This window comes from Gnatocerus cornutus, unplaced genomic scaffold (genome assembly GCF_029298725.1).
Source record: "Gnatocerus cornutus isolate USDA-ARS CGAHR unplaced genomic scaffold, icGnaCorn1.1 ctg00000071.1, whole genome shotgun sequence".
Classification (NCBI taxonomy): Eukaryota; Metazoa; Arthropoda; class Insecta; order Coleoptera; family Tenebrionidae; genus Gnatocerus; species Gnatocerus cornutus.
In genome coordinates this window covers 146,237-290,019 of record NW_028275415.1, presented here as the reverse complement: position 1 = coordinate 290,019, position 143,783 = coordinate 146,237, and the positions used below count along the sequence as shown (strand labels likewise).

At 35.3% G+C, this 143,783-nt stretch overlaps 6 protein-coding genes and 2 long non-coding RNA genes across 12 annotated transcripts; 4 read left to right on the top strand and 4 right to left on the bottom strand.

Moving 5' to 3' along the window:
- Positions 1 to 78,541: 78,541 nt before the first annotated feature.
- LOC148165962 (uncharacterized) lies at positions 78,542 to 96,264 on the bottom strand. Its single transcript, XM_088049564.1, has 6 exons — positions 96,227 to 96,264; positions 96,031 to 96,137; positions 95,920 to 95,973; positions 95,833 to 95,879; positions 80,710 to 80,784; positions 78,542 to 80,622 (listed from the first exon to the last, which is right to left on the bottom strand). Exons 1-6 carry the CDS (start codon positions 96,262 to 96,264, stop codon positions 78,685 to 78,687), a joined length of 2,259 nt encoding a protein of 752 aa, XP_087905690.1. The 3' UTR covers positions 78,542 to 78,684.
- Positions 90,269 to 93,108, bottom strand: LOC148165963 (uncharacterized). Its single transcript, XM_088049561.1, has one exon. It carries the CDS (start codon positions 93,043 to 93,045, stop codon positions 90,694 to 90,696), a length of 2,352 nt encoding a protein of 783 aa, XP_087905687.1. The 5' UTR covers positions 93,046 to 93,108; the 3' UTR covers positions 90,269 to 90,693.
- Positions 96,265 to 112,547: 16,283 nt separating the features above from the next.
- LOC148165961 (uncharacterized) lies at positions 112,548 to 114,911 on the top strand. Its single transcript, XM_088049559.1, has 2 exons — positions 112,548 to 112,628; positions 112,687 to 114,911. The coding sequence occupies exons 1-2, from the start codon at positions 112,563 to 112,565 to the stop codon at positions 114,784 to 114,786; spliced, it is 2,166 nt and encodes a 721-aa protein (XP_087905685.1). The 5' UTR covers positions 112,548 to 112,562; the 3' UTR covers positions 114,787 to 114,911.
- Positions 114,912 to 121,848: 6,937 nt separating this feature from the next.
- Positions 121,849 to 124,197, top strand: LOC148165960 (uncharacterized). Of its 5 annotated transcripts, none has more exons than XR_015771076.1 (6): positions 121,849 to 121,938; positions 122,023 to 122,230; positions 122,294 to 122,609; positions 122,720 to 123,347; positions 123,408 to 123,903; positions 124,023 to 124,197. It is a non-coding gene; the product is annotated as an uncharacterized LOC148165960 (long non-coding RNA). The 5 variants fall into 5 exon arrangements; XR_015771077.1 differs by having other exon boundaries at positions 122,023 to 122,609; positions 122,720 to 122,819; positions 122,982 to 123,347; XR_015771078.1 differs by having other exon boundaries at positions 122,023 to 122,609; positions 122,720 to 122,826; positions 122,982 to 123,347.
- Positions 124,198 to 124,864: 667 nt separating this feature from the next.
- Positions 124,865 to 125,230, top strand: LOC148165959 (uncharacterized). The gene is made up of 2 exons (XR_015771080.1): positions 124,865 to 124,944; positions 124,997 to 125,230. It is a non-coding gene; the product is annotated as an uncharacterized LOC148165959 (long non-coding RNA).
- On the bottom strand, positions 125,208 to 126,742 carry LOC148165958 (THAP domain-containing protein 2-like). Its single transcript, XM_088049560.1, has 2 exons — positions 125,462 to 126,742; positions 125,208 to 125,407 (listed from the first exon to the last, which is right to left on the bottom strand). Exons 1-2 carry the CDS (start codon positions 125,568 to 125,570, stop codon positions 125,238 to 125,240), a joined length of 279 nt encoding a protein of 92 aa, XP_087905686.1. The 5' UTR covers positions 125,571 to 126,742; the 3' UTR covers positions 125,208 to 125,237.
- A 4,114-nt stretch (positions 126,743 to 130,856) lies between these two features.
- LOC148165957 (uncharacterized) lies at positions 130,857 to 133,208 on the top strand. The gene is made up of 2 exons (XM_088049558.1): positions 130,857 to 130,937; positions 130,996 to 133,208. Exons 1-2 carry the CDS (start codon positions 130,872 to 130,874, stop codon positions 133,063 to 133,065), a joined length of 2,136 nt encoding a protein of 711 aa, XP_087905684.1. The 5' UTR covers positions 130,857 to 130,871; the 3' UTR covers positions 133,066 to 133,208.
- A 2,642-nt stretch (positions 133,209 to 135,850) lies between these two features.
- LOC148165956 (uncharacterized) lies at positions 135,851 to 140,286 on the bottom strand. Its single transcript, XM_088049563.1, has 2 exons — positions 138,378 to 140,286; positions 135,851 to 138,324 (listed from the first exon to the last, which is right to left on the bottom strand). Exons 1-2 carry the CDS (start codon positions 140,284 to 140,286, stop codon positions 135,851 to 135,853), a joined length of 4,383 nt encoding a protein of 1,460 aa, XP_087905689.1.
- Between the last annotated feature and the right edge of the window lie 3,497 nt (positions 140,287 to 143,783).

Here is a 143,783-nt window from a genome sequence, read left to right as displayed (position 1 = left end):
CGTTGAATCTTGGTAAAAAGTCATGATTTTGTGGATTTCGTGCTCTTCTTTGCGAATTCATGCCAGAAAACAACGAAAATCGGCGAGAAATCATCGTTTTGCATCGAAATATGCGATTTTCTGTAAGAATTTTGATGATTTCGTGCAGAATTCTGCTGTTTTCTTGCAGTTCAGCTGTTGAATCTAGGTAAAAAATCATGATTTTGTAGATTTCGTGCTCTTCTTGGCGAATTCAAGATAGAAAACAACGAAAATCGGCGAGAAATCATCGTTTTGCATCGAAATATGCGGTTTTCTTTAAGAATTTTGATGATTTCCTGCAGAATTCTGCTGTTTTCTTGCAATTCAGCCGTTGAATCTTGGTAAAAAGTCATGATTTTGTAGATTCCGTGCTCTTCTTTGCGAATTCAAGCCAGAAAACAACGAAAATCGGCGAGAAATCGTCGTTTTGCATCGAAAAATGCAGTTTTCTGTAAGAATTTTGATGATTTCGTGCAGAATTCTGCTGTTTTCTTGCAATTCAGCCGTTGAATCTTGGTAAAAAGTCATGATTTTGTAGATTTCGTGCTCTTCTTTGCGAATTCAAGCCAGAAAACAACGAAAATCGGCGAGAAATCGTCGTTTTGCATCGAAATATGCGGTTTTCTGTAAGAATTTTGATGATTTCGTGCAGAATTCTGCTGTTTTCTTGCAATTCAGCCGTTGAATCTTGGTAAAAAGTCATGATTTTGTAGATTTCGTGCTCTTTTTTGCGAATTCAAGCCAGAAAACAACGAAAATCGGCGAGAAATCGTCGTTTTGCATCGAAATATGCGGTTTTCTGTAAGAATTTTGATGATTTCGTGCAGAATTCTGCTGTTTTCTTGCAATTCAGCCGTTGAATCTTGGTAAAAAGTCATGATTTTGTAGATTTCGTGCTCTTCTTTGCGAATTCAAGCCAGAAAACAACGAAAATCGGCGAGAAATCGTCGTTTTGCATCGAAATATGCGGTTTTCTGTAAGAATTTTGATGATTTCGTGCAGAATTCTGCTGTTTTCTTGCAATTCAGCCGTTGAATCTTGGTAAAAAGTCATGATTTTGTAGATTCCGTGCTCTTCTTTGCGAATTCAAGATAGAAAACAACGAAAATCAGCGAGAAATCGTCGTTTTGCATCGAAATATGCGGTTTTCTCTAAGAATTTTGATGATTTCGTGCAGAATTCTGCTGTTTTCTTGCAATTCAGCCGTTGAATCTTGGTAAAAAGTCATGATTTTGTAGATTTCGTGCTCTTCTTTGCAAATTCAAGCCAGAAAACAACGAAAATCGGCGAGAAATAATCGTTTTGCATCGAAATATGCGGTTTTCTGTAAGAATTTTGATGATTTCGTGTAAAATTCTGCTGTTTTCTTGCAATTCAGCCGTTGAATCTTGGTAAAAAGTCATGATTTTGTAGATTTCGTGCTCCTCTTTGCGAATTCAAGCCAGAAAACCACGAAAATCGGCGAGAATTCGTCGTTTTGCATCGAAATATGCGGTTTTCTCTAAGAATTTTGATGAGGATTCGTGCAGAATTCTGCTGTTTTCTTGCAATTCAGCCGTTGAATCTTGGTAAAAAGTCATGATTTTGTAGATTTCGTGCTCTTCTTTGCGAATTCAAGCCAGAAAACAACGAAAATCGGCGAGAAATCGTCGTTTTGCATCGAAATATGCGGTTTTCTGTAAGAATTTTGATGATTTCGTGCAGAATTCTGCTGTTTTCTTGCAATTCAGCCGTTGAATCTTGGTAAAAAGTCATGATTTTGTAGATTCCGTGCTCTTCTTTGCGAATTCAAGATAGAAAACAACGAAAATCAGCGAGAAATCGTCGTTTTGCATCGAAATATGCGGTTTTCTCTAAGAATTTTGATGATTTCGTGCAGAATTCTGCTGTTTTCTTGCAATTCAGCCGTTGAATCTTGGTAAAAAGTGATGATTTTATAGATTTCGAGCTCTTCTTTGCGAATTCAAGCCAGAAAACAACGAAAATCGGCGAGAAATCGTCGTTTTGCATCGAAATATGCGGTTTTCTCTAAGAATTTTGACGATTTCGTGCAGAATTCTGCTGTTTTCTTGCAATTCAGCCGTTGAATCTTGGTAAAAAGTCATGATTTTGTAGATTTCGTGCTCTTCTTTGCGAATTCAAGATAGAAAACAACGAAAATCGGCGAGAAATCATCGTTTTGCATCGAAATATGCGGTTTTCTGTAAGAATTTTGATGATTTCGTGCAGAATTCTGCTGTTTTCTTGCAATTCAGCCGTTGAATCTTGGTAAAAAGTCATGATTTTGTAGATTTCGTGCTCTTCTTTGCGAATTCAAGCCAGAAAACAACGAAAATCGGCGAGAAATCGTCGTTTTGCATCGAAATATGCAGTTTTCTGTAAGAATTTTGATGATTTCGTGCAGAATTCTGCTGTTTTCTTGCAATTCAGCCGTTGAATCTTGGTAAAAAGTCATGATTTTGTAGATTTCGTGCTCTTCTTTGCGAATTCAAGCCAGAAAACAACGAAAATCGGCGAGAAATCGTCGTTTTGCATCGAAATATGCGGTTTTCTGTAAGAATTTTGATGATTTCGTGCAGAATTCTGCTGTTTTCTTGCAATTCAGCCGTTGAATCTTGGTAAAAAGTCATGATTTTGTAGATTTCGTGCTCTTTTTTGCGAATTCAAGCCAGAAAACAACGAAAATCGGCGAGAAATCGTCGTTTTGCATCGAAATATGCGGTTTTCTGTAAGAATTTTGATGATTTCGGGCAGAATTCTGCTGTTTTCTTGCAATTCAGCCGTTGAATCTTGGTAAAAAGTCATGTTTTTGTAGATTTCGTGCTCTTCTTTGCGAATTCAAGCCAGAAAACAACGAAAATCGGCGAGAAATCATCGTTTTGCATCGAAATATGCGGTTTTCTTTAAGAATTTTGATGATTTCCTGCAGAATTCTGCTGTTTTCTTGCAATTCAGCCGTTGAATCTTGGTAAAAAGTCATGATTTTGTAGATTCCGTGCTCTCCTTTGCGAATTCAAGCCAGAAAACAACGAAAATCGGCGAGAAATCGTCGTTTTGCATCGAAATATGCGGTTTTCTGTAAGAATTTTGATGATTTCGTGCAGAATTCTGCTGTTTTCTTGCAATTCAGCCGTTGAATCTAGGTAAAAAGTCATGATTTTATAGATTTCGAGCTCTTCTTTGCGAATTCATGCCAGAAAACAACGAAAATCGGCGAGAAATCATCGTTTTGCATCGAAATATGCGGTTTTCTCTAAGAATTTTGATGATTTCGTGCAGAATTCTGCTGTTTTCTTGCAATTCAGCCGTTGAATCTAGGTAAAAAATCATGATTTTGTAGATTTCGTGCTCTTCTTGGCGAATTCAAGATAGAAAACAACGAAAATCGGCGAGAAATCATCGTTTTGCATCGAAATATGCGGTTTTCTTTAAGAATTTTGATGATTTCGTGCAGAATTCTGCTGTTTTCTTGCAATTCAGCCGTTGAATCTTGGTAAAAAGTCATGATTTTGTAGATTTCGTGCTCTTCTTTGCGAATTCAAGCCAGAAAACAACGAAAATCGGCGAGAAATCGTCGTTTTGCATCGAAAAATGCAGTTTTCTGTAAGAATTTTGATGATTTCGTGCAGAATTCTGCTGTTTTCTTGCAATTCAGCCGTTGAATCTTGGTAAAAAGTCATGATTTTGTAGATTTCGTGCTCTTCTTTGCGAATTCAAGCCAGAAAACAACGAAAATCGGCGAGAAATCGTCGTTTTGCATCGAAATATGCGGTTTTCTGTAAGAATTTTGATGATTTCGTGCAGAATTCTGCTGTTTTCTTGCAATTCAGCCGTTGAATCTTGGTAAAAAGTCATGATTTTGTAGATTTCGTGCTCTTTTTTGCGAATTCAAGCCAGAAAACAACGAAAATCGGCGAGAAATCGTCGTTTTGCATCGAAATATGCGGTTTTCTGTAAGAATTTTGATGATTTCGTGCAGAATTCTGCTGTTTTCTTGCAATTCAGCCGTTGAATCTTGGTAAAAAGTCATGATTTTGTAGATTTCGTGCTCTTCTTTGCGAATTCAAGCCAGAAAACAACGAAAATCGGCGAGAAATCATCGTTTTGCATCGAAATATGCGGTTTTCTTCAAGAATTTTGATGATTTCCTGCAGAATTCTGCTGTTTTCTTGCAATTCAGCCGTTGAATCTTGGTAAAAAGTCATGATTTTGTAGATTCCGTGCTCTCCTTTGCGAATTCAAGCCAGAAAACAACGAAAATCGGCGAGAAATCGTCGTTTTGCATCGAAAAATGCAGTTTTCTGTAAGAATTTTGATGATTTCGTGCAGAATTCAGCTGTTTTCTTGCAATTCAGCCGTTGAATCTTGGTAAAAAGTCATGATTTTGTAGATTTCGTGCTCTTCTTTGCGAATTCAAGCCAGAAAACAACGAAAATCGGCGAGAAATCGTCGTTTTGCATCGAAATATGCGGTTTTCTGTAAGAATTTTGATGATTTCGTGCAGAATTCTGCTGTTTTCTTGCAATTCAGCCGTTGAATCTTGGTAAAAAGTCATGATTTTGTAGATTTCGTGCTCTTTTTTGCGAATTCAAGCCAGAAAACAACGAAAATCGGCGAGAAATCGTCGTTTTGCATCGAAATATGCGGTTTTCTGTAAGAATTTTGATGATTTCGTGCAGAATTCTGCTGTTTCCTTGCAATTCAGCCGTTGAATCTTGGTAAAAAGTCATGATTTTGTAGATTTCGTGCTCTTCTTTGCGAATTCAAGCCAGAAAACAACGAAAATCGGCGAGAAATCGTCGTTTTGCATCGAAATATGCGGTTTTCTGTAAGAATTTTGATGATTTCGTGCAGAATTCTGCTGTTTTCTTGCAATTCAGCCGTTGAATCTTGGTAAAAAGTCATGATTTTGTAGATTCCGTGCTCTTCTTTGCGAATTCAAGATAGAAAACAACGAAAATCAGCGAGAAATCGTCGTTTTGCATCGAAATATGCGGTTTTCTCTAAGAATTTTGATGATTTCGTGCAGAATTCTGCTGTTTTCTTGCAATTCAGCCGTTGAATCTTGGTAAAAAGTCATGATTTTGTAGATTTCGTGCTCTTCTTTGCAAATTCAAGCCAGAAAACAACGAAAATCGGCGAGAAATAATCGTTTTGCATCGAAATATGCGGTTTTCTGTAAGAATTTTGATGATTTCGTGTAAAATTCTGCTGTTTTCTTGCAATTCAGCCGTTGAATCTTGGTAAAAAGTCATGATTTTGTGGATTTCGTGCTCCTCTTTGCGAATTCAAGCCAGAAAACCACGAAAATCGGCGAGAATTCGTCGTTTTGCATCGAAATATGCGGTTTTCTCTAAGAATTTTGATGAGGATTCGTGCAGAATTCTGCTGTTTTCTTGCAATTCAGCCGTTGAATCTTGGTAAAAAGTGATAATTTTGTAGATTTCGTGCTCTTCTTTGCGAATTCAAGCCAGAAAACAACGAAAATCGGCGAGAAATCGTCGGTTTGCATCGAAATATGCGGTTTTCTCTAAGAATTTTGACGATTTCGTGCAGAATTCTGCTGTTTTCTTGCAATTCAGCTGTTGAAACTAGGTAAAAAGTCATGATTTTGTAGATTTCGTGCTCTTCTTGGCGAATTCAAGATAGAAAACAACGAAAATCGGCGAGAAATCGTTGTTTTGCATCGAAATATGCAGTTTTCTCTAAGAATTTTGATGATTTCGTGCAGAGTTCTGCTGGTTTCTTGCAATTCAGCCGTTGAATCTTGGTAAAAAGTCATGATTTTGTAGATTTCGTGCTCTTCTTTGCGAATTCAAGCTAGAAAACAACGAAAATCGGCGAGAAATCGTCGTTTTGCATCGAAATATGCGGTTTTCTGTAAGAATTTTGATGATTTCGTGCAGAATTCTGCTGTTTTCTTGCAATTCAGCCGTTGAATCTTGGTAAAAAGTCATGATTTTCTAGATTTCGTGCTCTTCTTTGCGAATTCAAGCCAGAAAACAACGAAAATCGGCGAGAAATCGTCGTTTAGCATCGAAATATGCGGTTTTCTGTAAGAATTTTGATGATTTCGTGCAGAATTCTGCTGTTTTCTTGCAATTCAGCCGTTGAATCTAGGTAAAAAGTCATGATTTTGTAGATTTCGTGCTCTTCTTGGCGAATTCAAGATAGAAAACAACGAAAATCGGCGAGAAATCGTTGTTTTGCATCGAAATATGCGGTTTTCTGTAAGAATTTTGATGATTTCGTGCAGAATTCTGCTGTTTTCTTGCAATTCAGCCGTTGAATCTAGGTAAAAAGTCATGATTTTGTAGATTTCGTGCTCTTCTTGGCGAATTCAAGATAGAAAACAACGAAAATCGGCGAGAAATCGTTGTTTTGCATCGAAATATGCAGTTTTCTCTAAGAATTTTGATGATTTCGTGCAGAATTCCGCTGTTTTCTTGCAATTCAGCCGTTGAATCTTGGTAAATAGTCATGATTTTGTAGATTTCGTGCTCTTCTTTGCGAATTCAAGCCAGAAAACAACAAAAATCGGCGAGAAATCGTCGTTTTGCATCGAAATATGCGGTTTTCTGTAAGAATTTTGATGATTTCCTGCAGAATTCTGCTGTTTTCTTGCAATTCAGCCGTTGAATCTTGGTAAAAAGTCATGATTTTGTAGATTTCGTGCTCTTTTTTGCGAATTCAAGCCAGAAAACAACGAAAATCGGCGAGAAATCGTCGTTTTGCATCGAAAAATGCAGTTTTCTGTAAACATTATGATGATTTCGTGCAGAACTCTGCTGTTTTCTTGCAATTCAGCCGTTGAATCTTGGTAAAAAGTCATGATTTTGTAGATTTCGTGCTCTTCTTTGCGAATTCAAGCCAGAAAACAACGAAAATCGGCGAGAAATCGTCGTTTTGCATCGAAATATGCGGTTTTCTGTAAGAATTTTGATGATTTCGTGCAGAATTCTGCTGTTTTCTTGCAATTCAGCCGTTGAATCTTGGTCAAAAGTCATGATTTTGTAGATTTCGTGCTCTTCTTTGCGAATTCAAGCCAGAAAACAACGAAAATCGGCGAGAAATCGTCGTTTTGCATCGAAATATGCGGTTTTCTGTAAGAATTTTGATGATTTCGTGCAGAATTCTGCTGTTTTCTTGCAATTCAGCCGTTGAATCTTGGTAAAAAGTCATGATTTTGTAGATTTCGTGCTCTTCTTTGCGAATTCAAGCCAGAAAACAACGAAAATCGGCGAGAAATAATCGTTTTGCATCGAAATATGCGGTTTTCTGTAAGAATTTTGATGATTTCGTGCAGAATTCTGCTGTTTTCTTGCAATTCAGCCGTTGAATCTTGGTATAAAGTGATGATTTTGTAGATTTCGTGCTCTTCTTTGCAAATTCAAGCCAGAAAACAACGAAAATCGGCGAGAAATCGTCGTTTTGCATCGAAATATGCGGTTTTCTCTAAGAATTATGACGATTTCGTGCAGAATTCTGCTGTTTTCTTGCAATTCAGCCGTTGAATTTTGGTAAAAAGTCATGATTTTGTAGATTTCGTGCTCTCCTTTGCGAATTCAAGATAGAAAACAACGAAAATCAGCGAGAAATCGTCGTTTTGCATCGAAATATGCGGTTTTCTGTAAGAATTTTGATGATTTCGTGCAGAATTCTGCTGTTTCCTTGCAATTCAGCCGTTGAATCTTGGTAAAAAGTCATGATTTTGTAGATTTCGTGCTCTTCTTTGCGAATTCAAGCCAGAAAACAACGAAAATCGGCGAGAAATCGTCGTTTTGCATCGAAATATGCGGTTTTCTGTTAGAATTTTGATGATTTCGTGCAGAATTCTGCTGTTTTCTTGCAATTCAGCCGTTGAATCTTGGTAAAAAGTCATGATTTTGTAGATTTCGTGCTCTTCTTTGCGAATTCAAGCCAGAAAACAACGAAAATCGGCGAGAAATAATCGTTTTGCATCGAAATATGCGGTTTTCTGTGAGAATTTTGATGATTTCGTGCAGAATTCTGCTGTTTTCTTGCAATTCAGCCGTTGAATCTTGGTAAAAAGTCATGATTTTGTAGATTTCGTGCTCCTCTTTGCGAATTCAAGCCAGAAAACCACGAAAATCGGCGAGAAATCGTCGCTTTGCATCGAAATATGCGGTCTTCTCTAAGAATTTTGACGATTTCGTGCAGAATTCTGCTGTTTTCTTGCAATTCAGCCGTTGAATCTAGGTAAAAAGTCATGACTTTGTAGATTTCGTGCTCTTCTTGGCGAATTCAAGATAGAAAACAACGAAAATCGGCGAGAAATCGTTGTTTTGCATCGAAATATGCAGTTTTCTCTAAGAATTTTGATGATTTCGTGCAGAGTTCTGCTGTTTTCTTGCAATTCAGCCGTTGAATCTTGGTAAAAAGTCATGATTTTGTAGATTTCGTGCTCTTCTTTGCGAATTCAAGCTAGAAAACAACGAAAATCGGCGAGAAATCGTCGTTTTGCATCGAAATATGCGGTTTTCTGTAAGAATTTTGATGATTTCGTGCAGAATTCTGGTGTTTTCTTGCAATTCAGCCGTTGAATCTTGGTAAAAAGTCATGATTTTGTAGATTTCGTGCTCCTCTTTGCGAATTCAAGCCAGAAAACCACGAAAATCGGCGAGAAATCGTCGTTTTGCATCGAAATATGCGGTTTTCTCTAAGAATTTTGATGAGGATTCGTGCAGAATTCTGCTGTTTTCTTGCAATTCAGCCGTTGAATCTTGGTAAAAAGTGATAATTTTGTAGATTTCGTGCTCTTCTTTGCGAATTCAAGCCAGAAAACAACGAAAATCGGCGAGAAATCGTCGGTTTGCATCGAAATATGCGGTTTTCTCTAAGAATTTTGACGATTTCGTGCAGAATTCCGCTGTTTTCTTGCAATTCAGCCGTTGAATCTTGGTAAATAGTCATGATTTTGTAGATTTCGTGCTCTTCTTTGCGAATTCAAGCCAGAAAACAACAAAAATCGGCGAGAAATCGTCGTTTTGCATCGAAATATGCGGTTTTCTGTAAGAATTTTGATGATTTCGTGCAGAATTCTGCTGTTTTCTTGCAATTCAGCCGTTGAATCTAGGTAAAAAGTCATGATTTTGTAGATTTCGTGCTCTTCTTTGCGAATTCAAGCCAGAAAACAACGAAAATCGGCGAGAAATCGTCGTTTAGCATCGAAATATGCGGTTTTCTGTAAGAATTTTGATGATTTCGTGCAGAATTCTGCTGTTTTCTTGCAATTCAGCCGTTGAATCTAGGTAAAAAGTCATGATTTTGTAGATTTCGTGCTCTTCTTGGCGAATTCAAGATAGAAAACAACGAAAATCGGCGAGAAATCGTTGTTTTGCATCGAAATATGCGGTTTTCTGTAAGAATTTTGATGATTTCGTGCAGAATTCTGCTGTTTTCTTGCAATTCAGCCGTTGAATCTAGGTAAAAAGTCATGATTTTGTAGATTTCGTGCTCTTCTTGGCGAATTCAAGATAGAAAACAACGAAAATCGGCGAGAAATCGTTGTTTTGCATCGAAATATGCAGTTTTCTCTAAGAATTTTGATGATTTCGTGCAGAATTCCGCTGTTTTCTTGCAATTCAGCCGTTGAATCTTGGTAAATAGTCATGATTTTGTAGATTTCGTGCTCTTCTTTGCGAATTCAAGCCAGAAAACAACAAAAATCGGCGAGAAATCGTCGTTTTGCATCGAAATATGCGGTTTTCTGTAAGAATTTTGATGATTTCCTGCAGAATTCTGCTGTTTTCTTGCAATTCAGCCGTTGAATCTTGGTAAAAAGTCATGATTTTGTAGATTTCGTGCTCTTTTTTGCGAATTCAAGCCAGAAAACAACGAAAATCGGCGAGAAATCGTCGTTTTGCATCGAAAAATGCAGTTTTCTGTAAACATTTTGATGATTTCGTGCAGAACTCTGCTGTTTTCTTGCAATTCAGCCGTTGAATCTTGGTAAAAATTCATGATTTTGTAGATTTCGTGCTCTTCTTTGCGAATTCAAGCCAGAAAACAACGAAAATCGGCGAGAAATCGTCGTTTTGCATCGAAATATGCGGTTTTCTGTAAGAATTTTGATGATTTCGTGCAGAATTCTGCTGTTTTCTTGCAATTCAGCCGTTGAATCTTGGTCAAAAGTCATGATTTTGTAGATTTCGTGCTCTTCTTTGCGAATTCAAGCCAGAAAACAACGAAAATCGGCGAGAAATCGTCGTTTTGCATCGAAATATGCGGTTTTCTGTAAGAATTTTGATGATTTCGTGCAGAATTCTGCTGTTTTCTTGCAATTCAGCCGTTGAATCTTGGTAAAAAGTCATGATTTTGTAGATTTGGTGCTCTTCTTTGCGAATTCAAGCCAGAAAACAACGAAAATCGGCGAGAAATCGTTGTTTTGCATCGAAATATGCAGTTTTCTCTAAGAATTTTGATGATTTCGTGCAGAGTTCTGCTGTTTTCTTGCAATTCAGCCGTTGAATCTTGGTAAAAAGTCATGATTTTGTAGATTTCGTGCTCTTCTTTGCGAATTCAAGCTAGAAAACAACGAAAATCGGCGAGAAATAATCGTTTTGCATCGAAATATGCGGTTTTCTGTAAGAATTTTGATGATTTCGTGAAGAATTCTGCTGTTTTCTTGCAATTCAGCCGTTGAATCTTGGTAAAAAGTGATAATTTTGTAGATTTCGTGCTCTTCTTTGCGAATTCAAGCCAGAAAACAACGAAAATCGGCGAGAAATCGTCGGTTTGCATCGAAATATGCGGTTTTCTCTAAGAATTTTGACGATTTCGTGCAGAATTCTGCTGTTTTCTTGCAATTCAGCTGTTGAATCTAGGTAAAAAGTCATGATTTTGTAGATTTCGTGCTCTTCTTGGCGAATTCAAGATAGAAAACAACGAAAATCGGCGAGAAATCGTTGTTTTGCATCGAAATATGCAGTTTTCTCTAAGAATTATGATGATTTCGTGCAGAGTTCTGCTGTTTTCTTGCAATTCAGCCGTTGAATCTTGGTAAAAAGTCATGATTTTGTAGATTTCGTGCTCTTCTTTGCGAATTCAAGCCAGAAAACAACGAAAATCGGCGAGAAATCGTCGTTTTGCATCGAAATATGCGGTTTTCTGTAAGAATTTTGATGATTTCGTGCAGAATTCTGCTGTTTTCTTGCAATTCAGCCGTTGAATCTTGGTAAAAAGTCATGATTTTGTAGATTTCGTGCTCTTCTTTGTGAATTCAAGCCAGAAAACAACGAAAATCGGCGAGAAATCGCCGTTTTGCATCGAAATATGCGGTTTTCTGTAAGAATTTTGATGATTTCGTGCAGAATTCTGCTGTTTTCTTGCAATTCAGCCGTTGAATCTTGGTAAAAAGTCATGATTTTGTAGATTCCGTGCTCTTCTTTGCGAATTCAAGATAGAAAACAACGAAAATCAGCGAGAAATCGTCGTTTTGCATCGAAATATGCGGTTTTCTCTAAGAATTTTGATGATTTCGTGCAGAATTCTGCTGTTTTCTTGCAATTCAGCCGTTGAATCTTGGTAAAAAGTGATGATTTTGTAGATTTCGTGCTCTTCATTGCGAATTCAAGCCAGAAAACAACGAAAATCGGCGAGAAATCGTCGTTTTGCATCGAAATATGCGGTTTTCTTTAAGAATTTTGATGATTTCGTGCAGAATTCTGCTGTTTTCTTGCAATTCAGCCGTTGAATCTTGGTAAAAAGTGATGATTTTGTAGATTTCGTGCTCTTCTTTGCGAATTCAAGCCAGAAAACAACGAAAATCGGCGAGAAATCGTCGTTTTGCATCGAAATATGCGGTTTTCTCTAAGAATTTTGACGATTTCGTGCAGAATTCTGCCGTTTTCTTGCAATTCAGCCGTTGAATCTTGGTAAAAAGTCATGATTTTGTAGATTTCGTGCTCTCCTTTGCGAATTCAAGATAGAAAACAACGAAAATCAGCGAGAAATCGTCGTTTTGCATCGAAATATGCGGTTTTCTGTAAGAATTTTGATGATTTCGTGCAGAATTCTGCTGTTTTCTTGCAATTCAGCCGTTGAATCTTGGTAAAAAGTCATGATTTTGCAGATTTCGTGCTCTTCTTTGCAAATTCATGCCAGAAAACAACGAAAATCGGCGAGAAATCGTGGTTTTGCAACGAAATATGCGGTTTTCTGTAAGAATTTTGATGATTTCGTGCAGAATTCTGCTGTTTTCTTGCAATTCAGCCGTTGAATCTTGGTAAAAAGTCATGATTTTCTAGATTTCGTGCTCTTCTTTGCGAATTCAAGCCAGAAAACAACGAAAATCGGCGAGAAATCGTCGTTTAGCATCGAAATATGCGGTTTTCTGTAAGAATTTTGATGATTTCGTGCAGAATTCTGCTGTTTTCTTGCAATGCAGCCGTTGAATCTAGGTAAAAAGTCATGATTTTGTAGATTTCGTGCTCTTCTTGGCGAATTCAAGATAGAAAACAACGAAAATCGGCGAGAAATCGTTGTTTTGCATCGAAATATGCGGTTTTCTGTCAGAATTTTGATGATTTCGTGCAGAATTCTGCTGTTTTCTTGCAATTCAGCCGTTGAATCTAGGTAAAAAGTCATGATTTTGTAGATTTCGTGCTCTTCTTGGCGAATTCAAGATAGAAAACAACGAAAATCGGCGAGAAATCGTTGTTTTGCATCGAAATATGCAGTTTTCTCTAAGAATTTTGATGATTTCGTGCAGATTTCCGCTGTTTTCTTGCAATTCAGCCGTTGAATCTTGGTAAATAGTCATGATTTTGTAGATTTCGTGCTCTTCTTTGCGAATTCAAGCCAGAAAACAACAAAAATCGGCGAGAAATCGTCGTTTTGCATCGAAATATGCGGTTTTCTGTAAGAATTTTGATGATTTCCTGCAGAATTCTGCTGTTTTCTTGCAATTCAGCCGTTGAATCTTGGTAAAAAGTCATGATTTTGTAGATTTCGTGCTCTTCTTTGCGAATTCAAGCCAGAAAACAACGAAAATCGGCGAGAAATCGTCGTTTTGCATCGAAATATGCGGTTTTCTGTAAGAATTTTGATGATTTCGTGCAGAATTCTGCTGTTTTCTTGCAATTCAGCCGTTGAATCTTGGTAAAAAGTCATGATTTTGTAGATTTCGTGTTCTTCTTTGCAAATTCAAGCCAGAAAACAACGAAAATCGGCGAGAAATCGTCGTTTTGCATCGAAATATGCGGTTTTCTGTAAGAATTTTGATGATTTCGTGCAGAATTCTGCTGTTTTCTTGCAATTCAGCCGTTGAATCTTGGTCAAAAGTCATGATTTTGTAGATTTCGTGCTCTTCTTTGCGAAATCAAGCCAGAAAACAACGAAAATCGGCGAGAAATCGTCGTTTTGCATCGAAATATGCGGTTTTCTGTAAGAATTTTGATGATTTCGTGCAGAATTCTGCTGTTTTCTTGCAATTCAGCCGTTGAATCTTGGTAAAAAGTCATGATTTTGTAGATTCCGTGCTCTTCTTTGCGAATTCAAGATAGAAAACAACGAAAATCAGCGAGAAATCGTCGTTTTGCATCGAAATATGCGGTTTTCTCTAAGAATTTTGATGATTTCGTGCAGAATTCTGCTGTTTTCTTGCAATTCAGCCGTTGAATCTTGGTAAAAAGTCATGATTTTGTAGATTTCGTGCTCTTCTTTGCGAATTGAAGCCAGAAAACAACGAAAATCGGCGAGAAATAATCGTTTTGCATCGAAATATGCGGTTTTCTGTAAGAATTTTGATGATTTCGTGCAGAATTCTGCTGTTTTCTTGCAATTCAGCCGTTGAATCTTGGTATAAAGTGATGATTTTGTAGATTTCGTGCTCTTCTTTGCGAATTCAAGCCAGAAAACAACGAAAATCGGCGAGAAATCGTCGTTTTGCATCGAAATATGCGGTTTTCTCTAAGAATTTTGACGATTTCGTGCAGAATTCTGCTGTTTTCTTGCAATTCAGCCGTTGAATCTTGGTAAAAAGTCATGATTTTGTAGATTTCGTGCTCTCCTTTGCGAATTCAAGATAGAAAACAACGAAAATCAGCGAGAAATCGTCGTTTTGCATCGAAATATGCGGTTTTCTCTAAGAATTTTGATGATTTCGTGCAGAATTCTGCTGTTTTCTTGCAATTCAGCCGTTGAATCTTGGTAAAAAGTGATGATTTTGTAGATTTCGTGCTCTTCTTTGCGAATTCAAGCCAGAAAACAACGAAAATCGGCGAGAAATCGTCGTTTTGCATCGAAATATGCGGTTTTCTCTAAGAATTTTGACGATTTCGTGCAGAATTCTGCTGTTTTCTTGCAATTCAGCCGTTGAATCTTGGTAAAAAGTCATGATTTTGTAGATTTCGTGCTCTCCTTTGCGAATTCAAGATAGAAAACAACGAAAATCAGCGAGAAATCGTCGTTTTGCATCGAAATATGCGGTTTTCTGTAAGAATTTTGATGATTTCGTGCAGAATTCTGCTGTTTTCTTGCAATTCAGCCGTTGAATCTTGGTAAAAAGTCATGATTTTGCAGATTTCGTGCTCTTCTTTGCAAATTCATGCCAGAAAACAACGAAAATCGGCGAGAAATCGTGGTTTTGCAACGAAATATGCGGTTTTCTGTAAGAATTTTGATGATTTCGTGCAGAATTCTGCTGTTTTCTTGCAATTCAGCCGTTGAATCTTGGTAAAAAGTCATGATTTTCTAGATTTCGTGCTCTTCTTTGCGAATTCAAGCCAGAAAACAACGAAAATCGGCGAGAAATCGTCGTTTAGCATCGAAATATGCGGTTTTCTGTAAGAATTTTGATGATTTCGTGCAGAATTCTGCTGTTTTCTTGCAATTCAGCCGTTGAATCTAGGTAAAAAGTCATGATTTTGTAGATTTCGTGCTCTTCTTGGCGAATTCAAGATAGAAAACAACGAAAATCGGCGAGAAATCGTTGTTTTGCATCGAAATATGCGGTTTTCTGTCAGAATTTTGATGATTTCGTGCAGAATTCTGCTGTTTTCTTGCAATTCAGCCGTTGAATCTAGGTAAAAAGTCATGATTTTGTAGATTTCGTGCTCTTCTTGGCGAATTCAAGATAGAAAACAACGAAAATCGGCGAGAAATCGTTGTTTTGCATCGAAATATGCAGTTTTCTCTAAGAATTTTGATGATTTCGTGCAGAATTCCGCTGTTTTCTTGCAATTCAGCCGTTGAATCTTGGTAAATAGTCATGATTTTGTAGATTTCGTGCTCTTCTTTGCGAATTCAAGCCAGAAAACAACAAAAATCGGCGAGAAATCGTCGTTTTGCATCGAAATATGCGGTTTTCTGTAAGAATTTTGATGATTTCCTGCAGAATTCTGCTGTTTTCTTGCAATTCAGCCGTTGAATCTTGGTAAAAAGTCATGATTTTGTAGATTTCGTGCTCTTCTTTGCGAATTCAAGCCAGAAAACAACGAAAATCGGCGAGAAATCGTCGTTTTGCATCGAAATATGCGGTTTTCTGTAAGAATTTTGATGATTTCGTGCAGAATTCTGCTGTTTTCTTGCAATTCAGCCGTTGAATCTTGGTAAAAAGTCATGATTTTGTAGATTTCGTGTTCTTCTTTGCAAATTCAAGCCAGAAAACAACGAAAATCGGCGAGAAATCGTCGTTTTGCATCGAAATATGCGGTTTTCTGTAAGAATTTTGATGATTTCGTGCAGAATTCTGCTGTTTTCTTGCAATTCAGCCGTTGAATCTTGGTAAAAAGTCATGATTTTGCAGATTTCGTGCTCTTCTTTGCAAATTCATGCCAGAAAACAACGAAAATCGGCGAGAAATCGTGGTTTTGCAACGAAATATGCGGTTTTCTGTAAGAATTTTGATGATTTCGTGCAGAATTCTGCTGTTTTCTTGCAATTCAGCCGTTGAATCTTGGTAAAAAGTCATGATTTTCTAGATTTCGTGCTCTTCTTTGCGAATTCAAGCCAGAAAACAACGAAAATCGGCGAGAAATCGTCGTTTAGCATCGAAATATGCGGTTTTCTGTAAGAATTTTGATGATTTCGTGCAGAATTCTGCTGTTTTCTTGCAATTCAGCCGTTGAATCTAGGTAAAAAGTCATGATTTTGTAGATTTCGTGCTCTTCTTGGCGAATTCAAGATAGAAAACAACGAAAATCGGCGAGAAATCGTTGTTTTGCATCGAAATATGCGGTTTTCTGTCAGAATTTTGATGATTTCGTGCAGAATTCTGCTGTTTTCTTGCAATTCAGCCGTTGAATCTAGGTAAAAAGTCATGATTTTGTAGATTTCGTGCTCTTCTTGGCGAATTCAAGATAGAAAACAACGAAAATCGGCGAGAAATCGTTGTTTTGCATCGAAATATGCAGTTTTCTCTAAGAATTTTGATGATTTCGTGCAGAATTCCGCTGTTTTCTTGCAATTCAGCCGTTGAATCTTGGTAAATAGTCATGATTTTGTAGATTTCGTGCTCTTCTTTGCGAATTCAAGCCAGAAAACAACAAAAATCGGCGAGAAATCGTCGTTTTGCATCGAAATATGCGGTTTTCTGTAAGAATTTTGATGATTTCCTGCAGAATTCTGCTGTTTTCTTGCAATTCAGCCGTTGAATCTTGGTAAAAAGTCATGATTTTGTAGATTTCGTGCTCTTCTTTGCGAATTCAAGCCAGAAAACAACGAAAATCGGCGAGAAATCGTCGTTTTGCATCGAAATATGCGGTTTTCTGTAAGAATTTTGATGATTTCGTGCAGAATTCTGCTGTTTTCTTGCAATTCAGCCGTTGAATCTTGGTAAAAAGTCATGATTTTGTAGATTTCGTGTTCTTCTTTGCAAATTCAAGCCAGAAAACAACGAAAATCGGCGAGAAATCGTCGTTTTGCATCGAAATATGCGGTTTTCTGTAAGAATTTTGATGATTTCGTGCAGAATTCTGCTGTTTTCTTGCAATTCAGCCGTTGAATCTTGGTAAAAAGTCATGATTTTGCAGATTTCGTGCTCTTCTTTGCAAATTCATGCCAGAAAACAACGAAAATCGGCGAGAAATCGTGGTTTTGCAACGAAATATGCGGTTTTCTGTAAGAATTTTGATGATTTCGTGCAGAATTCTGCTGTTTTCTTGCAATTCAGCCGTTGAATCTTGGTAAAAAGTCATGATTTTCTAGATTTCGTGCTCTTCTTTGCGAATTCAAGCCAGAAAACAACGAAAATCGGCGAGAAATCGTCGTTTAGCATCGAAATATGCGGTTTTCTGTAAGAATTTTGATGATTTCGTGCAGAATTCTGCTGTTTTCTTGCAATTCAGCCGTTGAATCTAGGTAAAAAGTCATGATTTTGTAGATTTCGTGCTCTTCTTGGCGAATTCAAGATAGAAAACAACGAAAATCGGCGAGAAATCGTTGTTTTGCATCGAAATATGCGGTTTTCTGTCAGAATTTTGATGATTTCGTGCAGAATTCTGCTGTTTTCTTGCAATTCAGCCGTTGAATCTAGGTAAAAAGTCATGATTTTGTAGATTTCGTGCTCTTCTTGGCGAATTCAAGATAGAAAACAACGAAAATCGGCGAGAAATCGTTGTTTTGCATCGAAATATGCAGTTTTCTCTAAGAATTTTGATGATTTCGTGCAGAATTCCGCTGTTTTCTTGCAATTCAGCCGTTGAATCTTGGTAAATAGTCATGATTTTGTAGATTTCGTGCTCTTCTTTGCGAATTCAAGCCAGAAAACAACAAAAATCGGCGAGAAATCGTCGTTTTGCATCGAAATATGCGGTTTTCTGTAAGAATTTTGATGATTTCCTGCAGAATTCTGCTGTTTTCTTGCAATTCAGCCGGTGAATCTTGGTAAAAAGTCATGATTTTGTAGATTTCGTGCTCTTCTTTGCGAATTCAAGCCAGAAAACAACGAAAATCGGCGAGAAATCGTCGTTTTGCATCGAAATATGCGGTTTTCTGTAAGAATTTTGATGATTTCGTGCAGAATTCTGCTGTTTTCTTGCAATTCAGCCGTTGAATCTTGGTAAAAAGTCATGATTTTGTAGATTTCGTGTTCTTCTTTGCAAATTCAAGCCAGAAAACAACGAAAATCGGCGAGAAATCGTCGTTTTGCATCGAAATATGCGGTTTTCTGTAAGAATTTTGATGATTTCGTGCAGAATTCTGCTGTTTTCTTGCAATTCAGCCGTTGAATCTTGGTCAAAAGTCATGATTTTGTAGATTTCGTGCTCTTCTTTGCGAAATCAAGCCAGAAAACAACGAAAATCGGCGAGAAATCGTCGTTTTGCATCGAAATATGCGGTTTTCTGTAAGAATTTTGATGATTTCGTGCAGAATTCTGCTGTTTTCTTGCAATTCAGCCGTTGAATCTTGGTAAAAAGTCATGATTTTGTAGATTCCGTGCTCTTCTTTGCGAATTCAAGATAGAAAACAACGAAAATCAGCGAGAAATCGTCGTTTTGCATCGAAATATGCGGTTTTCTCTAAGAATTTTGATGATTTCGTGCAGAATTCTGCTGTTTTCTTGCAATTCAGCCGTTGAATCTTGGTAAAAAGTCATGATTTTGTAGATTTCGTGCTCTTCTTTGCGAATTCAAGCCAGAAAACAACGAAAATCGGCGAGAAATAATCGTTTTGCATCGAAATATGCGGTTTTCTGTAAGAATTTTGATGATTTCGTGCAGAATTCTGCTGTTTTCTTGCAATTCAGCCGTTGAATCTTGGTATAAAGTGATGATTTTGTAGATTTCGTGCTCTTCTTTGGCGAATTCAAGCCAGAAAACAACGAAAATCGGCGAGAAATCGTCGTTTTGCATCGAAATATGCGGTTTTCTCTAAGAATTTTGACGATTTCGTGCAGAATTCTGCTGTTTTCTTGCAATTCAGCCGTTGAATCTTGGTAAAAAGTCATGATTTTGTAGATTTCGTGCTCTCCTTTGCGAATTCAAGATAGAAAACAACGAAAATCAGCGAGAAATCGTCGTTTTGCATCGAAATATGCGGTTTTCTCTAAGAATTTTGATGATTTCGTGCAGAATTCTGCTGTTTTCTTGCAATTCAGCCGTTGAATCTTGGTAAAAAGTGATGATTTTGTAGATTTCGTGCTCTTCTTTGCGAATTCAAGCCAGAAAACAACGAAAATCGGCGAGAAATCGTCGTTTTGCATCGAAATATGCGGTTTTCTCTAAGAATTTTGACGATTTCGTGCAGAATTCTGCTGTTTTCTTGCAATTCAGCCGTTGAATCTTGGTAAAAAGTCATGATTTTGTAGATTTCGTGCTCTCCTTTGCGAATTCAAGATAGAAAACAACGAAAATCAGCGAGAAATCGTCGTTTTGCATCGAAATATGCGGTTTTCTGTAAGAATTTTGATGATTTCGTGCAGAATTCTGCTGTTTTCTTGCAATTCAGCCGTTGAATCTTGGTAAAAAGTCATGATTTTGCAGATTTCGTGCTCTTCTTTGCAAATTCATGCCAGAAAACAACGAAAATCGGCGAGAAATCGTGGTTTTGCAACGAAATATGCGGTTTTCTGTAAGAATTTTGATGATTTCGTGCAGAATTCTGCTGTTTTCTTGCAATTCAGCCGTTGAATCTTGGTAAAAAGTCATGATTTTCTAGATTTCGTGCTCTTCTTTGCGAATTCAAGCCAGAAAACAACGAAAATCGGCGAGAAATCGTCGTTTAGCATCGAAATATGCGGTTTTCTGTAAGAATTTTGATGATTTCGTGCAGAATTCTGCTGTTTTCTTGCAATTCAGCCGTTGAATCTAGGTAAAAAGTCATGATTTTGTAGATTTCGTGCTCTTCTTGGCGAATTCAAGATAGAAAACAACGAAAATCGGCGAGAAATCGTTGTTTTGCATCGAAATATGCGGTTTTCTGTCAGAATTTTGATGATTTCGTGCAGAATTCTGCTGTTTTCTTGCAATTCAGCCGTTGAATCTAGGTAAAAAGTCATGATTTTGTAGATTTCGTGCTCTTCTTGGCGAATTCAAGATAGAAAACAACGAAAATCGGCGAGAAATCGTTGTTTTGCATCGAAATATGCAGTTTTCTCTAAGAATTTTGATGATTTCGTGCAGAATTCCGCTGTTTTCTTGCAATTCAGCCGTTGAATCTTGGTAAATAGTCATGATTTTGTAGATTTCGTGCTCTTCTTTGCGAATTCAAGCCAGAAAACAACAAAAATCGGCGAGAAATCGTCGTTTTGCATCGAAATATGCGGTTTTCTGTAAGAATTTTGATGATTTCCTGCAGAATTCTGCTGTTTTCTTGCAATTCAGCCGTTGAATCTTGGTAAAAAGTCATGATTTTGTAGATTTCGTGCTCTTCTTTGCGAATTCAAGCCAGAAAACAACGAAAATCGGCGAGAAATCGTCGTTTTGCATCGAAATATGCGGTTTTCTGTAAGAATTTTGATGATTTCGTGCAGAATTCTGCTGTTTTCTTGCAATTCAGCCGTTGAATCTTGGTAAAAAGTCATGATTTTGTAGATTTCGTGTTCTTCTTTGCAAATTCAAGCCAGAAAACAACGAAAATCGGCGAGAAATCGTCGTTTTGCATCGAAATATGCGGTTTTCTGTAAGAATTTTGATGATTTCGTGCAGAATTCTGCTGTTTTCTTGCAATTCAGCCGTTGAATCTTGGTCAAAAGTCATGATTTTGTAGATTTCGTGCTCTTCTTTGCGAAATCAAGCCAGAAAACAACGAAAATCGGCGAGAAATCGTCGTTTTGCATCGAAATATGCGGTTTTCTGTAAGAATTTTGATGATTTCGTGCAGAATTCTGCTGTTTTCTTGCAATTCAGCCGTTGAATCTTGGTAAAAAGTCATGATTTTGTAGATTCCGTGCTCTTCTTTGCGAATTCAAGATAGAAAACAACGAAAATCAGCGAGAAATCGTCGTTTTGCATCGAAATATGCGGTTTTCTCTAAGAATTTTGATGATTTCGTGCAGAATTCTGCTGTTTTCTTGCAATTCAGCCGTTGAATCTTGGTAAAAAGTCATGATTTTGTAGATTTCGTGCTCTTCTTTGCGAATTCAAGCCAGAAAACAACGAAAATCGGCGAGAAATAATCGTTTTGCATCGAAATATGCGGTTTTCTGTAAGAATTTTGATGATTTCGTGCAGAATTCTGCTGTTTTCTTGCAATTCAGCCGTTGAATCTTGGTATAAAGTGATGATTTTGTAGATTTCGTGCTCTTCTTTGCAAATTCAAGCCAGAAAACAACGAAAATCGGCGAGAAATCGTCGTTTTGCATCGAAATATGCGGTTTTCTCTAAGAATTTTGACGATTTCGTGCAGAATTCTGCTGTTTTCTTGCAATTCAGCCGTTGAATTTTGGTAAAAAGTCATGATTTTGTAGATTTCGTGCTCTCCTTTGCGAATTCAAGATAGAAAACAACGAAAATCAGCGAGAAATCGTCGTTTTGCATCGAAATATGCGGTTTTCTGTAAGAATTTTGATGATATCGTGCAGAATTCTGCTGTTTCCTTGCAATTCAGCCGTTGAATCTTGGTAAAAAGTCATGATTTTGTAGATTTCGTGCTCTTCTTTGCGAATTCAAGCCAGAAAACAACGAAAATCGGCGAGAAATCGTCGTTTTGCATCGAAATATGCGGTTTTCTGTAAGAATTTTGATGATTTCGTGCAGAATTCTGCTGTTTTCTTGCAATTCAGCTGTTGAATCTAGGTAAAAAGTCATGATTTCGTAGATTTCGTGCTCTTCTTGGCGAATTCAAGATAGAAAACAACGAAAATCGGCGAGAAATCGTTGTTTTGCATCGAAATATGCAGTTTTCTCTAAGAATTTTGATGATTTCGTGCAGAGTTCAGCTGTTTTCTTGCAATTCAGCCGTTGAATCTTTGTAAAAAGTAATGATTTTGTAGATTTCGTGCTCTTCTTTGCGAATTCAAGCCAGAAAACAACGAAAATCGGCGAGAAATCGTCGTTTTGCATCGAAATATGCGGTTTTCTGTAAGAATTTTGATGATTTCGTGCAGAATTCTGCTGTTTTCTTGCAATTCAGCCGTTGAATCTTGGTAAAAAGTCATAATTTTGTAGACTCCGTGCTCTTCTTTGCGAATTCAAGATAGAAAACAACGAAAATCAGCGAGAAATCGTCGTTTTGCATCGAAATATGCGGTTTTCTCTAAGAATTTTGATGATTTCGTGCAGAATTCTGCTGTTTTCTTGCAATTCAGCCGTTGAATCTTGGTAAAAAGTGATGATTTTGTAGATTTCGTGCTCTTCTTTGCGAATTCAAGCCAGAAAACAACGAAAATCGGCGAGACATCGTCGTTTTGCATCGAAATATGCGGTTTTCTCTAAGAATTTTGATGATTTCGTGCAGAATTCTGCTGTTTTCTTGCAATTCAGCCGTTGAATCTTGGTAAAAAGTCATGATTTTGTAGATTTCGTGCTCTTCTTTGCGAATTCAAGCCAGAAAACAACGAAAATCGGCGAGAAATCGTTGTTTTGCATCGAAATATGCGGTTTTCTGTAAGAATTTTGATGATTTCGTGCAGAATTCTGCTGTTTTCTTGCAATTCAGCCGTAGAATCTTGGTAAAAAGTGATGATTTTGTAGATTTCGTGCTCTTCTTTGCGAATTCAAGCCAGAAAACAACGAAAATCAGCGAGAAATCGTTGTTTTGCATCGAAATATGCGGTTTTCTGTAAGAATTTTGATAATTTCGTGCAGAATTCTGCGGTTTTCTTGCAATTCAGCCGTTGAATCTAGGTAAAAAGTCATGATTTTGTAGATTTCGTGCTCTTCTTTGCGAATTCAAGCCAGAAAACAACGAAAATCGGCGAGAAATCGTTGTTTTGCATCGAAATATGCGGTTTTCTGTAAGAATTTTGATGATTTCGTGTAGAATTCTGCTGTTTTCTTGCAATTCAGCCGTTGAATCTAGGTAAAAAGTCATGATTTTGTAGATTTCGTGCTCTTCTTGGCGAATTCAAGATAGAAAACAACGAAAATCGGCGAGAAATCGTTGTTTTGCATCGAAATATGCAGTTTTCTCTAAGAATTTTGATGATTTTGTGCAGAATTCTGCTGTTTTCTTGCAATTCAGCCGTTGAATCTTGGTAAAAAGTCATGATTTTGTAGATTTCGTGCTCTTCTTTGCGAATTCAAGATAGAAAACAACGAAAATCAGCGAGAAAACGTCGTTTTGCATCGAAATATGCGGTTTTCTCTAAGAATTTTGATGATTTCGTGCAGAATTCTGCTGTTTTCTTGCAATTCAGCCGTTGAATCTTGGTAAAAAGTCATGATTTTGTAGATTTCGTGCTCTTCTTTGCAAATTCATGCCAGAAAACAACGAAAATCGGCGAGAAATCGTCGTTTTGCATCGAAATATGCGGTTTTCTGTAAGAATTTTGATGATTTCGTGCAGAATTCTGCTGTTTTCTTGCAATTCAGCCGTTAAATCTTGGTAAAAAGTCATGATTTTGTAGATTTCGTGCTCTTCTTTGCAAATTCAAGCCAGAAAACAACGAAAATCGGCGAGAAATCGTCGTTTTGCATCGAAATATGCGGTTTTCTGTAAGAATTTTGATGATTTCGTGCAGAATTCTGCTGTTTTCTTGCAATTCAGCCGTTGAATCTTGGTAAAAAGTCATGATTTTGTAGATTCCGTGCTCTTCTTTGCGAATTCAAGATAGAAAACAACGAAAATCAGCGAGAAATCGTTGTTTTGCATCGAAATATGCGGTTTTCTGTAAGAATTTTGATGATTTCGTGCAGAATTCTGCTGTTTTCTTGCAATTCAGCCGTTGAATCTAGGTAAAAAGTCATGATTTTGTAGATTTCGTGCTCTTCTTTGCGAATTCAAGCCAGAAAACAACGAAAATCGGCGAGAAATCGTCGTTTTGCATCGAAATATGCGGTTTTCTCTAAGAATTTTGACGATTTCGTGCAGAATTCTGCTGTTTTCTTGCAATTCAGCCGTCGAATCTTGGTAAAAAGTCATGATTTTGTAGTTTTCGTGCCCTCTTTTGCGAATTCAAGATAGAAAACAACGAAAATCAGCGAGAAATCGTCGTTTTGCATCGAAATATGCGGTTTTCTGTAAGAATTTTGATGATTTCGTGCAGAATTCTGCTGTTTTCTTGCAATTCAGCCGTTGAATCTTGGTAAAAAGTCATGATTTTGTAGATTCCGTGCTCTTCTTTGCGAATTCAAGCCAGAAAACAACGAAAATCGGCGAGAAATCGTCGTTTTGCATCGAAATATGCGGTTTTCTGTAAGAATTTTGATGATTTCGTGCAGAATTCTGCTGTTTTCTTGCAATTCAGCCGTTGAATCTTGGTAAAAAGTCATGATTTTGTAGATTTCGTGCTCTTCTTTGCGAATTCAAGCCAGAAAACAACGAAAATCGGCGAGAAATAATCGTTTTGCATCGAAATATGCGGATTTCTGTAAGAATTTTGATGATTTCGTGCAGAATTCTGCTGTTTTCTTGCAATTCAGCCGTTGAATCTTGGTAAAAAGTCATGATTTTGTAGATTTCGTGCTCTTCTTTGCGAATTCAAGCCAGAAAACAACGAAGATCGGCGAGAAATAATCGTTTTGCATCGAAATATGCGGTTTTCTGTAAGAATTTTGATGATTTCGTGCAGAATTCTGCTGTTTTCTTGCAATTCAGCCGTTGAATCTTGGTAAAAAGTCATGATTTTGTAGATTTCGTGCTCCTCTTTGCGAATTCAAACCAGAAAACCACGAAAATCGGCGAGAAATCGTCGTTTTGCATCGAAATATGCGGTTTTCTCTAAGAATTTTGATGATTTCGTGCAGAATTCTGCTGTTTTCTTGCAATTCAGCCGTTGAATCTTGGTAAAAAGTGATAATTTTGTAGATTTCGTGCTCTTCTTTGCGAATTCAAGCCAGAAAACAACGAAAATCGGCGAGAAATCGTCGTTTTGCATCGAAATATGCGGTTTTCTCTAAGAATTTTGACGATTTCGTGCAGAATTCTGCTGTTTTCTTGCAATTCAGCTGTTGAATCTAGGTAAAAAGTCATGATTTTGTAGATTTCGTTCTCTTCTTGGCGAATTCAAGATAGAAAACAACGAAAATCGGCGAGAAATCGTTGTTTTGCATCGAAATATGCAGTTTTCTCTAAGAATTTTGATGATTTCGTGCAGAGTTCTGCTGTTTTCTTGCAATTCAGCCGTTGAATCTTTGTAAAAAGTCATGATTTTGTAGATTTCGTGCTCTTCTTTGCGAATTCAAGCCAGAAAACAACGAAAATCGGCGAGAAATCGTCGTTTTGCATCGAATTATGCGGTTTTCTGTAAGAATTTTGATGATTTCGTGCAGAATTCTGCTGTTTTCTTGCAATTCAGCCGTTGAATCTTGGTAAAAAGTCATGATTTTGTAGATTCCGTGCTCTTCTTTGCGAATTCAAGATAGAAAACAACGAAAATCAGCGAGAAATCGTCGTTTTGCATCGAAATATGCGGTTTTCTCTAAGAATTTTGATGATTTCGTGCAGAATTCTGCTGTTTTCTTGCAATTCAGCCGTTGAATCTTGGTAAAAAGTGATGATTTTGTAGATTTTGTGCTCTTCTTTGCGAATTCAAGCCAGAAAACAACGAAAATCGGCGAGAAATCGTCGTTTTGCATCGAAATATGCGGTTTTCTCTAAGAATTTTGATGATTTCGTGCAGAATTCTGCTGTTTTCTTGCAATTCAACCGTTGAATCTTGGTAAAAAGTGATGATTTTGTAGATTTCGTGCTCTTCTTTGCGAATTCAAGCCAGAAAACAACGAAAATCGGCGAGAAATCGTCGTTTTGCATCGAAATATGCGGTTTTCTGAAAGAATTTTGATGATTTCGTGCAGAATTCTGCTGTTTTCTTGCAATTCAGCCGTTGAATCTTAGTAAAAAGTCATGATTTTGTAGATTTCGTGCTATTCTTTGCGAATTCAAGCCAGAAAACAACGAAAATCGGCGAGAAATCGTCGTTTTGCATCGAAATTTGCGGTTTTCTCTAAGAATCTTGATGATTTCGTGCAGAATTCTGCTGTTTTCTTGCAATTCAGCCGTTGAATCTTGGTAAAAAGTGATAATTTTGTAGATTTCGTGCTCTTCTTTGCGAATTCAAGCCAGAAAACAACGAAAATCGGCGAGAAATCGTCGTTTTGCATCGAAATATGCGGTTTTCTCTAAGAATTTTGACGATTTCGTGCAGAATTCTGCAGTTTTCTTGCAATTCAGCTGTTGAATCTAGGTAAAAAGTCATGATTTTGTAGATTTCGTGCTCTTCTTTGCGAATTCAAGCCAGAAAACAACGAAAATCGGCGAGAAATCGTCGTTTTGCATCGAAATATGCGGTTTTCTGTAAGAATTTTGATGATTTCGTGCAGAATTCTGCTGTTTTCTTGCAATTCAGCCGTTGAATCTTGGTAAAAAGTCATAATTTTGTAGACTCCGTGCTCTTCTTTGCGAATTCAAGATAGAAAACAACGAAAATCAGCGAGAAATCGTCGTTTTGCATCGAAATATGCGGTTTTCTTTAAGAATTTTGATGATTTCGTGCAGAATTCTGCTGTTTTCTTGCAATTCAGCCGTTGAATCTTGGTAAAAAGTGATGATTTTGTAGATTTCGTGCTCTTCTTTGCGAATTCAAGCCAGAAAACAACGAAAATCGGCGAGACATCGTCGTTTTGCATCGAAATATGCGGTTTTCTCTAAGAATTTTGATGATTTCGTGCAGAATTCTGCTGTTTTCTTGCAATTCAGCCGTTGAATCTTGGTAAAAAGTCATGATTTTGTAGATTTCGTGCTCTTCTTTGCGAATTCAAGCCAGAAAACAACGAAAATCGGCGAGAAATCGTTGTTTTGCATCGAAATATGCGGTTTTCTGTAAGAATTTTGATGATTTCGTGCAGAATTCTGCTGTTTTCTTGCAATTCAGCCGTAGAATCTTGGTAAAAAGTGATGATTTTGTAGATTTCGTGCTCTTCTTTGCGAATTCAAGCCAGAAAACAACGAAAATCAGCGAGAAATCGTTGTTTTGCATCGAAATATGCGGTTTTCTGTAAGAATTTTGATAATTTCGTGCAGAATTCTGCGGTTTTCTTGCAATTCAGCCGTTGAATCTAGGTAAAAAGTCATGATTTTGTAGATTTCGTGCTCTTCTTTGCGAATTCAAGCCAGAAAACAACGAAAATCGGCGAGAAATCGTTGTTTTGCATCGAAATATGCGGTTTTCTGTAAGAATTTTGATGATTTCGTGTAGAATTCTGCTGTTTTCTTGCAATTCAGCCGTTGAATCTAGGTAAAAAGTCATGATTTTGTAGATTTCGTGCTCTTCTTGGCGAATTCAAGATAGAAAACAACGAAAATCGGCGAGAAATCGTTGTTTTGCATCGAAATATGCAGTTTTCTCTAAGAATTTTGATGATTTTGTGCAGAATTCTGCTGTTTTCTTGCAATTCAGCCGTTGAATCTTGGTAAAAAGTCATGATTTTGTAGATTTCGTGCTCTTCTTTGCGAATTCAAGATAGAAAACAACGAAAATCAGCGAGAAAACGTCGTTTTGCATCGAAATATGCGGTTTTCTCTAAGAATTTTGATGATTTCGTGCAGAATTCTGCTGTTTTCTTGCAATTCAGGCGTTGAATCTTGGTAAAAAGTCATGATTTTGTAGATTTCGTGCTCTTCTTTGCAAATTCATGCCAGAAAACAACGAAAATCGGCGAGAAATCGTCGTTTTGCATCGAAATATGCGGTTTTCTGTAAGAATTTTGATGATTTCGTGCAGAATTCTGCTGTTTTCTTGCAATTCAGCCGTTAAATCTTGGTAAAAAGTCATGATTTTGTAGATTTCGTGCTCTTCTTTGCAAATTCAAGCCAGAAAACAACGAAAATCGGCTAGAAATCGTCGTTTTGCATCGAAATATGCGGTTTTCTGTAAGAATTTTGATGATTTCGTGCAGAATTCTGCTGTTTTCTTGCAATTCAGCCGTTGAATCTAGGTAAAAAGTCATGATTTTGTAGATTTCGTGCTCTTCTTGGCGAACTCAAGATAGAAAACAACGAAAATCGGCGAGAAATCGTTGTTTGCATCGAAATATGCAGTTTTCTCTAAGAATTTTGATGATTTTGTGCAGAATTCTGCTGTTTTCTTGCAATTCAGCCGTTGAATCTTGGTAAAAAGTCATGATTTTGTAGATTTCGTGCTCTTCTTTGCTAATTCAAGATAGAAAACAACGAAAATCAGCGAGAAAACGTCGTTTTGCATCGAAATATGCGGTTTTCTCTAAGAATTTTGATGATTTCGTGCAGAATTCTGCTGTTTTCTTGCAATTCAGCCGTTGAATCTTGGTAAAAAGTCATGATTTTGTAGATTTCGTGCTCTTCTTTGCAAATTCATGCCAGAAAACAACGAAAATCGGCGAGAAATCGTCGTTTTGCATCGAAATATGCGGTTTTCTGTAAGAATTTTGATGATTTCGTGCAGAATTCTGCTGTTTTCTTGCAATTCAGCCGTTGAATCTTGGTAAAAAGTCATGATTTTGTAGATTTCGTGCTCTTCTTTGCAAATTCAAGCCAGAAAACAACGAAAATCGGCGAGAAATTGTCGTTTTGCATCGAAATATGCGGTTTTCTGTAAGAATTTTGATGATTTCGTGCAGAATTCTGCTGTTTTCTTGCAATTCAGCCGTTGAATCTAGGTAAAAAGTCATGATTTTGTAGATTTCCTGCTCTTCTTGGCGAATTCAAGATAGAAAACAACGAAAATCGGCGAGAAATCGTTGTTTTGCATCGAAATATGCAGTTTTCTCTAAGAATTTTGATGATTTCGTGCAGAATTCTGCTGTTTTCTTGCAATTCAGCCGTTGAATCTTGGTAAAAAGTCATGATTTTGTAGATTTCGTGCTCTTCTTTGCGAATTCAAGCCAGAAAACAACGAAAATCGGCGAGAAATCGTCGTTTTGCATCGAAATATGCGGTTTTCTGTAAGAATTTTGATGATTTCGTGCAGAATTCTGCTGTTTTCTTGCAATTCAGCCGTTGAATCTTGGCAAAAAGTCATGATTTTGTAGATTTCGTGCTCTTCTTTGCGAATTCAAGCCAGAAAACAACGAAAATCGGCGAGAAATCGTCGTTTTGCATCAAAATATGCGGTTTTCTGTAAGAATTTTGATGATTTCGTGCAGAATTCTGCTGTTTTCTTGCAATTCAGCCGTTGAATCTTGGTAAAAAGTCATGATTTTGTAGATTCCGTGCTCTTCTTTGCGAATTCAAGATAGAAAACAACGAAAATCAGCGAGAAATCGTCGTTTTGCATCGAAATATGCGGTTTTCTCTAAGAATTTTGATGATTTCGTGCAGAATTCTGCTGTTTTCTTGCAATTCAGCCGTTGAATCATGGTAAAAAGTGATGATTTTGTAGATTTCGTGCTCTTCTTTGCGAATTCAAGCCAGAAAACAACGAAAATCGGCGAGAAATCGTCGTTTTGCATCGAAATATGCGGTTTTCTGTAAGAATTTTGATGATTTCGTGCAGAATTCTGCTGTTTTCTTGCAATTCAGCCGTAGAATCTTGGTAAAAAGTGATGATTTTGTAGATTTCGTGCTCTTCTTTGCGAATTCAAGCCAGAAAACAACGAAAATCGGCGAGAAATCGTCGTTTTGCATCGAATATGCGGTTTTCTGTAAGAATTTTGATGATTTCGTGCAGAATTCTGCGGTTTTCTTGCAATTCAGCCGTTGAATCTTGGTAAAAGTCATGATTTTGTAGATTTCGTGCTCTTCTTTGCGAATTCAAACCAGAAAACAACTAAAATCGGCGAGAAATCGTCGTTTTGCATCGAAATATGCGGTTTTCTGTAAGAATTTTGATGATTTCGTGCAGAATTCTGCTGTTTTCTTGCAATTCAGCCGTTGAATCTTAATAAAAAGTGATGATTTTGTAGATTTCGTGCTCTTCTTTGCGAACTCAAGCCAGAAAACCACGAAAATCGGCGAGAAATCGTCGTTTTGCATCGAAATATGCGGTTTTCTCTAAGAATTTTGATGATTTCGTGCAGAATTCTGCTGTTTTCTTGTAAATTCAGACGTTGAACCTTGGTAAAAAGTGATGATTTTGTAGATTTCGTGCTCTTCTTTGCAAATTCATGCCAGAAAACAACGAAAATCGGCGAGAAATCGTCGTTTTGCATCGAAATATGCGGTTTTCTGTAAGAATTTTGATGATTTCGTGCAGAATTCTGCTGTTTTCTTGCAATTCAGCCGTTGAATCTTGGTAAAAAGTCACGATTTTGTAGATTTCGTGCTTTTCTTGGCGAATTCAAGATAGAAAACAACGAAAATCGGCGAGAAATCGTTGTTTTGCATCGAAATATGCAGTTTTCTCTAAGAATTTTGATGATTTCGTGCAGAATTCTGCTGTTTTCTTGCAATTCAGCCGTTGAATCTTGGTAAAAAGTCATGATTTTGTAGATTTCGTGCTCTTCTTTGCGAATTCAAGCCAGAAAACAACGAAAATCAGCGAGAAATCGTCGTTTTGCATCGAAATATGCGGTTTTCTGTAAGAATTTTGATGATTTCGTGCAGAATTCTGCTGTTTTCTTGCAATTCAGCCGTAGAATCTTGGTAAAAAGTGATGATTTTGTAGATTTCGTGCTCTTCTTTGCGAATTCAAGCCAGAAAACAACGAAAATCGGCGAGAAATTGTTGTTTTGCATCGAAATATGCGGTTTTCTGTAAGAATTTTGATGATTTCGTGCAGAATTCTGCTGTTTTCTTGCAATTCAGCCGTTGAATCTTGGTAAAAAGTCATGATTTTGTAGATTTCGTGCTCTTCTTTGCGAATTCAAGCCAGAAAACAACGAAAATCGGCGAGAAATCGTCGTTTTGCATCGAAATATGCGGTTTTCTGTAAGAATTTTGATGATTTCGTGCAGAATTCTGCTGTTTTCTTGCAATTCAGCCGTAGAATCATGGTAAAAAGTGATGATTTTGTAGATTTCGTGCTCTTCTTTGCGAATTCAAGCTAGAAAACAACGAAAATCGGCGAGAAATCGTTGTTTTGCATCGAAATATGCGGTTTTCTCTAAGAATTTTGATGATTTCGTGCAGAATTCTGCTGTTTTCTTGTAAATTCAGACGTTGAACCTTGGTAAAAAGTGATGATTTTGTAGATTTCGTGCTCTTCTTTGCGAATTCAAGCCAGAAAACAACGAAAATCGGCGAGAAATCGACGTTTTGCATCGAAATATGCGGTTTTCTCTAAGAATTTTGATGATTTTGTGCAGAATTCTGCTGTGTTCTTGCAATTCAGCCGTTGAATCTTGGTAAAAAGTGATGATTTTGTAGATTTTGTGCTCTTCTTTGCGAATTAAAGCCAGAAAACAACGAAAATCGGCGAGAAATCGTCGTTTTGCATCGAAATATGCGGTTTTCTCTAAGAATTTTGACGATTTCGTGCAGAATTCTGCTGTTTACTTGCAATTCAGCCGTTGAATCTTGGTAAAAAGTCATGATTTTGTAGATTTCGTGCTCTTCTTTGCGAATTCAAGATAGAAAACAACGAAAATCAGCGAGAAATCGTCGTTTTGCATCGAAATATGCGGTTTTCTCTAAGAATTTTGATGATTTCGTGCAGAATTCTGCTGTTTTCTTGCAATTCAGCCGTTGAATCTTGGTAAAAAGTCATGATTTTGTAGATTTCGTGCTCTTCTTTGCAAATTCATGCCAGAAAACAACGAAAATCGGCGAGAAATCGTCGTTTTGCATCGAAATATGCGGTTTTCTGTAAGAATTTTGATGATTTCGTGCAGAATTCTGCTGTTTTCTTGCAATTCAGCCGTTGAATCTTGGTAAAAAGTCATGGTTTTGTAGATTTCGTGCTCTTCTTTGCGAATTCAAGCCAGAAAACAACGAAAATCGGCGAGAAATCGTCGTTTTGCATCGAAATATGCGGTTTTCTGTAAGAATTTTGATGATTTCGTGCAGAATTCTGCGGTTTTCTTGCAATTCAGCCGTTGAATCTTGGTAAAAAGTCATGATTTTGTAGATTTCGTGCTCTTCTTTGCGAATTCAAACCAGAAAACAACGAAAATCGGCGAGAAATCGTCGTTTTGCATCGGAATATGCGGTTTTCTGTAAGAATTTTGATGATTTCGTGCAGAATTCTGCTGTTTTCTTGCAATTCAGCCGTTGAATCTTAATAAAAAGCCATGATTTTGTAGATTTCGTGCTCTTCTTTGCGAACTCAAGCCAGAAAACCACGAAAATCGGCGAGAAATCGTCGGTTTGCATCGAAATATGCGGTTTTCTCTAAGAATTTTGATGATTTCGTGCAGAATTCTGCTGTTTTCTTGCAATTCAGCCGTTGAATCTTGGTAAAAAGTGATGATTTTATTGATTTCGTGTTCTTCTTTGCGAATTCAAGCCAGAAAACAACGAAAATCGGCGAGAAATCGTCGTTTTGCATCGAAATATGCGGTTTTCTCTAAGAATTTTGACGATTTCGTGCAGAATACTGCTGTTTTCTTGCAATTCAGCCGTTGAATCTTGGTAAAAAGTCACGATTTTGTAGATTTCGTGCTCTTCTTGGCGAATTCAAGATAGAAAACAACGAAAATCGGCGAGAAATCGTTGTTTTGCATCGAAATATGCAGTTTTCTCTAAGAATTTTGATGATTTCGTGCAGAATTCTGCAGTTTTCTTGCAATTCAGCCGTTGAATCTTGGTAAAAAGTCATGATTTTGTAGATTTCGTGCTCTTCTTTGCGAATTCAAGCCAGAAAACAACGAAAATCGGCGAGAAATCGTCGTTTTGCATCGTAATATGCGGTTTTCTGTAAGAATTTTGATGATTTCGTGCAGAATTCTGCTGTTTTCTTGCAATTCAGCCGTAGAATCTTGGTAAAAAGTGATGATTTTGTAGATTTCGTGCTCTTCTTTGCGAATTCAAGCCAGAAAACAACGAAAATCGGCGAGAAATCGTTGTTTTGCATCGAAATATGCGGTTTTCTGTAAGAATTTTGATGATTTCGTGCAGAATTCTGCTGTTTTCTTGCAATTCAGCCGTTGAATCTTGGTAAAAAGTCATGATTTTGTAGATTTCGTGCTCTTCTTTGCGAATTCAAGCCAGAAAACAACGAAAATCGGCGAGAAATCGTCGTTTTGCATCGAAATATGCGGTTTTCTGTAAGAATTTTGATGATTTCGTGCAGAATTCTGCTGTTTTCTTGCAATTCAGCCGTAGAATCTTGGTAAAAAGTCATGATTTTTTAGATTTCGTGCTCTTCTTTGCGAATTCAAGCCAGAAAACAACGAAAATCGGCGAGAAATCGACGTTTTGCATCGAAAAATGCGGTTTTCTGTAAGAATTTTGATGATTTCGTGCAGAATTCTGCTGTTTTCTTGCGATTCAGCCGTTGAATCTTGGTAAAAAGTCATGATTTTGTAGATTTCGTGCTCTTCTGTGCGAATTCAAGCCAGAAAACAACGAAAATCGGCGAGAAATCGTCGTTTTGCATCGAAATATGCGGTTTTCTGTAAGAATTTTGATGATTTCGTGGAGAATTCTGCTGTTTTCTTGCAATTCAGCCGTTGAATCTTGGTAAAAAGTCATGATTTTGTAGATTTCGTGCTCTTCTTTGCAAATTCATGCCAGAAAACAACGAAAATCGGCGAGAAATCGTCGTTTTGCATCGAAATATGCGGTTTTCTGTAAGAATTTTGATGATTTCGTGCAGAATTCTGCTGTTTTCTTGCAATTCAGCCGTTGAATCTTGGTAAAAAGTCATGATTTTGTAGATTTCGTGCTCTTCTTGGCGAATTCAAGATAGAAAACAACGAAAATCGGCGAGAAATCGTTGTTTTGCATCGAAATATGCAGTTTTCTCTAAGAATTTTAATAATTTCGTGCAGAATTCTGTGGTTTTCTTGCAATTCAGCCGTTGAATCTTGGTAGAAAGTCATGATTTTGTAGATTTCGTGCTCTCCTTTGCGAATTCATGCCAGAAAACAACGAAAATCGGCGAGAAATCGTCGTTTTGCATCGAAATATGCCGTTTTCTGTAAGAATTTTGATGATTTCGTGCAGAATTCTGCTGTTTTCTAGCAATTCAGCCGTTGAATCTTGGTAAAAAGTCATGATTTTGTAGATTTCGTGCTCTTCTTTGCGAATTCAAGCCAGAAAACAACGAAAATCGTGAGAAATCGTCGTTTTGCATCGAAATATGCGGTTTTCTCTAAGAATTTTGATGATTTCGTGCAGAATTCTGCTGTTTTCTTGCAATTCAGCCGTTGAATCTTGGTAAAAAGTGATGATTTTGTAGACTTCGTGCTCTTCTTTGCGAATTCAAGCCAGAAAACAACGAAAATCGGCGAGAAATCGTCGTTTTGCATCGAAATATGCGGTTTTCTCTAAGAATTTTGACGATTTCGTGCAGAATTCTGCTGTTTTCTTGCAATTCAGCCGTTGAATCTTGGTAAAAAGTCATGATTTTGTAGATTTCGTGCTCTTCTTTGCGAATTCAAGCCAGAAAACACGAAAATCGGCGAGAAATCGTTGTTTTGCATCGAAATATGCGGTTTTCTGTAAGAATTTTGATGATTTCGTGCAGAATTCTGCTGTTTTCTTGCAATTCAGCCGTTGAATCTTGGTAAAAAGTCATGATTTTTTAGATTTCGTGCTCTTCTTTGCGAATTCAAGCCAGAAAACAACGAAAATCGGCGAGAAATCGACGTTTTGCATCGAAAAATGCGGTTTTCTGTAAGAATTTTGATGATTTCGTGCAGAATTCTGCTGTTTTCTTGCGATTCAGCCGTTGAATCTTGGTAAAAAGTCATGATTTTGTAGATTTCGTGCTCTTCTGTGCGAATTCAAGCCAGAAAACAACGAAAATCGGCGAGAAATCGTCGTTTTGCATCGAAATATGCGGTTTTCTGTAAGAATTTTGATGATTTCGTGGAGAATTCTGCTGTTTTCTTGCAATTCAGCCGTTGAATCTTGGTAAAAAGTCATGATTTTGTGGATTTCGTGCTCTTCTTTGCGAATTCAAGCCAGAAAACAACGAAAATCGGCGAGACATCGTCGTTTTGCATCGAAATATGCGGTTTTCTCTAAGAATTTTGACGATTTCGTGAAGAAATCTGCTGTTTTCTTGCAATTCAGCCGTTGAATCTTGGTAAAAAGTCATGATTTTGTAGATTTCGTGCTCTTCTTTGCGAATTCATGCCAGAAAACAACGAAAATCGGCGAGAAATCGTCGTTTTGCATCAAAATATGCGGTTTTCTGTAAGAATTTTGATGATTTCGTGCAGAATTCTGCTGTTTTCTTGCAATTCAGCCGTTGAATCTTGGTAAAAAGTCATGATTTTGTAGATTTCGTGCTCTTCTTTGCGAATTCAAGCCAGAAAACAACAAAAATCGGCGAAAAATCGTCGTTTTGCATTGAAATATGCGGTTTTCTCTAAGAATTTTGATGATTTCGTGCAGAATTCTGCTGTTTTCTTGCAATTCAGCCGTTGAATCTTGGTAAAAAGTGATGATTTTGTAGATTTCGTGCTCTTCTTTGCGAATTCAAGCCAGAAAACAACGAAAATCGGCGAGAAATCGTCGTTTTGCATCGAAATATGCGGTTTTCTCTAAGAATTTTGACGATTTCGTGCAGAATTCTGCTGTTTTCTTGCAATTCAGCCGTAGAATCTTGGTAAAAAGTGATGATTTTTTAGATTTCGTGCTCTTCTTGGCGAATTCAAGATAGAAAACAACGAAAATCGGCGAGAAATCGTTGTTTTGCATCGAAATATGCAGTTTTCTCTAAGAATTTTGATGATTTCGTGCAGAATTCTGCAGTTTTCTTGCAATTCAGCCGTTGAATCTTGGTAAAAAGTCATGATTTTGTAGATTTCGTGCTCTTCTTTGCGAATTCAAGCCAGAAAACAACGAAAATCGGCGAGAAATCGTCGTTTTGCATCGTAATATGCGGTTTTCTGTAAGAATTTTGATGATTTCGTGCAGAATTCTGCTGTTTTCTTGCAATTCAGCCGTAGAATCTTGGTAAAAAGTGATGATTTTGTAGATTTCGTGCTCTTCTTTGCGAATTCAAGCCAGAAAACAACGAAAATCGGCGAGAAATCGTTGTTTTGCATCGAAATATGCGGTTTTCTGTAAGAATTTTGATGATTTCGTGCAGAATTCTGCTGTTTTCTTGCAATTCAGCCGTTGAATCTTGGTAAAAAGTCATGATTTTGTAGATTTCGTGCTCTTCTTTGCGAATTCAAGCCAGAAAACAACGAAAATCGGCGAGAAATCGTCGTTTTGCATCGAAATATGCGGTTTTCTGTAAGAATTTTGATGATTTCGTGCAGAATTCTGCTGTTTTCTTGCAATTCAGCCGTAGAATCTTGGTAAAAAGTCATGATTTTTTAGATTTCGTGCTCTTCTTTGCGAATTCAAGCCAGAAAACAACGAAAATCGGCGAGAAATCGACGTTTTGCATCGAAAAATGCGGTTTTCTGTAAGAATTTTGATGATTTCGTGCAGAATTCTGCTGTTTTCTTGCGATTCAGCCGTTGAATCTTGGTAAAAAGTCATGATTTTGTAGATTTCGTGCTCTTCTTGGCGAATTCAAGATAGAAAACAACGAAAATCGGCGAGAAATCGTTGTTTTGCATCGAAATATGCAGTTTTCTCTAAGAATTTTAATAATTTCGTGCAGAATTCTGTTGTTTTCTTGCAATTCAGCCGTTGAATCTTGGTAGAAAGTCATGATTTTGTAGATTTCGTGCTCTCCTTTGCGAATTCATGCCAGAAAACAACGAAAATCGGCGAGAAATCGTCGTTTTGCATCGAAATATGCGGTTTTCTGTAAGAATTTTGATGATTTCGTGCAGAATTCTGCTGTTTTCTAGCAATTCAGCCGTTGAATCTTGGTAAAAAGTCATGATTTTGTAGATTTCGTGCTCTTCTTTGCGAATTCAAGCCAGAAAACAACGAAAATCGTGAGAAATCGTCGTTTTGCATCGAAATATGCGGTTTTCTCTAAGAATTTTGATGATTTCGTGCAGAATTCTGCTGTTTTCTTGCAATTCAGCCGTTGAATCTTGGTAAAAAGTGATGATTTTGTAGACTTCGTGCTCTTCTTTGCGAATTCAAGCCAGAAAACAACGAAAATCGGCGAGAAATCGTCGTTTTGCATCGAAATATGCGGTTTTCTCTAAGAATTTTGACGATTTCGTGCAGAATTCTGCTGTTTTCTTGCAATTCAGCCGTTGAATCTTGGTAAAAAGTCATGATTTTGTAGATTTCGTGCTCTTCTTTGCGAATTCAAGCCAGAAAACACGAAAATCGGCGAGAAATCGTTGTTTTGCATCGAAATATGCGGTTTTCTGTAAGAATTTTGATGATTTCGTGCAGAATTCTGCTGTTTTCTTGCAATTCAGCCGTTGAATCTTGGTAAAAAGTCATGATTTTTTAGATTTCGTGCTCTTCTTTGCGAATTCAAGCCAGAAAACAACGAAAATCGGCGAGAAATCGACGTTTTGCATCGAAAAATGCGGTTTTCTGTAAGAATTTTGATGATTTCGTGCAGAATTCTGCTGTTTTCTTGCGATTCAGCCGTTGAATCTTGGTAAAAAGTCATGATTTTGTAGATTTCGTGCTCTTCTGTGCGAATTCAAGCCAGAAAACAACGAAAATCGGCGAGAAATCGTCGTTTTGCATCGAAATATGCGGTTTTCTGTAAGAATTTTGATGATTTCGTGGAGAATTCTGCTGTTTTCTTGCAATTCAGCCGTTGAATCTTGGTAAAAAGTCATGATTTTGTGGATTTCGTGCTCTTCTTTGCGAATTCAAGCCAGAAAACAACGAAAATCGGCGAGACATCGTCGTTTTGCATCGAAATATGCGGTTTTCTCTAAGAATTTTGACGATTTCGTGAAGAAATCTGCTGTTTTCTTGCAATTCAGCCGTTGAATCTTGGTAAAAAGTCATGATTTTGTAGATTTCGTGCTCTTCTTTGCGAATTCATGCCAGAAAACAACGAAAATCGGCGAGAAATCGTCGTTTTGCATCAAAATATGCGGTTTTCTGTAAGAATTTTGATGATTTCGTGCAGAATTCTGCTGTTTTCTTGCAATTCAGCCGTTGAATCTTGGTAAAAAGTCATGATTTTGTAGATTTCGTGCTCTTCTTTGCGAATTCAAGCCAGAAAACAACAAAAATCGGCGAAAAATCGTCGTTTTGCATTGAAATATGCGGTTTTCTCTAAGAATTTTGATGATTTCGTGCAGAATTCTGCTGTTTTCTTGCAATTCAGCCGTTGAATCTTGGTAAAAAGTGATGATTTTGTAGATTTCGTGCTCTTCTTTGCGAATTCAAGCCAGAAAACAACGAAAATCGGCGAGAAATCGTCGTTTTGCATCGAAATATGCGGTTTTCTCTAAGAATTTTGACGATTTCGTGCAGAATTCTGCTGTTTTCTTGCAATTCAGCCGTAGAATCTTGGTAAAAAGTGATGATTTTGTAGATTTCGTGCTCTTCTTTGCGAATTCAAGCCAGAAAACAACGAAAATCGGCGAGAAATCGTTGTTTTGCATCGAAATATACGGTTTTCTCTAAGAATTTTGATGATTTCGGGCAGAATTCTGCTGTTTTCTTGCAATTCAGCCGTTGAATCTTGGTAAAAAGTGATGATTTTGTAGATTTCGTGCTCTTCTTTGCGAATTCAAGCCAGAAAACAACGAAAATCGGCGAAAAATCGTCATTTTGCATCGAAATATGCGGTTTTCTCTAAGAATTTTGACGATTTCGTGCAGAATTCTGCTGTTTACTTGCAATTCAGCCGTTGAATCTTGGTAAAAAGTCATGATTTTGTAGATTTCGTGCTCTTCTTTGCGAATTCAAGATAGAAAACAACGAAAATCAGCGAGAAATCGTCGTTTTGCATCGAAATATGCGGTTTTCTCTAAGAATTTTGATGATTTCGTGCAGAATTCTGCTGTTTTCTTGCAATTCAGCCGTTGAATCTTGGTAAAAAGTCATGATTTTGTAGATTTCGTGCTCTTCTTTGCAAATTCATGCCAGAAAACAACGAAAATCGGCGAGAAATCGTCGTTTTGCATCGAAATATGCGGTTTTCTGTAAGAATTTTGATGATTTCGTGCAGAATTCTGCTGTTTTCTTGCAATTCAGCCGTTGAATCTTGGTAAAAAGTCATGATTTTGTAGATTTCGTGCTCTTCTTGGCGAATTCAAGATAGAAAACAACGAAAATCGGCGAGAAATCGTTGTTTTGCATCGAAATATGCAGTTTTCTCTAAGAATTTTAATAATTTCGTGCAGAATTCTGTTGTTTTCTTGCAATTCAGCCGTTGAATCTTGGTAGAAAGTCATGATTTTGTAGATTTCGTGCTCTCCTTTGCGAATTCATGCCAGAAAACAACGAAAATCGGCGAGAAATCGTCGTTTTGCATCGAAATATGCGGTTTTCTGTAAGAATTTTGATGATTTCGTGCAGAATTCTGCTGTTTTCTAGCAATTCAGCCGTTGAATCTTGGTAAAAAGTCATGATTTTGTAGATTTCGTGCTCTTCTTTGCGAATTCAAGCCAGAAAACAACGAAAATCGGCGAGAAATCGTCGTTTTGCATAGAAATATGCGGTTTTCTCTAAGAATTTTGACGATTTCGTGCAGAATTCTGCTGTTTTCTTGCAATTCAGCCGTAGAATCTTGGTAAAAAGTGATGATTTTGTAGATTTCGTGCTCTTCTTTGCGAATTCAAGCCAGAAAACAACGAAAATCGGCGAGAAATCGTTGTTTTGCATCGAAATATACGGTTTTCTCTAAGAATTTTGACGATTTCGTGCAGAATTCTGCTGTTTACTTGCAATTCAGCCGTTGAATCTTGGTAAAAAGTCATGATTTTGTAGATTTCGTGCTCTTCTTTGCGAATTCAAGATAGAAAACAACGAAAATCAGCGAGAAATCGTCGTTTTGCATCGAAATATGCGGTTTTCTCTAAGAATTTTGATGATTTCGTGCAGAATTCTGCTGTTTTCTTGCAATTCAGCCGTTGAATCTTGTTAAAAAGTCATGATTTTGTAGATTTCGTGCTCTTCTTTGCAAATTCATGCCAGAAAACAACGAAAATCGGCGAGAAATCGTCGTTTTGCATCGAAATATGCGGTTTTCTGTAAGAATTTTGATGATTTCGTGCAGAATTCTGCTGTTTTCTTGCAATTCAGCCGTTGAATCTTGGTAAAAAGTCATGATTTTGTAGATTTCGTGCTCTTCTTGGCGAATTCAAGATAGAAAACAACGAAAATCGGCGAGAAATCGTTGTTTTGCATCGAAATATGCAGTTTTCTCTAAGAATTTTAATAATTTCGTGCAGAATTCTGTTGTTTTCTTGCAATTCAGCCGTTGAATCTTGGTAGAAAGTCATGATTTTGTAGATTTCGTGCTCTCCTTTGCGAATTCATGCCAGAAAACAACGAAAATATGCGAGAAATCGTCGTTTTGCATCGAAATATGCGGTTTTCTGTAAGAATTTTGATGATTTCGTGCAGAATTCTGCTGTTTTCTAGCAATTCAGCCGTTGAATCTTGGTAAAAAGTCATGATTTTGTAGATTTCGTGCTCTTCTTTGCGAATTCAAGCCAGAAAACACGAAAATCGGCGAGAAATCGTTGTTTTGCATCGAAATATGCTGTTTTCTTGCAATTCAGCCGTTGAATCTTGGTAAAAAGTCATGATTTTGTAGATTTCGTGCTCTTCTTTGCGAATTCAAGCCAGAAAACAACGAAAATCGGCGAGAAATCGTCGTTTTGCATCGAGAAATGCGGTTTTCTGTGAGAATTTTGATGATTTCGTGCAGAATTCTGCGGTTTTCTTGCAATTCAGCCGTTGAATCTTGGTAAAAAGTCATGATTTTGTAGATTTCGTGCTCTTCATTGCGAATTCAAGCCAGAAAACAACGAAAATCGGCGAGAAATCGTTGTTTTGCATCGAAATATCCGGTTTTCTGTAAGAATTTTGATGATTTCGTGCAGAATTCTGCTGTTTTCTTGCAATTCAGCCGTTGAATCTTGGTAAAAAGTCATGATTTTGTAGATTTCGTGCTCTTCTTTGCGAATTCAAGCCAGAAAACAACGAAAATCGGCGAGAAATCGTCGTTTTGCATCGAAATATGCGGTTTTCTCTAAGAATTTTGACGATTTCGTGCAGAATTCTGCTGTTTTCTTGCAATTCAGCCGTAGAATCTTGGTAAAAAGTGATGATTTTGTAGATTTCGTGCTCTTCTTTGCGAATTCAAGCCAGAAAACAACGAAAATCGGCGAGAAATCGTTGTTTTGCATCGAAATATACGGTTTTCTCTAAGAATTTTGATGATTTCGGGCAGAATTCTGCTGTTTTCTTGCAATTCAGCCGTTGAATCTTGGTAAAAAGTGATGATTTTGTAGATTTCGTGCTCTTCTTTGCGAATTCAAGCCAGAAAACAACGAAAATCGGCGAAAAATCGTCATTTTGCATCGAAATATGCGGTTTTCTCTAAGAATTTTGACGATTTCGTGCAGAATTCTGCTGTTTACTTGCAATTCAGCCGTTGAATCTTGGTAAAAAGTCATGATTTTGTAGATTTCGTGCTCTTCTTTGCGAATTCAAGATAGAAAACAACGAAAATCAGCGAGAAATCGTCGTTTTGCATCGAAATATGCGGTTTTCTCTAAGAATTTTGATGATTTCGTGCAGAATTCTGCTGTTTTCTTGCAATTCCGCCGTTGAATCTTGGTAAAAAGTCATGATTTTGTAGATTTCGTGCTCTTCTTTGCAAATTCATGCCAGAAAACAACGAAAATCGGCGAGAAATCGTCGTTTTGCATCGAAATATGCGGTTTTCTGTAAGAATTTTGATGATTTCGTGCAGAATTCTGCTGTTTTCTTGCAATTCAGCCGTTGAATCTTGGTAAAAAGTCATGATTTTGTAGATTTCGTGCTCTTCTTGACGAATTCAAGATAGAAAACAACGAAAATCGGCGAGAAATCGTCGTTTTGCATCGAAATATGCGGTTTTCTTTAAGAATTTTGATGATTTCGTGCAGAATTCTGCTGTTTTCTTGCGATTCAGCCGTTGAATCTTGGTAAAAAGTCATGATTTTGTAGATTTCGTGCTCTTCTGTGCGAATTCAAGCCAGAAAACAACGAAAATCGGCGAGAAATCGTCGTTTTGCATCGAAATATGCGGTTTTCTGTAAGAATTTTGATGATTTCGTGGAGAATTCTGCTGTTTTCTTGCAATTCAGCCGTTGAATCTTGGTAAAAAGTGATGATTTTGTAGACTTCGTGCTCTTCTTTGCGAATTCAAGCCAGAAAACAACGAAAATCGGCGAGAAATCGTTGTTTTGCATCGAAATATGCAGTTTTCTCTAAGAATTTTAATAATTTCGTGCAGAATTCTGTTGTTTTCTTGCAATTCAGCCGTTGAATCTTGGTAGAAAGTCATGATTTTGTAGATTTCGTGCTCTCCTTTGCGAATTCATGCCAGAAAACAACGAAAATCGGCGAGAAATCGTCGTTTTGCATCGAAATATGCGGTTTTCTGTAAGAATTTTGATGATTTCGTGCAGAATTCTGCTGTTTTCTAGCAATTCAGCCGTTGAATCTTGGTAAAAAGTCATGATTTTGTAGATTTCGTGCTCTTCTTTGCGAATTCAAGCCAGAAAACAACGAAAATCGGCGAGAAATCGTCGTTTTGCATCGAAATATGCGGTTTTCTCTAAGAATTTTGATGATTTCGTGCAGAATTCTGCTGTTTTCTTGCAATTCAGCCGTTGAATCTTGGTAAAAAGTGATGATTTTGTAGACTTCGTGCTCTTCTTTGCGAATTCAAGCCAGAAAACAACGAAAATCGGCGAGAAATCGTCGTTTTGCATCGAAATATGCGGTTTTCTCTAAGAATTTTGACGATTTCGTGCAGAATTCTGCTGTTTTCTTGCAATTCAGCCGTAGAATCTTGGTAAAAAGTGATGATTTTGTAGATTTCGTGCTCTTCTTTGCGAATTCAAGCCAGAAAACAACGAAAATCGGCGAGAAATCGTTGTTTTGCATCGAAATATACGGTTTTCTCTAAGAATTTTGACGATTTCGTGCAGAATTCTGCTGTTTACTTGCAATTCAGCCGTTGAATCTTGGTAAAAAGTCATGATTTTGTAGATTTCGTGCTCTTCTTTGCGAATTCAAGATAGAAAACAACGAAAATCAGCGAGAAATCGTCGTTTTGCATCGAAATATGCGGTTTTCTCTAAGAATTTTGATGATTTCGTGCAGAATTCTGCTGTTTTCTTGCAATTCAGCCGTTGAATCTTGGTAAAAAGTGATGATTTTGTAGATTTCGGGCTCTTCTTTGCGAATTCAAGCCAGAAAACAACGAAAATCGGCGAGAAATCGTCGTTTTGCATCGAGAAATGCGGTTTTCTGTGAGAATTTTGATGATTTCGTGCAGAATTCTGCGGTTTTCTTGCAATTCAGCCGTTGAATCTTGGTAAAAAGTCATGATTTTGTAGATTTCGTGCTCTTCATTGCGAATTCAAGCCAGAAAACAACGAAAATCGGCGAGAAATCGTTGTTTTGCATCGAAATATCCGGTTTTCTGTAAGAATTTTGATGATTTCGTGCAGAATTCTGCTGTTTTCTTGCAATTCAGCCGTTGAATCTTGGTAAAAAGTCATGATTTTGTAGATTTCGTGCTCTTCTTTGCGAATTCAAGCCAGAAAACAACGAAAATCGGCGAGAAATCGTCGTTTTGCATCGAAATATGCGGTTTTCTCTAAGAATTTTGACGATTTCGTGCAGAATTCTGCTGTTTTCTTGCAATTCAGCCGTAGAATCTTGGTAAAAAGTGATGATTTTGTAGATTTCGTGCTCTTCTTTGCGAATTCAAGCCAGAAAACAACGAAAATCGGCGAGAAATCGTTGTTTTGCATCGAAATATACGGTTTTCTCTAAGAATTTTGATGATTTCGGGCAGAATTCTGCTGTTTTCTTGCAATTCAGCCGTTGAATCTTGGTAAAAAGTGATGATTTTGTAGATTTCGTGCTCTTCTTTGCGAATTCAAGCCAGAAAACAACGAAAATCGGCGAAAAATCGTCATTTTGCATCGAAATATGCGGTTTTCTCTAAGAATTTTGACGATTTCGTGCAGAATTCTGCTGTTTACTTGCAATTCAGCCGTTGAATCTTGGTAAAAAGTCATGATTTTGTAGATTTCGTGCTCTTCTTTGCGAATTCAAGATAGAAAACAACGAAAATCAGCGAGAAATCGTCGTTTTGCATCGAAATATGCGGTTTTCTCTAAGAATTTTGATGATTTCGTGCAGAATTCTGCTGTTTTCTTGCAATTCCGCCGTTGAATCTTGGTAAAAAGTCATGATTTTGTAGATTTCGTGCTCTTCTTTGCAAATTCATGCCAGAAAACAACGAAAATCGGCGAGAAATCGTCGTTTTGCATCGAAATATGCGGTTTTCTGTAAGAATTTTGATGATTTCGTGCAGAATTCTGCTGTTTTCTTGCAATTCAGCCGTTGAATCTTGGTAAAAAGTCATGATTTTGTAGATTTCGTGCTCTTCTTGACGAATTCAAGATAGAAAACAACGAAAATCGGCGAGAAATCGTCGTTTTGCATCGAAATATGCGGTTTTCTTTAAGAATTTTGATGATTTCGTGCAGAATTCTGCTGTTTTCTTGCGATTCAGCCGTTGAATCTTGGTAAAAAGTCATGATTTTGTAGATTTCGTGCTCTTCTGTGCGAATTCAAGCCAGAAAACAACGAAAATCGGCGAGAAATCGTCGTTTTGCATCGAAATATGCGGTTTTCTGTAAGAATTTTGATGATTTCGTGGAGAATTCTGCTGTTTTCTTGCAATTCAGCCGTTGAATCTTGGTAAAAAGTGATGATTTTGTAGACTTCGTGCTCTTCTTTGCGAATTCAAGCCAGAAAACAACGAAAATCGGCGAGAAATCGTTGTTTTGCATCGAAATATGCAGTTTTCTCTAAGAATTTTAATAATTTCGTGCAGAATTCTGTTGTTTTCTTGCAATTCAGCCGTTGAATCTTGGTAGAAAGTCATGATTTTGTAGATTTCGTGCTCTCCTTTGCGAATTCATGCCAGAAAACAACGAAAATCGGCGAGAAATCGTCGTTTTGCATCGAAATATGCGGTTTTCTGTAAGAATTTTGATGATTTCGTGCAGAATTCTGCTGTTTTCTAGCAATTCAGCCGTTGAATCTTGGTAAAAAGTCATGATTTTGTAGATTTCGTGCTCTTCTTTGCGAATTCAAGCCAGAAAACAACGAAAATCGGCGAGAAATCGTCGTTTTGCATCGAAATATGCGGTTTTCTCTAAGAATTTTGATGATTTCGTGCAGAATTCTGCTGTTTTCTTGCAATTCAGCCGTTGAATCTTGGTAAAAAGTGATGATTTTGTAGACTTCGTGCTCTTCTTTGCGAATTCAAGCCAGAAAACAACGAAAATCGGCGAGAAATCGTCGTTTTGCATCGAAATATGCGGTTTTCTCTAAGAATTTTGACGATTTCGTGCAGAATTCTGCTGTTTTCTTGCAATTCAGCCGTAGAATCTTGGTAAAAAGTGATGATTTTGTAGATTTCGTGCTCTTCTTTGCGAATTCAAGCCAGAAAACAACGAAAATCGGCGAGAAATCGTTGTTTTGCATCGAAATATACGGTTTTCTCTAAGAATTTTGACGATTTCGTGCAGAATTCTGCTGTTTACTTGCAATTCAGCCGTTGAATCTTGGTAAAAAGTCATGATTTTGTAGATTTCGTGCTCTTCTTTGCGAATTCAAGATAGAAAACAACGAAAATCAGCGAGAAATCGTCGTTTTGCATCGAAATATGCGGTTTTCTCTAAGAATTTTGATGATTTCGTGCAGAATTCTGCTGTTTTCTTGCAATTCAGCCGTTGAATCTTGGTAAAAAGTGATGATTTTGTAGATTTCGTGCTCTTCTTTGCGAATTCAAGCCAGAAAACAACGAAAATCGGCGAGAAATCGTCGTTTTGCATCGAGAAATGCGGTTTTCTGTGAGAATTTTGATGATTTCGTGCAGAATTCTGCGGTTTTCTTGCAATTCAGCCGTTGAATCTTGGTAAAAAGTCATGATTTTGTAGATTTCGTGCTCTTCATTGCGAATTCAAGCCAGAAAACAACGAAAATCGGCGAGAAATCGTTGTTTTGCATCGAAATATCCGGTTTTCTGTAAGAATTTTGATGATTTCGTGCAGAATTCTGCTGTTTTCTTGCAATTCAGCCGTTGAATCTTGGTAAAAAGTCATGATTTTGTAGATTTCGTGCTCTTCTTTGCGAATTCAAGCCAGAAAACAACGAAAATCGGCGAGAAATCGTCGTTTTGCATCGAAATATGCGGTTTTCTCTAAGAATTTTGACGATTTCGTGCAGAATTCTGCTGTTTTCTTGCAATTCAGCCGTAGAATCTTGGTAAAAAGTGATGATTTTGTAGATTTCGTGCTCTTCTTTGCGAATTCAAGCCAGAAAACAACGAAAATCGGCGAGAAATCGTTGTTTTGCATCGAAATATACGGTTTTCTCTAAGAATTTTGATGATTTCGGGCAGAATTCTGCTGTTTTCTTGCAATTCAGCCGTTGAATCTTGGTAAAAAGTGATGATTTTGTAGATTTCGTGCTCTTCTTTGCGAATTCAAGCCAGAAAACAACGAAAATCGGCGAAAAATCGTCATTTTGCATCGAAATATGCGGTTTTCTCTAAGAATTTTGACGATTTCGTGCAGAATTCTGCTGTTTACTTGCAATTCAGCCGTTGAATCTTGGTAAAAAGTCATGATTTTGTAGATTTCGTGCTCTTCTTTGCGAATTCAAGATAAAAAACAACGAAAATCAGCGAGAAATCGTCGTTTTGCATCGAAATATGCGGTTTTCTCTAAGAATTTTGATGATTTCGTGCAGAATTCTGCTGTTTTCTTGCAATTCCGCCGTTGAATCTTGGTAAAAAGTCATGATTTTGTAGATTTCGTGCTCTTCTTTGCAAATTCATGCCAGAAAACAACGAAAATCGGCGAGAAATCGTCGTTTTGCATCGAAATATGCGGTTTTCTGTAAGAATTTTGATGATTTCGTGCAGAATTCTGCTGTTTTCTTGCAATTCAGCCGTTGAATCTTGGTAAAAAGTCATGATTTTGTAGATTTCGTGCTCTTCTTGACGAATTCAAGATAGAAAACAACGAAAATCGGCGAGAAATCGTCGTTTTGCATCGAAATATGCGGTTTTCTTTAAGAATTTTGACGATTTCGTGCAGAATTCTGCTGTTTTCTTGCAATTCAGCCGTTGAATCTAGGTAAAAAGTCATGATTTTGTAGATTTCGTGCTCTTCTTGGCGAATTCAAGATAGAAAACAACGAAAATCGGCGATAAATCGTTGTTTTGCATCGAAATATGCGGTTTTCTGTAAGAATTTTGATGATTTCGTGCAGAATTCTGCTGTTTTCTTGCAATTCAGCCGTTGAATCTTGGTAAAAAGTCATGATTTTTTAGATTTCGTGCTCTTCTTTGCGAATTCAAGCCAGAAAACAACGAAAATCGGCGAGAAATCGACGTTTTGCATCGAAAAATGCGGTTTTCTGTAAGAATTTTGATGATTTCGTGCAGAATTCTGCTGTTTTCTTGCGATTCAGCCGTTGAATCTTGGTAAAAAGTCATGATTTTGTAGATTTCGTGCTCTTCTGTGCGAATTCAAGCCAGAAAACAACGAAAATCGGCGAGAAATCGTCGTTTTGCATCGAAATATGCGGTTTTCTGTAAGAATTTTGATGATTTCGTGGAGAATTCTGCTGTTTTCTTGCAATTCAGCCGTTGAATCTTGGTAAAAAGTGATGATTTTGTAGACTTCGTGCTCTTCTTTGCGAATTCAAGCCAGAAAACAACGAAAATCGGCGAGAAATCGTTGTTTTGCATCGAAATATGCAGTTTTCTCTAAGAATTTTAATAATTTCGTGCAGAATTCTGTTGTTTTCTTGCAATTCAGCCGTTGAATCTTGGTAGAAAGTCATGATTTTGTAGATTTCGTGCTCTCCTTTGCGAATTCATGCCAGAAAACAACGAAAATCGGCGAGAAATCGTCGTTTTGCATCGAAATATGCGGTTTTCTGTAAGAATTTTGATGATTTCGTGCAGAATTCTGCTGTTTTCTAGCAATTCAGCCGTTGAATCTTGGTAAAAAGTCATGATTTTGTAGATTTCGTGCTCTTCTTTGCGAATTCAAGCCAGAAAACAACGAAAATCGGCGAGAAATCGTCGTTTTGCATCGAAATATGCGGTTTTCTCTAAGAATTTTGATGATTTCGTGCAGAATTCTGCTGTTTTCTTGCAATTCAGCCGTTGAATCTTGGTAAAAAGTGATGATTTTGTAGACTTCGTGCTCTTCTTTGCGAATTCAAGCCAGAAAACAACGAAAATCGGCGAGAAATCGTCGTTTTGCATCGAAATATGCGGTTTTCTCTAAGAATTTTGACGATTTCGTGCAGAATTCTGCTGTTTTCTTGCAATTCAGCCGTAGAATCTTGGTAAAAAGTGATGATTTTGTAGATTTCGTGCTCTTCTTTGCGAATTCAAGCCAGAAAACAACGAAAATCGGCGAGAAATCGTTGTTTTGCATCGAAATATACGGTTTTCTCTAAGAATTTTGACGATTTCGTGCAGAATTCTGCTGTTTACTTGCAATTCAGCCGTTGAATCTTGGTAAAAAGTCATGATTTTGTAGATTTCGTGCTCTTCTTTGCGAATTCAAGATAGAAAACAACGAAAATCAGCGAGAAATCGTCGTTTTGCATCGAAATATGCGGTTTTCTCTAAGAATTTTGATGATTTCGTGCAGAATTCTGCTGTTTTCTTGCAATTCAGCCGTTGAATCTTGGTAAAAAGTCATGATTTTGTAGATTTCGTGCTCTTCTTTGCAAATTCATGCCAGAAAACAACGAAAATCGGCGAGAAATCGTCGTTTTGCATCGAAATATGCGGTTTTCTGTAAGAATTTTGATGATTTCGTGCAGAATTCTGCTGTTTTCTTGCAATTCAGCCGTTGAATCTTGGTAAAAAGTCATGATTTTGTAGATTTCGTGCTCTTCTTGGCGAATTCAAGATAGAAAACAACGAAAATCGGCGAGAAATCGTTGTTTTGCATCGAAATATGCAGTTTTCTCTAAGAATTTTAATAATTTCGTGCAGAATTCTGTTGTTTTCTTGCAATTCAGCCGTTGAATCTTGGTAGAAAGTCATGATTTTGTAGATTTCGTGCTCTCCTTTGCGAATTCATGCCAGAAAACAACGAAAATCGGCGAGAAATCGTCGTTTTGCATCGAAATATGCGGTTTTCTGTAAGAATTTTGATGATTTCGTGCAGAATTCTGCTGTTTTCTAGCAATTCAGCCGTTGAATCTTGGTAAAAAGTCATGATTTTGTAGATTTCGTGCTCTTCTTTGCGAATTCAAGCCAGAAAACAACGAAAATCGGCGAGAAATCGTCGTTTTGCATCGAAATATGCGGTTTTCTCTAAGAATTTTGATGATTTCGTGCAGAATTCTGCTGTTTTCTTGCAATTCAGCCGTTGAATCTTGGTAAAAAGTGATGATTTTGTAGACTTCGTGCTCTTCTTTGCGAATTCAAGCCAGAAAACAACGAAAATCGGCGAGAAATCGTCGTTTTGCATCGAAATATGCGGTTTTCTCTAAGAATTTTGACGATTTCGTGCAGAATTCTGCTGTTTTCTTGCAATTCAGCCGTTGAATCTTGGTAAAAAGTCATGATTTTGTAGATTTCGTGCTCTTCTTTGCGAATTCAAGCCAGAAAACACGAAAATCGGCGAGAAATCGTTGTTTTGCATCGAAATATGCTGTTTTCTTGCAATTCAGCCGTTGAATCTTGGTAAAAAGTCATGATTTTGTAGATTTCGTGCTCTTCTTTGCGAATTCAAGCCAGAAAACAACGAAAATCGGCGAGAAATCGTCGTTTTGCATCGAGAAATGCGGTTTTCTGTGAGAATTTTGATGATTTCGTGCAGAATTCTGCGGTTTTCTTGCAATTCAGCCGTTGAATCTTGGTAAAAAGTCATGATTTTGTAGATTTCGTGCTCTTCATTGCGAATTCAAGCCAGAAAACAACGAAAATCGGCGAGAAATCGTTGTTTTGCATCGAAATATCCGGTTTTCTGTAAGAATTTTGATGATTTCGTGCAGAATTCTGCTGTTTTCTTGCAATTCCGCCGTTGAATCTTGGTAAAAAGTCATGATTTTGTAGATTTCGTGCTCTTCTTTGCAAATTCATGCCAGAAAACAACGAAAATCGGCGAGAAATCGTCGTTTTGCATCGAAATATGCGGTTTTCTGTAAGAATTTTGATGATTTCGTGCAGAATTCTGCTGTTTTCTTGCAATTCCGCCGTTGAATCTTGGTAAAAAGTCATGATTTTGTAGATTTCGTGCTCTTCTTTGCGAATTCAAGCCAGAAAACAACGAAAATCGGCGAGAAATCGTCGTTTTGCATCGAAATATGCGGTTTTCTCTAAGAATTTTGACGATTTCGTGCAGAATTCTGCTGTTTTCTTGCAATTCAGCCGTAGAATCTTGGTAAAAAGTGATGATTTTGTAGATTTCGTGCTCTTCTTTGCGAATTCAAGCCAGAAAACAACGAAAATCGGCGAGAAATCGTTGTTTTGCATCGAAATATGCGGTTTTCTCTAAGAATTTTGACGATTTCGTGCAGAATTCTGCTGTTTACTTGCAATTCAGCCGTTGAATCTTGGTAAAAAGTCATGATTTTGTAGATTTCGTGCTCTTCTTTGCGAATTCAAGATAGAAAACAACGAAAATCAGCGAGAAATCGTCATTTTGCATCGAAATATGCGGTTTTCTCTAAGAATTTTGACGATTTCGTGCAGAATTCTGCTGTTTACTTGCAATTCAGCCGTTGAATCTTGGTAAAAAGTCATGATTTTGTAGATTTCGTGCTCTTCTTTGCGAATTCAAGATAGAAAACAACGAAAATCAGCGAGAAATCGTCGTTTTGCATCGAAATATGCGGTTTTCTCTAAGAATTTTGATGATTTCGTGCAGAATTCTGCTGTTTTCTTGCAATTCCGCCGTTGAATCTTGGTAAAAAGTCATGATTTTGTAGATTTCGTGCTCTTCTTTGCAAATTCATGCCAGAAAACAACGAAAATCGGCGAAAAATCGTCATTTTGCATCGAAATATGCGGTTTTCTCTAAGAATTTTGACGATTTCGTGCAGAATTCTGCTGTTTACTTGCAATTCAGCCGTTGAATCTTGGTAAAAAGTCATGATTTTGTAGATTTCGTGCTCTTCTTTGCGAATTCAAGCCAGAAAACAACGAAAATCGGCGAGAAATCGTTGTTTTGCATCGAAATATACGGTTTTCTCTAAGAATTTTGATGATTTCGGGCAGAATTCTGCTGTTTTCTTGCAATTCAGCCGTTGAATCTTGGTAAAAAGTCATGATTTTGTAGATTTCGTGCTCTTCTTTGCAAATTCATGCCAGAAAACAACGAAAATCGGCGAGAAATCGTCGTTTTGCATCGAAATATGCGGTTTTCTGTAAGAATTTTGATGATTTCGTGCAGAATTCTGCTGTTTTCTTGCAATTCAGCCGTTGAATCTTGGTAAAAAGTCATGATTTTGTAGATTTCGTGCTCTTCTTGGCGAATTCAAGATAGAAAACAACGAAAATCGGCGAGAAATCGTTGTTTTGCATCGAAATATGCAGTTTTCTCTAAGAATTTTAATAATTTCGTGCAGAATTCTGTTGTTTTCTTGCAATTCAGCCGTTGAATCTTGGTAGAAAGTCATGATTTTGTAGATTTCGTGCTCTCCTTTGCGAATTCATGCCAGAAAACAACGAAAATCGGCGAGAAATCGTCGTTTTGCATCGAAATATGCGGTTTTCTGTAAGAATTTTGATGATTTCGTGCAGAATTCTGCTATTTTCTAGCAATTCAGCCGTTGAATCTTGGTAAAAAGTCATGATTTTGTAGATTTCGTGCTCTTCTTTGCGAATTCAAGCCAGAAAACAACGAAAATCGGCGAGAAATCGTCGTTTTGCATCGAAATATGCGGTTTTCTCTAAGAATTTTGATGATTTCGTGCAGAATTCTGCTGTTTTCTTGCAATTCAGCCGTTGAATCTTGGTAAAAAGTGATGATTTTGTAGACTTCGTGCTCTTCTTTGCGAATTCAAGCCAGAAAACAACGAAAATCGGCGAGAAATCGTCGTTTTGCATCGAAATATGCGGTTTTCTCTAAGAATTTTGACGATTTCGTGCAGAATTCTGCTGTTTTCTTGCAATTCAGCCGTTGAATCTTGGTAAAAAGTCATGATTTTGTAGATTTCGTGCTCTTCTTTGCGAATTCAAGCCAGAAAACACGAAAATCGGCGAGAAATCGTTGTTTTGCATCGAAATATGCTGTTTTCTTGCAATTCAGCCGTTGAATCTTGGTAAAAAGTCATGATTTTGTAGATTTCGTGCTCTTCTTTGCGAATTCAAGCCAGAAAACAACGAAAATCGGCGAGAAATCGTCGTTTTGCATCGAGAAATGCGGTTTTCTGTGAGAATTTTGATGATTTCGTGCAGAATTCTGCGGTTTTCTTGCAATTCAGCCGTTGAATCTTGGTAAAAAGTCATGATTTTGTAGATTTCGTGCTCTTCATTGCGAATTCAAGCCAGAAAACAACGAAAATCGGCGAGAAATCGTTGTTTTGCATCGAAATATCCGGTTTTCTGTAAGAATTTTGATGATTTCGTGCAGAATTCTGCTGTTTTCTTGCAATTCAGCCGTTGAATCTTGGTAAAAAGTCATGATTTTGTAGATTTCGTGCTCTTCTTTGCGAATTCAAGCCAGAAAACAACGAAAATCGGCGAGAAATCGTCGTTTTGCATCGAAATATGCGGTTTTCTCTAAGAATTTTGACGATTTCGTGCAGAATTCTGCTGTTTTCTTGCAATTCAGCCGTAGAATCTTGGTAAAAAGTGATGATTTTGTAGATTTCGTGCTCTTCTTTGCGAATTCAAGCCAGAAAACAACGAAAATCGGCGAGAAATCGTTGTTTTGCATCGAAATATACGGTTTTCTCTAAGAATTTTGATGATTTCGGGCAGAATTCTGCTGTTTTCTTGCAATTCAGCCGTTGAATCTTGGTAAAAAGTGATGATTTTGTAGATTTCGTGCTCTTCTTTGCGAATTCAAGCCAGAAAACAACGAAAATCGGCGAAAAATCGTCATTTTGCATCGAAATATGCGGTTTTCTCTAAGAATTTTGACGATTTCGTGCAGAATTCTGCTGTTTACTTGCAATTCAGCCGTTGAATCTTGGTAAAAAGTCATGATTTTGTAGATTTCGTGCTCTTCTTTGCGAATTCAAGATAGAAAACAACGAAAATCAGCGAGAAATCGTCGTTTTGCATCGAAATATGCGGTTTTCTCTAAGAATTTTGATGATTTCGTGCAGAATTCTGCTGTTTTCTTGCAATTCCGCCGTTGAATCTTGGTAAAAAGTCATGATTTTGTAGATTTCGTGCTCTTCTTTGCAAATTCATGCCAGAAAACAACGAAAATCGGCGAGAAATCGTCGTTTTGCATCGAAATATGCGGTTTTCTGTAAGAATTTTGATGATTTCGTGCAGAATTCTGCTGTTTTCTTGCAATTCAGCCGTTGAATCTTGGTAAAAAGTCATGATTTTGTAGATTTCGTGCTCTTCTTGACGAATTCAAGATAGAAAACAACGAAAATCGGCGAGAAATCGTCGTTTTGCATCGAAATATGCGGTTTTCTTTAAGAATTTTGACGATTTCGTGCAGAATTCTGCTGTTTTCTTGCAATTCAGCCGTTGAATCTAGGTAAAAAGTCATGATTTTGTAGATTGCGTGCTCTTCTTGGCGAATTCAAGATAGAAAACAACGAAAATCGGCGATAAATCGTTGTTTTGCATCGAAATATGCGGTTTTCTGTAAGAATTTTGATGATTTCGTGGAGAATTCTGCTGTTTTCTTGCAATTCAGCCGTTGAATCTTGGTAAAAAGTCATGATTTTGTAGATTTCGTGCTCTTCTTTGCGAATTCAAGCCAGAAAACAACGAAAATCGGCGAGACATCATCGTTTTGCATCGAAATATGCGGTTTTCTCTAAGAATTTTGACGATTTCGTGCAGAAATCTGCTGTTTTCTTGCAATTCAGCCGTTGAATCTTGGTAAAAAGTCATGATTTTGTAGATTTCGTGCTCTTCTTTGCGAATTCATGCCAGAAAACAACGAAAATCGGCGAGAAATCGTCGTTTTGCATCACAATATGCGGTTTTCTGTAAGAATTTTGATGATTTCGTGCAGAATTCTGCTGTTTTCTTGCAATTCAGCCGTTGAATCTTGGTAAAAAGTCATGATTTTGTAGATTTCGTGCTCTGCTTTGCGAATTCAAGCCAGAAAACAACAAAAATCGGCGAAAAATCGTCGTTTTGCATTGAAATATGCGGTTTTCTCTAAGAATTTTGATGATTTCGTGCAGAATTCTGCTGTTTTCTTGCAATTCAGCCGTTGAATCTTGGTAAAAAGTGATGATTTTGTAGATTTCGTGCTCTTCTTTGCGAATTCAAGCCAGAAAACAACGAAAATCGGCGAGACATCGTCGTTTTGCATCGAAATATGCGGTTTTCTCTAAGAATTTTGACGATTTCGTGCAGAAATCTGCTGTTTTCTTGCAATTCAGCCGTTGAATCTTGGTAAAAAGTCATGATTTTGTAGATTTCGTGCTCTTCTTTGCGAATTCAAGCCAGAAAACAACGAAAATCGGCGAGACATCGGCGAGACATCGTCGTTTTGCATCGAAATATGCGGTTTTCTCTAAGAATTTTGACGATTTCGTGCAGAAATCTGCTGTTTTCTTGCAATTCAGCCGTTGAATCTTGGTAAAAAGTCATGATTTTGTAGATTTCGTGCTCTTCTTTGCGAATTCAAGCCAGAAAACAACGAAAATCGGCGAGAAATCGTCGTTTTGCATCGAAATATGCGGTTTTCTCTAAGAATTTTGACGATTTCGTGCAGAATTCTGCTGTTTTCTTGCAATTCAGCCGTAGAATCTTGGTAAAAAGTGATGATTTTGTAGATTTCGTGCTCTTCTTTGCGAATTCAAGCCAGAAAACAACGAAAATCGGCGAGAAATCGTTGTTTTGCATCGAAATATACGGTTTTCTCTAAGAATTTTGATGATTTCGGGCAGAATTCTGCTGTTTTCTTGCAATTCAGCCGTTGAATCTTGGTAAAAAGTGATGATTTTGTAGATTTCGTGCTCTTCTTTGCGAATTCAAGCCAGAAAACAACGAAAATCGGCGAAAAATCGTCATTTTGCATCGAAATATGCGGTTTTCTCTAAGAATTTTGACGATTTCGTGCAGAATTCTGCTGTTTACTTGCAATTCAGCCGTTGAATCTTGGTAAAAAGTCATGATTTTGTAGATTTCGTGCTCTTCTTTGCGAATTCAAGATAGAAAACAACGAAAATCAGCGAGAAATCGTCGTTTTGCATCGAAATATGCGGTTTTCTCTAAGAATTTTGATGATTTCGTGCAGAATTCTGCTGTTTTCTTGCAATTCCGCCGTTGAATCTTGGTAAAAAGTCATGATTTTGTAGATTTCGTGCTCTTCTTTGCAAATTCATGCCAGAAAACAACGAAAATCGGCGAGAAATCGTCGTTTTGCATCGAAATATGCGGTTTTCTGTAAGAATTTTGATGATTTCGTGCAGAATTCTGCTGTTTTCTTGCAATTCAGCCGTTGAATCTTGGTAAAAAGTCATGATTTTGTAGATTTCGTGCTCTTCTTGGCGAATTCAAGATAGAAAACAACGAAAATCGGCGAGAAATCGTTGTTTTGCATCGAAATATGCAGTTTTCTCTAAGAATTTTAATAATTTCGTGCAGAATTCTGTTGTTTTCTTGCAATTCAGCCGTTGAATCTTGGTAGAAAGTCATGATTTTGTAGATTTCGTGCTCTCCTTTGCGAATTCATGCCAGAAAACAACGAAAATCGGCGAGAAATCGTCGTTTTGCATCGAAATATGCGGTTTTCTGTAAGAATTTTGATGATTTCGTGCAGAATTCTGCTGTTTTCTAGCAATTCAGCCGTTGAATCTTGGTAAAAAGTCATGATTTTGTAGATTTCGTGCTCTTCTTTGCGAATTCAAGCCAGAAAACAACGAAAATCGGCGAGAAATCGTCGTTTTGCATCGAAATATGCGGTTTTCTCTAAGAATTTTGATGATTTCGTGCAGAATTCTGCTGTTTTCTTGCAATTCAGCCGTTGAATCTTGGTAAAAAGTGATGATTTTGTAGACTTCGTGCTCTTCTTTGCGAATTCAAGCCAGAAAACAACGAAAATCGGCGAGAAATCGTCGTTTTGCATCGAAATATGCGGTTTTCTCTAAGAATTTTGACGATTTCGTGCAGAATTCTGCTGTTTTCTTGCAATTCAGCCGTTGAATCTTGGTAAAAAGTCATGATTTTGTAGATTTCGTGCTCTTCTTTGCGAATTCAAGCCAGAAAACACGAAAATCGGCGAGAAATCGTTGTTTTGCATCGAAATATGCTGTTTTCTTGCAATTCAGCCGTTGAATCTTGGTAAAAAGTCATGATTTTGTAGATTTCGTGCTCTTCTTTGCGAATTCAAGCCAGAAAACAACGAAAATCGGCGAGAAATCGTCGTTTTGCATCGAGAAATGCGGTTTTCTGTGAGAATTTTGATGATTTCGTGCAGAATTCTGCGGTTTTCTTGCAATTCAGCCGTTGAATCTTGGTAAAAAGTCATGATTTTGTAGATTTCGTGCTCTTCTTTGCGAATTCAAGCCAGAAAACAACGAAAATCGGCGAGACATCGTCGTTTTGCATCGAAATATGCGGTTTTCTCTAAGAATTTTGACGATTTCGTGCAGAAATCTGCTGTTTTCTTGCAATTCAGCCGTTGAATCTTGGTAAAAAGTCATGATTTTGTAGATTTCGTGCTCTTCTTTGCGAATTCATGCCAGAAAACAACGAAAATCGGCGAGAAATCGTCGTTTTGCATCACAATATGCGGTTTTCTGTAAGAATTTTGATGATTTCGTGCAGAATTCTGCTGTTTTCTTGCAATTCAGCCGTTGAATCTTGGTAAAAAGTCATGATTTTGTAGATTTCGTGCTCTTCTTTGCGAATTCAAGCCAGAAAACAACAAAAATCGGCGAAAAATCGTCGTTTTGCATTGAAATATGCGGTTTTCTCTAAGAATTTTGATGATTTCGTGCAGAATTCTGCTGTTTTCTTGCAATTCAGCCGTTGAATCTTGGTAAAAAGTGATGATTTTGTAGATTTCGTGCTCTTCTTTGCGAATTCAAGCCAGAAAACAACGAAAATCGGCGAGACATCGTCGTTTTGCATCGAAATATGCGGTTTTCTCTAAGAATTTTGACGATTTCGTGCAGAAATCTGCTGTTTTCTTGCAATTCAGCCGTTGAATCTTGGTAAAAAGTCATGATTTTGTAGATTTCGTGCTCTTCTTTGCGAATTCAAGCCAGAAAACAACGAAAATCGGCGAGACATCGGCGAGACATCGTCGTTTTGCATCGAAATATGCGGTTTTCTCTAAGAATTTTGACGATTTCGTGCAGAAATCTGCTGTTTTCTTGCAATTCAGCCGTTGAATCTTGGTAAAAAGTCATGATTTTGTAGATTTCGTGCTCTTCTTTGCGAATTCAAGCCAGAAAACAACGAAAATCGGCGAGAAATCGTCGTTTTGCATCGAAATATGCGGTTTTCTCTAAGAATTTTGACGATTTCGTGCAGAATTCTGCTGTTTTCTTGCAATTCAGCCGTAGAATCTTGGTAAAAAGTGATGATTTTGTAGATTTCGTGCTCTTCTTTGCGAATTCAAGCCAGAAAACAACGAAAATCGGCGAGAAATCGTTGTTTTGCATCGAAATATACGGTTTTCTCTAAGAATTTTGATGATTTCGGGCAGAATTCTGCTGTTTTCTTGCAATTCAGCCGTTGAATCTTGGTAAAAAGTGATGATTTTGTAGATTTCGTGCTCTTCTTTGCGAATTCAAGCCAGAAAACAACGAAAATCGGCGAAAAATCGTCATTTTGCATCGAAATATGCGGTTTTCTCTAAGAATTTTGACGATTTCGTGCAGAATTCTGCTGTTTACTTGCAATTCAGCCGTTGAATCTTGGTAAAAAGTCATGATTTTGTAGATTTCGTGCTCTTCTTTGCGAATTCAAGATAGAAAACAACGAAAATCAGCGAGACATCGTCGTTTTGCATCGAAATATGCGGTTTTCTCTAAGAATTTTGATGATTTCGTGCAGAATTCTGCTGTTTTCTTGCAATTCCGCCGTTGAATCTTGGTAAAAAGTCATGATTTTGTAGATTTCGTGCTCTTCTTTGCAAATTCATGCCAGAAAACAACGAAAATCGGCGAGAAATCGTCGTTTTGCATCGAAATATGCGGTTTTCTGTAAGAATTTTGATGATTTCGTGCAGAATTCTGCTGTTTTCTTGCAATTCAGCCGTTGAATCTTGGTAAAAAGTCATGATTTTGTAGATTTCGTGCTCTTCTTGGCGAATTCAAGATAGAAAACAACGAAAATCGGCGAGAAATCGTTGTTTTGCATCGAAATATGCAGTTTTCTCTAAGAATTTTAATAATTTCGTGCAGAATTCTGTTGTTTTCTTGCAATTCAGCCGTTGAATCTTGGTAGAAAGTCATGATTTTGTAGATTTCGTGCTCTCCTTTGCGAATTCATGCCAGAAAACAACGAAAATCGGCGAGAAATCGTCGTTTTGCATCGAAATATGCGGTTTTCTGTAAGAATTTTGATGATTTCGTGCAGAATTCTGCTGTTTTCTAGCAATTCAGCCGTTGAATCTTGGTAAAAAGTCATGATTTTGTAGATTTCGTGCTCTTCTTTGCGAATTCTAGCCAGAAAACAACGAAAATCGGCGAGAAATCGTCGTTTTGCATCGAAATATGCGGTTTTCTCTAAGAATTTTGATGATTTCGTGCAGAATTCTGCTGTTTTCTTGCAATTCAGCCGTTGAATCTTGGTAAAAAGTGATGATTTTGTAGACTTCGTGCTCTTCTTTGCGAATTCAAGCCAGAAAACAACGAAAATCGGCGAGAAATCGTCGTTTTGCATCGAAATATGCGGTTTTCTCTAAGAATTTTGACGATTTCGTGCAGAATTCTGCTGTTTTCTTGCAATTCAGCCGTTGAATCTTGGTAAAAAGTCATGATTTTGTAGATTTCGTGCTCTTCTTTGCGAATTCAAGCCAGAAAACACGAAAATCGGCGAGAAATCGTTGTTTTGCATCGAAATATGCTGTTTTCTTGCAATTCAGCCGTTGAATCTTGGTAAAAAGTCATGATTTTGTAGATTTCGTGCTCTTCTTTGCGAATTCAAGCCAGAAAACAACGAAAATCGGCGAGAAATCGTCGTTTTGCATCGAGAAATGCGGTTTTCTGTGAGAATTTTGATGATTTCGTGCAGAATTCTGCGGTTTTCTTGCAATTCAGCCGTTGAATCTTGGTAAAAAGTCATGATTTTGTAGATTTCGTGCTCTTCTTTGCGAATTCAAGCCAGAAAACAACGAAAATCGGCGAGAAAGCGTTGTTTTGCATCGAAATATCCGGTTTTCTGTAAGAATTTTGATGATTTCGTGCAGAATTCTGCTGTTTTCTTGCAATTCAGCCGTTGAATCTTGGTAAAAAGTCATGATTTTGTAGATTTCGTGCTCTTCTTTGCGAATTCAAGCCAGAAAACAACGAAAATCGGCGAGAAATCGTTGTTTTGCATCGAAATATAGGGTTTTCTCTAAGAATTTTGATGATTTCGGGCAGAATTCTGCTGTTTTCTTGCAATTCAGCCGTTGAATCTTGGTAAAAAGTCATGATTTTGTAGATTTCGTGCTCTTCTTTGCGAATTCAAGCCAGAAAACAACGAAAATCGGCGAGAAATCGTCGTTTTGCATCGAAATATGCGGTTTTCTTTAAGAATTTTGACGATTTCGTGCAGAATTCTGCTGTTTTCTTGCAATTCAGCCGTTGAATCTAGGTAAAAAGTCATGATTTTGTAGATTTCGTGCTCTTCTTGGCGAATTCAAGATAGAAAACAACGAAAATCGGCGATAAATCGTTGTTTTGCATCGAAATATGCAGTTTTCTCTAAGAATTTTGATGATTTCGTGCGGAATTCTGCTGTTTTCTTGCAATTCAGCCGTTGAATCTAGGTAAAAAGTCATGATTTTGTAGATTTCGTGCTCTTCTTTGCGAATTCAAGCCAGAAAACACGAAAATCGGCGAGAAATCGTTGTTTTGCATCGAAATATGCAGTTTTCTCTAAGAATTTTGATGATTTCGTGCAGAATTCTGCTGTTTTCTTGCAATTCAGCCGTTGAATCTTGGTAAAAAGTCATGATTTTGTAGATTTCGTGCTCTTCTTTGCGAATTCAAGCCAGAAAACAACGAAAATCGGCGAGAAATCGTCGTTTTGCATCGAAATATGCGGTTTTCTGTAAGAATTTTGATGATTTCGTGCAGAATTCTGCTGTTTTCTTGCAATTCAGCCGTAGAATCTTGGTAAAAAGTAATGATTTTGTAGATTTCGTGCTCTTCTTTGCGAATTCAAGCCAGAAAACAACGAAAATCGGCGAGAAATCGTTGTTTTGCATCGAAATATGCGGTTTTCTGTAAGAATTTTGATGATTTCGTGCAGAATTCTGCTGTTTTCTTGCAATTCAGCCGTTGAATCTTGGTAAAAAGTCATGATTTTGTAGATTTCGTGCTCTTCTTTGCGAATTCAAGCCAGAAAACAACGAAAATCGGCGAGAAATCGTCGTTTTGCATCGAAATATGCGGTTTTCTGTAAGAATTTTGATGATTTCGTGCAGAATTCTGCTGTTTTCTTGCAATTCAGCCGTAGAATCTTGGTAAAAAGTGATGATTTTGTAGAATTCGTGCTCTTCTTTGCGAATTCAAGCCAGAAAACAACGAAAATCGGCGAGAAATCGTTGTTTTGCATCGAAATATGCGGTTTTCTGTAAGAATTTTGATGATTTCGTGCAGAATTCTGCTGTTTTCTTGCAATTCAGCCGTTGAATCTTGGTAAAAAGTCATGATTTTGTAGATTTCGTGCTCTTCTGTGCGAATTCAAGCCAGAAAACAACGAAAATCGGCGAGAAATCGTCGTTTTGCATCGAAATATGCGGTTTTCTGTAAGAATTTTGATGATTTCGTGGAGAATTCTGCTGTTTTCTTGCAATTCAGCCGTTGAATCTTGGTAAAAAGTCATGATTTTGTAGATTTCGTGCTCTTCTTTGCGAATTCAAGCCAGAAAACAACGAAAATCGGCGAGACATCGTCGTTTTGCATCGAAATATGCGGTTTTCTCTAAGAATTTTGACGATTTCGTGCAGAAATCTGCTGTTTTCTTGCAATTCAGCCGTTGAATCTTGGTAAAAAGTCATGATTTTGTAGATTTCGTGCTCTTCTTTGCGAATTCATGCCAGAAAACAACGAAAATCGGCGAGAAATCGTCGTTTTGCATCAAAATATGCGGTTTTCTGTAAGAATTTTGATGATTTCGTGCAGAATTCTGCTGTTTTCTTGCAATTCAGCCGTTGAATCTTGGTAAAAAGTCATGATTTTGTAGATTTCGTGCTCTTCTTTGCGAATTCAAGCCAGAAAACAACGAAAATCGGCGAGACATCGTCGTTTTGCATCGAAATATGCGGTTTTCTCTAAGAATTTTGACGATTTCGTGCAGAAATCTGCTGTTTTCTTGCAATTCAGCCGTTGAATCTTGGTAAAAAGTCATGATTTTGTAGATTTCGTGCTCTTCTTTGCGAATTCATGCCAGAAAACAACGAAAATCGGCGAGAAATCGTCGTTTTGCATCAAAATATGCGGTTTTCTGTAAGAATTTTGATGATTTCGTGCAGAATTCTGCTGTTTTCTTGCAATTCAGCCGTTGAATCTTGGTAAAAAGTCATGATTTTGTAGATTTCGTGCTCTTCTTTGCGAATTCAAGCCAGAAAACAACAAAAATCGGCGAAAAATCGTCGTTTTGCATCGAAATATGCGGTTTTCTCTAAGAATTTTGATGATTTCGTGCAGAATTCTGCTGTTTTCTTGCAATTCAGCCGTTGAATCTTGGTAAAAAGTGATGATTTTGTAGATTTCGTGCTCTTCTTTGCGAATTCAAGCCAGAAAACAACGAAAATCGGCGAGAAATCGTCGTTTTGCATCGAAATATGCGGTTTTCTCTAAGAATTTTGACGATTTCGTGCAGAATTCTGCTGTTTTCTTGCAATTCAGCCGTAGAATCTTGGTAAAAAGTGATGATTTTGTAGATTTCGTGCTCTTCTTTGCGAATTCAAGCCAGAAAACAACGAAAATCGGCGAAAAATCGTCATTTTGCATCGAAATATGCGGTTTTCTCTAAGAATTTTGACGATTTCGTGCAGAATTCTGCTGTTTACTTGCAATTCAGCCGTTGAATCTTGGTAAAAAGTCATGATTTTGTAGATTTCGTGCTCTTCTTTGCGAATTCAAGATAGAAAACAACGAAAATCAGCGAGAAATCGTCGTTTTGCATCGAAATATGCGGTTTTCTCTAAGAATTTTGATGATTTCGTGCAGAATTCTGCTGTTTTCTTGCAATTCAGCCGTTGAATCTTGGTAAAAAGTCATGATTTTGTAGATTTCGTGCTCTTCTTTGCAAATTCATGCCAGAAAACAACGAAAATCGGCGAGAAATCGTCGTTTTGCATCGAAATATGCGGTTTTCTGTAAGAATTTTGATGATTTCGTGCAGAATTCTGCTGTTTTCTTGCAATTCAGCCGTTGAATCTTGGTAAAAAGTCATGATTTTGTAGATTTCGTGCTCTTCTTGGCGAATTCAAGATAGAAAACAACGAAAATCGGCGAGAAATCGTTGTTTTGCATCGAAATATGCAGTTTTCTCTAAGAATTTTAATAATTTCGTGCAGAATTCTGTTGTTTGCTTGCAATTCAGCCGTTGAATCTTGGTAGAAAGTCATGATTTTGTAGATTTCGTGCTCTCCTTTGCGAATTCATGCCAGAAAACAACGAAAATCGGCGAGAAATCGTCGTTTTACATCGAAATATGCGGTTTTCTGTAAGAATTTTGATGATTTCGTGCAGAATTCTGCTGTTTTCTAGCAATTCAGCCGTTGAATCTTGGTAAAAAGTCATGATTTTGTAGATTTCGTGCTCTTCTTTGCGAATTCAAGCCAGAAAACAACGAAAATCGGCGAGAAATCGTCGTTTTGCATCGAAATATGCGGTTTTCTCTAAGAATTTTGATGATTTCGTGCAGAATTCTGCTGTTTTCTTGCAATTCAGCCGTTGAATCTTGGTAAAAAGTGATGATTTTGTAGACTTCGTGCTCTTCTTTGCGAATTCAAGCCAGAAAACAACGAAAATCGGCGAGAAATCGTCGTTTTGCATCGAAATATGCGGTTTTCTCTAAGAATTTTGACGATTTCGTGCAGAATTCTGCTGTTTTCTTGCAATTCAGCCGTTGAATCTTGGTAAAAGTCATGATTTTGTAGATTTCCTGCTCTTCTTTGCGAATTCAAGCCAGAAAACACGAAAATCGGCGAGAAATCGTTGTTTTGCATCGAAATATGCTGTTTTCTTGCAATTCAGCCGTTGAATCTTGGTAAAAAGTCATGATTTTGTAGATTTCGTGCTCTTCTTTGCGAATTCAAGCCAGAAAACAACGAAAATCGGCGAGAAATCGTCGTTTTGCATCGAGAAATGCGGTTTTCTGTGAGAATTTTGATGATTTCGTGCAGAATTCTGCGGTTTTCTTGCAATTCAGCCGTTGAATCTTGGTAAAAAGTCATGATTTTGTAGATTTCGTGCTCTTCTTTGCGAATTCAAGCCAGAAAACAACGAAAATCGGCGAGAAATCGGTGTTTTGCATCGAAATATCCGGTTTTCTGTAAGAATTTTGATGATTTCGTGCAGAATTCTGCTGTTTTCTTGCAATTCAGCCGTTGAATCTTGGTAAAAAGTCATGATTTTGTAGATTTCGTGCTCTTCTTTGCGAATTCAAGCCAGAAAACAACGAAAATCGGCGAGAAATCGTTGTTTTGCATCGAAATATAGGGTTTTCTCTAAGAATTTTGATGATTTCGGGCAGAATTCTGCTGTTTTCTTGCAATTCAGCCGTTGAATCTTGGTAAAAAGTCATGATTTTGTAGATTTCGTGCTCTTCTTTGCGAATTCAAGCCAGAAAACAACGAAAATCGGCGAGAAATCGTCGTTTTGCATCGAAATATGCGGTTTTCTTTAAGAATTTTGACGATTTCGTGCAGAATTCTGCTGTTTTCTTGCAATTCAGCCGTTGAATCTAGGTAAAAAGTCATGATTTTGTAGATTTCGTGCTCTTCTTGGCGAATTCAAGATAGAAAACAACGAAAATCGGCGATAAATCGTTGTTTTGCATCGAAATATGCAGTTTTCTCTAAGAATTTTGATGATTTCGTGCGGAATTCTGCTGTTTTCTTGCAATTCAGCCGTTGAATCTAGGTAAAAAGTCATGATTTTGTAGATTTCGTGCTCTTTGCGAATTCAAGCCAGAAAACACGAAAATCGGCGAGAAATCGTTGTTTTGCATCGAAATATGCTGTTTTCTTGCAATTCAGCCGTTGAATCTTGGTAAAAAGTCATGATTTTGTAGATTTCGTGCTCTTCTTTGCGAATTCAAGCCAGAAAACAACGAAAATCGGCGAAAAATCGTCGTTTTGCATCGAGAAATGCGGTTTTCTGTAAGAATTTTGATGATTTCGTGCAGAATTCCGCGGTTTTCTTGCAATTCAGCCGTTGAATCTTGGTAAAAAGTCATGATTTTGTAGATTTCGTGCTCTTCTTTGCGAATTCAAGCCAGAAAACAACGAAAATCGGCGAGAAATCGTCGTTTTGCATCGAAATATGCGATTTTCTGTAAGAATTTTGATGATTTCGTGCAGAATTCTGCTGTTTTCTTGCAATTCAGCCGTTGAATCTTGGTAAAAAATCATGATTTTGTAGATTCCGTGCTCTTCTTTGCGAATTCAAGATAGAAAACAACGAAAATCAGCGAGAAATCGTCGTTTTCCATCGAAATATGCGGTTTTCTCTAAGAATTTTGATGATTTCGTGCAGAATTCTGCTGTTTTCTTGCAATTCAGCCGTTGAATCTTGGTAAAATGTGATGATTTTGTAGATTTCGTGCTCTTCTTTGCGAATTCAAGCCAGAAAACAACGAAAATCGGCGAGAAATCGTCGTTTTGCATCGAAATATGCGGTTTTCTGTAAGAATTTTGATGATTTCGTGCAGAATTCTGCTGTTTTCTTGCAATTCAGCCGTTGAATCTTGGTAAAAAGTCATGATTTTGTAGATTTCGTACTCTTCTTTGCGAATTCAAGATAGAAAACAACGAAAATCAGCGAGAAATCGTCGATTTGCATCGAAATATGCGGTTTTCTCTAAGAATTTTGATGATTTCGTGCAGAATTCTGCTGTTTTCTTGCAATTCAGCCGTTGAATCTTGGTAAAAAGTGATGATTTTGTAGATTTCGTGCTCTTCTTTGCAAATTCATGCCAGAAAACAACGAAAATCGGCCAGAAATCGTCGTTTTGCATCGAAATATGCGGTTTTCTGTAAGAATTTTGATGATTTCGTGCAGAATTCTGCTGTTTTCTTGCAATTCAGCCGTAGAATCTTGGTAAAAAGTGATGATTTTGTAGACTTCGTGCTCTTCTTTGCGAATTCAAGCCAGAAAACATCGAAAATCGGCGAGAAATCGTTGTTTTGCATCGAAATATGCGGTTTTCTGTAAGAATTTTGATGATTTCGTGCAGAATTCTGCTGTTTTCTTGCAATTCAGCCGTTGAATGTTGGTAAAAAGTCATGATTTTGTAGATTTCGTGCTCTTCTTTGCGAATTCAAGCCAGAAAACAACGAAAATCGGCGAGAAATCGTCGTTTTGCATCGAAATATGCGGTTTTCTCTAAGAATTTTGATGATTTCGTGCAGAATTCTGCTGTTTTCTTGCAATTCAGCCGTTGAATCTTGGTAAAAAGTGATGATTTTGTAGACTTCGTGCTCTTCTTTGCGAATTCAAGCCAGAAAACAACGAAAATCGGCGAGAAATCGTCGTTTTGCATCGAAATATGCGGTTTTCTCTAAGAATTTTGACGATTTCGTGCAGAATTCTGCTGTTTTCTTGCAATTCAGCCGTTGAATCTTGGTAAAAAGTCATGATTTTGTAGATTTCGTGCTCTTCTTTGCGAATTCAAGCCAGAAAACACGAAAATCGGCGAGAAATCGTTGTTTTGCATCGAAATATGCTGTTTTCTTGCAATTCAGCCGTTGAATCTTGGTAAAAAGTCATGATTTTGTAGATTTCGTGCTCTTCTTTGCGAATTCAAGCCAGAAAACAACGAAAATCGGCGAGAAATCGTCGTTTTGCATCGAGAAATGCGGTTTTCTGTGAGAATTTTGATGATTTCGTGCAGAATTCTGCGGTTTTCTTGCAATTCAGCCGTTGAATCTTGGTAAAAAGTCATGATTTTGTAGATTTCGTGCTCTTCTTTGCGAATTCAAGCCAGAAAACAACGAAAATCGGCGAGAAATCGTTGTTTTGCATCGAAATATCCGGTTTTCTGTAAGAATTTTGATGATTTCGTGCAGAATTCTGCTGTTTTTTTGCAATTCAGCCGTTGAATCTTGGTAAAAAGTCATTATTTTGTAGATTTCGTGCTCTTCTTTGCGAATTCAAGCCAGAAAACAACGAAAATCGGCGAGAAATCGTCGTTTTGCATCGAAATATGCGGTTTTCTTTAAGAATTTTGACGATTTCGTGCAGAATTCTGCTGTTTTCTTGCAATTCAGCCGTTGAATCTAGGTAAAAAGTCATGATTTTGTAGATTTCGTGCTCTTCTTGGCGAATTCAAGATAGAAAACAACGAAAATCGGCGATAAATCGTTGTTTTGCATCGAAATATGCAGTTTTCTCTAAGAATTTTGATGATTTCGTGCGGACCTCTGATGTTTTCTTGCAATTCAGCCGTTGAATCTAGGTAAAAAGTCATGATTTTGTAGATTTCGTGCTCTTCTTTGCGAATTCAAGCCAGAAAACACGAAAATCGGCGAGAAATCGTTGTTTTGCATCGAAATATGCAGTTTTCTCTAAGAATTTTGATGATTTCGTGCAGAATTCTGCTGTTTTCTTGCAATTCAGCCGTTGAATCTTGGTAAAAAGTCATGATTTTGTAGATTTCGTGCTCTTCTTTGCGAATTCAAGCCAGAAAACAACGAAAATCGGCGAGAAATCGTCGTTTTGCATCGAAATATGCGGTTTTCTGTAAGAATTTTGATGATTTCGTGCAGAATTCTGCTGTTTTCTTGCAATTGAGCCGTAGAATCTTGGTAAAAAGTGATGATTTTGTAGATTTCGTGCTCTTCTTTGCGAATTCAAGCCAGAAAACAACGAAAATCGGCGAGAAATCGTTGTTTTGCATCGAAATATGCGGTTTTCTGTAAGAATTTTGATGATTTCGTGCAGAATTCTGCTGTTTTCTTGCAATTCAGCCGTTGAATCTTGGTAAAAAGTCATGATTTTGTAGATTTCGTGCTCTTCTTTGCGAATTCAAGCCAGAAAACAACGAAAATCGGCGAGAAATCGTCGTTTTGCATCGAAATATGCGGTTTTCTGTAAGAATTTTGATGATTTCGTGCAGAATTCTGCTGTTTTCTTGCAATTCAGCCGTAGAATCTTGGTAAAAAGTGATGATTTTGTAGATTTCGTGCTCTTCTTTGCGAATTCAAGCCAGAAAACAACGAAAATCGGCGAGAAATCGTTGTTTTGCATCGAAATATGCGGTTTTCTGTAAGAATTTTGATGATTTCGTGCAGAATTCTGCTGTTTTCTTGCAATTCAGCCGTTGAATCTTGGTAAAAAGTCATGATTTTTTAGATTTCGTGCTCTTCTTTGCGAATTCAAGCCAGAAAACAACGAAAATCGGCGAGAAATCGACGTTTTGCATCGAAAAATGCGGTTTTCTGTAAGAATTTTGATGATTTCGTGCAGAATTCTGCTGTTTTCTTGCGATTCAGCCGTTGAATCTTGGTAAAAAGTCATGATTTTGTAGATTTCGTGCTCTTCTGTGCGAATTCAAGCCAGAAAACAACGAAAATCGGCGAGAAATCGTCGTTTTGCATCGAAATATGCGGTTTTCTGTAAGAATTTTGATGATTTCGTGGAGAATTCTGCTGTTTTCTTGCAATTCAGCCGTTGAATCTTGGTAAAAAGTCATGATTTTGTAGATTTCGTGCTCTTCTTTGCGAATTCAAGCCAGAAAACAACGAAAATCGGCGAGACATCGTCGTTTTGCATCGAAATATGCGGTTTTCTCTAAGAATTTTGACGATTTCGTGCAGAAATCTGCTGTTTTCTTGCAATTCAGCCGTTGAATCTTGGTAAAAAGTCATGATTTTGTAGATTTCGTGCTCTTCTTTGCGAATTCATGCCAGAAAACAACGAAAATCGGCGAGAAATCGTCGTTTTGCATCAAAATATGCGGTTTTCTGTAAGAATTTTGATGATTTCGTGCAGAATTCTGCTGTTTTCTTGCAATTCAGCCGTTGAATCTTGGTAAAAAGTCATGATTTTGTAGATTTCGTGCTCTTCTTTGCGAATTCAAGCCAGAAAACAACGAAAATCGGCGAGAAATCGTCGTTTTGCATCGAAATATGCGGTTTTCTGTAAGAATTTTGATGATTTCGTGCAGAATTCTGCTGTTTTCTTGCAATTCAGCCGTAGAATCTTGGTAAAAAGTAATGATTTTGTAGATTTCGTGCTCTTCTTTGCGAATTCAAGCCAGAAAACAACGAAAATCAGCGAGAAATCGTCGTTTTGCATCGAAATATGCGGTTTTCTGTAAGAATTTTGATGATTTCGTGCAGAATTCTGCTGTTTTCTTGCAATTCAGCCGTTGAATCTTGGTAAAAAGTCATGATTTTGTAGATTTCGTGCTCTTCTTTGCGAATTCAAGCCAGAAAACAACGAAAATCGGCGAGAAATCGTCGTTTTGCATCGAAATATGCGGTTTTCTGTAAGAATTTTGATGATTTCGTGCAGAATTCTGCTGTTTTCTTGCAATTCAGCCGTAGAATCTTGGTAAAAAGTGATGATTTTGTAGATTTCGTGCTCTTCTTTGCGAATTCAAGCCAGAAAACAACGAAAATCGGCGAGAAATCGTTGTTTTGCATCGAAATATGCGGTTTTCTGTAAGAATTTTGATGATTTCGTGCAGAATTCTGCTGTTTTCTTGCAATTCAGCCGTTGAATCTTGGTAAAAAGTCATGATTTTTTAGATTTCGTGCTCTTCTTTGCGAATTCAAGCCAGAAAACAACGAAAATCGGCGAGAAATCGACGTTTTGCATCGAAAAATGCGGTTTTCTGTAAGAATTTTGATGATTTCGTGCAGAATTCTGCTGTTTTCTTGCGATTCAGCCGTTGAATCTTGGTAAAAAGTCATGATTTTGTAGATTTCGTGCTCTTCTGTGCGAATTCAAGCCAGAAAACAACGAAAATCGGCGAGAAATCGTCGTTTTGCATCGAAATATGCGGTTTTCTGTAAGAATTTTGATGATTTCGTGGAGAATTCTGCTGTTTTCTTGCAATTCAGCCGTTGAATCTTGGTAAAAAGTCATGATTTTGTAGATTTCGTGCTCTTCTTTGCGAATTCAAGCCAGAAAACAACGAAAATCGGCGAGACATCGTCGTTTTGCATCGAAATATGCGGTTTTCTCTAAGAATTTTGACGATTTCGTGCAGAAATCTGCTGTTTTCTTGCAATTCAGCCGTTGAATCTTGGTAAAAAGTCATGATTTTGTAGATTTCGTGCTCTTCTTTGCGAATTCATGCCAGAAAACAACGAAAATCGGCGAGAAATCGTCGTTTTGCATCAAAATATGCGGTTTTCTGTAAGAATTTTGATGATTTCGTGCAGAATTCTGCTGTTTTCTTGCAATTCAGCCGTTGAATCTTGGTAAAAAGTCATGATTTTGTAGATTTCGTGCTCTTCTTTGCGAATTCAAGCCAGAAAACAACGAAAATCGGCGAGAAATCGTCGTTTTGCATCGAAATATGCGGTTTTCTGTAAGAATTTTGATGATTTCGTGCAGAATTCTGCTGTTTTCTTGCAATTCAGCCGTAGAATCTTGGTAAAAAGTAATGATTTTGTAGATTTCGTGCTCTTCTTTGCGAATTCAAGCCAGAAAACAACGAAAATCGGCGAGAAATCGTTGTTTTGCATCGAAATATGCGGTTTTCTGTAAGAATTTTGATGATTTCGTGCAGAATTCTGCTGTTTTCTTGCAATTCAGCCGTTGAATCTTGGTAAAAAGTCATGATTTTGTAGATTTCGTGCTCTTCTTTGCGAATTCAAGCCAGAAAACAACGAAAATCGGCGAGAAATCGTCGTTTTGCATCGAAATATGCGGTTTTCTGTAAGAATTTTGATGATTTCGTGCAGAATTCTGCTGTTTTCTTGCAATTCAGCCGTAGAATCTTGGTAAAAAGTGATGATTTTGTAGAATTCGTGCTCTTCTTTGCGAATTCAAGCCAGAAAACAACGAAAATCGGCGAGAAATCGTTGTTTTGCATCGAAATATGCGGTTTTCTGTAAGAATTTTGATGATTTCGTGCAGAATTCTGCTGTTTTCTTGCAATTCAGCCGTTGAATCTTGGTAAAAAGTCATGATTTTTTAGATTTCGTGCTCTTCTTTGCGAATTCAAGCCAGAAAACAACGAAAATCGGCGAGAAATCGACGTTTTGCATCGAAAAATGCGGTTTTCTGTAAGAATTTTGATGATTTCGTGCAGAATTCTGCTGTTTTCTTGCGATTCAGCCGTTGAATCTTGGTAAAAAGTCATGATTTTGTAGATTTCGTGCTCTTCTGTGCGAATTCAAGCCAGAAAACAACGAAAATCGGCGAGAAATCGTCGTTTTGCATCGAAATATGCGGTTTTCTGTAAGAATTTTGATGATTTCGTGGAGAATTCTGCTGTTTTCTTGCAATTCAGCCGTTGAATCTTGGTAAAAAGTCATGATTTTGTAGATTTCGTGCTCTTCTTTGCGAATTCAAGCCAGAAAACAACGAAAATCGGCGAGACATCGTCGTTTTGCATCGAAATATGCGGTTTTCTCTAAGAATTTTGACGATTTCGTGCAGAAATCTGCTGTTTTCTTGCAATTCAGCTGTTGAATCTTGGTAAAAAGTCATGATTTTGTAGATTTCGTGCTCTTCTTTGCGAATTCATGCCAGAAAACAACGAAAATCGGCGAGAAATCGTCGTTTTGCATCAAAATATGCGGTTTTCTGTAAGAATTTTGATGATTTCGTGCAGAATTCTGCTGTTTTCTTGCAATTCAGCCGTTGAATCTTGGTAAAAAGTCATGATTTTGTAGATTTCGTGCTCTTCTTTGCGAATTCAAGCCAGAAAACAACAAAAATGGGCGAAAAATCGTCGTTTTGCATCGAAATATGCGGTATTCTCTAAGAATTTTGATGATTTCGTGCAGAATTCTGCTGTTTTCTTGCAATTCAGCCGTTGAATCTTGGTAAAAAGTGATGATTTTGTAGATTTCGTGCTCTTCTTTGCGAATTCAAGCCAGAAAACAACGAAAATCGGCGAGAAATCGTCGTTTTGCATCGAAATATGCGGTTTTCTCTAAGAATTTTGACGATTTCGTGCAGAATTCTGCTGTTTTCTTGCAATTCAGCCGTAGAATCTTGGTAAAAAGTGATGATTTTGTAGATTTCGTGCTCTTCTTTGCGAATTCAAGCCAGAAAACAACGAAAATCGGCGAGAAATCGTTGTTTTGCATCGAAATATACGGTTTTCTCTAAGAATTTTGATGATTTCGGGCCGAATTCTGCTGTTTTCTTGCAATTCAGCCGTTGAATCTTGGTAAAAAGTGATGATTTTGTAGATTTCGTGCTCTTCTTTGCGAATTCAAGCCAGAAAACAACGAAAATCGGCGAAAAATCGTCATTTTGCATCGAAATATGCGGTTTTCTCTAAGAATTTTGACGATTTCGTGCAGAATTCTGCTGTTTACTTGCAATTCAGCCGTTGAATCTTGGTAAAAAGTCATGATTTTGTAGATTTCGTGCTCTTCTTTGCGAATTCAAGATAGAAAACAACGAAAATCAGCGAGAAATCGTCGTTTTGCATCGAAATATGCGGTTTTCTCTAAGAATTTTGATGATTTCGTGCAGAATTCTGCTGTTTTCTTGCAATTCAGCCGTTGAATCTTGGTAAAAAGTCATGATTTTGTAGATTTCGTGCTCTTCTTTGCAAATTCATGCCAGAAAACAACGAAAATCGGCGAGAAATCGTCGTTTTGCATCGAAATATGCGGTTTTCTGTAAGAATTTTGATGATTTCGTGCAGAATTCTGCTGTTTTCTTGCAATTCAGCCGTTGAATCTTGGTAAAAAGTCATGATTTTGTAGATTTCGTGCTCTTCTTGGCGAATTCAAGATAGAAAACAACGAAAATCGGCGAGAAATCGTTGTTTTGCATCGAAATATGCAGTTTTCTCTAAGAATTCTAATAATTTCGTGCAGAATTCTGTTGTTTTCTTGCAATTCAGCCGTTGAATCTTGGTAGAAAGTCATGATTTTGTAGATTTCGTGCTCTCCTTTGCGAATTCATGCCAGAAAACAACGAAAATCGGCGAGAAATCGTCGTTTTACATCGAAATATGCGGTTTTCTGTAAGAATTTTGATGATTTCGTGCAGAATTCTGCTGTTTTCTAGCAATTCAGCCGTTGAATCTTGGTAAAAAGTCATGATTTTGTAGATTTCGTGCTCTTCTTTGCGAATTCAAGCCAGAAAACAACGAAAATCGGCGAGAAATCGTCGTTTTGCATCGAAATATGCGGTTTTCTCTAAGAATTTTGATGATTTCGTGCAGAATTCTGCTGTTTTCTTGCAATTCAGCCGTTGAATCTTGGTAAAAAGTGATGATTTTGTAGACTTCGTGCTCTTCTTTGCGAATTCAAGCCAGAAAACAACGAAAATCGGCGAGAAATCGTCGTTTTGCATCGAAATATGCGGTTTTCTCTAAGAATTTTGACGATTTCGTGCAGAATTCTGCTGTTTTCTTGCAATTCAGCCGTTGAATCTTGGTAAAAAGTCATGATTTTGTAGATTTCCTGCTCTTCTTTGCGAATTCAAGCCAGAAAACACGAAAATCGGCGAGAAATCGTTGTTTTGCATCGAAATATGCTGTTTTCTTGCAATTCAGCCGTTGAATCTTGGTAAAAAGTCATGATTTTGTAGATTTCGTGCTCTTCTTTGCGAATTCAAGCCAGAAAACAACGAAAATCGGCGAGAAATCGTCGTTTTGCATCGAGAAATGCGGTTTTCTGTGAGAATTTTGATGATTTCGTGCAGAATTCTGCGGTTTTCTTGCAATTCAGCCGTTGAATCTTGGTAAAAAGTCATGATTTTGTAGATTTCGTGCTCTTCTTTGCGAATTCAAGCCAGAAAACAACGAAAATCGGCGAGAAATCGTTGTTTTGCATCGAAATATAGGGTTTTCTCTAAGAATTTTGATGATTTCGGGCAGAAATCTGCTGTTTTCTTGCAATTCAGCCGTTGAATCTTGGTAAAAAGTCATGATTTTGTAGATTTCGTGCTCTTCTTTGCGAATTCAAGCCAGAAAACAACGAAAATCGGCGAGAAATCGTCGTTTTGCATCGAAATATGCGGTTTTCTTTAAGAATTTTGACGATTTCGTGCAGAATTCTGCTGTTTTCTTGCAATTCAGCCGTTGAATCTAGGTAAAAAGTCATGATTTTGTAGATTTCGTGCTCTTCTTGGCGAATTCAAGATAGAAAACAACGAAAATCGGCGATAAATCGTTGTTTTGCATCGAAATATGCAGTTTTCTCTAAGAATTTTGATGATTTCGTGCGGAATTCTGCTGTTTTCTTGCAATTCAGCCGTTGAATCTAGGTAAAAAGTCATGATTTTGTAGATTTCGTGCTCTTTGCGAATTCAAGCCAGAAAACACGAAAATCGGCGAGAAATCGTTGTTTTGCATCGAAATATGCTGTTTTCTTGCAATTCAGCCGTTGAATCTTGGTAAAAGTCATAATTTTGTAGATTTCGTGCTCTTCTTTGCGAATTCAAGCCAGAAAACAACGAAAATCGGCGAAAAATCGTCGTTTTGCATCGAGAAATGCGGTTTTCTGTAAGAATTTTGATGATTTCGTGCAGAATTCCGCGGTTTTCTTGCAATTCAGCCGTTGAATCTTGGTAAAAAGTCATGATTTTGTAGATTTCGTGCTCTTCTTTGCGAATTCAAGCCAGAAAACAACGAAAATCGGCGAGAAATCGTCGTTTTGCATCGAAATATGCGATTTTCTGTAAGAATTTTGATGATTTCGTGCAGAATTCTGCTGTTTTCTTGCAATTCAGCCGTTGAATCTTGGTAAAAAGTCATGATTTTGTAGATTCCGTGCTCTTCTTTGCGAATTCAAGATAGAAAACAACGAAAATCAGCGAGAAATCGTCGTTTTCCATCGAAATATGCGGTTTTCTCTAAGAATTTTGATGATTTCGTGCAGAATTCTGCTGTTTTCTTGCAATTCAGCCGTTGAATCTTGGTAAAATGTGATGATTTTGTAGATTTCGTGCTCTTCTTTGCGAATTCAAGCCAGAAAACAACGAAAATCGGCGAGAAATCGTCGTTTTGCATCGAAATATGCGGTTTTCTGTAAGAATTTTGATGATTTCGTGCAGAATTCTGCTGTTTTCTTGCAATTCAGCCGTTGAATCTTGGTAAAAAGTCATGATTTTGTAGATTTCGTACTCTTCTTTGCGAATTCAAGATAGAAAACAACGAAAATCAGCGAGAAATCGTCGATTTGCATCGAAATATGCGGTTTTCTCTAAGAATTTTGATGATTTCGTGCAGAATTCTGCTGTTTTCTTGCAATTCAGCCGTTGAATCTTGGTAAAAAGTGATGATTTTGTAGATTTCGTGCTCTTCTTTGCGAATTCAAGCCAGAAAACAACGAAAATCGGCGAGAAATCGTCGTTTTGCATCGAGAAATGCGGTTTTCTGTGAGAATTTTGATGATTTCGTGCAGAATTCTGCGGTTTTCTTGCAATTCAGCCGTTGAATCTTGGTAAAAAGTCATGATTTTGTAGATTTCGTGCTCTTCTTTGCGAATTCAAGCCAGAAAACAACGAAAATCGGCGAGAAATCGTTGTTTTGCATCGAAATATCCGGTTTTCTGTAAGAATTTTGATGATTTCGTGCAGAATTCTGCTGTTTTCTTGCAATTCAGCCGTTGAATCTTGGTAAAAAGTCATGATTTTGTAGATTTCGTGCTCTTCTTTGCGAATTCAAGCCAGAAAACAACGAAAATCGGCGAGAAATCGTTGTTTTGCATCGAAATATAGGGTTTTCTCTAAGAATTTTGATGATTTCGAGCAGAATTCTGCTGTTTTCTTGCAATTCAGCCGTTGAATCTTGGTAAAAAGTCATGATTTTGTAGATTTCGTGCTCTTCTTTGCGAATTCAAGCCAGAAAACAACGAAAATCGGCGAGAAATCGTCGTTTTGCATCGAAATATGCGGTTTTCTTTAAGAATTTTGACGATTTCGTGCAGAATTCTGCTGTTTTCTTGCAATTCAGCCGTTGAATCTAGGTAAAAAGTCATGATTTTGTAGATTTCGTGCTCTTCTTGGCGAATTCAAGATAGAAAACAACGAAAATCGGCGATAAATCGTTGTTTTGCATCGAAATATGCAGTTTTCTCTAAGAATTTTGATGATTTCGTGCGGACCTCTGCTGTTTTCTTGCAATTCAGCCGTTGAATCTAGGTAAAAAGTCATGATTTTGTAGATTTCGTGCTCTTCTTTGCGAATTCAAGCCAGAAAACACGAAAATCGGCGAGAAATCGTTGTTTTGCATCGAAATATGCAGTTTTCTCTAAGAATTTTGATGATTTCGTGCAGAATTCTGCTGTTTTCTTGCAATTCAGCCGTTGAATCTTGGTAAAAAGTCATGATTTTGTAGATTTCGTGCTCTTCTTTGCGAATTCAAGCCAGAAAACAACGAAAATCGGCGAGAAATCGTCGTTTTGCATCGAAATATGCGGTTTTCTGTAAAAATTTTGATGATTTCGTGCAGAATTCTGCTGTTTTCTTGCAATTCAGCCGTAGAATCTTGGTAAAAAGTGATGATTTTGTAGATTTCGTGCTCTTCTTTGCGAATTCAAGCCAGAAAACAACGAAAATCGGCGAGAAATCGTTGTTTTGCATCGAAATATGCGGTTTTCTGTAAGAATTTTGATGATTTCGTGCAGAATTCTGCTGTTTTCTTGCAATTCAGCCGTTGAATCTTGGTAAAAAGTCATGATTTTGTAGATTTCGTGCTCTTCTTTGCGAATTCAAGCCAGAAAACAACGAAAATCGGCGAGAAATCGTTGTTTTGCATCGAAATATGCGGTTTTCTGTAAGAATTTTGATGATTTCGTGCAGAATTCTGCTGTTTTCTTGCAATTCAGCCGTTGAATCTTGGTAAAAAGTCATGATTTTTTAGATTTCGTGCTCTTCTTTGCGAATTCAAGCCAGAAAACAACGAAAATCGGCGAGAAATCGACGTTTTGCATCGAAAAATGCGGTTTTCTGTAAGAATTTTGATGATTTCGTGCAGAATTCTGCTGTTTTCTTGCGATTCAGCCGTTGAATCTTGGTAAAAAGTCATGATTTTGTAGATTTCGTGCTCTTCTGTGCGAATTCAAGCCAGAAAACAACGAAAATCGGCGAGAAATCGTCGTTTTGCATCGAAATATGCGGTTTTCTGTAAGAATTTTGATGATTTCGTGGAGAATTCTGCTGTTTTCTTGCAATTCAGCCGTTGAATCTTGGTAAAAAGTCATGATTTTGTAGATTTCGTGCTCTTCTTTGCGAATTCAAGCCAGAAAACAACGAAAATCGGCGAGACATCGTCGTTTTGCATCGAAATATGCGGTTTTCTCTAAGAATTTTGACGATTTCGTGCAGAAATCTGCTGTTTTCTTGCAATTCAGCCGTTGAATCTTGGTAAAAAGTCATGATTTTGTAGATTTCGTGCTCTTCTTTGCGAATTCATGCCAGAAAACAACGAAAATCGGCGAGAAATCGTCGTTTTGCATCAAAATATGCGGTTTTCTGTAAGAATTTTGATGATTTCGTGCAGAATTCTGCTGTTTTCTTGCAATTCAGCCGTTGAATCTTGGTAAAAAGTCATGATTTTGTAGATTTCGTGCTCTTCTTTGCGAATTCAAGCCAGAAAACAACAAAAATCGGCGAAAAATCGTCGTTTTGCATCGAAATATGCGGTTTTCTCTAAGAATTTTGATGATTTCGTGCAGAATTCTGCTGTTTTCTTGCAATTCAGCCGTTGAATCTTGGTAAAAAGTGATGATTTTGTAGATTTCGTGCTCTTCTTTGCGAATTCAAGCCAGAAAACAACGAAAATCGGCGAGAAATCGTCGTTTTGCATCGAAATATGCGGTTTTCTCTAAGAATTTTGACGATTTCGTGCAGAAATCTGCTGTTTTCTTGCAATTCAGCCGTTGAATCTTGGTAAAAAGTCATGATTTTGTAGATTTCGTGCTCTTCTTTGCGAATTCAAGCCAGAAAACAACGAAAATCGGCGAGAAATCGTCGTTTTGCATCGAAATATACGGTTTTCTCTAAGAATTTTGATGATTTCGGGCAGAATTCTGCTGTTTTCTTGCAATTCAGCCGTTGAATCTTGGTAAAAAGTGATGATTTTGTAGATTTCGTGCTCTTCTTTGCGAATTCAAGCCAGAAAACAACGAAAATCGGCGAAAAATCGTCATTTTGCATCGAAATATGCGGTTTTCTCTAGGATAAATCTTCTCAAATTTATCGTAGAGCTCCACAATTTTCACAAATTATGACCTTGAAATGCGGTATTCAAAATAAATGAGGAGTTCTTACTACTATGGGAGTGGAAAAAATAAATTATTATTACACCAAAGTAACGACACGAACGTAAAATTAGTTTGTTTGCTTTATAATTATATAATTTGTTTTTGTAACACAACTACTAACTAAAATTGATTTTCTTATTTTGTGATATTAAAAAGGTACAGATTTTCTTATCTTACTTTGTTGTAATTAAGAGAATTGTTTATATTTAGTTATAATTTTCATTGAACATATAAATAATAATAGTTTGGTTTTTTTTCAACTTATTTTCTTACCATATCAAATATTATGTACCAACTAACATAAAGTCGTAAGTCCCGGTTTAATGAAATATTAAAAAATACTCAAGTAGAAATGTATACTTTAATCAAAGATTAAGGGCAAAAAAATGAGATTATTTTCCATTACAATTTACAGATTCTCAAACTACCTAAAAATCAGCGAAATGCACATAAAATAAAACAGGGTACATAACTAACAGAGAGAATGATTTTAACATTCATAGCTATCCTCTACAATTGTTTCTATGTTTGGTTCATCTTGCAGTGTTTTTTTCTCAAAATTTTCTAAATACCTGATGCTAACTTTACGATCATCAGAGAGATGAAGACCAATTAAAATTTTCTTTAAACCCTTTCTTTCATTTCCTTCAAGTTCAAATGCTTCATAGTATTTTTTCCGTAGACACTGTTTTAGGGCCTTCTTTGCAGAATCTTGTTTATGCCGCTTTAGTTCAATTATAATTACTGCACATTTTGAAATAATAATTAAATCAAGCTTGGGTGAGCATCCCTTTTTGATTGCAAATTCTGAAAAGCAATCCAACTTCCCACAACTAGAAATTAACATCCAAAGGTCACAGTGAAAGTGAAAATGAGCTTTTGGTAATTCTCGGTCGGTATACAAATTTTCCACAGATTTTTTAAACGCAACATATTTCATAGGTTCATGCTTCTCTCCACTTCCTAAAGACTTTAATGCATTCACAAATGACTCTTGTTGTTCTACAGTAAACAGGTTAGTTTTAAATTTTACCAAAGCCTCCTGAAGTTTGTCTGTAAATACTTGTTTCAATTCTAGATTCGGAATTTGTAATGTCCAATTCCCATCATTCTTGTCAATAACGTTAAAGTACCCACATTGTGTGAGAAACTGAAGAGCTAAGTCTACCTGCACTAGTTCGATACAATTCAAAATTGATTCACGTAATGATTTCAGATTATAAATATCGTTCAACTCTATAGTTTTTGCTATGATGGAAATTTTCTCATTGTCTCTAACGGCAGGAAACACCTTCTCCCGCATTTTTTCGAATTTAAATAGTTGGCAGATATATTTGGTTCCAACCGATTCAACCCAATAACTTTTTCGTACGAGATTCGGTAAATAATTGGTAATAGACACAGGATTAGAAATAGTTGTATCTTTGTCTCCCACTACAGTGTAATTGTTGTACCAAAGAGTAATTTCATCAAGAGCTTTTTCTCTTTGACTTCCTTCTTTGACACAGTTGTTAACTAAAGCGTTTACTTCTTCTCTGGTAAATCCAAAGAATTTATAATAATCATAATCCTTGTCCAAGAATGTTCTACGTTGCACATTGTTAGCTCCTAATGAAAGCATACCGCCTGATGCAGTGACAGAAAAAATTATTACTCGTTGAACAAATTGTGCTGATATCTCATCTTTACATAAAAGACGCATTAGTTCTCGTATGAAAAACATAATCTGTCGGTCTGATGAGTTTTCACTAAATAACATATTCATAAAAGGTGCGTCGAACTCGTCAATCAATATAATAATTTTCTTATGGGTTTGTTTTGTTTGATAGTGGACCGACAAAACCTCGATCAAATATTTAAAAGCCCTTTTTATGTATGATTGTGCTGTGTTACGATCTATTGCCTTGTTCCAATGATCATCATCATCGGCATATTTCAAATAGCACAAGAAAGGTTCAATATCCAGTCTTCCCATATTGTTACTTGACCAGCTGAATTTTTCACCATCTTCGTGAATTAAACATGTTTTATATTTTCTAAACAGCTTCATTATCATATTTCTAAGACTCTCCAAAAAGTCGCTATATGACGTTACTGATAATTGTGCAAAATCAAGAAAAATTACTGGATGCTGTCCGCAATGCTTGCGAAAAAATCTTTTACTTCCACAACCATGATTCTCTATGCATTCTTCAGTGCATTTGTAAATTCTGAGATCCTGGAAAAGTTTATATTTCTCCAACTTTTGTTGTTCACTGATGACAATTTCAAAAAACTTCTCCAGCATTTTGCAAGCCATAGTCTTGCCAAATCTGGGCGGTGCAGTGAGAAGTATTCTATGTGCATCCTTCATAACGCATTTAATAAACATAGACTTGTCCACAAAAGTCGATGTCCAACGAAGAACTTCAAAAACCAAGTCAGGATCCTGAAAAGACATAACAAATTGTAATTTCCATGAATTCCTATTTGAACATAAAACAAATTGTACATTTGTTCGAAGCAAGTTACTTACGTATTCACTTTCATTTGAGCCTCCGCAAGTGTCCAAAGATGTTACATCATCCATTAAATTTAATCCAAGTAATTCCTATAACAAAAGTGTAATGATTTAAAAAGATTCAAAATAAATTTTTTACAATAAATAAAAAAATGACCAATACTAAAGAGAACAAAATTGTAGCAGAATATTATACACCATTAAAAACAAGACAACCATCTGAACTCCAACAATTTCAATGAAGTAACTCAAATGAGAAATCGTAATTTTGCCATTGAATATCTCAATTCGACTGTAAATAAAAAACTAACAAAGACAGAATTTTGCAAATCTAAAAATATTTCTAGAAATTCCCTAAATATGGGACTAAATTCAGTTGGAATTAAGATTGCATGTAAAACGAGAACAAATGAGAACAAACGGGAACAATCCGGGACAAAAGAGAACAAATCGGAACAATTGGGAACAAAAGAGAGAAAAAATAAAATAAAAAATAAAAAAATATTCGATAATGTAGAACATAAAGCAGGTAGTCGTAAAAATATAAGTTTAGATGAAGAAGCACATAAATTAATTAGTAAATCTTTAGAAACTTTTCAATCATAAATGGACAAACTAGTTTCATACATTCCCAACGATGAGAAAGAAAAATGGAAAAAAGATTTAAAACCTATTATTACTGAAATAGACAGATTAGAAGATGGAGCAAAAATAGTCGGTTTCAAACAAGAAGTAGTAGATAAATATATTGCAAGAGCTAACAGCTAATTTATTTCTTGAACAATTAATTATGACAGACTGTGAACTAGAATCCGCTAATAATAAAATCGATGAATTGGAATATAAATTAGACAACTACAATAATTATGATCCTAAGAAATTAGCAGAATTAAGAAACAAAACAGTAGTAATACCATCAAACATCGATGATGTAAAGAAAAGAACTCTCAAAATATTTGAAAGACATACTAAAAATATGAGAGCAATAAATGAAAAAACTCAAAAATTGTAAATTAAATGGAAAGTACTGTATTCAAGAATTTAAATATATTCAATGAAGAATATCCAAAATTCAGAAAAAAGTCTTATTCAACAAGTTAATAAATTAAAAATTATTATTTTTATTCTTGCGTTTATTATCGTAATTGTTATTATTGTTTTCTTAATTTATTACTTCAACGCTAATAAAAAATAGTTCAACAGTGTCCATGAACGTACCTATGATGATACTAATACATCTGTAGAATTAGGTAAAAGATATCTTTTATCATCTTTCCAACTTAGAGACTTTTTCTATACTTCTTCAGTAAAAATATCATGTTTATGACTCCTAATCACTCTCTGTCTATGGAAGTATTCAGTTTGATTGAATAAGCAATTTTTGTAATCTTCAAAACTTATTTCTTTCTTCAATACTGCTTTCTTGATACCTTTTAATTTTTTTGAAACACACGTTTCAGTTCTGTAACTGTACATTTTTGACCTTAAACCTATGTATTCTAATATCTTAATACCATTCAATTCATCTTTGAATTTCCCTATTACTTTCTTATTTTTATCAGAATATAATGGATGGTCCTTTGGATAATCAGATGTATCAAAATAGTCGGGTTTGTTTTTCATAAATTCATAGAAATCAGCCATTTTAATCTCATATATGAAACTGTCGGTATCTCCATAAAGAAGTTTTATTTTTTCATTAAATTCTTTTTTAATTACATTGTAATGGAAGTTATACATTAATAATTTCGATAAATCTAATACGGCTTGCCCAATGTAAATTGGTTTATTAAACAATACTTTGGTTTTATAATAGGGAGAATGCAAAAAATGTAACCTATATGTTTTTGTACCAAATTTTGTAGAATATTGTTCAAATAACGCAGTGGTGCAAAAATTTTTGAAAAATACATGACGGTTTTGTCAAAATTGGCTAAAGAAATTTAAATATTCAGGCGGGAGCTGAAACACTTTTTCATTGGTTTGACGTCACATCTCAGCTACGCGCTCCGCCTACTGATGGAATTCCGTATGCAGAACATTTGTTTAACACCAGCGTTGCAATTTATGGTTGTTTTTGCAAAAGAATTTATACACAATGGAAACGGGATTTCAAAAAGCCGACACACAAAATTTGAGACACGTAGATGTGCAAATGATATGGGATTTTTTATCAAGAAATCCTAACTTTGCGGTGAAAGTGTCGCGGTAACTACATCTTTCTTTAACTTGATATGTCACTTTACAATGAATGGTTGGATTTTTATTATCCAAGAGAAATACAATTATAATTATTATGTTGATGTTTCTTATTCAACCGGTATACTTTCAAACGTTTATTCACAGTTTTGCTTTGCATCATTCTCGGTCGGCGGGCGCATTTATCGCATTTACCACATTTAACGATAATTTCTACGAATACACAATCAGATTTATTATTTCTTTCTCTCTCTTAACATCTTTGTAGAAAAAATATGGTTTTTACATTTTGATCTATTCTGATTTGATTGAATTTTATTTATGTACCTACGATATAATAACTATCTATTATTTTCTATATTCGGAAATAATTATTATGAAGAATACGCTCTCCGTATTCGCAAGAAAATTTATAATTCAATAATTTATAATGCGGGAAATCTTTACACAAAAGGAGTAAAAAATTAGAAAATTTCAGAATCTGCTAATTTACTGGTTTAATGCTTTTGTATAGTGAGTACTGCAATTAAGCCATGAAATCACTATTTGGTACCTGCTGTAACTTGACAGCGAAGCTTCAAATACTACTGTATTTTTTACCTCTTTTCTTGGGATCTGAAGTGGTAAACAAACTGGACCGCCGCTTTCGGGTGACGAAGACTTTATTACTTAAAGCATAATCCAAGAAACGAACGTGTAATCAATTTCGTTTTTTTAAATTTTAATCCATTCCCGACCTACTACAACAAAGTCGTACTTTATTAACTCTCGAAACCGTAGCGTATCATTTTTCATTAATTTTTCGCATATTGGGATATTTCTCGAAACAGTTACCGATGGAAATTTTATTCCAAGCGTGTGAATTTGGTACGGGGAGAAGTTACAAAAAAAACATATCTACAAATAAATCCTAACTTATTCTGTTCTGACGATATAAATAAAATATTCTTTATAATTTAATTCTTAATTCTAAATCGACATCACTGCATTCCTGTTCACACAACTAAAACAACGACCATCACACAGCGATAGTCGCGATAAACAAATATGAACTGGACGAAAACAATAAATTAACAAGGGATTAAGAAGTCCTGATGGTCGTTTTATTGTAGTTTAACAAAAAAACAAAAGGGAACCGTTCATCATAAATAGGTACCCCAAAACGCAAGTACCATTTACGACTCGGCCAACTTATAATCGTTCTAAAGCAGTAAATGGATATTAGACGAGACTAAAAGTGCAAGTGTGTATGACTTAATAAGGTACTTATTACACAAAAAGAGTACATCATCTGAGTTAGTTTTGTTATTTATGAGTATTTATAAGTACCGACATCCACTCCACACCCTTTGTCACCAGAAAAAAAAACGACCATCAGACAGGGATAGTCGGGTGGCACATTTTACCGATGTTACATTTTACCGATGTTTTTCATCAATAACAAAATCTGCTATTCGGTAAATTGGTACTATTGTGTAGTGAGTTTTAAAGTAATGCCGACAACTGTTCAAGCGGAGATAAGAAGGAGGTATATGAGAATTGGATAAATAAGAGTGACTTTGCTGTTCGCAATTTTGCATACGCTACGCTTCGCCTTGCTACTACAATTTAATTGCTCGACAAAAAGTAGCACTTTTCTGCCGTCTAAAAAAATCTATTTTTTCAAACGTCAAAAATTTGACAGTTTTCACGACCGAACTATTCTATTCTATACTATTCTCGCTCCTTTTGCCCTTTTGCCGACGAGTTTCCAAACTAACAAAGTGGCGGGTTTTCGTCCTCTTCGGCCGTTTGATTTTCGCAAAATCAATTTTTAAATATCGCGGTACGTCGGTCGTCGCGGGGACAAAACCATAACCATAATGTGGAGAGAGTCATAAAGATCTATCACCGTTCCAAAAAAGGGTCTGATTTTTTGTATACATAACAAGTACGGTAGCTGCTTTTTTTCTCGGCACTTATTTCAATCGGTCCGAGCAACGAAGAAAACATCGGCGGAGATTGATTTATTAATCGAGTTCGGCTTATTTTTAATACAGAATCTTTTTGACCGTCAAGGCATGTATGTGTATCTTACACTTGAACATCTGAAGGCATGTTTCGAAACTCCTCTTTACAAGCGCGAATTAATTGTTCATTTGATGAACAAACATTTGTCGACACTCTGTATAAAAAATTTGCATAGATAGCAAGTATCTAACTAGGTCTTTTTTGAAATTTCGACTATCAAAAAATAGATTGCCGTGATTTTATCGAAAGTCAAGGCAGATCTCCACGGTCCACACCCATCCTCACCTGAAAAAAACGACCATCAGACAAGCGACTGGTGAATTTTACCGAATTTGCTAATTTACCGGTTTAATGCTTTTGTGAAGTGAGTACTCTAATTAAGCCATAAAATCACTATTTGGTACCTGCTGTAACTGTAACTTGACAGCGGAGCTTCAAGTGTTGCCCGAGTATTATGACCAGTATTTTTTACCTCTTTTCTTGGGATTTGAAGTGGTATAAACAAACTTGACCGCCCTTTCTCGGTGACGAAGACTTTTTTACTTAAAGCATAATCAAAGAACCGAACCTGTAGTGAATTTCGTTTTTCTAAATTTTAATCCATTCCCGACCCACTACAACAAAGTCGTACTTTATTATCTCTGGAAACCGTAGCGTATCGAGACAAATACGATTTTTCATTCATTTTTCGCATATTGGGATATTTCTCGAAACAGTTACCGATGGAAATTTTATTGCAAGCGTGTGATTTTGGTACGAAGAGAAGTTACAAAAAAAAAATCTTCAAATGAATCCTAACTTATTCTGTTCTGATGATATAAAAAAACTATTCTTCATTGTATAATAATGAATGAACGGATAAACAACTCGAAGAAAACAAAAAATTTTCAAGGAGCCTGTTCGGCGCTTATTTTTAATATGTAGTACACAATTTGATATGTTTTCAATGTCAAGTAGCAAGCTATTTTTTTCAAAGTGTCAATTCCGACTAAATATCAACAAACAGATTTGCACAATCTTATCGAAAGTCAAAGCAGACGTAAAAAGGATACTATATACTTCAGTTAACAAAATTTCAACAGATAAATTAAATTGATGCGACGAGTTCAAATTTTGGTGAACATTTACGATTCGGTCAAATTTTTAATCGTTGTAAGACAGCAGATATTAGAGGGATTAAACAAATTAAGCGAATTTTACCGATGTCTTTAACAATGAGAAAATTTTAGAATCTGCTATTTGGTGGTTTTGTTCTATTGGGTAGTGACTACCCCAATTAAGCCATAAAATCATTATTTGGTACCGACAACTAGAAGTTCATAGCCGAGCTTCGAATGTTGTTCGATTCTTTCGCGGGGTCTGTAGTAATTTGAGAGGAACTGATGGAATTAATGATGTACGATCGAATAAAATAATGTTCATTACGATTGAACTGATAAACAAATATGAACTCCAAGAAAACAATAAAATAACAAGAGATAAAGAATGCTAAACCTATATAAAAAATGCGATCGGACGTCCTGATAGTCGTTTTATTGTAGTTTAAAAAAAACAGAATCGTTGAACATAAATACCCCAAAACTAAGTACTATTTACGACTCGGCCGATTTTTAATCGTTCTAAAGCAGTAGATATTAGGGAGACTAAAAATGCAAGTATGTATGGCTTAATTGGGGTACTCATTACACAAAAAGAGTAAACCATCACACTACATGATTCTTAATAAGTTTTGTTATTTACGACAAGTATCGAGATCACTCCACACCCTTTCTCACCAGAAAAAACTGACCATCTTGATGGTCGTTTTATTGTAGTTCAACAAAAAAAAACAGAACCCTTGGACAAACCCCAAACCGTACATCTACAATTACACGATGTTTATACAAAATGTTTAAATGCATAAAATATAGTTTACGGTAGCGGCTTCTTTTCTTTGAAAGAATCTCCACTTATTAAAATCAGTCCGAGCTCTGAAAAAAACATAATTTGACATTAATTAATTACGAAACCGTACTCTCAATTTACAAGAAAATACGATTTTTCATGCATGTTTCGGATACAATTATTTGCTTTGGATGTGCTAAATGAGTTCTTTAGGTCCTTATTTCGGTAAAAAAAAAGAATATTTTGGAAGGTACAGGCGATTTCTGAGTTGGTGACCTCTAAACCATAAAATGGAGCTGCTGTAAATCAGTAATAATCACATCCTATTTACCCTTTTCTTTTGTGAATGTGGTACGGGTACGACTTTCGACTAATCTTCGTTCATAACTTTCATCTTCGTTCATAACTTATGATAACGGGCGTTGGAAAAGGAAAACAATAAACCACCAAACGGTATCGATAATAGAACAAAACTTATCCAAAAAAGGTTGTCAAGAATAACAGAATTCGCCTTCTGCCTACATTTTCATTTAAACATAGAAGTAAAATAATACAAAATAAATAGAATATTGAAGTAGCAATGATGTTATCGGGGATAATTGAAGTTACAAAATTTGTTCAATTTTTTGCTGTCGGTTTTGCGTTTGAGAAGCTGTAGGACCTGTCATGGGTTCCAACCATTTTATGACTTAGCGGACACTAACTTAGAAATCGCCTTAATTACTGTGGAATTCTATGAATTGAACTGTCGTCATAAACAAAAATTATCAACAGCGTAGTATTGTTAAATTTTTAATAGCGAAGTCCGTTGGTTATTTTTTTTAAACCTTTCAGTCTGTTTTTTTTCTAAAATTTTCAGAAAATTCTTCATTTTGCCATGCGTAGTTATTTGTATCATAGTTTCAAAAATCAAAAAACACAAAATATGAAGTTATTTTAAAACTTTCTTTGCTAAATGTTAAATGACAAAATACAATTAAAATTTTACAAAATGGCCCTCGGAATTCTGTAAAACTCGCCTTTTTTGTTTCTTAATCTAACAAATAAACAATTTCAAATTAATATGCAACGCCACGGAAAAGCGAGGTCCACGAAAAAAGCGAGTCTACAGAATTCCGAGGGCCACCTAGTTACGAGTTATAATTATTGAACTATGTGCTGAAAGAGGTGTGGGTTACTCAAATATTGGTTTAAATTAAGGAATAAATTTTATTCTTTTGGCATTTGTTGCATAATTAAAAATAAAAAAGTTCTTTGTTAGTTTTTGGTTTTTACGATTTTAGAAACACATTCTGATAAGTTTTAATTTAAGCAAAAACTATTTATTCCGTGATTTATGCGTAAAATTAAAAATAAAGTTTTTTTTTCTTTTGCAAATTCAATCCGGGGACATACTAGATAGACTACTCTATAGAATAAAAGTCGCAACTAAATTGGTAAATTTCTTCGAATAGTTTTTTCGTTAGACCAAAGGATTTTTTTATTAAAACCCCCAACACTTCAAGTCTTTGAGAAAAGGTACAATTGGCAGTTGTTTCGGATATAACAAAAGTCTTCAGATTAAGCAAAAAATTCATTGTTTTTAAGTTTGTATAAAGCACTTTAATAAATAAAGTCAGTGTATGTAGCATGTGGACTAGAGATAAAGTCAATCAAAAAATGTAATACCTGCATGTATCATGGGTAATAACATAATTAATTTCAATAAATTTAAAATATTACACTTTATAGAAACATCAGACATCGAACATCTCGCGGCCGAAAAGCATTTTTTTTCTTCTTATTGTCTTAAGGAACCGTTATAAATATTTTTTCGGGTGCATTAATACTAGCACTTTTACATTCTGGCACAAAACACCTCTGTTTTGACCCCAGTTTCAATTATAAAGACGGCAATCGAATTAGAGTAATACAAACGCACGGCTCTGCTAAGAGCGAAGCTGAGATGTGACGTCACAAAGCTAGCCTCGCTGATAGGTATGTTTTCCAATCTCGCTCGAATCGGACTTTTAAAAACGCTTAAAAAATTATAAACAATTTTTTTGCAATTTTTCTATTAGCAACATCATATTATACGACATGAAAACTATCGATTTTCATCAAAATTCAAAAATGTGCATTCTCCCCATTGTGAACTGCTGCCAGGTGTTTGCTAAATATATACTTCTTTTCAATTCATAGCGAGGCCCCCATTTTAATGTCAACTAGTATACATGAGTGACCAGTATATTATTATGTTAGTAAAATGCATGAAAGTTGGTACTAATTGGGATGTTTTGAAGAAGAGGGGGATATCATGTCATACGTCAATTTGTCAAAATAGATTTGTTTGCTCTAACCTACAAGCTTAAATTTTTAAACTTTTCTGGCTCTTAAAAAGTGCACTGTAAGTTGAAAGTCCGTATTAAAACACTAAAAAGTAAGATACCGGTCATTTCTTTAACTGGACCGATGCGTAAGCTGCAATTGAAGACTTCGCAATGATAGGTTACGTCCAGTACAAAAAGGTACCCCAAACTTATACAAAGGCAATTTGGGGCAAGATTATATCAAAATATATCAAAATTCTTCAATCCTTTAATTGAGTAAGCATTCCTGTTTCAAAAAACTCAGCGAGATTTTATTACTTCACTGTTAATAATCAACAAAGAAACCACTTATTTAACAACCATCTCAATTTGTAAGACAATAACTTCATACGGAAGAATTCAACAGTTTTTGATATTATTCCAACGCGAAATGTAAATGTCTCATGAGTGTTTACAATTATGACGTTCCTGTCAAAATGCTGTCATACATGTCGCCAACTTTTGGTGTTTAAAAATGTCCCCAAAAAGTACATTCCTCGACACAGTTTTTGGGTACAGTCCCAAATTTCGGGCCAGGTTCGACCTTTGGACCTTGCTAAGAACTGAAATCTAGTATAGTTCTGTGTTTAAAATTAGATTTGTTTATCGCTTTTTGTAATTTTTCTTCATCACAATATAATTTAATATTTTGTTGGTTTCTAACAGATTGCATAGACTTACCATATGGTGCATTAACCATTAGTTTCCAGAAATCTTTTTCAAAATCATTTTTCGCCTTCTGTCTTTGTTCAGTATTAAATTTTACATATGGTGCTATGAAATTTGACTGAGTAAATTTTATACCTCTGTGAACCTTTGTTATTCTAATACCTAAACTTTTGTAAAGTTTTAATGTTTTGTAATGAATTATATAATTTTTCTTATCATAGAAATGACAAAGTAGTTTTTCTACTTTTCCGCCCGGGGAATTCTATTTTCCGGAGCCAAAGGCAAGTCATTGAATTTGTTATGAATAGCCAAGTCTACAGGGAATGCTAAATCAACTTCTAAAACATAACCGGTATCACTATCTGATAACAGTATACCATCAACATTTTTAATTTCATCACAAGTCAACCATTTAAAGTTTTTTTCTGGTAATCTCTGAGATAAAGCCCATCTATATAGATTATTAGCATCTATATAGATAATCTGAGTATTTTCATCTGCCTGCGAATACCTGTTACTACACTGTGAAATACCTCCTCTAATTCCGTTTTCAAAAAACAAATACATTTCATAATCAGTTAATAATTCCAACTTCACTGAAGTATATTTGAGCATACAGTCCCAAGCTAACCCCGGAGTTGTATAATACCAAACAGGATCCAGTCCATAACTCTTTTCTAAACATAAATCTCTAAAATTTTCAAATACATCAGTTAATAGCAAAACATCTAGTTTTAAGTATAAATCATGCCATTCACCCAAGTTTTCAATTTTAAAATATTTCCATACTTTCACTGCATGTTTGAATTCTTCTTGAGAAATTCCATCTTTTGTGAGCGAAGAATAAAATTTATCTATTGATGGAAGTTTTGTTTCAGAAAATTCCTTTTCAATCCATGTACAAATTGTCTAGGCTACTTGCTAAAAATCTAAATGAATCGATAAATCTCAGTTCGATATATCCATTATCATCCATTCTTAAAATTTTACTGAAAGAAATATATTTCTCTTCGTTATTAGGTATTAATTTCAATTGACTTTTATCTTCTCCTAGATTTTTTATAAACAAATGACAATCGTAAGCGCTTAAATTATGAAACAAAATTGGAATAAACAATGGTTGTCTATATTTCAAATTGCATTTTCTACAAGCAGCTCCTCTATATTTTCCAGTGTAGTGATCATGATCTCTTACTTTTGGGTTTTCTATAGAAAAAAGATAACAAATTTTTGTTTTTTTATATTCTTCTAGTTCGATATCTTTTATGGGTTTATTTTCTTTTAATAACTTGTATATTGTTCTGGCATATTCAGTTATTCTTTTTATAAAACATTTATCACTTTCCTCTCCTCTGTAAATTTCCAATGGGTTACCAATATTATTATAAGCACTCTTAATGTATAATCCATAACCACAGGGAATATGAAATTGTGTTTTATGAGTATATGATGATTCAGGATTTGGTTCGCATGGATGAATAGGTTTCAGAATAGATTCAAAATCAGAATAAATTACATACGGATGTCTTAACATTCTTTGAATATTTTTAAATTTTAATATATTATCTTCAGGCATGTTCGGAACACATGGTTCATTACTAAAGCACACATTTTGATGTTTCTTTAAAGCATCTTCAGTTCTAGCGGAGTAGTTTAAACATCTTCTACAGAAATGTTTTTTGTTTCTATTTACTTCCAACTGATCATTCAACAATCGACTCAAATTCTTGATCCAACAATAATGATTTTTGTCTTTATTTCCAAAGTATAGTAAGTCGATATTCATTTCATATATTTGCTTATTATTATGATACAAAGGATAAAATATTTGTTCTTCGTAACTAAACACGGTAACATTAATTTTATTATGTGATTCAAATTTAGGTATGTCCTGGATTTTGACAGGAAAATGTATTCCTTCAAAATTTAATTCATTTATATATTCCGGCTTATTATAATGATTCAGTCTATCTACGTGTTCTTTTGCTTGATGTAAACATGATATTACGCTGTACATAAAGCATTTATTATCGTTGTTTTTAACATTAACGCAAGCTTTTTTATCTTTAATCCACTTGGGTAATTCTACATATGAATTTCCGCTTAACGGTGTATATTTGTTTATATTAATGCGCAAATAATTTATATTTTTCAAAGTCCATCCAGATCCCTTATCTTGCAATTCATCACATCTTGATATAAATAAATCCTTTTGTTCATCCCAATATTCCTCCAGATCATCTTGTTCTCTTAGTATAACATTTGGTAACTGAAATTTATGTATCATTATAAAGTCTTCATTTTCCAGTTTCATAAACTCGCATTCCATCTCTAAATTGATTTTAATATTTTTATGGAGATTTAAAGCATTTATAACTACTTTAATAGCCTTTTCTTTTATCATATCCATATATGTTTCTATATCTATACCTTCTTCTAGATTATTATGCTGATAGGTTAATAATCTTCCTTTAAAAGCAACCTGAACTAAAATAAAATCTGGCTCTGGATTATGTCTTGCTTTATGCAACTGCATTCGACTTTCCTTAATATATTTTCCACATTCATCACACTTGATCTTTTTTACTCTTTCTTTTTTCGGTTTAGAAAATATGCCATCATTAAACGGAAATATTTCCAAGCTCTTTTTGTTTTCTCTTGTTATTTTTAATTGCTCTTCAGCATGAATAATCTCGTTTACCAATTCTGCCTTATTGTATCTTTTAATGTATCTTATACCTAAAGATTTTGCCATATTACGTAATTCAAGCAAACGACGACTATTCAAATCATGTTTTAATTTATGCAAATGTATTCGAGTTTCCTCGATATATGTTCCACATATATCACATTTGATCTTCTTTACTCTATTTTTTTTTGGTTTAGCAAATATATCGTCATCAAACTGAAATGTTTTTAGGTTCTTTTTGTTTTCTTTCTCTTTATGTAGCTGCATTCGGGTGCTTTTGATATATTTTCCACACATGTCACACTCGATTTTCTTAACTCTCTTTTCCTTTGGTTTAGCAAATAAATCATCATCAAATGAAAATATTTCTGAATTCGCTTCGCTCATTATTTTGTTTTCGTTTTTTATTTTCTCATGTAATTGCTCTTCAGCTTTAATAATAGCTTTAATCAAGTCTGCTTTATTATATTTTCTAATATATTTGATGTCTAATGATTTTGCAATATTAAACAGATCAGATAAACGTAGATTACTCAAGTTCCTTCGTTCCATTTATTATAGAAAAAAATCTAACAAACAATTTTTAGCAAATAAATAAATTCAATCCATTTTTATGCAAATCTGTTTTTATATGCCTTTTAAAATTAGTTCTAGTGTTATATCTACCACAAACACATAACAAACGAGTAGAATTAACTGCTTTTTTACATTGTTTACATGTTTTTTCATATTTATTTCTATAGTTATAAAAATCACCTGGACATTTTGGTTCTAAACAAACCGAGCAACGACTAGTCATTTATTAGAAAATTTATTCATCAAAGACTTCAAGATTAGGAAAGTGTATTTTAAGAAAACCTAATTTTGCCAAGTTTAATATATTGTTTTCATACATTTTAAATTGATTATGCATATTTTTAAATACTAATCGTTCAAAGTCATTATTTGGTTTGCTTCTCATATCGTTAAACATTTTTTGAAACAGTTGCCATGCTTCTTGGTCATTGTTATGTTAGCGATTCATTTAATTTATTACATTTTTTTTCACAAGAAATTATCCATAAACAGTGAGTGCTAAAACACACTGTCCCTGTTTAGGTAAAATTGTGAGAAGCCTCGAGATTAATGTTTATTATGTTAATGTTAATGTTTATTTAATTAATTGTCGAAAAAAATAATACTTGTAATCAAAGCGATCTAGTGCAATATACGAGGCCTACGTATTATAAAAGTCTACATAAAATGAATGAAAAGCTAGATATCAACCTAGGTTCAAGGGAAAAGACAGCAATTATTTTAGAACATAATAATATAAATAAAGCTATTAGAAATAATTATATGAAGAAGACAAACAAAATATAGAAAAAATCAGGATTATTTTCTTTAATTTTATAATCCAAGAAAGAAGAAGCAAAAAAAGTGTCCATCAGAAGTATTTCCCCCAAATAAGAAAGCATGACAAATATAAAAATTTGAATTGGAGCATTTGAAAAACCATAATTTAAAACTGAGAGATTTATTATTATACATGGGATTGGTATATGAAGCGTAGTAATTATTTTGAAACAGCTATAACACAGGAAGACAAATATAATCACTCAGTAATCAGTGTTGCCAACCGTGGGAATTTTTTTGGCTTATTTAGCTGAATTTCATACAAAATATATTCGTTTAAAGATGATTTTCAATAAAAAATTCCCACGGTTGGCAACACTGTCAGTAATTTAAAATAAATTAAATGATTGACATTAATAATACTATTATTTGTTGTAATATTGGGTTACACGAGAGAGATAAAGGACGAGATTTTAAGAATTTTTCAAAAGATAACGAAATTACATATGAAGAAATAGAGTAGATGGAATGAATGAATATATGTATACAAAATGATTAAAAATATTAATGAATTAATAATGATGTTGAATAACAATAAGGCAAAAAAAGTTATGAAATATTATTTTAATTAAAAGAGTTGGTAGATAAATAGGAAAATTACGGTAACGAATATAATCTTTTAAAGCAATATAAAATTAATCCTAATCCATTAAACCAGTTTGAGTTTATAAATACAAATAACTAGTCCTATAAAATTAATTTGAGTACGTGGTTTACCGATCTATGGTTTCCGTTATTCAAAAGAAAAATATAATAATAACAAATGATCTTTTATGCTTTATACAATATGGAATTTCAGTGGAGGATAGCTATCTCCCACTGAATTTACACGATATTAAGAAAGATTTAAAGAAAATTTTAGGAAATTATAAAATACAATACCAAATAATAAATTATGATAATATTAAAAATGAATTATCATATTATAAAAAAAATAATAACAAAAGATATTATATAGGTTTCACCAAATAATTTAAAAAAAACAATAAGGATTTTATTGGGTGTTCGTAATTTTAAATCCCTAATTATATAAAAATTATTAAATACAAATACAAAAACAGCTCAAGAAATTAGAGAATACTATAATATTACTTTGGAAGAAATATTTTATTCATATTTGGGGGAATACACTAAAGACTTTTATTTGAATATAGAAAAATCACTCCATAAAGCAAATTGAAACGATAATCTGAAATTAAGAGAGATTGTCATGTTTTTTAGTCCGCATAAATCTAAGTGTGGGAAAGACATGTTTTCATGATAATTTAATCGATGATGACAACGTAAACAGATAACTCATCTTTTGATAACAAAAATTTTTGGACTGCAGATGTAAGGATCATTTTTAATGTATTTTGACACGCTGAATTCAAATCTGTGCTCAGTTTTTCTCCATCAAGTCTAGATTTTGAAATAGCATATGATTGTTGACCCCTCGTGATTGGTCGCGGGTCTCTGTCAAACTGAAAATATATTCAGAAATGGCAAGTAGAAAGTGTATGTTGTGAGTATGTTTTGCGTCGCTGTGATAATTATAACCTAAACCTACCTACCCAGTGACATTTCTATCCAAACATTCCCTAATGTAAATTCTGAAAATTCTTGGATGTAAGTTGCTGTAGGTACGTTCTTTTTGGGAAAATCTTGTGAGAAATTACTGGATGACAAGTGCGAAGTCAAATAATAAACGTTTTTATAAACTGAATATAGGTAGGTATGCCCCTTTAATTATTCTATTAATTGCTATCATGTTTTGGGCGTGAAAACAACGTTTCTTCTTTTACGACATTGGAAAACGATACACTATACCACGTGGCTGTTCAGATGTTTCATTTATTTTAATTTTCGACACAACCGTTAAAAATTACCGAAAAGCAGACGACTTATATTTAACTTATAAACTTATAATACTATTAATAAATAACAAGACATTTTATTACTTACCAGCAGCTTTAACAATGAACACCAAACCAACCCTGAAACGACTGAAACTGTCAATCATCTGTCAACGCAGAACGCAGCGGAACGGACAAAACTGAATTATCGACCGAAAGAGCGTCGCGCGCCATCCTGGTCTAGATGGCGCTAAGCATATTATCGTTTTAAGGTCACTAGATCAAAGTGTCTGTTTTTATAAGGGACCGCCAAGATACATATAAGACTGGTACGTCAACTCCCTACTGTAAAAATGTGTCGTATTTTTGGGTCCAGATAAAACCTCACATAGATGGCGACACTCTAGCGAAGGACTGTCAGGTAATTGTCAATTTGGGATTTTGAGGTTAAGATAATGTTGAACTAATCTTCATACGAAACAATAATAGTTTTCTAGCATTACGAGATGTTTAAATTTACAAGAGTTTTTGAATTGAACATGAGTATTCATTTAATGGTAAGTTTTTCATGACCGTTTCTTAAAATTTAAAGAATAGAGTTCTTACCTTCTGATTTTTTTTTTTGTTTTTTTTTGTTTTACGAGAGAAAAGGGGAAACCTTCAAAAGGGTCATCTGCGAAGATCTCGAGTGCAAGATGGACTGTGAGATTTTTACCCACTAAAACCCCTCTCCGTCTCAACGTCCACGGCGGACGAAAAATTACACTAACTTTGCCAATTTGGCAAACTTTTTAGAATGCCTCATCTCTCCACTTCGTCGTTTACTTTCCTTTTTGCAAGAAATGCTCATTCTGAGCATTAGGAAGGAATAAATAACTTTTTTTGTTATTTCAAATCTGTGCTCAATGCATCCAACATAGTGTCGAATTTTTGTCCTGTCTAACCTTTGTAGTAGCTCAGTCAATGTATTGTGCTTCAGATCTTCTTTGAGTACATTGTTTATGACTGCCTCTACCTCTTGCAAGAGTACCAAAAGTTTTCTTGAAGGAAAGACCAAATGCCCCCGACTTCTCAAAAAAATGAAGGTATTAAATGATTCAATTCCATCACCAATTAACGTATCAACACATAGTGGACATCTGTCTGTTTTATGTTTTCGGGCTATATACCCACAAAGATACGCGAAAGCTTCTTCACTGTCTTCAAAGGTCAGATACTCTGCAGAACCAATCTCATTATCTAAAATGCTGTCCAATTGAAGATCTATATGATGTTTTGTTAAGTCTGTTTTTTCTAGACTGCCATAATGAAAGAGATCCTCTGAGTTGCCTAACAACGTTTCGAGCATCTCTCCACCAGTAACGTTGCTGCCTCTAGGTGGTTTAACGAGTGAATAGAGGGACATCAGTCTGAAAATTTGACCCACTTGCGAGGATTCAGGGTTGTTATTAGAACCTCCACACTCACGTAAGAGTCCAAAAAAATGTTCCAGTGGATCTTGATTTATCCGGGACGTCATCAAGTATTTAAAATTGAGTTCAGTACAGCAGTACTTTAAAAGATCTAACGTGGTGCTAATGGTCGCTTTTATTCCATCGGCGGTAGACCGAGTTAAAAAATATTCCGGTTCTGCACAAGACTCCCACAACTCCAAATAAATTAGAAAATCTTCTAATTCCCTTTGATTATCTGAATTAAGTTTAAGACCATTCAAAGGCGAATTTGAGTTTAGGATGTCGGCCATATTATTAATTCGTTTGCAAAACTGGACTGTTGGCTCAACATCTTCAAAACCTGGAGTCTTTTTGCATTTCAAAATTGTTAGAGCATCCGAAACAGTGTTGCTGAAGAGCTGAAATGCGAACCGACTTGTCATCTTTTCATGATTCTGGGGATCCACATGTTTTACTGTCAATTTGGGGGCTAATTTGAATTCATGATTTGCATCATACTCCAACAATCTTTCAAAGTGAGCCAATTTGACACAACCCTCTGGAACATGAAATTGTTTCTTTGCAACTGGTCTATTTCTGATGCATTTCAATAAATGCACAAAATCAGAGCACATTCTTAACCGTCTTTGATCATTGCATGGATGCATGCACCACGGTGAATCAGGGTTTCCTGCTCCCAAATGCTTCCACATCGACCGGTTCCATGTGGCTCCATCCGACGTTACAACATCCACAAATAATCCTGCTGCTTCACAAAGAGTTGTTGCTTCAAGAATCAGCTTGGAAAGAATATTCCCTGAGATGTTGCCTTTTGTTAAGAAACAACCAAGGGCTTGCATGTGCTTTCCCGCAAGAGACTGGAACATAATCACAAGCACATGATCACCCAATTGATCTCTCATTTCTATTGGCGTATGTTCCCCCAAATCGACAAATCCTATAATTTGTAACCTGTTCTTGTCAAAATGCTTGCTTGGGGTTATTTTGCATTCATCCACAATTAAGGTTCCATGACGTTCATATTCAGGGATATGTACACATTTGGTTTTTATGAGCTCAAACATCTTGGTTTGAAACCCATAACTGCTGTCAATGTGCCGGATGTATCCTGCTAACGTGCTTGGAGCAGGCAATGGAAGCAGCTCTCGTGTTCTTAAGTGGCGATACAACTTGGGACTTTTAATTCTAATTAGAATGCACGAATATATCCATTCTTTTGAATATCGCTTCCCTTTTACTCTCTTGGAAGCCGTGTCTAAACAAGTTTGAACCACCAGTTTTTGACTCTCAGGAAGTTTAGAAATCATGTGTTGCAGTTGTTTGCCCGCCGTTACTTCTTTTTCAAGGGTGTGGATGCTTTCTTTCTTTTTACAAACCTGCTTCTTTAGTTGCCTGCATTGACGCTTTACTTTCTTTTTCTGCAGAACAAGGTTTTGGTTCTGCTTTTGCGTTCGTTTGTATGCTTTTAATATTTTTTTCCGTAACAGAGCACATTGTTGGCAACGCTTGGTGTTTGTTCTGAAATTGTTACCTTGACAGAATTTGCTAAATTTACCAGATATTCCAGTTCCATTGCAAATCGTTGAAACTTCCAATGTCTGGACAAGTTGTAAAACGTCCTCTAAAGTTACTAAGGTTTTGCGAAATGGGCATACTTTACTGTTAACCAGCATCTCTGTCTTTTCTTTTCCAATCACAATGGCTTTATCAATAATTGGAACTTTATCAATGATGTTAATGTGGCTAACTACTATCTCCTGTGGAGTGTGATGAATGCCCCATTGCAATGGTATCAAAGTAGATAGATCTGCAATCTTGTTTTTAACTTCGTTAAAACAGGCCAAGGAGGAGAACATAAGCGGAGGTGGAGAGAAACTAGGGAAAAATATATTGTGAGCATTATTTTCGTTAAACTTAACTATTAGCTTTATGTACTAACCATGTACATATTACACATGAAGATGATTCATAAAATTGAAATAGTAAACAAATCTCAAAGACTAAATTAATTGAACATACTTAAAGTAATACATGTGGTAAGTACATGTGTGCTGAACACGACTATTTTTTTATATGTATAGTTATCGTACAGTATGCAATGTGCAATGTCTCAAAACTTTTTCCCCACTTAATTTTTGAATTTTTCTTATGATTTTTTTATTGCAAAAAAATGTACATATTTAAAGCATTTTAGTTGGTCTTTTTTTAAATTCTCTTATGTGGAAGCAAAAATATGTGGAGTTTTGTAATGCACGGGATAATCCGCAACCGGATAATCGAAGTTCTACAGTAGATGTCGTTTCACCTTTGGCAATTTATAGTTAGTTGTAGCTCACTTATAAGAGAGCAGATTTATGAAAGAGTTTATCCACCTTGGAGTTATAACTATTATTATATACATACTGTATAATTATAGAAACAAAAAATATAAATAAAAAATATTCACAAACCTTGGTAAGGATGTCTGATAGGGACTTTGTTCAACTTGCAGGACAGGTGGGATAGATAAATTAGTATTGCAATCAGTGGTTAAATAAGGTTCATCGGTTGCACTAGTCGGGTTATTGGGTCCTATTTTTTGTTTGGGACGGCTGAAATAAAATTATTTGTAATTGTGGCATATCTATTTAAGTATTCTCCAAGAAGTTTTACTAGTCATGTTAAAATCTCAACTTTTACAGTTTTAAGTTGAAGAATAACAGTCCTTCAATACCTTTTTATAAATTTTGTGCATTTTTTGACTGCAAGTAGGTTACTCACCTGTGCACAAATCTTTGTGTATTCCATACCAAGAAAATTACATCTGGATTAGAAATAAACGTGTAACAAAACAAATACAAATTATGTTGTTCCAAAAATTATGTAATCAGACAAAAAAGTTTTTTAAGCTTGTTATAAGTTTATACCGTTTTTATATTGACGTAATCGAGAATAATTAAGGGCAATTTATGACCACTCATGGAAAAATGTATCTACTGATTTTAGTGGCCTCCTTCGAAATTTTCATGACACCATTCTATCTTATCCGTGCTTATCGTGTAATTTACCATAAATACCATATGAATCTGTGACAAGTTTTAAAAGGTAAATTTTCATAAACTCCGTCGAAAGAACAGAACTTGCAAAACTTCTTAAATACATTATTAATTAGATAGATGAAAATTAGGTGATAAGGAATAGATTAAAATAGGCATTTGAGAGATACAAACCTGTTCAAAGCTATCTTTTTATGTGTCTGGAGACGAGGGGTATAAATCTTGCTCGTTAAGGGTTGCAAAAGTATATTAGAGGATATTTCAGGAATGGTTTCGGTACTGCTGAAATATGTTCATTATTATAAGAAATAAAAACCATTGAAAACGAAGATCTGTACCTACTGAAAACAAAAATACAAACCTCCATAGATTCTTTAATAAATTAGGGTTGGTTTGTGGGAGAGGTTGTTCTGGGTAGTTATTACTTGAACAGCCTAAATTAAGGGTTGGACAGGCATCAGGAGTTAAGGTTCTTCGGGCAACACATTCATTGGTAATGAAAACGTTCATAAATTTATTTTCAAAATGCTTCATACAAATGTACGCATTGGGTGAAAATAAAATTCCAGCAGAATCTGTCCAAAACTTTAATTTTGTTCTATCCTAAAATCAGATTACAATAATGAATACACTTTCTAATCGCAAATCAATGAAAAAATGTTGATTAAGCAGTAATTTTTCAAATAAATATGTAGATGTATATTACCGAAGGCACTCTAAAAATAGAAACATCACTGTTTAAAAGTTTAACGTGTCCACAAATGACGCACTTCTTCATTTTTAATGTTTAAACACAAAATCACCGTACAGAGAACTCAAAAACTGTGTACCTCTCTTAGAAACGATTAGGTTACGGGTTAAGGTAACGGCTTTCAGTTTAAAATTGACAGTTAATTGACAATTGTCAGTACGATGACAGTCCTACACTATCCTAGCGACACCTAGCGAGTGTTTGACCTGGACCCAAAATTACGACACAAAATGGCTACCGAGTTGGTGTACCATTCTTCTATCTATCTTGGGTACCGCCATTAGTTTTCAGTGCGCAATTCAAGAGGGACATACATAGTCCATAAAGCAATGGGTTAGAACGAGACGCAAGATTCTAGGGAATTGTCATAAAATTGTTGACGTAAAATTTGTCATTAACAAAATTTAAGGTTATCTTCAAATTATTTGTTCAAAATACACTTTAATAAATCGTGGGTACAAAAAGAAAATTGGTTCCAACATTATAACAGACTATGTGAATACGTAAGAGGTGAGCGAACCGACATTAGAACCTATTCCATTTTAGCACGTTAAGGAGATGCAACACTCAGAAACGGTCTCGGACTTCAAGCACTGTCTTTTCTAATCTCCAACGATTCGACTTGTATGCAGTAACGCCCTAATTAGAATATGCTATTAGCACTTATTATATTGTAGCTTCTCCCGACGATGTAGTAACAATGATGAGATGTTAAAGTAACTGAGAGAAAGCATTGCACAAATGGAAGTAGCAAATACATGAGCAGAAAATTGTTGTGTGCCGTTGTGTTTCTCTGTACGGGGATTAACTAGTGAAAAAGCGAGATTCCTTAAATTGTGGTTTATTGCTAATATTTACATTCCGGGTTGGAGTCCGGATCAGTACCTCTTAAGAACTAAATCTAAAATCTAAGAAAAATGCGTGGTCGGAATAGTCGCACCCCCACTCCGTCTTAAAGGAGAGTTATGAGATGTGACTAATTGAACATATGTGAATGAGGGTGGCTGGAATTAATTACAACAAAATGAAGTACATGAGATATTTTAAAGGGGCTATTAAGAAGAAAGAATTTACAAGTTTGAAGAAGTAGACATGTTTAAGATCTTGAATGAGGTTATGCAAAACAACTGCAACAAAATGAATATCAAGAACAAATATTAAGGTTATGTTAAAATTATTTACTTAAATCACCCTGAAATACAAAATTACATCTATTTTTAACACTACAGGAGACCATTTGAATGCGTTTAAGGACCTTCGTACGCCACATTAAACTATAGAACCAGTTTTGCATATCTTATGTATATTTCATGTCCCATTGCATTTTCAGTTTTCACATTCATTATGAGACTGTGTATCTGCACTGTTCAAGTGATGAGTGCAATGACTGTGTCTTGTCCACCTGCCAGTTTATGAGGCCCCGCTGTTACATTAAGGATAGCAGTCAGTTGGTCCTACAACACATTTTGAGAACGTTTTCCGTTGAGGCCGATATACTTACACTTTACAATATCATTGCTTGTGTTTTAGGCATTTGAAATAATATTTCTGTCCATAACGCAGGTTTTGTGATGTACCACATGTGAGTGGCCTTCCTTCTTCCATTTTCTTGTCCATAGATTTGATTTTCAACTCATATTAACAATAAGATGAACGAGTTATTCGCCTGAATGCAAGAAGTTCATGTTGGTATTGGGGCTATTGAAACACAAAAGCGATTGAAGACAAATTGGGGGAACATTATTTAAATTTAGTTCACGGAATTCGTAAACTAACAGGTACAAAATTCCATAACCTTATAAGAAGTACTCAAGGGTTCATATACAAAAACCAACTTTAGTATTCCCCCAATACGTACTGCTTAACCAATGTCACAATGATTGTCGGCTTCGATAGGGCTTCCATCTACCTTCTATTTTTCTTTTTTTTTAGTTTTCTGAAATTTGTGGAAAGTAGTCGTACATAAAACGTCAAATAGTATTTACTTACGGCGGAGGAAACAAAAACACCATAACGATTCGTGTTGAGAAATCGCACATTCAAACAATTTTATTACAAACGATATTTGACAAGAATTGACAGTTCATAAAGCAATGTGTCCACACAAACAACACAAAATTTAGTGCGCATGTAGAGATAGACAGAAGATATCGTTGTCTTTCTTTTTTGTCACTAATGGCGGTACCTTATAAAACAGACACTTTGATTTAGTGACCTTATATCGTTTTTATTATAAAAATGTGTAATCACAAAATAAAAAAACCTCAAATTTAGTAAGTTGTGTAACAAAAACAAATTATACTTAAAAAAACTTTAACGTTCACACCGTTACTACGAAACAATAATGACCTTATTGGTTGCCTGCCGTTGAATTCAACAAACAATTTCTATAACGGGAAAAACGAGTTCTAGGGTATTTTTGAGGGATGTTTATAGACCATACCAACGCTCGAGCATCGGCCGTCTTCTGTTTAATGAAAACGCTCAAAAGTCAAAATGCGTTATTCGTTATTAAATTTAAACGCTGGACGATCGAGCGTAATATAGCTATTTATTTGAGAAGGATATTAAGTAATTCATAATGAACGAGGACGTTACTTGTTAACGTCCGAGTTTTTTATGAATTACTTAATATCCGTAGTAAATACAAAGCTTTATCGAAACATGTACGAAGGTGGCAATGTTACCACTCAACAGTTCTGCAAATTTCCAATTTTTGACGGAAGTTTTGAACGCGATGAAACAGCGAGAAAAGCATTATCCAAGATATTTTATGTTAGAATTAATATAAATAAATGCAGATCTTCAGAATGTTTTTAATTTTGGTCTTTGGAGTTGCTTTCGTTTGCATAAAAACGTTGAATATTATGGATTAATGGCAACTGTGTTATTATGAAACGGTAACTATGCTATTATGAAACAGTAACTATGCTATTATGAATTATTTGTATCATCACTATTATGATGTACTTTACACGTAAGCATACAAAGGTATTAGATACATCTTAATGTTCATGTTTCGATAAAATAAATTTAGATACAATTGTTATAATTTGTTATAATTTGGACAAAGACCTCATGAGCGTCCACGGTGAATCGAGTATATACGGTGGCCGCATCTCTCTAGCCGAACAGAATGATGACGTCACAGTCGCCCTGTAGAGAGCGGTTGCATGAACATTTTACGATTATTTCAATTAAATTTCGCAGAAATAATGTTTAAACTTTTATTAACATATCAGAAAATTATACAGCGATTCTTTTCACTTTAGGGAAAAGCATTTTCTAACCATTTCTTAGCTATAATTTAGCAGAAATATTATTTTAACAGTAGACTATAAAATGTTACTTCTGGACCACGGCATTTGGCGTCTTAAAAATCACGGCAAAATCCTACAAATTTAATTGTTTGCCTAAAAGCAAACAACCAAAAAAGGGCTAAAACCCTTTAAAAAGCATTAATTTTTATGCACCCCAAAAATACCCAAATATCTGTAGACCACCAAAAATTGGGCACATGAAAAAACCGTTAAAATCTCCCAAAATAATGCAAAATCATCTCAAGAGCACTCTGAAAAACTTTCCAAATCCGTTGTTTTTAGACATTCCAAATGGCTTTGTATTTCTGGACCAGACCAATTGGCGCATGCAAAAAAAGTAAAAACATTACCAAATCAAAGAGGTATATTTGGCGCCCTACAAAACAAGGCAGGATCCTAAAAATTTATGTTTTCCCAAAAGTTAACAACCGAAAAAGACATAAAATCCTTCAAAAATCATAGTTTTTAATGTGAGCAAAAAATACTCTAAAGTTTCTTTTCTTGTAAATCAATAGCCCATCAGAAATTGGACATATGAGAAAACTGTTGTAAATCATCCAAAATCAAACCTAATTATGTTAAAAGCACCCAAAAAAAACCTTACCAGAATTCCTTGTTTTGAGTCACCCCAAAATGTATTTACTTCTAGACCAATACATTGGCGCATGCGAAAAATTCACCGGTCGGAATGGCGACTGGTAAAAATATTAGACAAATAAGAGCTCTTGTTTTTAAATACCTCAAAATAGATGAACCAAGTATTACGCTTCCCATCTACGATTATGCACATTGTTAATATTAGTTAATAAAAATCTGCCATCTAGCAGACAAAAAGAGAATAAAGTCTTCCTGTCTGCGACTCACAGATCGTTAAACCTAGCTTAATTGTCTATGCTGTGACTAAACATAAGGCCCTTTAAAATTTTTTGGAATTTTTTGATTCGTTTTGAAATTCAGGCGAAGCCCTCATGAGCGTCCACACAGTGGACTAGTGCGTAGCATGCGGAGCGAATTTTATTTTACAACTAGAATATATTCTATCGCTATGAAAAAGATTTTGCGCTTTATCAAGATTTGAACACGCAACAATTGAGCGCACATGTTTAAAGTGCGACGCTTAAACTTCTGGGCTAACACGGTTCTGTTTTATCAGCACGCCTATAATGGATTTTATACAAACGGTTTCGGATAGAATGTATTACGTTTATGCTAATTTTCTTATTAATTAAAAAAAATAAATTTGCTTCGCATGCTACGCACTAGTCCACTGTGTGGACGCTCATGAGGTCTTTGTCCAAATTTAATTATAACAAATTATAACAATTGTATCTAAATTTATTTATTACGCTCGATCGTCCAGCGTTTAAATTTAATAATGAATAACGCATTTTGACTTTTGAGCGTTTTCATTAAACAGAAGACGGCCGATGCTCGAGCGTTGGTATGGTCTATAAACATCCCTCAAAAATACCCTAGAACTCGTTTTTCCCGTTATAGAAATTGTTTGTTGTATTCAAGGGTAGGCAACCAATAATGTCATTATTGTTTCGTAGTAACGGTGCGAACGGTATAAGTATAATTTGTTTTTGTTACACAACTTACTAAATTTGAGGTTTTTTTATTTTGTGATTACACATTTTTATAATAAAAACGATCAAGGCCGACTATATCCTTAAGAGGCCTGTCCGCTCGGGCCTTTTAGAAGTTCCTGTCAAAAAGTGCGGATTGTGGCGCCGTCTTGTGAAATTTTCCCCTACTACTGGGACAGTCATTGTCACTAACGCAGTGACATGTTATAATATACCTAGACGGTGAAAAGCCGGTGGTGGGGGTAGAAATCCGTGTTCCTGGCATGGGCCATCTTGGAAATAGCATTTGTGTATGCAATGATATAAATCTGGTACACCGGTGTATCAAATGTTGCCTCTATTGCAAAATCCGTTTTACATTTTGAAAAGCAAAAAAGATGTAATTTTAATTTATCTAAGATGTTTTTTCGACGACGTCATTAACACAAGTTGACAAGCATCGTTATTTATTAAAATAATGAGTTTTATAATAAAAATTTATTTGTAAAAAGTCAAGTTAAATAGTCTGTTTTCTTTTCTTTGCTGCCGTAGAATTTCCAGTGATTTTTGATAAACTAGTTCCTAATTTATTGTAATCTAATAATAATAAGTGTAAATACTAAATGGTCTGTAGTTTTTATATTGTATAAAAATATTTAAAAATGTAGGAGTGATAATGATAAGTTTCGAAAATTTTTAAACTGGTCAAATAGAACCTAGCATTTTCTAATTAAAGCTCTTGTTTATTATTTTGGTTGTTTGGTATACAACTTTAGTCATAATTTATTAAATTTTGCATGTTTCTTCAAACTATTTTCGGTGGTTTATTTCAACTTAGAGTAAAACATTACTTTTGAGAATTGCGGGTTGTCTAAAAATTTGAATCCACTATTTCCAATATGGCTGGTGAGTAGGAACATCATGGCGGGTACTTTGCACCATCTAGGTTATTTAGTTAAAGTCAATGCACTAACGAGACAAATAGGTTATGTTGATTTGTCAATTACGCCAGTAGTTACACTGTTTATCGAAAATAGGCACTTTTACGCTAATATTGGGAACGCATGATGACTCTCTACGCCAGGCGCGTGAAGCGGGTTCGAAGAGAAAGTCTGACAGCCCTTATCGGTGCGGAAGTAACAACAGAACCCTCTGCGCGGGACTCCGCGAAGATTTTGGGGTAGTAATCGACGGATACATGAGATTTTCTACAATATAACGCAACCGTTTCACAAAGTGGTGCCGTCTAATAAGAAACAATCCGCGGAAGGTAGTCGGGTGCAGCCATGCCATGGAGATCAAAGAAATTCGATCTCAATAGTTAAAACCGCGTTAGCCAAAGTGAAAAAAAGGCGACGTACTCGATCAACAACCCCCCTAAATGAAAATGAACGAGACGCACACCGCACAGCACCCACCGTTTCTTCTAAACTGCGGCATCAAGGTCAAGTGGAGTCCTGAACACGAAGTAACGAAGACAAAGCAAGTCCGTGGGCAGGAGAACGCAAGAGAGGGTTGGTTTGTTAGATGAGAAATGCTGGTAACCACAAAAGAGGAACTTAAAGACACCAAAACGATGAATTACGAATCGGAAAAAGATTGACAGCGGAGATTTGACAATTTAGTTATTCGAATTAGCAGGTAGGTGACGCCACAATCCGCACGTCCATGGCTTGCTAGACGGGAACCCGTTTTAATAGGGAGCGAACAGGCCTCTTATACGGATAGAGTCGGTCTTGAAACGATAATATGGTTAGCGCCATCTAGACCAGGATGGCGCGCGACGCTCTTTCGGTCGATAATTCAGTTTTGTCCGTTCCGCTGCGTTCTGCGTTGACAGATGATTGACAGTTTCAGTCGTTTCAGTGTTGGTTTGGTGTTAATTGTTAAAGCTGCTGGTAAGTAATAAAATGTCTTGTTATTTATTAATAGTATTATAAGTTTATAAGTTAAATATAAGTCGTCTGCTTTTCGGTAATTTTTAACGGTTGTGTCGAAAATTAAAATAAATGAAACATCTGAACAGCCACGTGGTATAGTGTATCGTTTTCCAATGTCGTAAAAGAAGAAACGTTGTTTTCACGCCCAAAACATGATAGCAATTAATAGAATAATTAAAGGGGCATACCTACCTATATTCAGTTTATAAAAACGTTTATTATTTGACTTCGCACTTGTCATCCAGTAATTTCTCACAAGATTTTCCCATAAAGAACGTACCTACAGCAACTTACATCCAAGAATTTTCAGAATTTACATTAGGGAATGTTTGGATAGAAATGACACTGGGTAGGTAGGTTTAGGTTATAATTATCACAGCCACGCAAAACATACTCACAACATACACTTTCTACTTGCCATTTCTGAATATATTTTCAGTTTGACAGAGACCCGCGACCAATCACGAGGGGTCAACAATCATATGCTATTTCAAAATCTAGACTTGATGGAGAAAAACTGAGCACAGATTTGAATTCAGCGTGTCAAAATACATTAAAAATGATCCTTACATCTGCAGTCCAAAAATTTTTGTTATCAAAAGATGAGTTATCTGTTTACGTTGTCATCATCGATTAAATTATCATGAAAACATGTCTTTCCCACACTTAGATTTATGCGGACTAAAAAACATGACAATCTCTCTTAATTTCAGATTATCGTTTCAATTTGCTTTATGGAGTGATTTTTCTATATTCAAATAAAAGTCTTTAGTGTATTCCCAAATATGAATAAAATATTTCTTCCAAAGTAATATTATAGTATTCTCTAATTTCTTGAGCTGTTTTTGTATTTGTATTTAATAATTTTTATATAATGAGGGATTTAAAATTACGAACACCCAATAAAATCCTTATTGTTTTTTTTAAATTATTTGGTGAAACCTATATATGTAATATCTTTTGTTATTATTTTTTTTATTTTTTTTTATATTTTATATATTTTTTTTTATATAAGAATTTGAGTCGATTGTTGAATGATCAGTTGGGAGTAAATAGAAACAAAAAACATTTCTGTAGAAGATGTTTAAACTACTCCGCTAGAACTGAAGATGCTTTAAAGAAACATCAAAATGTGGGCTTTAGTAATGAACCATGTGTTCCGAACATGCCTGAAGATAATATATTAAAATTTTAAAATATTCAAAGAATGTTAAGACATCCGTATGTAATTTATTCTGATTTTGAATCTATTCTGAAACCTATTCATACATGCGAACCAAATCCTGAATCATCATATACTCATAAAACACAATTTCATATTCCCTGTGGTTATGGATTATACATTTAGAGTGCTTATAATAATATTGGTAACCCATTGGAAATTTACAGAGGAGAGGAAAGTGATAAATGTTTTATAAAAAGAATAACTGAATATGCCAGAACAATATACAAGTTATTAAAAGAAAATAAACCCATAAAATATATCGAACGAGAAGAATATAAAAAAACAAAAATTTGTTTTCTTTTTTCTATAGAAAACCCAAAAGTAAGAGATCATGATCACTACACTGGAAAATATAGAGGAGCTGCTTGTAGAAAATGCAATTTGAAATATAGACAACCATTGTTTATTCCAATTTTGTTTCATAATTTAAGCGCTTACGATTGTCATTTGTTTATAAAAAATCTAGGAGAAGATAAAAGTCAATTGAAATTAATACCTAATAACGAAGAGAAATATATTTCTTTCAGTAAAATTTTAAGAATGGATGATAATGGATATATCGAACTGAGATTTATCGATTCATTTAGATTTTTAGCAAGTAGCCTAGACAATTTGTCATCTAATCTGGAATCAAGTCAGTTGAGAGAAATAATTAAATACTTTTCAAATCATGAATTAGATGTGTTATTTAGGAAAGAAAAAAGCAAGATAATTAGAAAAGGAATTTTCTGAAACAAAACTTCCATCAATAGATAAATTTTATTCTTCGCTCACAAAAGAAGGAATTTCTCTAGAAGAATTCAAACATGCAGTGAAAGTATGGAAATATTTTAAAATTGAAAACTTGGGTGAATGGCATGATTTATACTTAAAACTAGATGTTTTGCTATTAACTGATGTATTTGAAAATTTTAGAGATTTATGTTTAGAAAAGAGTTATGGACTGGATCCTGTTTGGTATTATACAACTCCGGGGTTAGCTTGGGACTGTATGCTCAAATATACTTCAGTGAAGTTGGAATTATTAACTGATTATGAAATGTATTTGTTTTTTGAAAACGGAATTAGAGGAGGTATTTCACAGTGTAGTAACAGGTATTCGCAGGCAGATGAAAATACTCAGATTATCTATATAGATGCTAATAATCTATATGGATGGGCTTTATCTCAGAGATTACCAGAAAAAAACTTTAAATGGTTGACTTGTGATGAAATTAAAAATGTTGATGGTATACTGTTATCAGATAGTGATACCGGTTATGTTTTAGAAGTTGATTTAGCATTCCCTGTAGACTTGGCTATTCATAACAAATTCAATGACTTGCCTTTGGCTCCGGAAAATAGAATTCCCCCGGGCGGAAAAGTAGAAAAACTACTTTGTCATTTCTATGATAAGAAAAATTATATAATTCATTACAAAACATTAAAACTTTACAAAAGTTTAGGTATTAGAATAACAAAGGTTCACAGAGGTATAAAATTTACTCAGTCAAATTTCATAGCACCATATGTAAAATTTAATACTGAACAAAGACAGAAGGCGAAAAATGATTTTGAAAAAGATTTCTGGAAACTAATGGTTAATGCACCATATGGTAAGTCTATGCAATCTGTTAGAAACCAACAAAATATTAAATTATATTGTGATGAAGAAAAATTACAAAAAGCGATAAACAAACCTAATTTTAAACACAGAACTATATTTAGCAAACACCTGGCAGCAGTTCACAATTATAAAACCAAAGTATTGTTTAATAAACCAATTTACATTGGGCAAGCCGTATTAGATTTATCGAAATTATTAATGTATAACTTCCATTACAATGTAATTAAAAAAGAATTTAATGAAAAAATAATACTTCTTTATGGAGATACCGACAGTTTCATATATGAGATTAAAATGGCTGATTTCTATGAATTTATGAAAAACAAACCCGACTATTTTGATACATCTGATTATCCAAAGGGCCATCCATTATATTCTGATAAAAATAAGAAAGTAATAGGGAAATTCAAAGATGAATTGAATGGTATTAAGATATTAGAATACATAGGTTTAAGGTCAAAAATGTACAGTTACAGAACTGAAACGTGTGTTTCAAAAAAATTAAAAGGTATCAAGAAAGCAGTATTGAAGAAAGAAATAAGTTTTGAAGATTACAAAAATTGCTTATTCAATCAAACTGAATACTTCCATAGACAGAGAGTGATTAGGAGTCATAAACATGATATTTTTACTGAAGAAGTAAAGAAAAAGTCTCTAAGTTGGAAAGATGATAAAAGATATCTTTTACCTAATTCTACAGATACATTAGCTTATGGACACGTATTAGTATCATCATAGGTACGTTCATGGACACTGTTGAACTATTTTTTATTAGCGTTGAAGTAATAAATTAAGAAAACAATAATAACAATTACGATAATAAACGCAAGAATAAAAATAATAATTTTTAATTTATTAACTTGTTGAATAAGACTTTTTTCTGAATTTTGGATATTCTTCATTGAATATATTTAAATTCTTGAAAACAGTACTTTCCATTTAATTTACAATTTTTGAGTTTTTTAATTTATTGCTCTCATATTTTTAGTATGTCTTTCAAATATTTTGAGAGTTCTTTTCTTTACATCATCGATGTTTGATGGTATTACTACTGTTTTGTTTCTTAATTCTGCTAATTTCTTAGGATCATAATTATTGTAGTTGTCTAATTTATATTCCAATTCATCGATTTTATTATTAGCGGATTCTAGTTCACAGTCTGTCATAATTAATTGTTCAAGGAATAAATTAGCTGTTAGCTCTTGCAATATATTTATCTACTACTTCTTGTTTGAAACCGACTATTTTTGCTCCATCTTCTAATCTGTCTATTTCAGTAATAATAGGTTTTAAATCTTTTTTCCATTTTTCTTTCTCATCGTTGGGAATGTATGAAACTAGTTTGTCCATTTATGATTGAAAAGTTTCTAAAGATTTACTAATTAATTTATGTGCTTCTTCATCTAAACTTATATTTTTACGACTACCTGCTTTATGTTCTACATTATCGAATATTTTTTTATTTTTTATTTTATTTTTTCTCTCTTTTGTTCCCAATTGTTCCGATTTGTTCTCTTTTGTCCCGGATTGTTCCCGTTTGTTCTCATTTGTTCTCGTTTTACATGCAATCTTAATTCCAACTGAATTTAGTCCCATATTTAGGGAATTTCTAGAAATATTTTTAGATTTGCAAAATTCTGTCTTTGTTAGTTTTTTATTTACAGTCGAATTGAGATATTCAATGGCAAAATTACGATTTCTCATTTGAGTTACTTCATTGAAATTGTTGGAGTTCAGATGGTTGTCTTGTTTTTAATGGTGTATAATATTCTGCTACAATTTTGTTCTCTTTAGTATTGGTCATTTTTTTATTTATTGTAAAAAATTTATTTTGAATCTTTTTAAATCATTTTGAACGGAACTTTGTTAATATTTTTTTACTCATACAGATTACAGATAAAAAAATTCGTTGAATATAAAATTTTTTTCAGGTAGATCTGATGGAGGGCTCCTCATCCTCATCAAAGCGCAAAAAAGTCGAAAGTAAACCTGTCTATTCAGACCAAGTAAGACCAGACATATTATTGTATCACACGGTAACATGGTATTACACTTTTGTTATAGGAATTACTTGGATTAAATTTACTGGATGATGTAACATCTTTGGACACTTCCGGAGGCTCAAATGAAAGTGAAGACGTAAGTAACTTGCTTGGAACAAATGTACAATTTGTTTTATGTTCAAATAGGAATTCATGGAAATTACAATTTGTTATGTCTTTTCAGGATCCTGACTTGGTTTTTGAAGTTCTTCGTTGGACATCGACTTTTGTGGACAAGTCTATGTTTATTAAATGCGTTATGAAGGATGCACATAGAATACTTCTCACTGCACCGCCCAGATTTGGCAAGACTATGGCTTGCAAAATGCTGGAGAAGTTTTTTGAAATTGTCAGCAGTGAACAACAAAAGTTGGAGAAATATAAACTTTTCCAGGATCTCAGAATTTACAAATGCAGTGAAGAATGCATAGAGAATCATGGTTGTGGAAGTAAAAGATTTTTTCGCAAGCATTGCGGACAGCATCCAGTAATTTTTCTTGATTTTGCACAATTATCAGTAAGGTCATATAGCGACTTTTTGGAGAGTCTTAGAAATATGATAATGAAGCTGTTTAGAAAATATAAAACATGTTTAATTCATAAAGATGGTGAAAAATTCAGCTGGTCAAGTAACAATATGGGAAGACTGGATATTGAACGTTTCTTGCGCTATTTGAAATATGCCGATGATGATGATTATTGGAACAAGGCAATAGATCGTAACACAGCAGAACTATACATAAAAAGGGCTTTTGAATATTTGATCGAGGTTTTGTCGGTCCACTATCAAACAAAACAAACCCATAAGAAAATTATTATATTGATTGACGAGTTCGACGCACCTTTTATGAAAATGTTATTTGGTGAAAACTCATCAGACCAACAGATTATGTTTTTCATACGAGACCTAATGCGTCTTTTATGCAAAGATAGGATATCAGCACAATTTGTTCAACGAGTAATAATTTTTTCTGTCACTGCATCAGGCGGTATGATTTCATTAGGAGCTAACAATGTGGAACGTAGAACATTCTTGGACAAGGATTATGATTATTATAAATTCTTTGGATTTACCAGAGAAGAAGTAAACGCTTTAGTTAACAACTGTGTCGAAGAAGGAAGTCAAAGAGAAAAAGCTCTTGATGAAATTACTCTTTGGTACAACAATTACACTGTAGTGGGAGACAAAGATACAACTATTTCTAATCCTGTGTCTATTACCAATTATTTACCGAATCTCGTACGAAAAAGTTATTGGATTGAATCGGTTGGAACCAAATATATCTGCCAACTATTTAAATTCGAAAAAATGCGGGAGAAGGTGTTTCCTGCCGTTAGAGACAATGAGAAAATTTCCATCATAGCAAAAACTATAGAGTTGAACGATATTTATAATCTGAAATCATTACGTGAATCAATTTTGAATTGTATCGAACTAGTGCAGGTAGACTTAGCTCTTCAGTTTCTCACACAATGTGGGTACTTTAACGTTATTGACAAGAATGATGGGAATTGGACATTACAAATTCCGAATCTAGAATTGAAACAAGTATTTACAGACAAACTTCAGGAGGCTTTGGTAAAATTTAAAACTAACCTGTTTACTGTAGAACAACAAGAGTCATTTGTGAATGCATTAAAGTCTTTAGGAAGTGGAGAGAAGCATGAACCTATGAAATATGTTGCGTTTAAAAAATCTGTGGAAAATTTGTATACCGACCGAGAATTACCAAAAGCTCATTTTCACTTTCACTGTGACCTTTGGATGTTAATTTCTAGTTGTGGGAAGTTGGATTGCTTTTCAGAATTTGCAATCAAAAAGGGATGCTCACCCAAGCTTGATTTAATTATTATTTCAAAATGTGCAGTAATTATAATTGAACTAAAGCGGCATAAACAAGATTCTGCAAAGAAGGCCCTAAAACAGTGTCTACGGAAAAAATACTATGAAGCATTTGAACTTGAAGGAAATGAAAGAAAGGGTTTAAAGAAAATTTTAATTGGTCTTCATCTCTCTGATGATCGTAAAGTTAGCATCAGGTATTTAGAAAATTTTGAGAAAAACACACTGCAAGATGAACCAAACATAGAAACAATTGTAGAGGATAGCTATGAATGTTAAAATCATTCTCTCTGTTAGTTATGTACCCTGTTTTATTTTATGTGCATTTCGCTGATTTTAAGGTAGTTTGAGAATCTGTAACTCATTTTTTTGCCCTTAATCTTTGATTAAATTATACATTTCTACTTGAGTATTTTTTAATATTTCATTAAATCGGGACTTACGACTTTATGTTAGTTGGTACATAATATTTGATATGGTAAGAAAATAAGTTGAAAAAAAAACAAACTACATATTATTATTTATATGTTCAATGAAAATTATAACTAAATATAAACAATTCTCTTAATTACAACAAAGTAAGATAAGAAAATCTGTACCTTTTTAATATCACAAAATAAGAAAATCAATTTTAGTTAGTAGTTGTGTTACAAAAACAAATTATATAATTATAAAGCAAACAAACTAATTTTTCGTTCGTGTCGTTACTTTGGTGTAATAATAATTTATTTTTTCTACTCCCATAGTAGTAAGTAACTAGGCAAGAACCCTGTCGTTTGTTGATTAGTAACTATGACACTATGAAACATGCATGTAATATGTAGATATATGTATGTATTTTCATTATACGGAACTAACTCACGTGACTTTAGTAACTTTTCGACTGTGAAACCAACGTTTTAGTTCCACTGTTTTCCTAGTGTAACCATGCCATTTTTAAGGTTAGAGTTTTCAGATGTCACTAATCTGACAAATTTCAAAGAACTAGTCAATTATTTTATTTATCAGTTATTTCACTTATTATAATAATACATAATTAAAAGTGTCACGCCAAATATACAGAAATATTCTTCTTTCGTTTGCTCCAATTTGAATTCACATCAATTCTCAAAATAGTTGTGGATGTTTGTTGAAATCTTGAGACAGCATAAAGATGTTTGTGAAGGAATGCTGTAAAACTTTGGCGGATTTGAAAGAATCTTTCCGAAAGTGTAAGCGAAATTTTGAAATGGCTGGAAAGTGGCAATCCAGAGCAGACTGAACTTTTGATGCACATGAAATGTGAATGTTTAGATGGCCGTGGTTTAAAATTTTGTCTCTAACTTTTTATACTATACCATTGAGTATAAAAATAACAGAGAAACCACCCAATGCTAATTTTTGTAACCAAACGAACGACTTGAACACCAGTGGGCGCCACAAAAAAACGCTAGCGCCACCTATTGTTCAAGATGGTCGTCCCACACCATCTAGTGGTCAAGATTTTATGAGAAGCTAATCTTATTTTGTGATGACGTGATTTCTTTGAAGGAGAATTGTTTATTGTTTTATACTTTTTTCTGGTTGTGTTCTACCAAAACATAGGATTTAGCGTTATAACAGCAAAACAGATTTTAAAACACGGTTTTTGATTTTTTTTTAAATTGTAATGGACAATTTTTTAAAAAATGATCTGAATTTATAATTTTATTTGGTACAGATTTTTTTAAAATGAAATAAGACGTTTTTATTAATCAGTCACTGAATTTAGGCCCCGCCTTTGCCGATTTTATACCATATAATTTAAATGAACTCTGGAGTAATAAATTAATAATGTATAGAAAATTAGTTAGAAATTAGAAAAAAATGTTTTATTTTAACATTAAAAATTGAAATAGAACATTTGAAAAACTTAAATAAATTTAAAAATTACTTGAGGAAGTAGCGTTCTGAAAAATTAAAGCGTTTAAAAGAATGATATAATATAATAGACATATTTACCATTCCGGGTCAGAACCAAATAGCAAAAGCAATTTTAATTGCAACAACTGTTTCTTTTTTAAACGAATTTTCACAATCAGCTTCAAGTTTTCTGCTAATAGACACCTTGGAGTCGGCGGCGGTTGTATGTCAAAATTGGCGCTTTCCATTTTTTTAAATAAGCGTTATACACACAATACATACAATACACGTGATTAAACGAAAATACAGAAAGATCAACAAAACAACCAGTTTTGTAAACAGTTTATAAACAGGCAGTTTTGTTTATAAAAAAATTAATAGAGCTAAATATTTGCAAAAATAAAATATCAAATCCAATCACAAAAATAACAGAAAAACATTTTGCGCCAAACAATTTTCAAAAAAAATGTTTCTTTGGCAACACAAATTTTCAGTCAAAAATTTTACGCTGCAATGTCCACATGCATTGAAACAAAAGAAATTAATTCTTCGACATGTAATAACACAGCAGAGTTTTTATTAAAAATTAAAAATCTATTTGACAATCTTAATTCCAATTTAAAATATCACAGAAATCCCAATAAATGTGCCAATTTCCGATGATAATCCTCAAATCGAAAAGAATTTATTAGACTCAATGGAATGGATAAAATCTTGGGCAGTCCAAAAATATAAACCCTTTTGTTTCAATAGTTTACTAAAGAGATTTGTCATCCACATCTCCTTTAGTGCCTCCTCGGTAAATTATTTTACAGGTTACGTTTGTTGTAAGACAATTGAAAAATTTAAATGTACCAATAGGCTACCGGACTGTTTTTTTTTTATTTCAAAAAATAAATCTGTCTAGTCTGAAAACATTAAAAATCAGTGTCCATTTTTTTTACACAATTTATTTATACCAAAAAAAAAAGTTTAAAAAGCGGATAGTTTCAAACACGCGCCTTGGTGACGTAACAACTTCTTAGTCGACGCCTATTGGCTACAGGAATGCCGAGGCCATTCGTGAAAATGATAAAGTTGAGTTTGAATTGAGGTTATGAATGCATCAAATGTGTGTGGAGAACGTGAATTGCTGTAGTTTTTGTATCTTTCTTACTTTAGTGCTCCAATAATCAAAAAGCGAAAATGGACAGATGGCGTTCTGTACAGATGACTCCTAAGCTGACTTATGAAAACAAAACTTCTCATTGGTTGACGCAAGTGTGCTATAAACCGGAAACCAGTTAGGAATCATAACGATTACTCTATCTCACTCTCACCAATGCAACATTCCGTTGACGTATGCGTTTTCTCAATTCATATGCATAGAAAGGAGTTATGACGTAAGCACTGAAGACTTATTTAAACTAACAGCGCGAAGCTGGATTTCAAACGAATATTTAGCTAATAATTCCGACCTTTGGAGAACAAAAAATCTGTTTGGTAATTGATTCATGTATATACGTAACTCATAAACATAATAAAATGCATCGATTTTTCTGGTGTCCGGTAGCCTATTGTAAAAGTTCGTTACTACAAGATGATGGTGAAGACATTGTTCCAATTGAAATTTTAACATTAATAAAACGCGATTATTCTGAGAGACCACACATTGATTATTTGAAAAGACCAAAAGATGAAACTTTTCAAATAGTCTTTATTTGCTTAAAAATTTTTCAAGGGACTTTCTTTGTCTTTCTTACATCAAAATACCATATTATCTGTTATTTATGATCATCAAAAAGTAGCGCAATGGTTATTGCAATACGAAGGTTGTTCAACGCATAGACAATATTTAATAGACAATTTAATTAGAACTAAATTATTTAATGTTAATAAACTGCTGAACGTAAATGTAAAAAATGTCAAACAGAGCAAACGAAAACTGAAAACTCTTTTTCATACATAACAGCAATTTTTGAAAAAGACTTTTATATGCTATATCTTAACTAATAGCTAATATTATGTTTATAATTATACGTTATGTTTGTATAATATGTTTGAAAATAATGTATTGTTTTCTGAGACATTTTCACTTTTATGTCTTACCGTCTAATTATTGGCTGCTTATGGCTCGGATTGGCGGTACGTTGGAGGTACAATTACGCCCTAGGGCATTAAGGTGTCATGCAACCTCACAACAAACAGCGACTGGCTACGAATCGACTTGTTTTAATTGCCCGCTATATTCAAATTGCATTTAAACTTAATTATCATCAAACAGTCAAATTCAAAAGGTACCTGAATAAATAAACTGGTTGTTATGTTTTTTGTCTTTAATTCTCCGTTTTGAGGCTGTAACACATTCATGCTTTGCAGTTCGCTGCATTGCATAGCCATGCTCCACTGTGCGCGCGTGTTTTTTTGGGTTATCCACGTTGTGACTTTTTCGTAATCTTTATCATATAAATCTTTAGATTTTGTTGACATAAACTTTCAGTGGCTTTTGCAGCGTTTTCAACAATTTTAGATGGAATTTTACCTGCCATCTTGATACGCTTTCAATTGTTTTGTAAAGCGTTCTAAGATTAATTTCATTGACAGGACACTAGATTGTTTTAATAACAGTAATAAAAATAATGCTAATAATATAGTTCCTAGTAATTAACGAATTAACTAATGATTAATAAATTATAAATCAACTGCAATAGTATTTAGTGGTTTCAATTATCGCAAATAAACAGTGTAGAAATCAGAAATTGTATATAAAGCCATTAGTAATTAAAATGATTAAATCTTTAAACTAACACAAAACGACATGTAAAGTATTTTTTATAAACTCTTTATGTAAATTCAAGAACAGAAATTGGTAGTTGTGGAGAAATTATTTATTTTTGAAAAATCAAAATTTACTGGTAAGACATAAAACGTTGTATGTACCACGGGCATAACTTGATGTTTATGCCCTTAATACATAAATAACTATTATGGCAACTTCTCAATTGTCAATTGTCAATTGTCAATTTATTAATTAAGTAAATTATATTATGTCTGTTTAACGCAATTTGTAATTTCTTGTATTTCATATTTTGAAAAATAAAAACCTACATATTCCAAAATTGTTTTACTTCTTGCGAATATTCGTTTGTTGAAACTATATGTTCTGCGAAATTCAATCCAAACTGTTTATCTGACCTGAACCTATCTCAACCCAACATGATATCATATTACGTGTGGACCATTATCACCAACCTGTAAAGAAACTCCGTTCGTAGCAAGTAACTGTAATTTTGATGGTGGTGTGGAACTCTTAAAGAAAGGTGGCACCACTTCTTTACCACATACTGGCGGTTACAAAATTCCCATAAGCGTGGTTCCTCTGTTATTTTAATACTCAAGGACTATACTACCTATATTGTAACAAAATTTAATTGTGACATAACAAAAACAACCTAAATTCTCTTTTAAAATTTTTCTTACTTCCCCTTCTGATATCCAAAACTTACGATACGTAGGTAAATAAGTTGAATAATGTGATAATGCAAAGTACAGAAAAAATTTAATTTTTTTAATTAATAAGAAAATTAGCATAAACGTAATATATTCAATCCGAAACCGTTTGTATAAAATCCATTATAGGCGTGCTGATAAAACAGAACCGTGTTAGCCCAGAAGTTTAAGCGTCGCACTTTAAACATGTGCGCTCATTTGTTGCGTGTTCAAATCTTGATAAAGCGCAAAATCTTTTTCATAGCGATAGAATATATTCTAGTTGTAAAATAAAATTCGCTCCGCATGCTACGCACTAGTCCACTGTGTGGACGCTCATGAGGGCTTCGCCTGAATTTCAAAACGAATCAAAAAATTCCAAAAAATTTTAAAGGGCCTTATGTTTAGTCACAGCATAGACAATTAAGCTAGGTTTAACGATCTGTGAGTCGCAGACAGGAAGACTTTATTCTCTTTTTCTCTGCTAGATGGCAGATTTTTATTAACTAATATTAACAATGTGCATAATCGTAGATGGGAAGCGTAATACTTGGTTCATCTATTTTGAGGTATTTAAAAACAAGAGCTCTTATTTGTCTAATATTTTTACCAGTCGCCATTCCGACCGGTGAATTTTTCGCATGCGCCAATGTATTGGTCTAGAAGTAAATACATTTTGGGGTGACTCAAAACAAGGAATTCTGGTAAGGTTTTTTTTGGGTGCTTTTAACATAATTAGGTTTGATTTTGGATGATTTACAACAGTTTTCTCATATGTCCAATTTCTGATGGGCTATTGATTTACAAGAAAAGAAACTTTAGAGTATTTTTTGCTCACATTAAAAACTATGATTTTTGAAGGATTTTATGTCTTTTTCGGTTGTTAACTTTTGGGAAAACATAAATTTTTAGGATCCTGCCTTGTTTTGTAAGGCGCCAAATATACCTCTTTGATTTGGTAATGTTTTTACTTTTTTTTGCATGCGCCAATTGGTCTGGTCCAGAAATACAAAGCCATTTGGAATGTCTAAAAACAACGGATTTGGAAAGTTTTTCAGAGTGCTCTTGAGATGATTTTGCATTATTTTGGGAGATTTTAACGGTTTTTTCATGTGCCCAAATTTTGGTGGTCTACAGATATTTGGGTACTTTTGGGGTGCATAAAAATTAATGCTTTTTAAAGGGTTTTAGCCCTTTTTTGGTTGTTTGCTTTTAGGCAAACAGTTAAATTTGTAGGATTTTGCCGTGATTTTTAAGACGCCAAATGCCGTGGTCAGAAGTAACATTTTATAATCTACTGTTAAAATAATATTTCTGCTAAATTATAGCTAAGAAATGGTTAGAAAATGCTTTTCCCTAAAGTGAAAAGAATCGCTGTATAATTTTCTGATATGTTAATAAAAGTTTAAACATTATTTCTGCGAAATTTAATTGAAATAATCGTAAAATGTTCATGCAACCGCTCTCTACAGGGCGACTGTGACGTCATCATTCTGTTCGGCTAGAGAGATGCGGCCACCGTATATACTCGATTCACCGTGGGACATGTCAGACAGCCACTCACGGTGTTGACGTACACAAAACAGCCTGTGCAAAAGCTGTAGAAGATTTAGGGCGCACATATTGGATTATTCTAAACTACTTAATGGAGTGGAAGGAAGAGGATTGTTTTGAAAGTTAGGTAATTAGTATTGATTTGTAAGTTTTGGAATTGAATAAAAATCTTCGAATATAAACATAACCTATTCAGAAGTGGGATGTAATTCAAGTTTTCCACAAAGCGAGACTGTTGAGGAAACGCTCAGCAATCGTCGGGTATTATAGCATACCCTCAAGTTTCTTTCCCAAGTGGGGATGCCATAGCAGCTGCCGCCAGAAAAGGACATAGCCCCCATCGAGTGAAAATGGACAAGATTGTTACGGGGAGCGCACATAGTAAACAATAGTAAAACGGTGCTGATCACGGCTGTCGTGGTTAACTTAGGCAGGATGAGCACCGATGACTGCGTCGTTCTTGAAGAGTGCGAATTTTCAATTTTAGAACTGAAATGTCAAGTCGAGAAGCATTTACTAGTCGTGTTGGTAAGTTGATATTACCCCGATGAAGGGATATAAGGTAGTCAAAGATCACTTCAGTGTTTCAACAACGTTTTAATGACCATATAGTGTACTGGCGAGTGCTGGCGAGTTCCATGCCCCATGTGAAGCATTTCGTTTGGATCTGAAAAGGCAAATCTCATCATCTACATACACTTAATGAGCATGACAAAACGGTTACTGGTACAAGATAAATAGATTCGAGAAAATTGAGAATGGGGTTGATCGACACGTTTTCCAGAAGCGGTGAATCTCATCCTCAAGTGTTGGTAGTCAGGTGAATGTAACAGTTGTGTGAGTAGCTGAACAGCAAGTATCGTTACAAGAAAATTCTCTTTAGAAAAAAAAATTTAGAGAGAAAGGAAGAGAACGAAGTAATACAGCTTTGAGCAGAGACTCACAAAGATAATTTTGGAAGCTGTGATCCAGATAATCGCAAAAACGGATGTTCAATTCAGATTAAAAGGCATGCGAGGTGGACATTTAGTTATATACAGAGGATGTTGGCTTGGATCAACTAACATTAGATGGTGAACTTTTTTGCGTAAATTGTGTTGTTTCTTGGAAAGACAAGTGCATGTGGAAAAGGTGGGAGCGACACCAAGTGCGAACTGACAAGTGAAGGGAATCAATCAACATTGACCCCGGTGGTTAAGGTGGGTAATGAGGACGAAGTGTCCTGTGATAAGAGAGTTTCTAATAAATGAGATGAAAAGCAACACGACCAATTGGAAAATTTGATTAAACTTAACATTTGTATTAACAGGTGTTGCCGAAATAGAAAAATTCACCTGTAAGTTTAGGAGAGAAGGAAGAAGATCACGGTTCAACTCTAACACAACTCAATAGAGACGAGGAACGCCAAAGTAAATTGTAATTTTGGGAGTTTGATTTAAAGTTTTTCGAATAAGTAGTCGTAAAAGAATCAAAACGTGAACGTTTATTTTTACAACACTAAGAAAATATGAATTAAACTTTTAAAACTTTCCTACTAGTGGGTTTGTTATCTAACATTTTTCTTTTCACAGAATCTGTTTTCTCCACACTAATATTACTTAATACTGGTTTAACTGTTGCTGTAATTATCATTGCACTGATAGTGTCTTGGTGTTGCTTGCAAGATATTAATGGATTTTTTTTAACATGAGGTTCCAATATCTTCATCAGTTGACCGCACGTCCTATTATTATGTGTTAAATGCGGTAACACCTCTTGCGTTATTTGCGCTATTCTTTTGACAAGTCCCACAAAAACTTCCGTTAGGATACAGTAGACCTCTACGGTTCTGGAGAGTTATTAATTTCATTAATGGTCCTGGAATTGTCGTTGAAACAAGAGGAGCAATGCAGTCATCACACTCAATTTTTTGTTGAAGTTTGAATATGACATATCCGGTGAGAAATGCAACAGATGTTGAAAATAGACTTTTTTCAGGTATTTAATTTTTTTTTTAGATTTTGTATTTTGGTACGTAGTACAATCGGCAAAAGCATGTCTTCTAAATGTGCATCAACTGTTGAAGGCCCCACACGAGAAAGTTGGCTGTTGCTTATATCACTTACAGCCCTCGCAGTATTGGCAGAAGTCGAAGATTTTAAAATGCCACAGCGTAAAATTTGCCGCAAACCATACTCTGCAGCGCGAGCATCGGTAGCATCGTTTGATCCACCTTTCAGTCGTATGTGGGAAAATGTTGCTTCTACAGCGTCTGAACTAAAACATCGAGGTAGTACATAATATAATCCTGCATCCTTCAGAAGAAAGTTCACACATAGAAAAGTGCTTTGAGCTGTAAATTTTAATGCATGGGCAGTTTCGTTGCTTAATCCGTGATACCCTGTACATGCGGAAGTGGACTGAACATCGTCCACATAATTTTGGAAGTCCTCGTTTAACCAGTGAAGACGTTCATCGCTGATATCAACGTAGGGTGCAATACTACTGTCTAAGGTATGGATGTAATGTTTCCTGTTTGAAACGTTGTGGACTTGAAAAAAATGATACATATTTTCCATGTATAAGAGAGTTCCGTCAAAGTTGTCATAATCTTTATAGTTTTCTTCTTTTAGCAATTTAAGTGCAGCAACGATGGTGGGTGAAAATACTTGTATGGCTCGGAGAACATTCATTTTCTCAAAATTGGACGGATATAAATGTTTTTTGGTTAAATATCTAACGGGCTTTACAGGCAGTCCCTTTTGAAGGTCATATAAGCCCTTCAAATATGACGATGATATAACACCTGCTGACGAATTCATGTCATGGTCGAGAAAGAGATTTCTAGCATTTTTAATAGCATGACAGAAGTCAAATGACAAAAATAAAGGCATGGGAAGAAATGGGTGGCTAATGCAGTTTTGCAATGTTCCTCCACCCAAATTCTTAAAAAGTCCTACATTTCCTGGATGATTATCAGTCACGATTCTTAAAACGATAAAACCACAATCCGTTAATAGTTTGACTACTTGTAGGGTTAAGGAGTGGAAGTCCTTAGCAGCCATACATGAATGAAAAAAATATCCTGATGGTATAGTGAACGTTGCTGAGACACCTTGTATAACGTAACACAATAGTTTGTTCGCAATTTTCGGTTTTATCCCAACTGTGTTCGGACCACAAGTATCAAGGCCATAAATCCGATCATCCATCCTGCTATAGTGCATTTTTTCTTTTATTGACATGTCGTCAATAATCAAGGAACACAATCGCTGCGCTGGGTGTTTGCAACTTCCACAAACAAGCGTTCTTTTATTAGGTCATTTTGTCCGGAAAAGTGACCAAGGTGCCTATCAATTGTAGCTCTGGACGGTAGTTTGACCAAATGTTTGTGACAATAGTCGTATCCCTTTGGGGAACAGTATCTCCACACGGTGCACGAACGAACAGACATTTCGGACCATCTTGGCGATTTTTTCTTGTAATTGTGGATCAAGTCCAAAAGAAATATGACCTTTTCGTCTCCATCATCGACATCACTTTTAAGTTGATCTAGTACGTCAATGGCCTTTGAATGCTTTTCCAATTTATTTTGGGTTTTCACAAGTTTTGCAGCACACCGAGCATGAGACCGTTTTTCCTTTTTCAATTCCAAAGCAAGGGCTTTACATTTTTCTTAAAAACCTGCAATATCAGTAGAGGACGATTCTATGGGCTGATGGTCGTAAGTTTTCACAGCGGGCAAATTGGTTTCACAGGAATTACTTGGATCAGCAGGATTGGAGGTACAGGAAGGACTAGAACACTAATAAAAATGATCAATATTAAAATTGTTTATTAACTATTGTTTAAACCCTTTCAAAAACTAATGAGAAATAACAATATAAATGAAATAAACTTAGAAATTTGGTCGGGATTGATCCCTTCATCAGACGAAACCCGGTAGCAGTTTTTCGAAAACATCCCGCTTCGAAATGCTTCTTGCAAATTACAGTGTGGTCTGCAATTTTGAATGGGTCTGTAAGTCAATAAAAAATACAAAAGTGTACATTTATTTATATACAGTACTTACTATAATGCTTTTTGAAGAAATCTAACCACTCTCTTCTGACACTAGCATCGTGGGGTATTTCACAAAGGGGTAGCTCATTGCTGCGGCACAAAGCACAACGTCTACCCATTGTTAGAAAGAATTTAATCAAAATAGAGAATGTAGCAAGCCCACAAATAACAAAAACGACGAACTAATTTGCAACAAAAAGACCAAACTAACAACGAAAACACCCAAAATAATTATAAAACCAACACCAAATTAACTAACAAGACTTTCAAAACAGTAAGCAGCGATAATAAGAGTTACGATTTCAAAAACGGCGACAGACAAAGACTGTGGACAAAGATTTCGAATCGGCAGATAGGTGATGCCACAATCCGCACGTCCATGGCTTGCTAGACGGGAACCCGTTTTAATAGGGAGCGAACAGGCCTCTTATACGGATAGAGTCGGTCTTGAAACGATAATATGGTTAGCGCCATCTAGACCAGGATGGCGCGCGACGCTCTTTCGGTCGATAATTCAGTTTTGTCCGTTCCGCTGCGTTCTGCGTTGACAGATGATTGACAGTTTCAGTCGTTTCAGTGTTGGTTTGGTGTTAATTGTTAAAGCTGCTGGTAAGTAATAAAATGTCTTGTTATTTATTAATAGTATTATAAGTTTATAAGTTAAATATAAGTCGTCTGCTTTTCGGTAATTTTTAACGGTTGTGTCGAAAATTAAAATAAATGAAACATCTGAACAGCCACGTGGTATAGTGTATCGTTTTCCAATGTCGTAAAAGAAGAAACGTTGTTTTCACGCCCAAAACATGATAGCAATTAATAGAATAATTAAAGGGGCATACCTACCTATATTCAGTTTATAAAAACGTTTATTATTTGACTTCGCACTTGTCATCCAGTAATTTCTCACAAGATTTTCCCAAAAAGAACGTACCTACAGCAACTTACATCCAAGAATTTTCAGAATTTACATTAGGGAATGTTTGGATAGAAATGACACTGGGTAGGTAGGTTTAGGTTATAATTATCACAGCCACGCAAAACATACTCACAACATACACTTTCTACTTGCCATTTCTGAATATATTTTCAGTTTGACAGAGACCCGCGACCAATCACGAGGGGTCAACAATCATATGCTATTTCAAAATCTAGACTTGATGGAGAAAAACTGAGCACAGATTTGAATTCAGCGTGTCAAAATACATTAAAAATGATCCTTACATCTGCAGTCCAAAAATTTTTGTTATCAAAAGATGAGTTATCTGTTTACGTTGTCATCATCGATTAAATTATCATGAAAACGTCTTTCCCACACTTAGATTTATGCGGACTAAAAAACATGACAATCTCTCTTAATTTCAGATTATCGTTTCAATTTGCTTTATGGAGTGATTTTTCTATATTCAAATAAAAGTCTTTAGTGTATTCCCAAATATGAATAAAATATTTCTTCCAAAGTAATATTATAGTATTCTCTAATTTCTTGAGCTGTTTTTGTATTTGTATTTAATAATTTTTATATAATGAGGGATTTAAAATTACGAACACCCAATAAAATCCTTATTGTTTTTTTTAAATTATTTGGTGAAACCTATATATGTAATATCTTTTGTTATTATTTTTTTTATTTTTTTTTATATTTTATATATTTTTTTTTATATAAGAATTTGAGTCGATTGTTGAATGATCAGTTGGAAGTAAATAGAAACAAAAAACATTTCTGTAGAAGATGTTTAAACTACTCCGCTAGAACTGAAGATGCTTTAAAGAAACATCAAAATGTGTGCTTTAGTAATGAACCATGTGTTCCGAACATGCCTGAAGATAATATATTAAAATTTAAAAATATTCAAAGAATGTTAAGACATCCGTATGTAATTTATTCTGATTTTGAATCTATTCTGAAACCTATTCATACATGCGAACCAAATCCTGAATCATCATATACTCATAAAACACAATTTCATATTCCCTGTGGTTATGGATTATACATTTAGAGTGCTTATAATAATATTGGTAACCCATTGGAAATTTACAGAGGAGAGGAAAGTGATAAATGTTTTATAAAAAGAATAACTGAATATGCCAGAACAGTATACAAGTTATTAAAAGAAAATAAACCCATAAAATATATCGAACGAGAAGAATATAAAAAAACAAAAATTTGTTTTCTTTTTTCTATAGAAAACCCAAAAGTAAGAGATCATGATCACTACACTGGAAAATATAGAGGAGCTGCTTGTAGAAAATGCAATTTGAAATATAGACAACCATTGTTTATTCCAATTTTGTTTCATAATTTAAGCGCTTACGATTGTCATTTGTTTATAAAAAATCTAGGAGAAGATAAAAGTCAATTGAAATTAATACCTAATAACGAAGAGAAATATATTTCTTTCAGTAAAATTTTAAGAATGGATGATAATGGATATATCGAACTGAGATTTATCGATTCATTTAGATTTTTAGCAAGTAGCCTAGACAATTTGTCATCTAATCTGGAATCAAGTCAGTTGAGAGAAATAATTAAATACTTTTCAAATCATGAATTAGATGTGTTATTTAGGAAAGAAAAAAGCAAGATAATTAGAAAAGGAATTTTCTGAAACAAAACTTCCATCAATAGATAAATTTTATTCTTCGCTCACAAAAGAAGGAATTTCTCTAGAAGAATTCAAACATGCAGTGAAAGTATGGAAATATTTTAAAATTGAAAACTTGGGTGAATGGCATGATTTATACTTAAAACTAGATGTTTTGCTATTAACTGATGTATTTGAAAATTTTAGAGATTTATGTTTAGAAAAGAGTTATGGACTGGATCCTGTTTGGTATTATACAACTCCGGGGTTAGCTTGGGACTGTATGCTCAAATATACTTCAGTGAAGTTGGAATTATTAACTGATTATGAAATGTATTTGTTTTTTGAAAACGGAATTAGAGGAGGTATTTCACAGTGTAGTAACAGGTATTCGCAGGCAGATGAAAATACTCAGATTATCTATATAGATGCTAATAATCTATATGGATGGGCTTTATCTCAGAGATTACCAGAAAAAAACTTTAAATGGTTGACTTGTGATGAAATTAAAAATGTTGATGGTATACTGTTATCAGATAGTGATACCGGTTATGTTTTAGAAGTTGATTTAGCATTCCCTGTAGACTTGGCTATTCATAACAAATTCAATGACTTGCCTTTGGCTCCGGAAAATAGAATTCCCCCGGGCGGAAAAGTAGAAAAACTACTTTGTCATTTCTATGATAAGAAAAATTATATAATTCATTACAAAACATTAAAACTTTACAAAAGTTTAGGTATTAGAATAACAAAGGTTCACAGAGGTATAAAATTTACTCAGTCAAATTTCATAGCACCATATGTAAAATTTAATACTGAACAAAGACAGAAGGCGAAAAATGATTTTGAAAAAGATTTCTGGAAACTAATGGTTAATGCACCATATGGTAAGTCTATGCAATCTGTTAGAAACCAACAAAATATTAAATTATATTGTGATGAAGAAAAATTACAAAAAGCGATAAACAAACCTAATTTTAAACACAGAACTATATTTAGCAAACACCTGGCAGCAGTTCACAATTATAAAACCAAAGTATTGTTTAATAAACCAATTTACATTGGGCAAGCCGTATTAGATTTATCGAAATTATTAATGTATAACTTCCATTACAATGTAATTAAAAAAGAATTTAATGAAAAAATAAAACTTCTTTATGGAGATACCGACAGTTTCATATATGAGATTAAAATGGCTGATTTCTATGAATTTATGAAAAACAAACCCGACTATTTTGATACATCTGATTATCCAAAGGGCCATCCATTATATTCTGATAAAAATAAGAAAGTAATAGGGAAATTCAAAGATGAATTGAATGGTATTAAGATATTAGAATACATAGGTTTAAGGTCAAAAATGTACAGTTACAGAACTGAAACGTGTGTTTCAAAAAAATTAAAAGGTATCAAGAAAGCAGTATTGAAGAAAGAAATAAGTTTTGAAGATTACAAAAATTGCTTATTCAATCAAACTGAATACTTCCATAGACAGAGAGTGATTAGGAGTCATAAACATGATATTTTTACTGAAGAAGTAAAGAAAAAGTCTCTAAGTTGGAAAGATGATAAAAGATATCTTTTACCTAATTCTACAGATACATTAGCTTATGGACACGTATTAGTATCATCATAGGTACGTTCATGGACACTGTTGAACTATTTTTTATTAGCGTTGAAGTAATAAATTAAGAAAACAATAATAACAATTACGATAATAAACGCAAGAATAAAAATAATAATTTTTAATTTATTAACTTGTTGAATAAGACTTTTTTCTGAATTTTGGATATTCTTCATTGAATATATTTAAATTCTTGAAAACAGTACTTTCCATTTAATTTACAATTTTTGAGTTTTTTAATTTATTGCTCTCATATTTTTAGTATGTCTTTCAAATATTTTGAGAGTTCTTTTCTTTACATCATCGATGTTTGATGGTATTACTACTGTTTTGTTTCTTAATTCTGCTAATTTCTTAGGATCATAATTATTGTAGTTGTCTAATTTATATTCCAATTCATCGATTTTATTATTAGCGGATTCTAGTTCACAGTCTGTCATAATTAATTGTTCAAGGAATAAATTAGCTGTTAGCTCTTGCAATATATTTATCTACTACTTCTTGTTTGAAACCGACTATTTTTGCTCCATCTTCTAATCTGTCTATTTCAGTAATAATAGGTTTTAAATCTTTTTTCCATTTTTCTTTCTCATCGTTGGGAATGTATGAAACTAGTTTGTCCATTTATGATTGAAAAGTTTCTAAAGATTTACTAATTAATTTATGTGCTTCTTCATCTAAACTTATATTTTTACGACTACCTGCTTTATGTTCTACATTATCGAATATTTTTTTATTTTTTATTTTATTTTTTCTCTCTTTTGTTCCCAATTGTTCCGATTTGTTCTCTTTTGTCCCGGATTGTTCCCGTTTGTTCTCATTTGTTCTCGTTTTACATGCAATCTTAATTCCAACTGAATTTAGTCCCATATTTAAGGAATTTCTAGAAATATTTTTAGATTTGCAAAATTCTGTCTTTGTTAGTTTTTTATTTACAGTCGAATTGAGATATTCAATGGCAAAATTACGATTTCTCATTTGAGTTACTTCATTGAAATTGTTGGAGTTCAGATGGTTGTCTTGTTTTTAATGGTGTATAATATTCTGCTACAATTTTGTTCTCTTTAGTATTGGTCATTTTTTTATTTATTGTAAAAAATTTATTTTGAATCTTTTTAAATCATTTTGAACGGAACTTTGTTAATATTTTTTTACTCATACAGATTACAGATAAAAAATTTCGTTGAATATAAAATTTTTTTCAGGTAGATCTGATGGAGGGCTCCTCATCCTCATCAAAGCGCAAAAAAGTCGAAAGTAAACCTGTCTATTCAGACCAAGTAAGACCAGACATATTATTGTATCACACGGTAACATGGTATTACACTTTTGTTATAGGAATTACTTGGATTAAATTTACTGGATGATGTAACATCTTTGGACACTTCCGGAGGCTCAAATGAAAGTGAAGACGTAAGTAACTTGCTTCGAACAAATGTACAATTTGTTTTATGTTCAAATAGGAATTCATGGAAATTACAATTTGTTATGTCTTTTCAGGATCCTGACTTGGTTTTTGAAGTTCTTCGTTGGACATCGACTTTTGTGGACAAGTCTATGTTTATTAAATGCGTTATGAAGGATGCACATAGAATACTTCTCACTGCACCGCCCAGATTTGGCAAGACTATGGCTTGCAAAATGCTGGAGAAGTTTTTTGAAATTGTCAGCAGTGAACAACAAAAGTTGGAGAAATATAAACTTTTCCAGAATCTCAGAATTTACAAATGCAGTGAAGAATGCATAGAGAATCATGGTTGTGGAAGTAAAAGATTTTTTCGCAAGCATTGCGGACAGCATCCAGTAATTTTTCTTGATTTTGCACAATTATCAGTAACGTCATATAGCGACTTTTTGGAGAGTCTTAGAAATATGATAATGAAGCTGTTTAGAAAATATAAAACATGTTTAATTCACGAAGATGGTGAAAAATTCAGCTGGTCAAGTAACAATATGGGAAGACTGGATATTGAACGTTTCTTGCGCTATTTGAAATATGCCGATGATGATGATTATTGGAACAAGGCAATAGATCGTAACACAGCAGAACTATACATAAAAAGGGCTTTTGAATATTTGATCGAGGTTTTGTCGGTCCACTATCAAACAAAACAAACCCATAAGAAAAGTATTATATTGATTGACGAGTTCGACGCACCTTTTATGAATATGTTATTTAGTGAAAACTCATCAGACCGACAGATTATGTTTTTCATACGAGAACTAATGCGTCTTTTATGTAAAGATGAGATATCAGCACAATTTGTTCAACGAGTAATAATTTTTTCTGTCACTGCATCAGGCGGTACGATTTCATTAGGAGCTAACAATGTGGAACGTAGAACATTCTTGGACAAGGATTATGATTATTATAAATTCTTTGGATTTACCAGAGAAGAAGTAAACGCTTTAGTTAACAACTGTGTCAAAGAAGGAAGTCAAAGAGAAAAAGCTCTTGATGAAATTACTCTTTGGTACAACAATTACACTGTAGTGGGAGACAAAGATACAACTATTTCTAATCCTGTGTCTATTACCAATTATTTACCGAATCTCGTACGAAAAAGTTATTGGATTGAATCGGTTGGAACCAAATATATCTGCCAACTATTTAAATTCGAAAAAATGCGGGAGAAGGTGTTTCCTGCCGTTAGAGACAATGAGAAAATTTCCATCATAGCAAAAACTATAGAGTTGAACGATATTTATAATCTGAAATCATTACGTGAATCAATTTTGAATTGTATCGAACTAGTGCAGGTAGACTTAGCTCTTCAGTTTCTCACACAATGTGGGTACTTTAACGTTATTGACAAGAATGATGGGAATTGGACATTACAAATTCCGAATCTAGAATTGAAACAAGTATTTACAGACAAACTTCAGGAGGCTTTGGTAAAATTTAAAACTAACCTGTTTACTGTAGAACAACAAGAGTCATTTGTGAATGCATTAAAGTCTTTAGGAAGTGGAGAGAAGCATGAACCTATGAAATATGTTGCGTTTAAAAAATCTGTGGAAAATTTGTATACCGACCGAGAATTACCAAAAGCTCATTTTCACTTTCACTGTGACCTTTGGATGTTAATTTCTAGTTGTGGGAAGTTGGATTGCTCACCCGAGCTTGATTTAATTATTATTTCAAAATGTGCAGTAATTATAATTGAACTAAAGCGGCATAAACAAGATTCTGCAAAGAAGGCCCTAAAACAGTGTCTACGGAAAAAATACTATGAAGCATTTGAACTTGAAGGAAATGAAAGAAAGGGTTTAAAGAAAATTTTAATTGGTCTTCATCTCTCTGATGATCGTAAAGTTAGCATCAGGTATTTAGAAAATTTTGAGAAAAAAACACTGCAAGATGAACCAAACATAGAAACAATTGTAGAGGATAGCTATGAATGTTAAAATCATTCTCTCTGTTAGTTATGTACCCTGTTTTATTTTATGTGCATTTCGCTGATTTTAAGGTAGTTTGAGAATCTGTAAATTGTAATGGAAAATAATCTCATTTTTTTGCCCTTAATCTTTGATTAAATTATACATTTCTACTTGAGTATTTTTTAATATTTCATTAAACCGGGACTTACGACTTTATGTTAGTTGGTACATAATATTTGATATGGTAAGAAAATAAGTTGAAAAAAAAACAAACTACATATTATTATTTATATGTTCAATGAAAATTATAACTAAATATAAACAATTCTCTTAATTACAACAAAGTAAGATAAGAAAATCTGTACCTTTTTAATATCACAAAATAAGAAAATCAATTTTAGTTAGTAGTTGTGTTACAAAAACAAATTATATAATTATAAAGCAAACAAACTAATTTTTCGTTCGTGTCGTTACTTTGGTGTAATAATAATTTATTTTTTCTACTCCCATAGTAGTAAGTAACTAGGCAAGAACCCTGTCGTTTGTTGATTAGTAACTATGACACTATGAAACATGCATGTAATATGTAGATATATGTATGTATTTTCATTATACGGAACTAACTCACGTGACTTTAGTAACTTTTCGACTGTGAAACCAACGTTTTAGTTCCACCATGCCATTTTTAAGGTTAGAGTTTTCAGATGTCACTAATCTGACAAATTTCAAAGAACTTATTTATCAGTTATTTCACTTATTATAATAATACATAATTAAAAGTGTCACGCCAAATATACAGAAATATTCTTATTTCGTTTGCTCCAATTTGAATTCACATCAATTCTCAAAATAGTTGTGGATGTTTGTTGAAATCTTGAGACAGCATAAAGATGTTTGTGAAGGAATGCTGTAAAACTTTGGCGGATTTGAAAGATGTTAACGCAGGTGGGGTTAACTTCCAAATTATCGGGTGCTGGTTTCTACAGTTTATTTTACTTGTACATTACTGTCTTACCGCCGACAACACACTGCTTGTGGCGGCGGCTAGCGCATCCCCACCACACATCTCTGTCTGAATCAGTGTGGCGCTTTCCATGAAAATGCATGTGCGTTGGGTACGCAACATAGCCGCCCCCCTTGAAGGTTTGTAGGCTTCAACAAAAAACTTGAAATACAATAAATAAATAAAAAATAAAAATAAACAAATGTGAGACCAATACTGGTCTCGATGTCGTTGATTATCGCAAATTAATTAACAGGTACTAGCTATGGCCAATCAAAACTACTAATCGACTCACCAGACATCTGAACCACCCTATCGGTACATTTAGTCAGGACCGGACCCACCAAAATTGGGACCACATTGATTGACTCGAAACAAAAGATAACAACACCTGTTTATCTGTAATTATGGATAGGAAAGAAGGGTACACTCACCAGGGGTGTTCCACCCCCTTGCCCGAGGCGATGCTAGGCTCGAACTGTTGCCATCTGTCAACCCTCTGGAGATGACCTCCTGGTCAACGACATAATCGCTGAAAGGTGTATAGTTCGGGGATATACAGCCCGCGGCATTAACTCACGATGTGTGTGAGAGTTCCAGCCACCAAGGTGATGGGGCACATCCCCATCACACCCTTGTACTAAACGGCGTCCCACGACAGGACACGGGGACCCCTCCAACACGTCCGCCGTACATTCTCGTCATTTGCATTGTGTGCCCACGAGAACCCTTCCGGATTCTCCATTACATGAGCTAAAGTCTGCCTCACCTGGACCTCCCCCCCCCAGGGGAGACCCAGTGCTCAAGAATTACATCTAGATGTCTGCCAAGGGTTTTATAGCATAGTGAATTATACTCGCTCTGCCATTCCAACTTACACGAGTCTGCCAGGGGCCAAAGCCCCTGAAGGAAAGGGTTAACACAGAGGAATACACTTGCTCAGAACGACGTAGAGCAACAACTCCGTAATGGGCCAGTACGACCCTGACGGGTACGACACAGACGCCCAAGCGCACGTAATCACGACCACCAGCATACTAAAGATATTTCCCTCAAATAAGTTAAGGGGAACCAATCAGTCAAGGTCAAGTAAAACATATGTTAGCGGGGAGGTTTGTTCACATTAATGTTGTTACCTTCGTCTCAATTTTTGACGTCTTACACAAATAACAAAAACAAAAAAATCAAAACACAATTAACAAAAAAAAATTGAAAGAAATAAATTTTTCAAGAAAACTCACTGTTCCCCTTTTCACTACTTGTCATTAATTGGGAGCACACACAACTTAGAAACACCACGTTTGTACACTCCTTTTGTGGTTCGAACCGAGGCCACTCTTGCGACACCATCCCTTCCTGGATGGATTGCCTGGATACGCCCCAAGGCCCAACATAGTGGAGGTAAACCGTCTTCTACCATTAATACCATAGCTCCTGGTTGGAGGCCAATTGCATCTCCGGATCTCCATTTGGAGCGGCCTTGTAGCTGAGATGTGTACTCCTTCTTCCACCTGTTCCAAAAATGACAGCGCATTTTCTCTATTAACTGCCAGCGCGAAGCGGAGCAGTTAGGACTTCTCCAATCAAAAAGTGAACAGGGGTTAGAGCCATCAAGTCGTTCGGGTCGTTTGATAATGGAATTAAAGGACGGGAATTAAGGCATGCTTCTACTCGTGTTAGCAGTGTGTACAACTCCTCATACGTAAGCAAAGTGTCACCCACGACACGTTTGAGATGATATTTAACTGATTTTACTCCAGCTTCCATTAAACCAGCAAAGTTAGGTGACCTTGGTGGTGAAAAGGACCATTAGATGTTATCATTGGACAAAACGGTGATAACATCTTTATAAAAGTCGGAAGTTTTGAAGAATTCAGCTAATTTGACAAGTTCATTATTAGCTCCGACAAAATTTTTTCCGTTATCCGACCGAAAATGTTTGACCATGCCTCGTCGGGAAATAAGTCGTCTTAAGGCGCTCAAAAAACTGTCTGTTGTCAGATCTGTGACCAGTTCAAGGTGAATCGCCTTGGTGCAAAGACAAATGAACACACAAATATATGACTTCAATGTTTTTCTACCGCGACCTTTAGACTCCTTGATCAAAATAGGCCCACCATGGTCTACTCCAGTGTTAACGAAGGGTCTAGCCGGCTCTAATCTGTCTTGCGGAAGATCACCCATTTTTTGATAAGCAATAATTGGCCTTACATTGAAGCATGATATACATTTATGGAGTACTTGTCTCACTTTGCTCCTTCCGGCAACAATCCACAACCTTTGCCGCAGCGCTGATAATGTGGCTTGGGCGCCCGCATGTAAATTTTGTTTGTGATAAAATTGAATTATTAAAGAGGTAACAAAATGATTCTTTGGTAAAACCATGGGATGCTTCTTGTCGAATGGGTATCGAGAATTTTTTAGTCTACCTCCTACTCTTAGTACTCCGTTATTATCAACAAATGGATCTAGACCTTTCAATGAACTGCCTTTATTAACAACATTTGAAGATTTTAATTCTTGAATTTGTTGAGCAAAAGACTCGAGTTGCATTAATTTGATGATTAACCTTTCTGAGTTATTTAGCTCCTCAGAACTTAAATGACCTGTTTGTTTCGCGTTTCCTTTTTTGGTGTTGTTTGCAAATCTCAAAATGTATGCTATGATCCGTTTTAATTTAGTAAAACTTGAAAATCTGTTCAACAAGTCACATGAATTCGTACTAACCAAAGTCGTTTTAGTTATCCTTTTTTGTTCCGGAATGTTTTCAAAATCCTCGTTTTGGATAAATGCGTCTGAACACATTTCACGATCACAAATTAACCAGTTGGGGCCATGCCACCATAAACAATTGTTTATCAATTGTTCAGCTGCACTTCCTCGCGAAATTATGTCAGCTGGGTTTTCATTACTAGCTACGTGGTGCCAATCATGAATGTTTGTCAAGTTTTGAATGTCCGCAACTCGATTTGAGACAAAGGTTTTCCAGGTAGATGGAGGTTTTGATAACCAACAGAGAACGATGGTTGAATCTGTCCAAAAATTGAGCTTGTCGAATTTTAAATTTAATGATTGTGTTGTTTGATTTGTTAACTGAGCGAGCAGTTGCGCCGCAAGAAGTTCAAGTCTGGGAATCGTTTGCGTTTTAAGAGGAGCCACGCGCGATTTTGCAATTAATAAATTTGCATGCGTTTCACCGTTTGAATTTGTGCATTTTAAATACAGGGCAGCTCCATACGCTCTTTCCGACGCATCGCTAAAACCGTGGAGTTCGATAGAAACCGTTTCTGCTGGTACCACGTTCCGAGGAATTCGACATTTTCCGATTTTTTGTAAATCGTTGGCCAATTGTGTCCACTGTTCACTAATGTCGTCAGGTAGCGATTCATCCCATGATAATTTCAATCCCCATAGTTGTTGCATAAGAAGTTTTGCCACTGTTACAATCGGGTTAATTAAACCAAGTGGATCGAAGATGCGACAAATCATCGAAAGTAACGTTCTTTTTGTTAACTCACTTGGTATAAGAATGTTTTGAACATTATACCGTAACGTATCTTGATTGCAATTCCAAAAAAGACCCAATGTTTTGGTATCTTGTTGTTTATCGAGATTTATTGTGGTATCTATTAAATCCTTGGCAGAGCTTGGCAATAAGTTTATGTTGTTTATTTCTATCAGTTGATGTTGAATTGATTGTAATTCTTCAATTGAGTTACCGCCCGTAATTAAGTCGTCTATGTAAAAATCTCGTAAAATAATATCTGCCGCCTCCGGGAATTTTTCACGATTTTCATGCGCCAATTGATGTAAACAACGTACGGCCAAGAATGGCGCCGATGAAGCACCATACGTGACCGTTGTTAAGCGATAAGTCCGCAATTCGTCATCGCTATCGCTGCGCCAAAATATACGCTGATAATCAGTTTGATTCGAATCGATTAAAATTTGTCTGTACATTTTGACGATATCAGCACAAAATACGTACTGAAATGTACGAAAACGCAGAATGATGGATAATAGTTCGTCTTGAATTGTGGGGCCCACGACCAAATTATCGTTCAAACTTTTGCCATTGGTCGATTTGGCGGAAGCATCAAAGACGACGCGTAATTTTGAGGACGGTTGTTTGTCCTTAAAGACGGGATGATGCGGTAAATAATACGTTTCTGAATTGTCTGATTCATTATTCGAGACTAATTCCATGTGGCCCAAGTCAGAATATTCCGTCATAAATTCGACATACTTTGCTTTAAGTGCTGGACTTTTCTTTAATCGATTTTCTAGATTAAAAAAACGCCTTTTGGCTTGTTGGTCTGATTGACCTAGTGAGAACGTGTGAACGTGTTCAAGAAATGCGTTTCCGCAAATTTTTCTTCGGAAGTCAAATGTTTTTGGATGGGGTGATAACCTTCGAGTTCCCAGAATCGTTCTATTTGGTTTTCCAAGTCCAGAGATGAATTTATGGCAAGGTTACACCGACTTACTTTATTTCGCGGAATATCAAGCGGTCCCGCAATGATCCAACCTAGTTGGGTATTCTGTAAGTACAGCCGTTTACCGTCAATTTGAAATTTACCATCTAGCAGAAGTTCGAAAAACAATTCTGTGCCCAAAAGTAAATCAATTTTATCTGAAAGGTAAAATTGATCGTCCGCTAAAGGTAACTCGGAAGGAAAGTGTAGGTTATCAATTGAGAAACTATTTGAAGGCAAGTTTGCACTAATTTCTTTCAAGACAAAACATGTGACGTGTGCGTTGTAATTTTTATGAACCGATTTGATTGTAACGTCTACGGATTCTGTCGAGACGGTTTGCTGATTACCAACGCCTACGATATTCGAAGAAGTCGTTTTCAAGCCTAACATTTTACGCATTCGTTTGGTTATAAAATTTGACTGTGACCCGTTGTCGAGTAAAACTCTGCATTTCTGTAAATAACCATTAATGTCCTTTATGAGAACAATAGCAGTTGCGAGAAGCATCTCTTGCTTTGAACCGTTCTTAGAATGAAGAGAAGAGCTTGTTGACGTAACCGACTCTTTTGAATCTTCACCGGAATTGTGATGCAATAATGTGTTATGATTTTGGTTGCATTCGCGACACGTTCGTTTTGATTTACAATGTTCCGTTTGGTGATTATCATGTAAACAATTAACGCATAGCTTTAACGAGTTTATTTGTTTTATTCGTTCCGCAACTTTCATACGGAGAAAATGATTGCAATTGTAGATCAAATGATTTTTACCCTTGCAAATTACACAGTGTCTTTTTTCATTTGTTACGACATGTGATTGAAATTTAGGTTTAGAGTGTCCCTTTGTTAGAACAGTTGCGCTTTGAGGCTTTTGAAAATTGTATTCAATTGATTCTAGATACTGACACCGAGATTGAAGAAAGGTCTTTAATTCATCCAATGTTGGCAAATTGTTTGTTAGTCTTGATTGCCATTCTTTCGAAGATTGAAAATCCAATTTTTCTGTAATAACTGGAATCAGAATCGCGTCCCATGCATCAATTGATACGTTTAAGGATTTTAACGCTTCAAGATTAATTGATAAGTCATCGACTAGTTGTCTTAAATTGGTAGCCAAACTTTTTGGAATATTTGGGAAATTCAGAATTTTCCGAACATGTGCATGAATTAATAATCGCTCGTTTTCGAACCGATTTTTTAACAAAGACCAAGCCACTTCGTAATTTGTTTCAATTAATGGAAGGCTCTCTATTGTTTTGGATGCATCGCCCTTGAGAGATGACCTTAAGTAATGAAATTTTTCGATGTTATTCAGTTCTGGATTGTTGTGAATCAGAGTCTGAAAAATATCCCTGAATGCTAACCATGCTTCAAAGGCTCCATTGAATTCCGGAATTTGAATTGTTGGCAAAATTAATTTGCTACGATTTTGACTCTTCGCATCTTTGAGAACAGCTGTTGCAGTCTCATTTTGTTGTACTGAATTTTCAATTAAATTTTCTAAATTTGATACAATACTGTAATATAAAGTTTCAAATTGTATTTGTTCATTTGCCTGTGCTTGTGATTCAACTGGTGTCCGGTCAACAATGTCGAAGTTAACTTTTTCAAATTCTGCAAGTGTTGATCGAGCTACATCCAAACGAGACTTAACCAAAGAAATTTGATCAGTTGGCTTGAACGTAGTGATGAATTCATTAATTCTGCCTAATTTGTTAAAGATTTGCGATCTTTTGAATTTGAGATTTATTAATTTTTGTTCTGCCATTTTAGCAAGTAAAAATCGCGATGCTTTATGAAAAGTTACACACAATGCCTATTTGAGCAAGCAAAAAAGGGATAATGATAAATGGAAGGGCTGACCTTTTTGATGAGCTGTCGATGAATATGAAGTCGTCTTGTTGACGATCAATGTGAAAATTTGTCTTGTTGACGATGGCGTCTTGGTGACGTCGCTGTGAGTGTGTACACCTGGTGTTGATACCGGTGAGAGAGAGGATGCTTCCACGACAATTTCTCACTGATTTTCGCAGTTTTCTGGCTTGAATTCGTAAAGAAGAGCTCGAAATCCACCAAACCACCAGTTTTTATTAAAATTCAACGGCTAAATCGCGAGAAAACGGCTGAAATCTGCACGAAAACATCAAAATTCTTAGAGAAATCCGCTTATTTTGATGCAAAACGACAATTTCTCGCTGATTTTCGCTGTTTTCTGGCTTGAATTCGTAAAGAAGAGCTCGAAATCCACCAAACCACCAGTTTTTATTAAAATTCAACGGCTAAATCGCGAGAAAACGGCTGAAATCTGCACGAAATCATCAAAATTCTTAGAGAAATCCGCCTATTTTGATGCAAAACGACAATTTCTCGTTTTTCGCAGTTTTCTGGCTTGAATTCGTAAAGAAGAGCTCGAAATCCACCAAACCACCAGTTTTTATTAAAATTCAACGGCTAAATCGCGAGAAAACGGCTGAAATCTGCACGAAATCATCAAAATTCTTAGAGAAATCCGCTTATTTCGATGCTAAACGACGATTTCTCGCTGATTTGTCTTGCAAGCTGCCACTTTGCAAAATTTAAATGATAACGATTTATTAGAAAAAGCTTTAATATTTGTGGATTTATATCAAAAAGACATATCGGTCTCGTTTGCCAAGAAAATTATTAGTTTTTGATCCACTTTTCTTGTATTTTCCGTCTTTACAGTTGTATAAAGTTCGCGAATTTACACTTTGATAGTTATTTCTTTATTTAAGGTTGGCATCGTGACGACATTCTGAGATGACGAGATTGGCATTAATGTCCTCCCTAAATTTGACATTTGTCAGTTTTGAAATGAAATTTGGTGTGGAAAAACAATAAAATCTGATAAGAGACCATAAGAATTCCAAGGCTAGGATAAATTAAATGAAAAGAAAATTGAGAAATTTTATTTAACAAAGAGTTGCAAAAACGATTATCACATATTTTTCAGTCAGAAAAGAACATTTTATTAGACTCCTTTCTTGTATCCTCCATTCGAAACGATTCCGTAGAATCACTTCCTGCAGTGTCTGTAGACAAAAAGTCACTTCCGGTCATACTGGCTTTACCAAGGACAGAAGATCGACTTTTTGTAGTCATAATCTGCAATAATTTTATTGAAGTAATATTTTAGGTATGTTTCTAGTACTGCTTGTTACATATACAGAGTGCACCCAAATAAAATGCAAAGATTTTAACCCCAATACCAGTTCCAATACCAATGTCAGTCCAGGCGATCGAAAAGTTAGGAATAAAAACGTTAATATAAAAGTGGTAAAAAATGTCTTTATCGCGAATCCACGGATAATCCGAAAAATTTTTGCCTTCGATTTTTTTGCAAAATCATTATCTACAGCGGTTAAAATCTTTACACATTATTCGGGTACACTCTGTATATTTTTTGGCATCAGCGCCGCAAAACCTACAATACAGAGTGTGTATTGCTATTATACTGTTCCAATTCTTCTAACGTTTTTATGGCAGACGGTTCTCATTACCGCAAAGATTATGAGGGTTCTTAAAAGTGCCAGCAACCCCATTGTAAATCATTTTCAGGTACCCGAAAGTGGTCAAGAACGAATTTGGGACAGGGCCGGGTTAAGAATAAGAATTAAATCGGAATTAAAGTAAACACAATTACATGTTTGTTGCTTTTTATTAATTAGAAAGAAATCAATCGTTGTCGCTTTCAGTGAGGAGTCGTTCCTTAATTGCCTGAATTCTCTAGATTTTCTGTACTGTTCTTAGACTCTAGATTTCCACTAGAATTTCGAGATTCTCTAGATATCCAGTTTCGTTAGACACCCGCTATATTCTGCAATTTTTGACTCTCAGTTCATTTTCTAGGTGCTCTAGATTTATCAAGGTTTGCTAGACATCCTCTAGATTCTCCAAAACTTCTAGACTCCCAGTAAACTTTCTAGACTCTTTCTAGTTTTTTTAGACCAGATTTCCATTAAATTTTCTCAATTCTGTAGTGACTCTACATTCCCTCTAGATTCTCAAGATTACCCAAGCTCACTAGATATCCTCTGGATTCTCCACATTTTCTACATTCCCACTTCTAACTAAGAACTTTTTCATCATCAAGAAGTTTTCTAAAACGTATTAATCTGCGCTGTGTTAGCATTTAAGTAATTTTAAAACTTAATAAAATGTGTCTAGATATTAAGATTTTTTAACCAATAGCATTTTTTGTATGAACTCGTCAAAAAACCAACTTCGCGATGTGTTTTATCCTGTAACTTCTAATCGATAAGACATAGCAATACATTTATCAATGCTCCAAAAAGACAAGCGCTCTTAATCTTTTTAATAATGCATTACAAAAAGGAACTGATATAATATAATAATTCTATATACAAAATTGCATATAAAAATCAGTAGAAACTGCCTTTTTTTAGAACATCAAGATCAGTTTCTCAAAAATATCATGGAAAATATATACTTATCCCAGCAATAAAATTTATAGGTCTTTGGAAAACTAATCAAATTAGCATTCCAAAACACTGTCAAGCAATCCCATAACTCTGCAAGTTTTAAGAAAAAGTCAAAAAAATTAATGTTTGTGCGCTAGAACCTAAAAAAATAATCTCTGAATCCGGAACTTATGGAGCAAAACGTACTTATCAAATTGAACCCCAAGAGAAAAAGTCCGAATTTTGATTTGCTTTTTAGTGTTATTTAATACAAGGTGATTTTTTAAAAACGGCTGACGTTGTAGAATTTTTATTTATGAAACGGTTTCAAAAATTAAAGAAACAAATTAAATGGTTTTTAATTTACTATAAACTGATGATTTTAGAATTTTTTTAAATGCCTTAGTATCTTTTGGGCGATATTCAACTTTCTTATTTTAAATTGGCACCCATATTTTTTTGGATAATTTGGAAAATATTAATTTTCTTGCTTCAGAAATGTGTAATATGTTCTACTTTTACAAAAAAAAATTATCAAAATGAAAAAAATAGACAAAAATTTGTTTTTTATCACCAATAATTTTGTCGTTGCGTCGCTTTAAAATTGTAATGTGTAAATTTTAGCCATTTTTAAGGCATAGTGGAACAAAACGCTAAATGATTTTTTTAATACATACAGGGTGTTCAAAAAATGGCGGACCAACTATTCACTACGTGAATCTTCAGATAATAACTAGTAGCTAAATTAACTTTTTTCAATTATTGAGTGCTTCGTTGGAAATCTACAGCCACTTAAAGGGGCGCTAATTATGGCACAAATTTT

What these genes read in the sequence shown, in the direction of transcription:
- LOC148165963 (XM_088049561.1), bottom strand. Translation starts at nt 93,045, where the DNA reads ATGGAACGAAGGAACTTGAGTAATCTACGTTTATCTGATCTGTTTAAT.
- LOC148165962 (XM_088049564.1), bottom strand. Translation starts at nt 96,264, where the DNA reads ATGTTCAATTCAAAAACTCTTGTAAATTTAAACATCTC. An exon ending in GTCTTATATGTATCTTGGCG is followed by an intron (nt 95,974 to 96,030) that starts GTCCCTTATAAA and finishes TAATATGCTTAG; the next exon opens with CGCCATCTAGACCAGGATGG. An exon ending in GTTCATTGTTAAAGCTGCTG is followed by an intron (nt 80,785 to 95,832) that starts GTAAGTAATAAA and finishes CTTTTGTTATAG; the next exon opens with GAATTACTTGGATTAAATTT.
- LOC148165961 (XM_088049559.1), top strand. Translation starts at nt 112,563, where the DNA reads ATGGAGGGCTCCTCATCCTCATCAAAGCGCAAAAAAGTCGAAAGTAAA. An exon ending in AACCTGTCTATTCAGACCAA is followed by an intron (nt 112,629 to 112,686) that starts GTAAGACCAGAC and finishes CTTTTGTTATAG; the next exon opens with GAATTACTTGGATTAAATTT.
- LOC148165958 (XM_088049560.1), bottom strand. Translation starts at nt 125,570, where the DNA reads ATGGGTAGACGTTGTGCTTTGTGCCGCAGCAATGAGCTACCCCTTTGT. An exon ending in TTTCTTCAAAAAGCATTATA is followed by an intron (nt 125,408 to 125,461) that starts GTAAGTACTGTA and finishes ATTGACTTACAG; the next exon opens with ACCCATTCAAAATTGCAGAC.
- LOC148165957 (XM_088049558.1), top strand. Translation starts at nt 130,872, where the DNA reads ATGGAGGGCTCCTCATCCTCATCAAAGCGCAAAAAAGTCGAAAGTAAA. An exon ending in AACCTGTCTATTCAGACCAA is followed by an intron (nt 130,938 to 130,995) that starts GTAAGACCAGAC and finishes CTTTTGTTATAG; the next exon opens with GAATTACTTGGATTAAATTT.
- LOC148165956 (XM_088049563.1), bottom strand. Translation starts at nt 140,286, where the DNA reads ATGGCAGAACAAAAATTAATAAATCTCAAATTCAAAAGATCGCAAATC. An exon ending in TTTCTTGAACACGTTCACAC is followed by an intron (nt 138,325 to 138,377) that starts GTTCTCACTAGG and finishes TTTTTAATCTAG; the next exon opens with AAAATCGATTAAAGAAAAGT.